Source organism: Haematobia irritans, chromosome 1 (assembly GCF_050003625.1).
Source record: "Haematobia irritans isolate KBUSLIRL chromosome 1, ASM5000362v1, whole genome shotgun sequence".
In the NCBI taxonomy this organism is placed as follows: domain Eukaryota; kingdom Metazoa; phylum Arthropoda; class Insecta; order Diptera; family Muscidae; genus Haematobia; species Haematobia irritans.
Genome location: NC_134397.1, coordinates 254,329,896 through 254,444,260, shown reverse-complemented (window position 1 = coordinate 254,444,260; position 114,365 = coordinate 254,329,896). Strand labels below are relative to the sequence as shown.

The 114,365-nt window shown below is 30.7% G+C and overlaps 3 protein-coding genes, 1 long non-coding RNA gene and 1 pseudogene across 5 annotated transcripts; 3 read left to right on the top strand and 2 right to left on the bottom strand.

Annotated features, from left to right (window-relative positions):
- Positions 1-40,320: 40,320 nt before the first annotated feature.
- Positions 40,321-101,681, bottom strand: p53. 2 transcript variants are annotated; one of them, XM_075290018.1, is made up of 12 exons: positions 101,423-101,681; positions 101,015-101,356; positions 100,563-100,931; positions 83,516-83,653; positions 83,420-83,456; positions 83,327-83,353; positions 49,431-49,478; positions 49,086-49,356; positions 47,824-48,067; positions 41,413-41,522; positions 40,976-41,299; positions 40,321-40,912 (listed from the first exon to the last, which is right to left on the bottom strand). In XM_075290018.1, exons 2-12 carry the CDS (start codon positions 101,137-101,139, stop codon positions 40,890-40,892), a joined length of 1,716 nt encoding a protein of 571 aa, XP_075146133.1. In that variant the 5' UTR covers positions 101,140-101,356; positions 101,423-101,681; the 3' UTR covers positions 40,321-40,889. The 2 variants fall into 2 exon arrangements, with proteins under 2 accessions (XP_075146133.1, XP_075146143.1); XM_075290028.1 differs by lacking the exons at positions 100,563-100,931; positions 101,015-101,356; positions 101,423-101,681 and adding an exon at positions 93,908-94,053.
- LOC142219889 (putative gustatory receptor 94a) lies at positions 62,910-67,611 on the top strand. Its single transcript, XM_075288654.1, has 2 exons — positions 62,910-63,737; positions 67,597-67,611. The coding sequence occupies exons 1-2, from the start codon at positions 62,910-62,912 to the stop codon at positions 67,609-67,611; spliced, it is 843 nt and encodes a 280-aa protein (XP_075144769.1).
- Positions 67,654-80,311, top strand: LOC142220728 (putative gustatory receptor 94a; annotated as a pseudogene).
- Positions 96,595-99,081, bottom strand: LOC142220717 (uncharacterized). Its single transcript, XM_075289996.1, has 4 exons — positions 98,853-99,081; positions 98,375-98,792; positions 98,186-98,307; positions 96,595-97,746 (listed from the first exon to the last, which is right to left on the bottom strand). The coding sequence occupies exons 1-4, from the start codon at positions 98,938-98,940 to the stop codon at positions 97,526-97,528; spliced, it is 849 nt and encodes a 282-aa protein (XP_075146111.1). The 5' UTR covers positions 98,941-99,081; the 3' UTR covers positions 96,595-97,525.
- Positions 101,682-103,445: 1,764 nt separating the features above from the next.
- Positions 103,446-104,645, top strand: LOC142219651 (uncharacterized). The gene is made up of 3 exons (XR_012717692.1): positions 103,446-103,777; positions 103,843-104,206; positions 104,271-104,645. It is a non-coding gene; the product is annotated as an uncharacterized LOC142219651 (long non-coding RNA).
- The last annotated feature ends 9,720 nt before the right edge of the window (positions 104,646-114,365 follow it).

The following is a 114,365-nucleotide window of genomic DNA, read 5'->3' as shown; positions in this document are numbered from 1 at the left end:
CTTCTATAGGAAAACTTTAATAAGGTTTTCTATAGAAAATCTTTAATTCAGCCTGGCTGAATAAGGTTTCCTATAGGAAACTTTAATTCAGCCTTGCTGAATAAGGTTTTCTATAGGAAACTTTAATTCAGCCTTGCTGAATAAGGTTTTCTATAGAAAATCTTTAATTCAGCCTGGCTGAATATGGTTTCCTATAGGAAAACTTTAATTCATCCTAGCTGAATAAGGTTTTCTATAAGAAAACTTTAATTCATCATGGCTGTATAAGGTTTTCTATGAGAAAACATTAATACAGCTTGGCTGAATGAGGATTTCTATAAGAAAACTTTAGTTCAATCTAGATGAATGATTCTATAGAAAAGCTTAATTCTGAAAAAAAGATTTCTTTAGAAAACTTTAATTCCGCCTGGCTGCATAAGGTTTTATATTGGCTGAATAATGGTTTCTTTGGGTAAACTTTGGCTGAATAAGGTTTTCCATAGGAAAACTTTGATTTAGCCTAGCTGAATATGGTTGTCTATAAGAAAATTTTGCTGAATATGATTTTCGGTAGAAAAATGTTTAATCAACCTGGCTGAATAAGGTTTTCCGAGAGGAAACTTTAATCCAACCCGCCTGAATAAGGTTTCTATAGGAAAACTTAAATTCAGCCTGGCAGTATAAGGGTTTCCATAGGGAAACTTTAATACAGCCTTGCTTAATAAGGTTTTCCATAGGAAAACTTTCATTCAGCCTAGCTGAATAAGGTTTTCTATAGGAAAACTTTAGTTCAGTCTGGCTGAATAAGGGTTTCTATAAGAAAACTTTAATTAAGCCTTGCTGAATAATCTTTTCTATAGGTGATCTTTATTTTAGCCAGGCTGAATAATGTTTTCTATAGCAAAACTTTAAGTAATCATGGCTAGATAAGGTTTTCTATAAGAAAACACTAATACAGCTTGGCTGAATGAGGGTTTCTATAAGAAAACTTTAATTCAACCTTGCTGAGTGATTCTATAGGAAAACCTAATTCTGAAAAAGAGATTTCTTTGGAAAACTTTAATTCAGCCTGGCTGAATAAGGTTTTCCATAGGAAAACTTTGGCTGAATAAGGGTTTCTATAGGAAAACTTTATTACAGCCTTTCTTAATAAGGGTTTCCATAGGAAAACTTTAATTCAGCCTAGCTGAATAAGGGTTTCTATAGGAAACCTTTAGTTCAGTCTGGCTGAATAGGGTTTTCTATAAGAAAACTTTAATTCAACCTTGCTGAATAATCTTTTCTGTAGGTGATCTTTAATTTAGCCAGGCTGAATAAGGGTTTCTATAGGCTGAATACGATTCTCGGTAGAAAAACTTTAAATCATGCTGGCTGAATAAGGGTTTCTATAGGAAAACTTTAATTCAGCCCGGCTGAATAAGGTTTTCTGTAGAAAATCTTTAATTCAGCCTGGCTGAATAAGTTTTTCTATAGGACAACTTTAATTCAGCCTGGCTGAATAAGGTTTCCTACAGGAAACAGGTTTTCTATAGAAAATCTTATTCAGCCTTGCTGAATAAGGTTTTCTATAGAAAATCTTTAATTCAGCCTGGCTGAATAAGATTTTCTATAGGTAAACATTAAACAGCTTGGCTGAATGAGGGTTTCTAGAAAAAACCTTTAATTCATTTCTTTGGAAAACTTTAATTCAGCCTGGCTGAATAAGGTTTTCTGTAGGAAAGCCTTAATTCACCGTGGCTGAAAAAGATTTTCTTTGGAAAACTTTAATTAAGCGTGGCTGAATAAGATTTTCTATTGGAAAAGTTAAATTCAGCGTGGCTGAATAATGGTTTCTTTAGGAAAACTTTGGCTGAATAAGGTTTTCCGTAGGAAAACTTTGATTCACCCTAGCTGAATAGGGTTTTCTATAAGAAAATTTTAATTCAGCCAAGATGAATAAGGTTTTCTAAAGGAAAACTTTAATTCAGCCTTGCTGAATATGATCTTCGGTAGAAAAACTTTAAATCATCCTGGTTGAATAAGGTTTTCCGAGGGGAAACTTTAATCCAACCCGCCTGAATAAGGTTTTATAGGAAAACTTAAATTCAGCCTGGCTGTATAAGATTTTTCATAGGGAAACTTTAAAACAGCCTTGCTTAATAAGGCTTTCCATTGGAAAACTTTAATTCACCCTAGCTGAATATGGTTTTCTCTAAGTAAATTTTAATTCAGCCAAGATGAATAGGGTTTTCTAAAGGAAAACTTTAATTCAGCCTTGCTGAATATGACCTTCGGTAGAAAAACTTTAAATCATCCTGGTTGAATAAGGTTTTCCGAGGGGAAACTTTAATCCAACCCGCCTGAATAAGGTTTCGATAGGAAAACTTAAATTCAGCCTGGCTGTATAAGGTTTTCCATAGGAAAACTTTAATACAGTCTTGCTTATGTTAATAAGGGTTTCCATAGGAAAACTTTAGCTGAATACGGTTTTCTATAGGAAAACTTTAGTTCAGCCTGGCTGAATAGGATTTTCTATAAGAAAACTTTAATTCAACCTTGCTGAATAATCTTTTCTATAGGTGATCATTAATTTAGCCAGGCTCAATAAGGATTTCTATAGGAAAACTTTAATTCAACCTGGCTGAATAAGGTTTTCTATATGTAATCTTTAATTGTGTTAGGCTGAATAAGGTTTTCTATAAGAAAACTTTAATTCAGCCTGGCTGAATATGATTTTCGGTAGAAAAACTTTAAATCATCCTGGCTGAATAAGGGTTTCCGAGGGGAAACTTTAATTCAACCCGCCTGAATAAGGTTTCTATAAGAAAACTTAAATTCAGCCTGGCTGTATAAGGTTTTCCATAGGAAAACTTTAGTTCAGTCTGACTGAATAGGGTTTTCTATAAGAAAACTTTAATTCAACCTTGCTTAATAATCTTTTCTATAGGTGATCTTTAATCCTTTAATCCTTTAATCCAACCCGCTTGAATAAGGTTTCTAAAACTTTAATTCAGCTTGGCCGATTAAGGTTTTCTATAGGAAAACTTTAATTCATCATGGCAGGATATGGTTTACAATAAGAAAACATTAATACGGCTTGGCTGAATGAGGGTTTTCTATAAGAAAACTTTCATTCAGCCTGGCTGAATAAGGGTTTCTATAGGAAAACTTTAATTCAGCCCGGCTGAATAAGGTTTTCTACAAGAAAACTTTTTGGCTGAATAAGGTTTTCTATAAGAAAAATTTAATTCAGCCTAGTTGAATAGGGTTTTCTATAGTTGAATCGGGTTTTCAATTCAGCCTGGCTGAATAACGTTTTTTCCAAGATTAAAAAAAAATCATTTTCCTTTTCTACCACAGTCGCTACCTTTTTTTTCCTGTATACTCATCTCTTAATTAAGGTTACTATTATGAAAGCACTTATCCTGTTACCAGTGTATTGTGTCGCTAACGCATTTTCTTGTTTTCACAATGCTACCGGTAACTTCAACTATATCCGCATATCGAGTAATGCTTATGTACGTTCCTGTTTTAAATGTGGGCCGATAGCTACAGCTCTGTTCAAATTAAGGCATTCGCAAAAATATCGCATTTCCATGGTGGTATATCTCGGACATCGTCAACTTCATTATCACGTTGCTGATCACAACAATGTCAAGCAACATGAGTTATTTCATAGCAAAACAAAAACTCCATTCGATATAACCTTAATGGAGCGAATCTCAAAATGACTCAATTGAAACATTGAGTCATTTTGAGAATGCTCACCTAAACTCACTCAGACATTGCTTGAACGATAAAGAGCTTCAATTGCTGAAGGGGTTATGTTATGAAAGATGGAAAGATACTTCGGTGAATACCAAACACCTGCATTTCAATTTTCTTACTTCATATTCTATGTAGAAATTCCATTGAGATAAGCTAGAAGTAGGTAAGGTAAAGTCTTCTATGAAATGATTTCTGTGTTCATTGAGAGTATAACCAATCTGAAATAGATGCTTTGGAATTTCTTTGTCTGTACAGATGCTTTATGGAAAAAAGGGAGCAATCCATTAAAATGGAATATCTTAATTTCAAGTACCCGATATTATTGATGGCCACCAAGCACTCGAATGTACCTGCTATTAAATTGATAATTAATACTTTAGATAGCCATTCATTATGCTTTTCATAAATATAGAGATGTACCATATTTATTGAACGACAATTTTTGTGTACACAATTTATTCATAACATTGATCACTCCACAATATCCATTCAATACAACGTCAGTGTTCATAGGAACTAAACTTTGAATCTACACACAAACATTTTTTTTCTGATGCAATCACCAAATTAATTGATCCAATTAATTTTTTAATTGAAATGTCTTCAATCACGAAAATGATAGTATCAATCACAGTTTTAATTAGACATAGAAAAAAAATTCTTGATTAAAAAATTAATTTCAAATTTCAATTAAGTTTTTAATTGATTCAATTAAAAATTTAATTAATGTTGATTGCAAAACTCAATTAATTTATTAATTAAAAAAGGTAACTATTTTTAATTACTTTCTGAATTGGCTTAGAGTTTTTATTTGGATTAACAAATGATTGTTTGAAATACATTTTTAATTAAAAATTAAAAGAAATCGGCACTTTTATACCCTCCACCATAGGATGGGGGTATATTAACTTTGTCATTCCGTTTGTAACACATCGAAATATTGCTCTAAGACCCCATAAAGTATATATATTCTGGGTCGTGGTGAAATTCTGAGTCGATCTAAGCATGTCCGTCCGTCCGTCCGTCTGTCCGTCTGTCCGTCCGTCCGTCTGTCCGTCTGTCCGGCTGTCCGTCCGTCTGTGGAAATCACGCTAACTTCCGAACGAAACAAGCTATCGACTTGAAACTTGGCACAAGTAGTTGTTATCGATGTAGGTCGGATGGTATTGAAAATGGGCCATATCGGACCACGTTTACGTATAGCCCCCATATAAACCGATCCCCAAATTTGGCTTGGGGAGCCTCCCGGAGCAGCAAAATTCATCCGATCCTGTTGAAATTTGGTACGTGGTCTTAGTATACGGTCTCTAACAACCATGCAAAAATTGGTCCATATCGGTCCATAATTATATATAGCCCCCATATAAACCGATCCCCAGATTTGACCTCCGGAGCCTCTTGGAGGGGCAAAATTCATCCGATCCGATTGAAATTTGGTACCTGATGTTAGTATATGGTCTCTAACAACCATGCAAAAATTGGTCCATATCGGTCCATAATTATATATAGCCCCCATATAAACCGATCCCCAGATTTGACCTCCGGAGACTTTTGGAGGGGCAAAATTCATCCGATCCGGTTGAAATTTGGTACCTGATGTTAGTATACGGCCTCTAACAACCATGCAAAAATTGGTCCATATCGGTCCATAATTATATATAGCTCCCATATAAACCGATCCCCAGATTTGACCACCGGAGCCTCTTGGAGGAGCAAAATTCATCCGATCCGGTTGAAATTTAGTACGTGGTCTTAGTATACGGTTTTTAACAACCATGCAGAAATTGGTCCATATCGGTCCATAATTATATATAGCCCCCATATAAACCGATCCCCAGATTTGACCTCCGGAGCCTCTTGGAGGGGCAAAATTCATCCGATCCGGTTGAAATTTGGTACCTGATGTTAGTTTACGGCCTCTAATAACCATGCAAAAATTGGTCCATATCGGTCCATAATTATATATAGCCCCCATATAAACCGATCCCCAGATTTGACCTCCGGAGCCTCTTGGAAGAGCAAAGTTCATCCGATACGGCTGAAATTTGGTACATTTTGTCAATATATGGCCTCTAACAGCCATGTAAAAATTGGTCCAAATCGGTCTTTAGTTATATATAGCCGATGACTTATTACACAAAAATTGGTCCATATCGCCAAAAATAATCTACCAAAACTTTATTTCCATAGAAAATGTTGTCAAATTTTATTACTATAGAAAGTTTTGTCAAAATTTCATTTCTATAGAAAGTTTTGTCAAAAGTTTATTTCTATACAAATGTTTGTCAAAATTTTATTTCTATAGAAAATTTTTGTAATCTACCAAAACTTTATTTCCATAGAAAATTTTGTCAAATTTTATTACTATAGAAAGTTTTGTTAAAATTTCATTTCTATAGAAAGTTTTGTCAAAAGTTTATTTCTATAGAAATGTTTGTCAAAAGTTTATTTCTATAGAAAATTTTGTAAAAAATTTATTTCTGTAGAAAATTTTGTCAACATTTTATTTTCAATCATTGACTTAATTAACTTAATGTTTCTATCATGATTAAAAAGTTAATTGTATCAATTAATTTATTAATTGAAAACATTTTCAACTTCAATTAACTTTTTAATTGGAAATATTTTGGTGATATTTTTTTCTGTGTAATGAATGATATCAAATATTACGTCTAAATATTAGAAAATTTCTTACAAATTTCAACTAAATTTCGAGTTTAAAACACACAGAGAAAACATATTGCCAAAGATCCTTAAAATACGAATGCGAAGTTTGCTTAGCTTAGAAATTTGTCGTTTGAAAGTAAGAGTGATTTCAACAGACGGACGGACAACCAGACATAGGTAGATCGACTCAGAATTTCACCACAAATCATGGGGTCTGAGCTCGATTGCCACAGTTGGTAGAATTCTACCAAACATGGTAGATTTTTTACTATTTGGTAGATTGGTAGAATTCCTGATGATTTGGCAAATTTTTGCAAAATCTTTTCTCTCCAACTAGGACGTACTTCACAAGTTTTTTATAATTTTTTTTTCTATACACTCATAGAAAAAAGTCTGTTGTTAATAGCAAATGCTGTCTGCTGTTTTTCAGCAATCAAAATGCAGCTGTTTCAGCATTTTTTTTTTTGTAAAACAGCAAACAATCTGTTATTTTGGAACAGCAAACATATTGCAGGAAAGTCAGTTGTTTGCTGAAATTTTCTGCTGATCCGAATAAAATTATAAATTCACTCCGGTCAAATGGACAATAGTAAAATGGTATATAACATCAAAAATTAAAAACAATTCGTATTTGTTGATTATGCAATAACATTTGTGAACAAACTATCCTTTTTAGTAATTTACATTTTCTTGTGGATTTGTATACGCTTAACTTCTATGAATATGTGGCTAACATAAATATTTGTCCCGAACGACAAATCTAACATATCAATGTCTTCGAAAGTCGATATATGGCTGTTCTACAATTTTAACAAAACAACCGCAGAAAACTCAACTTGATGAAGATCTTCTAAAAGGACTTTTTTTTTTTGTAAAGTATTTTCCAATAAGAGTTGGTATTTTCGTATTCGAAGAAAAATTTAATGTTTTGAGATAAATGTTCGGATGTTTATTTCATAATAAAGCGAAAAGTATGCAGTTGATAATGAAAAACAATTTCAACCAAATATATTCATGTGAACTCTATCGTTGAGGCTGTGATTCGACGCTGGGTTGATAGCATTCTTTCACCCGACATGAAGGTTTTAAAGTCGCAATATCTTGGTGGCTTATTATGATTGCCCAGCTTGGAAACGTTTCCTGCAAAAGAGTTGCTTGTGTGACACGTAACTGTTAAAAGTTAGTGTTGTCCAGTTCAACACCAACCAGCTCCAAAGGAAAACATTACAACTTTGATATTTTGGCTAAATAATGCCACGGCCTTAAGAGAATAATGTATGATTTTAATATGAATCAATTTGATTTTTTGCTAAAAGCACCTATTCTATTGTCAACTTTGATGACATCGTTCAATATAATTCCTATAAATAAAAATAGTTTACAAAATAAAATTTTTGTTATGTCACGTTTCTGAGATATCCTTATAAAAATATGAGGATATCTCAGAAACTGTTTTATTAAAAAATTGTTAACCTCTATTTTCGAATTCAGAAGATGAAAATACATAAAAAGGAAACTCTCATCAAATGTAAATTTTAGTGTAAACTAGTGTAATTACTAATTGTTTTTTTTTTTACTTTTCATTACAGATTGATTTAACATTGTTATGTTTTATCTGCGTGTATAAGGCCAGAGAAGAAAAACAAAGTAAATAAATCCTGGACAACAATCCAACTCAGCTTCCAATACTTTGATGGAATTCAATTTATTTCAAACATTTAATAAATGTAGAAGTTATAGTATTAAATGAATTACGGGTTTCATTTCAACATATCGTTAAAAAACGACAAATTTTGTTGCTGGGGCAACAGTTGTTATAACAGTAAAAATGTTGTAGTTGTAGTTGTTATGACAGTAAAAATGTTAGCTATTTCAACTAACGCTACTTTAGAGCTGAGATGTTTGTCAAAAACTTTTAGCAAACACGTTTGCTAATTCAGCAGCATTTGTTTGCTATTGTAGCTGTAAAAAATGTTTGCTGTTTCAACTAACGAATGTTTGCTGAAACAACTACATGCTACTGCTGTCCCTTTTTCAGCAAACAAAAACTGCTGCTTTAGCAAACATTTTTGCTATTATGAATAACAAAATTTTAGAAATAAAATTTTGACAAAATTTTTTATAGAAATAAAATTTTGACAAAATTTTCTATAGAAATGAAATTTTGACAAAATTTTCTACAGGCAAAGATTTTCTATAGAAATAAAACTTTGACAAAATTTTCTATAAAAATAAAATTTTGACAAAATTTCCTATGGAAATAAAACTTTGACAAAATTTTCTATAGAAATAAAATTTTGACAACATTTTCCACAGAAATAAAATTTTGACAAAATTTTCTATAGAAATAAAATTTTGACAACATTTTCCACAGAAATAAAATTTTGACAAAATTTTCTATAGAACTAAAATTTTGACGAAATTTTCTATAGAACTAAAATTTTGACGAAATTTTCTATAGAAATAAAATTTTGACCAGATTTTCTATAAAAATAAAACTTTGACAAAATTTTCTATAGAAATAAAATTTTCACAAAATTTCCTATAGAAATAAAATTTTCACAAAATTTTTTTATAGAAATATCATTTTGACTAACTGTTCCATAGAAATAAAATTTGAACAAAATTTTCTATAGAAATAAAATTTTGACATTTTCCACAGAAATAAAATTTTGACAAAATTTTCTATAGAACCAAAATTTTGACAAAATTTTCTATAGAACTAAAATTTTGACAAAATTTTCCACAGAAGTAAAATTTTGACAAAATTTTCTACAGAACTAAAATTTTGACCAAATTTTCCACAGAAGTAAAATTTTGACAAAATTGTCTACAAAAATAGAACTTTTGACAAAATTTGATACAGAAATAAAATTTTGACAAAGTTCGATCTTTTTCTTTTTAATAAGTCTCATAAAAAATGTCACATAAAACTATTGTTAATAAACCTATTGACATTTATTTTGACAAAGTTTTCTAGAGAAATAAATTTTTTTTCCTGTTAGCCTGATACCGAAACAGGCAATTGACGTCCAAATCAATTATATCTAATTATACAATTATTTTTCGAGCTTTATGGACAGATATAGATTAAGGAACATGGTTAATAGAGCCATTGAAAAGAAAACGCCAGATAGAAATCTATACACGCCTGGACTGTACATGTTTCGGTTCGGGCGAATGAACCTTTCCACAGCCTTTAGTATAGATCTGGCTGGGAGAGATAACTCAATTTTGGGTCCTTTATGCTAAAAATAAGATTAAGGGACTTGTAAGTTATATGGAAAGATGATGTACAGTGGGAGAAAAGATGATTCAATTTGTAAGAGGAAATTTCCCAAATGTGTTCTCCATAAGGAGTTAGCATAAAGGGCCCAAAATTGAGTTATCTCTCCCAGCCAGATCTATACTCAAGGCTGTGGAAAAGTTCATTCGCCCGACACGAAACTTGTACAGTCCAGGCGTGTATAGATTTGTCTCTGGCGTTTTCTTTTCAATGGTTCTATTAACCATGTTCCTTAATCTATATCTGTCCATAAAGCTCGAAAAATAATTGTATAGTTAGATGAAATAAAATTTTGTAAAAACTTTCTATGAAAAAAAAATTTTACAAAATTGTCTATAGAAATAAAATTTTGACAAAATTTTCTATAGAAATAACATTTTTATAAAATTTTCTAAGGAAATATAATTTTGAAAAATTTTTCTATAAAAATTAAATTTTGACAAATTTTTCTATAGAAATAAAATTTTGAGAAATTTTTCCATAGAAATAAAATGTTGACAAAATTTTCTATGGAAATAAAATATTAACAAAATTTTCTATAGAAATAAAATTTTGACGAAATTTTCTATTCAAATTCTTTGACGAGATTTTCTATAGAAATAAAACTTTGACAAAATTTTTTATAAAAATAAAATTTTGACAAAATTTTCTATGGTAATAAAATTTGAACAAAATTTTCTATAGAAATAAAATTTTGACGAAATTTTCAATAGAAAAAAAATCTTGACAAAATTTTCTATAGAAATTAAATGTTAACAAAATTATCTATAAAAATAAAATTTTGACAAAAATTTTTTATAGCAATATAATTTTGACAAAAAATTTTTATTGACGAAATATTCTATAGAAATAAAATTTTGACCAGATTTTCTATAGAAATAAAACTGTTACAAAATTTTCTATAAAAATAAAATTTTGACAAAATGTTCTATAGAAATAAAATTTTGACAAATTTTTTTTTAGATATAGAACTTTCACAAAATTTTTTAAGAAATAAAATTGTTTTTGACAAAATTTTCTATACAAAAAAAAAAACTTTGACCAAATTTTCTATAGAAATAAAATTTTGACAAAATTTCTTTTAGAAATAAAACTTTGACAAAATTTTGTATAGAAATAAATTTTTGACAAAATTTTCTATAGAAATAGAATTTTGACAAAATTTTCTATAGAAATAAAATTTTGACAAAATTTCTTATAGAAATAAAATGTTGACAAAATTTTCTATAGAAATAAAATTTTGACAAAATTTTCTATAGAAATAAAATTTTCTATAGAAATATAATTTTGACAAAATTTTCTATAAAAATAAAATTTTCACAAAATTTCCTATAGAAATAAAATGTTGACAAAATTTTCTATAGAAATAAAATTTTGACAAAATTTTCTATAGAAATAAAATGTTGACAAAATTTTCTATGGAAATAAAAAACAAAATTTTCTATAGAAATAAAATTTTGACGAAATTTTCTAAAGAAATAAAATTTGGACAAAACTTCTTTTAGAAATAAAATTTGGACAAAATTTCTTTTAGAAATAAAATTTTGACAAAATTTTCTATAGAAATAAAATGTTGACAAAATTTTCTATAGAAATAGAATTTTGACAAAATTTTCTATAGAAATAAAAATTTGACAGAATTTTCTATAGAAATAAAATTTTGACAAAATGTTCTATAGAAATAAATTTTTGACAAAATATTCTATAGAACTAAAATTTTGACAAAATTTTCTATTTTTTTTTTGACAACATTTTCTATAGAAATAAAATTTTGACAAAATTTGCTATAGAAATACAATTTGTACAAAATTTTCTATAGAAATAACATTTTGACAAATTTTTTTATAGAAATAAAATTTTAACAAAATTTTTTATAGAAATTAAATGTTGACAAAATTTTCTATGGAAATAAAATATTAACGAAATTTACTATAAAAATAAAATTTTTACGAAATTTTCTATTCAAATTTTTTGACGAGATTTTCTATTGAAATAAAACTTTGACAAAACTTTCTATAAAAATAAAATTTTGACAAAATTTTCTATAAAAAAAATTTGACAAAATTTTCTATAGAAATAAACTGTTGACAAAATTTTCTATAGAAATGAAATTTTGACAAAGTTTTGTATAGAAATAAAATTTTGTAAAAACTTTCCAGGGAAAAAATTTGACAAAATTTTCTATAGAAACAAATGTTGACAACATTTTCTATAAAAAAAATGTCGACAACATTTTCTATAGAAATAAAATTTTGACAAAAATTTTTATAGAAAAAAATTTGACAAAAGTTTTTATAGAAATCAAATTTTAACAAAAATTTTCTATAGAAATAAAATGTTGACAAAATTTTCTATGGAAATAAAATATTAACGAAATTTTCTATAGAAATAAAATTTTTACGAAATTTTCTATTCAAATTTTTTGACGAGATTTTCTATAGAAATAAAACTTTGACAAAATTTTCTATAAAAATAAAATGTTGACAAAATTTTCTATAAAATTTTGACAAAATTTTCTATAGAAATACAATTTTGACAAAATATTCCATGGAAATAAAATTTTGACAACATTTTCTATAGAAATAAAATTTTGACAAAATTTTCTATAGAAATAAAATATTAACAATATTTTCTATAGAAATAAAATGTTGACAAAATCTTCAAAAAAATAAAATTTTGACAAAATTTTCTATAGAAATAAAATTTTGACAAAATTTTCTATGGAAATAAAATTTTGACAAAATTTTTTATAGAAATAAAATTTTTAAAAAATTTTCTATACAAATAAAATTTTGCAAAACAAGATTGTTTTGTTTGGTAGCTCTTCAGGTTAAATTTGGTCTGAGACCAACATTTCGTTTATTGCAAGCGGAATGAAAAGCCATAGTACTTTGTTTTGTTACATTACATATCAGCCAACGAGTCCAACGACATCTATTAACAAAATACAAAAAAAAAATTTTTCGATTACTCATATAATAAATTATTATAAATTTGTATATTCTTACAAATATATATCAGCTAGATAAGACATGCCATTACATACAAAAAAAGTCTTAAGCAAATGTTGAGGATGTTTTAGTAACAAAATGACTTCATTTACTTAAGAAGCGATATTGTTTGCTATTTCAATTCGATTTACAGTTTATTTTTGTAATATAACAAAGTGTATTTCGCTATAAATTATAAATGGAATTCCCTATGCCAGTTTTGTTGTATATCCAGAACAGTGTATTGTACTTATTTGTCTTCTTTTTGTGGATTAATATCATTGCATGATATTGTTGCTGTATAATTTTACTATTAACAGTCATTAAAGATGAAACCACAAGATATCTGACATATCAAAGTATTTTGGTTGTACTTACGACTCACAGTAATTTCAACAAAAAAAAAATGACAGTAATCTAAACATTATTTTTTTTTTTTGTTCTTCTGTCATTCTCAAATGTATGAATTTCTCATAGTTATTGAATTATCCCACAAACTTTTGCAAATGTGGCGCATCAACTGAGACATTATAAACAAGGCAAATCAGATTACCGATTGTTGCTAATAAAAATAAACCAATTTGCAGTAAACAAATAAAATTATGGAAAGCAATTTATGCTTTGCATTCTGCTCTGAATGACTGTTGCAAGAAACACTGAAAAAAATCTTCATGTGAAAACTATTGACATTCTTTAAATGGCTTAACTCAATAAATTTTCGTAATATTAGAATTTCAATAGAATGGAAAAGAATACCAAAACATACACGCAAAAAAATAATTCTTTCCTCCCAGACGAAATTTTAGACAAACAAAGTTTGTTTCTCATTTGCTTTTCGTTGAAAGGAAGTGTATTTGGAAGAAAAGTATATACTTTTTGTGATAAACGTTTATTCTTTTCCAGGATGTAAAAACAATTTCATAAAGACTACCTCAAAAAAATTGTTTTCTAGCTAATTGCATTTTCCCTCACATCTTTCTCACTTCCACGAAGTTTTTTAGTTATTAGCACCTTTTTCTGTAATACAAACAATGTAAAAGAAATAAATACGATTTTATAAATTTTAATTTTTTTTTTACCTTTCGCCGGGACGGAGAATCGAACCGCGGACCATGCAATTTGTAAGCCAACACACTATCCACTGGGCTATGTAGCCGTTATTGTCATCAATAGACAATTACCCATATAAGTTTTATTTATATAGCATAGCTTGCGGTGCCCACGAACCGATTAAACAAAGTTTATTTAACAGAAAAATACATTTAGTTGGGCACCGTGGAGCAGTGGTTGCTACGTCTGACTTGCATGCCAAGGGTCGTAGGTTCGATCCCTGCTTCGACCAAAGTTTTTGTTTTTGACATATATTCCAGATATGGTCGGAAGATTCCGAAAAAAATGTTCAACATTACATTCTACTATATTAAATTTTTACTATGAACTGTAAAATGTGTGTTATTAAAGACATGAAGTCGGAAAAGAAATGGACTGTGTTGTTCAAGGCCGTATTCAGGGGGGGGATGAGGGGGATCAAACCCAACACCCCACCCCCCCCCCCCCCCCTGAAATGAATGAATATTTTTATATAAATAAATACATATTTTTAGCTGTATAGAAAAATCTTGTCGAAGATGTTGAAGAAAAGCTGGAGGTTTTATTTTGAAAAACGCTTACCTATAAAACTTGCACAAATCATAGAATACTAGTTGAAAAGCCCGTCAAACGACAGTCGAAAAAAAAAACAAATTGTTTTTGTTCTTGTTTTTGAAAAATGTATTTCTGCTTTTTATGTGTGTTTGTTGTTCTTTTTGTGAACATGACTCGCTTTGTTTGGCCATAGCAACAACAACGAAACAGCCAAACACACATGTGCAAATGAAATGGCGCAAAACCTGCGAAAAGAACCTGTCTAATTCAGCGATGGAAGCCATAAAGAGATATTTCCAATCGTCCATATTCTTTTAAAAATTTTGGTCACTTTGCCCATTACTCAGGGATGGAAAATACAATTTTTAAGAAAGTACAAAAAAGGTATTTTTTGAGCGGAAAGGTACTTTTTACTAAATTTCAACAAAAATTTCACTGGAAGATTATTGTCAAGAGACTGAATTTTAAAGAAAATAAAATTTTGACAAAATTTTCTATAGAAATAAAATTTTGCAAAAATTTCCTATAGAAATAAAATTTTTACAAAATTTTCAATTGAAATAAAATTTTGACAAAATTTTCTATAAAAATTAAATTTTGCAAAAATTCTATATAGAAATAAAATTTTGACAACATTTTCTACCGAAATAAAAAATCGATAATATAGAATCGCATTCTTTTTTCGACTAAAACTTTCTTGAAGTTCAATAAAATCCTGTTTTTGACTATGTCTTTTACAAAATCGAGATTTTCTTCCCACATGAACATGTCTGTTTTGCCATATTTGTAAAAGACTATTAGCAAATAAGGTTGATAAAGACTTTCTCAAAATATTAAAATATTTTGTACCATATATCTGATATCGACTCAAAAATGTCTACACAAAAGGTATTAAATCATTCGCGGGGGTACTGACCGGGGTGAAAAAGGTTTGAAAAAAGTACTATAGTACTGCATTTTCCATCCCTGCAGTTACTACGTGCTCATCCGAACGTTCATTTTCAACAATGAAGAGATTAAAGACGTATCTTAGAAATTCGACTAGCGAGAGTAGACTCAAAGGATTGGCATTAATGTCGGTTCATCGCCGAATAAATGTGCCGACTGAAGAAGTCATTGATTTATTTGCTGCCCAAAAAGCCCGTCGGCTCAATTTAATATTATAAAACAAGTAAGGAAAGTCTAAAGTCGGGCGGGGCCGACTATATTATACCCTGCACCACTTTGTAGATCTAAATTTTCAATACCATATCACATCCGTCAAATGTGTTGGGGGCTATATAAAGGTGTGTCCCAAATACATACATTTAAATATCACTCGATCTGGACAGAATTTGATAGACTTCTACAAAATCCATAGACTCAAAATTTAAGTCGGCTAATGTACTAGGGTGGAACACAATGTTAGTAAAAAAATATGGGAAACGTTTAAATCTGAAGCTATTTTAAGAAAACTTCGAAAAAGTTTGTTTATGATTTATCGCTCGATATATATGTATTAGAAGTTTAGGAAAATTAGAGTCATTTTTACAACTTTTCGACTAAGCAGTGGCGATTTTACAAGGAAAATGTTGGTATTTTGACCATTTTTGTCGAAATCAAAAAAACATATATATGGGAGCTATATCTAAATCTGAACCGATTTCAACCAAATTTGGCAAAGCAACAATGCTAATTCTACTCCCTGTGCAAAATTTCAACTAAATCGGAGTTAAAAATTGGCCTCTGTGGTCGTATGAGTGTAAATCGGGCGAAAGCTATATATGGGAGCTATATCTAAATCTGAACCGATGCCAAATTTGGCACGAATAGCTACAATGCTAATTATACTCCCTGTGCAAAATTTCAACCAAATTGGGGTAAAACTCTGGCTTCTGGGACCGTATTAGTCCATATCGGGCGAAAGATATATATGGGAGCTATATCTAAATCTGAACCGATTTCAATAAAATTTGGCACACTTGACTGTAGTACTAATTGTTCTTCTTGTGCAAAATTTTAAGCAAATTAGGATAAAACTCTGGCTTCTGGGGCCATATAAGTCCATATCGGGCGAAATATATATATGGGAGCTATATCTAAATCTGGGAGACGGACAGACGGACATCGCTATATCGACTCAAGAGCCCACCCTGAGCATTTTTGCCAAAGACACCATGTGTCTATCTCGTCTCCTTCTGGGTGTTGCAAACATATGCACTAACTTATAATACCCTGTTCCACAGTGTGGAGCAGGGTATAAATATTGTATACATACCTATGCATAAATAAAATTTTCTACACATGAGATTATATGAATACTTTTTTTAAAAGTTTTTTTAAAGTTTTTTGGTGATAAGAGTGTATACTTTTCGAAGCAATTCAAAAAACTCTAACAAAAGAAAAAAGTTTTCAGGTACAAACGTCTTTTCCAAACGTTTTTTTTCTTTTCTTTGCGTGTATAAAAAGTGAGTCTTTTGTAGCCAATTTTTGAACATTTTTTATCGATGAGATGTGTTTCTAAAATTGATTTATTACACTGAAAAATCCCCAAACGTCGGGAAATTCCCCAACTCAAAAATTCCTTCCCCATCCACGAAATATATCCCCAATTTGGGGAAAAATACCCAATACTGGCAACACTCCATCGAGGATTATTTTCCAGGGGGGTTACTATGTAATTCGTTTCGATAACAACATCAATCGAAAACGAATTCGAGATGAAAATTTTCTAAAAATTATCATTCGATTCCATTTGAGTTAGCGAAAAGGCGAAAAATTTAATTTTTATATTTTTATAAAGTTATTTTTGTTATTTTACTCCCATTTTCATAAAGCTCCGTTAGTGTTCCGTTAACTAACCAACTTTTAAACCGTATTATAGACGAAGCTGTCATCTTGCCTTTATATTCCATAAGTCAGTTAGGAACTTAACTGACGAAAATTTTTCAGTTAAAGTTAATCGGAGAGAAAATATTTGCAATTTACTTTCTGTTAACTGGCAGTTAAAGCCTAACGGAGCTACATGAAAATGGCCCTTAGTTGTTTTCGATACGAACATATATTAATTAATTTATTAATCAATTTTTATTTTGTTTGTAGTAAAATTTTTTTGCCACATAGGATGATGCGCAAATTCATGGCGAAAGATATACGAGCTGATTTACAACCAACTTAATCGCTAAAAATTATAAATTGTAATTTTCATAATTTGATATGAAATACAATGAATTAAGATTTATTTTCATTTCATATTTTTAAATAAAATAAAATGTAATATTTAATTGGGAAGGAATTGGTTTTTAATTTGGCCATGAGTATTATTAAGGTTGGGCAACACAACCGAATGATGAAAGCAGCTACAACCAATGTCGTCGGCAGACCCAACCAATAAAACATTAGGCATTGGTTGTGTTGACCGAATCAGTCGGGTGACACAACTGCCAACTGATAGTTGCTACAACTGCCAAAAGGAGGTTGGCAATAAATTCGGTTGTCACAACCAATCTGTATTGTCTGCACACAGAGAACATGTTGGTTGAAAATCGATTGTTGTAATGAAAATTCTGCATTTACAATGAAATTACAGTGGTGTCAATCTATTTACTTTATTTACAACCATTATTTTGTTCCTTCTACCATTTGGCGCTTATTATTAAGAATTTTTGTTTGTAATACAAGTGAAATAGTTGTCTGAACTAAATGTCTCTCTTTTGAAAAATTTTGATCAAATTCGATACGCACAACCAATCTTATAAACCCGTCATAACTGTCGTTTAGTATTCAGCACTTTCAATTGATATTCTCAGCCGAATTCCTTTGGAAATATTGCGATAAATGTCAATAATGTTATTAACAATTATTCAATGTTGAAGGAAAACGTTTTTTTAATTTAAAATAAAAACCACGGAAAATGGAAATACTTTTCTAAGTTTATTTGACTCCTCGGTGGACTGGCTCTCAAATGTTTTTACGAACAACAAGGCACGAGTCAAATGCAAATCGAGTTACACTTATTAAGTTTTAGATGTGGAACAATTTTATTGTCTTAAAGGGCAGAAGTTTAAACCATGTAACGACTTTAATGCAGCTCTGATGGAAAAATCCACCCCACGTCTGCCTTTTATCTACACGCAAAGAAGAAACATGATTGCCACAATCATATTCGAAGAGCAAAATAATATGATAGCAGCTATTTTTGCGGCGACCATGTAACATTTTAACCTGCAACCATGTTGGCTCAGTGAACATGGTTCTAATGTTTTTCTTCTAGTTAAAAGAACATGGTCACAACCTAAAATGTTTTGATTTTTATGAAAAAACTTTTTTCGTCGTCGAAAAAAGGACGCCACTTGAGAAAAGAAAACACAAAATCAACTTTATTTATTTGTTTTTATTTATTTATAAACTAATTCATTGTTTATTTGTATTTATAATGTTGTGCAAGCAAACTTCACATATTTTTACACACTCTAGTTCGGTTCAATTTCAACAATAAGTAATCATTCCATATTTACTTCGTGCCCATCAAATGTACAAACGCAGACATCATGTAACTGCAAAAAAAAATAAATTATACCATATATCAAAATGCAGAACAAAAACCAGGTATATTTTTTTCAATTACACTTTCCTTTTTTGTATTCACATAAAACCACGTGCCATTTCTGAATAAATAAATTAACACAAAACACAATAATTCCGTATTCTCCGTCCATTCCAAGAAACAATCAACACACGACTGACGCGCAAAATGAAAATCGTGTGTACCTGCTCAATGTTTTTATAAAATTCTTATCGCTGCAAAAAAATTAAAAAATTAAATGGTCACGAAAACAATGTACATGGTCTTTATGGCCATGTAATGGTTGTAGACATGTCTATACGTAAACTATAAAAATACTTTTTTCTTTGCAAAAAATAAAAAAAATTTAATGGTCAGGTACATGATTTTCCTGACCATATAATGGTCTCAAATTCTATCATTTAAATAATAGAACATGTTTGCGGCATTTGAGAACCATTTAAATGCTTATTGCCAACATATATTTTTCTCCGCTCGAAAATTATTTTTACAAAGACAAAATACATGGTTTTCGCGACAATTAAATACTCTAAATAAGCATTAAATGGATGCGGCAACCATGTCCAAACATGTTTTTTCTGTGCGTGTATGAAACCTCAAAGGAAGTGACCATGGCGAGTAGATTCGTATTTATTTTTTAACCCTTCAAACTAATTTTCTAACTTAATTTGTAGTGCTTTTAGACTGGCTATGTTGGCCTATTTTTGTGGTATTCCACTACGTGGTCAGGTCGGACTCCATTTCCTAATGTACTAAGAATGTAACTCCCATTGCCTGTCAATTCTGCAATCCATGTTAGCGGCTATATTTTTAAAGGTAAGTTTTATTTAAAATTGTTATCAATGTATTGTATTTAGGTATAATGTGATTTTATGTACGTTTCTATCCTTTAATAATAAAAATATAAATAAAATACAATATTTTGAGGGAAAAATTAATTTTCAATTCGGTTAAGGTTCTAGTAAAGTTGGATGATACAACCAAATGTAGAAGGGAGCAACGACCAATTTCATTGTCTAATACAACAAACTCCATATATAGTATTAGTTGGATTTCTCATAATTCGATTGAGACGACCGAATTTGTCGGGTATCACAACTGCCACCAGATAGTTGTTGTAACTGCCAAAAGGAGGTTGGCAATAAATTCGATTGTCACAACCAATCTGTATTCTCTGTGTGTGTAATGGTGGATTTTATATCGAAGCATCCTGATTTGGCAAAAAGTTTTTTGAAGTCACCCGATGAAAAGACCAAATCCCATAATCTGTTGAAAGGATTGGAAGGCGATCTTAACATGATGGGTCCACCTGTACGTAATGTATCAGGTTGGTAAAAAGTATGTTGGTTACAAAAGTTATATTTTATCAATAAAGATAAAAAGGATATTTTTTAGGTTTGATCAGACCACAAAACATACCTCAAAGGTAAGTTAAGAAAATATAAACAGAACTTTACTGGCAAAGGAGGTGTAATCCACCAAAGCGTTGCTCCATAACTGAACTGGAGGAGAGAGCAATCGCCGTTCTCAGTATGAGAGGTAATACACCAACCAGCTTGTCTACCAAAATTTATTGGAGAACGAGCAACCTGTATGTACGGTTGATGATGAACAATGAGCTCAATCAACGCAGAACTCCACAACTTCTCGGCCGTTTACACCTTGTCCTCCAACACCCACTCGTCGTGTGCGCCAATCAAGCAAAATGATCTTGGCCAATTTGGTAATGATATCCACCTTAAATTCATCTGATTCAGTTGAAATTTGGTACGTGGTATTAATATATGGCCTCAAACACCCATGCAAAACTTGGTCGAAAGCGGTCCATAATTATATATAGCCCCCATATAAACCGATCCCCCGATTTGGTTTGCGGAGCCTCTAAGAGAAGCAAATTTCATCCGATCCTGCTGAAATTTGATACATGGTGTAAGTAACGCGTGCTACTGTCAACATTTGGTCAAGGGAAAACGCGTGTAAATCGGTGAAATCGTTTATATAAAAAATCAAATTAAATTTATTTTTCAAGTTCAATTAGTATAAAATTCAGGAAAAATATTCAGTTAGGCTTTCGCTTTTCCAAATCCGAATTGCCGGGCCTCACGCTTGACACCTGCCATCAGATTTTGTACAGCCACCTTGTCCACCTTCTTCGCCGCAGAAAGCCAGTTTGCCTAGAACTGCTGCTCGTCCTTAGTAGTTTTTTTGGTCTTCTTTAGGTTCCGCTTGACAATAGCCCAGTATTTCTCAATTGGGCGGAGCTCTGGCGTGTTGGGAGGGTTCTTGTCATTGGGAACCAACCACCTGCACGTTGTTGGCGACGTACCACTCCTTGGTCTTTTTACCGTAATGACAAGATGCCAAATCCGGCCAAAACAGTACGGAACAACCGTGTTTCTTCAGGAAAGGCAGCAGACGTTTATTCAAACACTCTTTCACGTAAATTTCATGCTTGACTGTCCCGGAAGCTATGAAAATACTGCTTTTCAAGCCACAGGTCCAGATGGCTTGCCAAACCAGATATTTCTTTGCGAACTTTGACAGTTTTATGTACTTGCAAATATCTGCTACCTTTCCCCTTCCTTTTGCCGTATAAAACTCCTGTCCCGGAAGCTGCTTGTAGTCGGCTTTGACGTAGGTTTCGTCGTCCATTACCACGCAGTCAAACTTCGACAGCATCGTCGTGTACAGCCTCCGGGATCGCGCTTTGGCTGTCGTATTTTGTTTATCATCGCGATTTGGAGTCACTACCTTCTTGTAAGTCGATAGTCCGGCTCGTTTTTTGGCTCGATTCACGGTTGTAGACGATACACCCAGCTTATTTGCGGCATCTCGGAGAGAGAGGTTAGGGTTTCGCTTGAAACTACCGGCAACTCTCTTTGTCGTCTCAGCGGCTTCCGGTTTTCGATTTCCCCCGATCCAGACTTCCTGGCTGTCGGCAAACGTTCCCCAAACACTTTAATTACATTTGTAACGGTTGATTTGGCAACTTTTAGCGATTTTGCCAGTTTTGCGTGCGAGTAGCTCGGATTTTCGCGATGCGCGAGCAAAATTTTGTTAAGCTGCTCTTCTTGCTTAGACGGCATTTTGACAACTGAAGAGTGAATTCCAAAATCAAAATAGGAGCAACATTCTACACACACGCATCTTCAAAATGAGGGGTGTTCAGGTTTTTTAAATGCAAAATTGAAAGAAATACGTCAAGTTTATATAGACCAAATTTTGACCGTATCACCCTTTATGTAAAATATTAACCATAACATTTGATAGATGTGTCCAATGAATTCTAACTTTTGACAGGATGCCATTCACATCAATCCGAATAAAAAACACCGAACTCCATCAAAAAATGCTAAGTCGACTTAACGTACTCTGGAATGAGGACATCGATATGTTTATGTCATCTCTCCCTTCGGCTCGTTCATTATTTCTTTCAAACCACAAAGCAACGCTATTCATTTTATAGTATTTACTATTTTTTTTTTATTTTTTCTTTATCAATTTTTGATATTCACTGACAATGCTGCCAAATTACACATGTTTTATTATTCGTAAGTAGTGCCATTTTACGTTATAACCTAGCTACACTTCTTGGTGAATTCACTAGTATTGCATAGAACGAAAGAAAATTCGAATCGAAAACAATTCTCGAATAAAATTAATTATCGAAACGAATTACAAAATAGACTTGTTCTTATGCCATCAATTGATACCCTGTTTAGTAAATGCTTTATTAGTAACCGGAAGTAAAGAGGCATACAAGTAAATACATTGCACTTCAATGTTTAAAGCGCATTGAAATTTCTCATCACTCACTTTCTCTCTCTCCCATTCTCTCTCTCTAGCTGTAACTCAAGTAACAACTATTAACTCAAGTACCAGCCCGGTTTGTATTGTGTAGAAAATGTAGAAAAAATGCAATAAAAGTTAAAATCGAATTCAAATCACGTCCAAGAAGTTAAAAACTTTGTGGAAAACAGCAAAATTAATAATACAAAAAAAAATATTTTGAAAAAATCACATACTCACACACGCATACGTCAATTTGTTCACATATCCAAATACAATAGCAGTACGCATTCTTTTTATATCCCAATAAGGCAACAAGTGTCCGCGAGGCTAAATGTTGTAAATTTCCGGTGTGTTGTTGGTCGTCTGCCAGACAATCATTGCAATGAAATTTTCTTAACTTTTGCTAAACGAAAATGCCGTAGCAGGTGTTGTTACACATGCCATCGTTATATTACAAATTGACGATTAACTTTAGCTGTGTGGATAACAAAGTAGAGTGTGTTGCAAAATAAATTGCCACTTCTTCAAAACCGTTTGTGCTTTCTTTGTAGGCTAAGTACTTTTGGGTTATAGAAATATTTTCAAAATCTTATGAAAAACAAGTAATGAAAGACTAAAGGTCAAAATTTTATTTCTTTAGAAAATTTTGTCAAAATTTTTTATCAATTTTTTCAAATTTGTCCTAGAGAAAATTTTGTCAAAAATATATTCGTAGATAAATTTTGATCGACATTTTATTTCCAAATTTTATTCCTAGAGAAATTTTTTCGAAATTTTATTTCTATAGACAATTTTGTCAAAATTTTATTTCTATAGAAAGTGTCGTCAAAATTTTATTTCTATAAAAAAATTTGTCACAATTGTATTGTGTCAAAATTTTATTTCTATAATAAATTTTCTCAAAATTTTATTTCTATTGAAAATGTTGTTAAAATTTTATTTCTATAGAAAATCTTGTCAAAATTTTACTTCAATGGAAAGTTTGGTTATAAATTTTATTTCTATTGAAAATTTTGTCAAAATTTTACTTCAATGGAAATTTTACTTCAATGTTGTCAAAATTTTATTTCTATAGAAAATTATGTAAAATCTTCTTTCTATAGAAAGTTTTCTCAAAATTTTATTTCTATAGAAATTTTTTTCAAAATTTTATTTCAATAGAATTTTTTTTTCAAAATTGTATTTCAATAGAAAATTTTGTCAAAATTTTATTTCTATAGAAAGAAAATTTTTTCAAAATGTTATTTCAACAGAAAATTTTCTCAAAATTTGTTTTCTATAGAAAATTTTGTCAAAATTGTATTTCTATAGAAAATTTTCTCAAAATTTTATTTCTATAGAAAGTTTTGTCAAAAAATTATTTCTATGGAAAATTTTTTCAAAATTTTATTTCAATAGAAAATTTTGTCAAAATTTGTTTTCTATAGAAAATTTTGTCAAAATTTTATGTTTATAGGATATTTTGTCAAAGTATTATTTCTATATAAAATGTAGTCAAAATTTTATTTCTATAGAAAATTTGTCAAAATTGTATTTCTTTGTTCAAATTTTATTTCTACATACAATTTAGTGAAAATTTTATTTCTATGAAAAATTTTGTCAAAATTTTATTTCTATAGAAAATCTCGTCAAAATTTTATTTCTATAAAAAAAATTTGTCAAAATTGTATTTTCAAAGAAAATTTTGTCAAAATTTTATTTCTATAAGAAATTTTCTCAAAATTTTATTTCTATTGAAAATGTTGTTAAAATTTTATTTCTATAGAAAATCTTGTCAAATTTTACTTCAATGGAAAGTTTTGTCAAAATTTTACTTCAATGGAAATTTTACTTCAATGTTGTCAAAATTTTATTTCTATAGAAAATTTTTTCAAAATGTTATTTCAACAGAAAATTTTCTCAAAATTTGTTTTCTATAGAAAATTTTGTCAAAATTTTATGTTTATAGGATATTTTGTCAAAGTATTATTTCTATATAAAATTTAGTCAACATTTTATTTCTATAGAAAATTTGTCAAAATTTTATTTCTTTAGAAAATTTTGTCAAAATTTTATATCTGTAGAAAATTTTGTCAATTTTTTTTTTGTTTATTGGATAGACGCACGTTTCGGAATAACCACATTCCTCATCAGCATCCTCTACTTGCAGCAAAACTATCAACCAATTATCAGAACAAATTCTGGTAGTTCACCAAACCCAACCATTTTGCAGTCTATAGGGCTTTGCCCAAATAAGTTTGACAAACATTCTTTTCCTCTGTTGGTTAAGCTACTCTTGTAGTTTAGTCAACGCAATGGTTTTTAAGCTGAGATAAAAACAAAAAAACAATATTTTATTTCTATAGAAAATTTTGTCCAAATTTTATGTCTATAGAAAATTGTGTCAAAATTTTATTTTTATAGAATATTTTCTCAAAATGTTATTTCTATAGTAAATTTTGTCAAAATTTTATTTCTAAAGAAATTTTTGTCACAATTTTATTTCTATTAAATGTTTTTAAAATTTTATGTCTATAGAAAATTGTGTCAAAATTTTATTTTTATAGAATATTTTCTCAAAATTTTATTTCTATAGAAAGTAGTGTGTTTATTTCTATAGAAAATTTTGTCAAAATTTTATTTCTAAAGAAAATTATGCAAAATTCTATTTTTATAGAATATTTTGTCAAAATTTTAATTCTATAGAAAATTTTGTCAAAATTTTATTTCTAAAGAAATTTTTGTCACAATTTTATTTCTTTTACATGTTGTTAAAATTTAATAGAAATAAAGTTTTCAAAGTTTTATTTCTATAGAACATTTTGTCAAAATTTTAATTCTTTCTATAGAATTAAAATTTGACAAAATATTCTATAAAAATAGAATTTTGCATAATTTTGTCAACATTTTATTTCTAAATAAATTTTTGTCACAATTTTATTTCTATTAAATGTTGTTAAAATTTTATGTCTATAGAAAATTGTGTCAAAAATTTATTTTTATAGAATATTTTCTCAAAATTTAATTTCTATAGAAAATTGTGTGTTTATTTCTATAGAAAATTTTGTCAAAATTTTAGTTCTATAGAAAATTTTGTCAAAGTTTTATTTCTATAGAACATTTTGTCAAAATTTTAATTCTATAGAAAATTTTGTCAAAATTTTATTTCTAAACAAATTGTTATCACAATTTTATTTCTATTAAATGTTGTTAAAATTTTATGTCTATAGAAAAATGTTTCAAAATTTTATTTTTATAGAATAATTTCTCAAAACTTTAGTTCTATAGAACATTTATTTCTATAGAACATTTTGTCAACATTTTAATTCTTTAAAAAAATTTTTCAAAATTTTATTTCTAAAGAAAGTTTTGTCAAATTTTATTTCTATTAAATGTTGTTAAAATTTTATGTCTATAAAAAATTGTGTCAAAATTTTATTTTTATCGAATATTTTCTCAAAATGTTATTTCTATAGAAAATTGTGTGTTATTTCTATAGAAAATTTTGTCAAAATTTTATTTCTAAAGAAAATTGTGCAAAATTTTATTTTTATAAAATATTTTTTCAAAATTTTAATTCTATAGAAAATTTTGTCAAAATTTTATTTCTAAAGATATATTTGTCATAATTTTATTTCTATTAAATGTGGTTAAAATTTTATGTCTAAAGAAAATTACGTCAAAATTTTATTTTTATAGAATATTTTCTCAAAATTTCTATAGAAAATTTTGTCAAAATTTTATTTCTAAAGAAAATTGTGCAAAATTTTATTTTTATAGAATATTTTCTCAAAATTTTAATTTCAAATTTCATTTCAAAATTTTATTTCTATAGAAAATTTTCTATAGAAATAAAATTTTATTTCTATAAGAAATTTTCTCAAAATTTTATTTCTATTGAAAATGTTGTTAAAATTTTATGTCAAAATTTTAATTCTTTCTATAGAATTAAAATTTGACAAAATATTCTATAAAAATAGAATTTTGCATAATTTTGTCAAAATTTTATTTCTAAATAAATTTTTGTCACAATTTTATTTCTATTAAATGTTGTTAAAATTTTATGTCTATAGAAAATTGTGTCAAAAATTTATTTTTATAGAATATTTTCTCAAAATTTAATTTCTATAGAAAATTGTGTGTTTATTTCTATAGAAAATTTTGTCAAAATTTTAGTTCTATAGAAAATTTTGTCAAAGTTTTATTTCTATAGAACATTTTGTCAAAATTTTAATTCTATAGAAAATGTTGTCAAAATTTTATTTCTAAACAAATTGTTGTCACAATTTTATTTCTATTAAATGTTGTTAAAATTTTATGTCTATAGAAAATTGTGTCAAAATTTTATTTTTATAGAATATTTTCTCAAAATTTTAGTTCTATAGAACATTTATTTCTATAGAACATTTTGTCAACATTTTAATTCTTTAAAAAAAATTTTCAAAATTTTATTTCTAAAGAAAGTTTTGTCAAATTTTATTTCTATTAAATGTTGTTAAAATTTTATGTCTATAAAAAATTGTGTCAAAATTTTATTTTTATCGAATATTTTCTCAAAATGTTATTTCTATAGAAAATTGTGTGTTATTTCTATAGAAAATTTTGTCAAATTTTATTTCTAAAGAAAATTGTGCAAAATTTTATTTTTATAAAATATTTTTTCAAAATTTTAATTCTATAGAAAATTTTGTCAAAATTTTATTTCTAAAGATATATTTGTCATAATTTTATTTCTATTAAATGTGGTTAAAATTTTATGTCTATAGAAAATTACGTCAAAATTTTATTTTTATAGAATATTTTCTCAAAATTTCTATAGAAAATTTTGTCAAAATTTTATTTCTAAAGAAAATTGTGCAAAATTTTATTTTTATAGAATATTTTCTCAAAATTTTAATTTCAAATTTCATTTCAAAATTTTATTTCTATAGAAAATTTTCTATAGAAATAAAATTTTATTTCTATAAGAAATTTTCTCAAAATTTTATTTCTATTGAAAATGTTGTTAAAATTTTATGTCAAAATTTTAATTCTTTCTATAGAATTAAAATTTGACAAAATATTCTATAAAAATAGAATTTTGCATAATTTTGTCAAAATTTTATTTCTAAATAAATTTTTGTCACAATTTTATTTCTATTAAATGTTGTTAAAATTTTATGTCTATAGAAAATTGTGTCAAAAATTTATTTTTATAGAATATTTTCTCAAAATTTAATTTCTATAGAAAATTGTGTGTTTATTTCTATAGAAAATTTTGTCAAAATTTTAGTTCTATAGAAAATTTTGTCAAAGTTTTATTTCTATAGAACATTTTGTCAAAATTTTAATTCTATAGAAAATTTTGTCAAAATTTTATTTCTAAACAAATTGTTGTCACAATTTTATTTCTATTAAATGTTGTTAAAATTTTATGTCTATAGAAAATTGTGTCAAAATTTTATTTTTATAGAATATTTTCTCAAAATTTTAGTTCTATAGAACATTTATTTCTATAGAACATTTTGTCAACATTTTAATTCTTTAAAAAAAATTTTCAAAATTTTATTTCTAAAGAAAGTTTTGTCAAATTTTATTTCTATTAAATGTTGTTAAAATTTTATGTCTATAAAAAATTGTGTCAAAATTTTATTTTTATCGAATATTTTCTCAAAATGTTATTTCTATAGAAAATTGTGTGTTATTTCTATAGAAAATTTTGTCAAAATTTTATTTCTAAAGAAAATTGTGCAAAATTTTATTTTTATAAAATATTTTTTCAAAATTTTAATTCTATAGAAAATTTTGTCAAAATTTTATTTCTAAAGATATATTTGTCATAATTTTATTTCTATTAAATGTGGTTAAAATTTTATGTCTATAGAAAATTACGTCAAAATTTTATTTTTATAGAATATTTTCTCAAAATTTCTATAGAAAATTTTGTCAAAATTTTATTTCTAAAGAAAATTGTGCAAAATTTTATTTTTATAGAATATTTTCTCAAAATTTTAATTTCAAATTTCATTTCAAAATTTTATTTCTATAGAAAATTTTCTATAGAAATAAAATTTTATTTCTATAAGAAATTTTCTCAAAATTTTATTTCTATAGAAAATTTTGTCAAGATTTTATTTCTATAGAAAATTTTGTCAAAATTTTATTTTCATTGAAAATTTTGTCAAAATTTTATTTCTATAAGAAATTTTATCAAGATTTTATTTCTACAGAAAATTTTGTCAACATTTTTTTCTATAGAAAATTTAGTCAACATTTTATTTCTATAAAAAATTTTGTCAACATTTTTTTCTATAGAAAATTTTGTCAAAATTTTATTTCTATAGACAATGTTGTCAAAACTTTATTTCTGTAGAAAATGTTGTCAAAATTTTATTTTTATAGCAAATTTTGTCAACATTTTATTTATATAGAAAATTTTGTCAAGATTTTATTTCTATAGAAAATTTTGTCAAAATGTTATGTTTATAGGATATTTTGTCAAAGTTTCATTTCTATAGAAAATTTAGTCAAAATTTTATTTCTATAGAAATTTTAGTCAAAACTTAATTTCTATAGAAAATTTAGTCAAAATTTAATTTCTAAGAAAATTTTGTCAACATTTTATTTCTATAGAAAATTTTGTAAACATTTTATTTTTATAGAAAATTTTGTCAAAATTTTATGTGTATGGGATATTTTATCAAAATTTTATTTCTATAGATTTTTTTTTTCAAAATTTTATCTCTATAGAATTTTTTTTTTTTTTCAAAATTTTATTTCTACAAAAAATTCTGTCAAAATTTTATTTCTATAGAAAATTTTGTCAAAACTTTATTTCTATAGAAAATTTTGTCAACATTTTTTTCTATAGAAAATTTTGTTATGTTTGTAGGATATTTTGTCAAAGTTAAATTTCTATAGAAAATTTTGTCAACATTTTATTTCTACAGAAAATTTAGTCAAAATTTTATTTCTATAGAAAATTTAGTCAAAACTTAATTTCTATAGAAAATTTAGTCAAAATTTAATTTCTAAGAAAATTTTGTCAACATTTTATTTCTATAGAAAATTTTGTAAACATTTTATTTTTATAGAAAAATTTGTCAAAATTTTATGTGTATGGGATATTTTATCAAAATTTTATTTCTATAGATTTTTTTTTTTCAAAATTTTATTTCTATAGATTTTTTTTTTTTTCAAAATTTTATTTCTACAAAAAAATCTGTCAAAATTTTATTTCTATAGAAAATTTTGTCAAAACTTTATTTCTATAGAAAATTTTGTCAACATTTTTTTCTATAGAAAATTTTGTCAAAATGTTATGTTTGTAGGATATTTTGTCAAAATTTTATTTCTAAAGAAAATTTTGTCAAAATGTACGGGTTATTTTTTTTTTTTAAATTAACCTGTATTCCAAATCTTTTAGTGAGAAAGATTTCATACATACCAAATACTTGGTTAACAAAAACCTATTTCTTCTCTGCGTGAATATTGGGATGCAATCATATTTCCAATTGGATCATAGGAGTTTGTCCACCACATGTGGTAATAGCGCGAGACAGACCTGATGCCTCAACATAAGTTTATGTTAAACATATTCGTTTGCCCATTGCCTTGAGGAGGAGGACATCAACACGCAAAAATGGTCTACAATAGTGAATATGTTTGGATAGGTCATTGGCATTTATTTTCTACAAATGTTCACCAGATGATGCAAAAAATTCATATAATTTGTTTTTGGTTTTCACAAAAACATAATATTGCGACATTTTTTTTTTGTACTATAAATTAACATCTGCATTATTTGATCTAGGTTTTCTTGTTTTTTTTTATTTTTTTTATTATTGATGTCACATCCAAACGCCAAATGCGCTGATGCGCTGATGCAACGCGTGCAACACATGCCAACCATTTTGTGATCGTTATGATCAACATGAGCTAATGATCGCAGATTGTCTGGCAATATTAGCACTGGTACGCATGCGCAATGAGATGAAAATATTGAAATAGTCCATAACATAGGTTTTGTTTATGTGCTTATGGTGGCTTGAGACATTGTCTACTAGTAAATGTGGTTTTTCAAATATCATAAAAAAAACATATGGTCGTCTTTGGATTGGTGGCTGAATATTGGCCCCATACTCAGGACATTTGTTCTATGGGTCATTGCCCGATGGATGCGTTAGCAGAAATGCAAAACAAAGCTGTTCCTATTAAAAGTTGTATATTTACAAAAAAAAAAAAAAACTCTATTCCAAAGGCACATATGCCTCGATGCGAAAATATGCTATTCATGGGAGTACAGTTAAATTTTGATGTCCATAATGTGGAACTAGAACCAAAATAATTCCTAAATTTATTCAGCGGAAGAAGAAAATTACACCCAGAAAATAAGTAAACCCACCATGAAAGAAAATGTAGGTTTATATTAGAACATTTTAAACTAAACTATTTTAGTAATTGCAGCATGATACAAATAAGTCAATAATTTTTGTCAAATAGAAGAAAATTTATTAAAAATAATAATTGTTTTTCTTTTGTTTAATAACATTTCATATTTTGGAAGAAAAAACTTGGTATTAAAATTTTTTAAAATGTCTTTAGCGCTACATTTAGCAGACACAATTTAGGAAAAATTAAGCTGTTCGAGAAACTTATGAACTCAATTTAAGCAAACTTCGCCAATTTTAGGAAAATATATATTCATATTGTGTACTTCATTTGTACAAAACTTTTTCCTCACTTTTAGTTCACGTCATTAAAACAAGCAAAAAATGGTTAAAATAAGAAACATTTTGTCAAAATTTTATTACTGTAGAAAATTTTGTCAAAAATTTTATTACTGTAGAAAATTTTGTCAAAATTTTATTTCTATATAAATTTTTGTCAAAATTTTATTTCTATAGAAAATTTTGTCAACATTTTATTTCTGTAGAAAATGTTGTCAAAATTTTAGTTCTATAGAAAATTTTGTCAATATTTTATTTCTATAGTAAATTTTGTCAATATTTTATTTCTGTTGAAAATTTTGTCAAAATTTTATTTATATAGAAAAATTTGTCAAAATTTTATTTCTATAGAAAATATTGTCAGAATTTTATTTCTGTAAAAAAATTTATTTCTATAGAAAATTTTGTCAAAATTTTATTTCTGTAAAAAATTTTATTTATATAGAAAATTTTGTCAAAATTTCGTTTCTATAGATAATTTTGTCAACATTTTATTTCTATAGATAATTTTGTCAAAATTTTATTTCTATAGAAAATTTTGTCAGAATTTTATTTCTATAGAAATTTTGTAAAAATTTTATTTCTGAAGAAAGTTTTGTCAAAATTTTATTTGTATAGAAAATTTTGTGAAAATTTTACTTCTATAGAAAATTTTGTGAAAATTTTATTTCTATAGAAAATTTTGTCAAAATTTTATTTCTATAGAAAATATTGTCAAAATTTTATTTCTATAGAAAATTTTTGTTGGGAAAATATGAACTTTTTTCATATTTAGTAAAATTGTCTGCTTCATTTGTATAAAACTTTTTTTCTCATTTTTAGTTCACGTCAATAAAACAAGCAAAAAATGGTTAAAATAAGAAAAATTTTGTCAAACTTTTATTTCTATCGAAAATTTTGGTAAATTTTTTCAAACTTTTATTTCTTAGAAAATTTTGTCAAAATACTATTTCTATAGAAAATTTTGTCAAAGTTTTATTTCTATAGAAAATTTTCTCGAAATTTTATTTCTATAGAAAATTTTGTCAAAATTTTATTTTATTTCTAATTTTGTCAAAATTTTATTTCTATGAAAGTTTTGACAAAATTTTATTTTATTTGTAATTTTGTCAAAAATTTTGTGAAAATTTTATTTATATAGAAAATTTTGTGAAAATTTTATTTCTATAGAAAATTTTGTGAAAATTTTATTTCTATAGAAAATTTTGTGAAAATTTTATTACTATAGAAAATTTTGTCAAAATTTTACTTCTGTAGAAAATTTTGTCAAAATTTTATTTCTATAGAAAATTTTGTGAAAATTTTATTTCTGTAGAAAATTTTATCAAAATTTTATTTCTATAGAAAATTTTGTCGAAATTTTATTTCTATAGAAAATTTTGACAAAATTTTATTTTATTTCTACTTTTGTCAAAATTTTATTTCTATAGAAAATGTTGTCAAAATGTTATTTCTATAGAAAATTTTGTCAAAATTTTATTTCTATAGAACATTTTGTCAAAATTTTATTTCTATAGAAAATTTTGTGAAAATTTTATTTCTATAAAAAATTTTATCAAAATTTTATTTCTTTAGAAAATGTTGTCAATATTTTATTTCTATAAAAAATTTTGTCAAAATTTTATTTCTATAGAGAATTATGTCAAAAATTTTATTTCTATAAAAAATGTTGTCAAAATTTTATTTCTATAGAAAATTTTGTCAACATTTTATTTCTATAGAGATTTTTGTCAAAATTTTATTTCTATAGAAAATTTTGTCCAAATTTTATTTCTGTAGAGAATTTTGCCAAATCTTTTTTCTATAGAAAATTATGTCAAAAATTTTATTTCTATAAACAATTTTGTCAAAATTTTATTTCTATAGAGAATTATGTCAAAAATTTTATTTCTATAACAAATTTTGTCACAATTTTATTTCTATAGAGAATTTTGTCAAAATTTTATTTCTATCGAAAATTTTGTCAAAATTTTACTTCTATCGAAAATTTTGTCAAAATCTTATTTCTATAGAAAATTCTGTGTAAATTTATTTTTATAGAAAATTTTGTCAAACTTTTATTTCTATAGAAAATTTTGCCTACATTTTATTTCTATAGAAAATTATGTCAAAATTTTATTTCTATAGAAAATTATGTCAAAATTTTATTTCTATAGAAAATTTTGTCAACATTTTATTTCTATAGAGAATTTTATCAAAATTTTATTTCTATAGAAAATTTTGTCCAAATTTTATTTCTGTAGAGAATTTTGCCAAAATCTTTTTTCTATAGAAAATTATGTCAAAAATTTTATTTCTATAAACAATTTTGTCAAAATTTTATTTCTATAGAGAATTATGTCAAAAATTTTATTTCTATAAAAGATTTTGTCAAAATTTTATTTCTATAGAGAATTTTGTCAAAATTTTATTTCTATCGAAAATTTTGTCAAAATTTTACTTCTATCGAAAATTTTGTCACAATTTTATTTCTGTAGAAAATTTTGTCAAAATTTTTTTTCTTAGAGAATTTTGTCAAAATCTTATTTCTATAGAAAATTCTGTGTAAATTTATTTCTATAGAAAATTTTGTCAAAGTTCTATAGAACATTTTGTCAAACTTTTATTTCTACAGAAAATTTTGTGTAAATTTATTTCTATAGAAAATTTTGTCTAAATTTTATTTCTATAGAAAATTTTGTCTAAATTTTATTTCTATAGAAAATTATGTCAAAATTTTATTTCTATAGAAAATTTGTCAAAATTTTATTTCTATAGAAAATTTTGTCAAAATTTTATTTCTATAAAAAATTTTGTCAAAATTTTATTTCTATAGAAAAATTTTAATAAAATTCTATCTCTATAAAAAATCTTCTCAAAATGTTATTTTTTAGAACATTTTGTCAAAACTTTATTTCTGTGGAAATTTTTGTCAAAATTTTGTTAAAATTTTATTACTGTAGAAAATTGTATGAAAATTTTATTTCTATAGAAAGTTTTGTCAAAATAATATTTTAAAAATATAAAATAAGAAAAAAAACTCACATTTGGCAAAATTTAACTAAAATTAACTAATTTTCTTGAACTAAAATGAAGTTAAATCGGCTACAAAAAATTTCGTTGTCTTTTTGCTGGGATTATAATGAGAACCAAAAAGTCAAAAAGTCGACTTTTAAAAAGTTTTTCAAATTTTGTCGCGTTTCCAATTATTTTATTTTTTAATTTTTTATTTTTTAAAGTACGATTTATTGATTTTGATTCAATCTAAATGTAAACCTATATGTTGTTCGACTGGTCAGGAATTAGGCCGTTGATGTTGTTGTTGTTGTAACAGTTTTTAATGTAGTTTCATCCATTTTGTTTTATGCTTAGGTAGTTCAATTAGTAGCCAGATCAAGGAACTCTGCGACAAGGATGAGGTGTGTCGAGAGTGATCTGGTGGTGAGACGGGTAGGCTAAGATATGACGATGTCATGTGGCCCTTGATTACAGATGGGACACACGTCAGCTACGCTGCTATCAATTACTGATAAGTAGGAATTGAGGCGGCTGCACTTGCCTGATCTTAGATGGGCCAAAACTACCCTGCCTTGGGAGGAGGTCAAAACTGGTCTGCCTTGGGAGGTCTCTCTCCTCCGAGAATAGGATTAACCTTGTAGCTTCTCACCGTTTCAGCTACAGTATCCTCATGAATCCTGTTCAGACCTGTCTGGTATGCAGCCTGATCTAGAGGCTCTCTTTTATAACGCTGGATCTCGCGCTCGAGAAGGTGAAGATCAACTCTTACATTCCTGGGTGGAGGTGGTCTATCCACAAGATGGCAATTTTGATGACGTGTTGTTAGGCCGTAGATAATTTTGGGGGGTGTTGAAATTGGTATTGTTGATGAACTGAAGGTCCTTGATTGTTGTTTTGACTTCGGTGCTCACATTAACTGCATTAGATTCAGGATTATTTTTACGCTATCTAGACTGTATTCCTTAAATACTTGTTTGGCGCGCCATATACGGAAGGATGTTGCATCAGCCTTTTTGATGTTTGTGTTTTATTCAAAATCAACATCGGCCCTTGAAATTTTAACCAACAATTTTTCAACAATTTTTTAAAAGATTCAATTACTGGGAGTTGAGTACTTGACCAGACTCCTCAATTTGTCCTTAGAATCGTTCATTATACCCGATGTCTGGAAAATGGTGATTCCACTACTGAAACCAGGCAAAGACTCGAGCAAGGGTGAATCGTACAGACCGATTTCCCTTCTCTCGTCAGTAGCCAAGACAATTGAGGCACTATTTCTCGCCAGCCTTGTGGATAATTTTCCAGCTGATAATCATCAACATGGATTCCGCAAAGTACTTAGTACGACAACGGCTTTGCATGCCATTTCAGCTTTTATAGATAGGGGACTCAATCAGCCCAAGCCGTGTCACAGGACGGTCCTCGAGGCGCTTGACCTATCGAAGCCATTCGATACGGCTCAACCGAGGACATCGAGAACACGTCCCTACCGGCAGGAACCAAGCGTTGGGTTACTAATTATCTGTGCGGACGCCAGTCGTATGTGGAATTTAGGGATAGGAAATCAAGACCCCGTAGAGTGAAACAGGGAGTTCACCAGGGTGGGGTGATATCTCCGGCACTGTTTAACCTCTACCTATCCTCTAATACACATCTTCCAGACGGCGTCGAGATTGTATCATACGCAGACGATTGTACAATCTTGGCATCTGGGCCCAATGTTGATGACATCTGCGATCGATTAAATGTCTACCTCGTTCATCTTACCAGTTATTTCACTGCGAGCGACTTGAGGATATCCCCCACCAAATCCTCAGCCACACTATTCACTACATGGACGGCAGAAGTACGCAGGAAGTTGAATATTAGTGAAATAATTCCGACCATAAATTACCCCATGATTCTTGGGGTCACATTCGACAGCCTTTTCAGATCGTCAGCCCATGCCACTGCAATTTGTAATAAGCTCCGTGGTAAAAACAAGGTTCTCAAGTCACTTGCCGGCAATACTTGGGGTGCCGACAAAGAAACCTTGTTAACTGCCTATAAGGCAATTGGCCGGTCAGTGCTAAATTATGCAGCTCCAGTGTGGACACCGCAGACTAGTGATACGCAGTGGAATAATAAATACAGAACTGCCAGAACGCTGATCTTATAACTGCGACTGGGTGTTTCCGCAGCACACGCCTGGATCACCTTTATGTGGAGACAAAGATCATCCCTGTGTGAAGGCACAACTACATGTTGTCAAAGTAGTATCTCCTGGGTTGTTATCGCAGTAAGCATCCAAACCACCATCTCATGGATACACAACCACCACCCAGGTGGTAGCGTAAGGGTTAACATACATCATCTAGAGCACGAGATCCAGCGCTACAAAAGAGAGCGTCTAGATCAAGCAGCGTATCAGGCAGGTTTGAACAGGATTTATGAGGATACTGTAACTGCAGCGGTGAGAAGCTACAAGTTTAATCCTGTTCTCGGAGTCCGACCAGCGCCCTTAGCACCGGAGGAAAGAGACCTCCACGGGTAGTTTTAGCCCAAATTAAGATCAGGCCTATGCAGCCGCCTCAATTCCTACTTATCTGTGATTGATAGCAGCGTAGCTGACGTATGTCCAATTTGTAACCAAGGGCCACACGGCACGCTTCATCTTTTCTCTTGCCAAGCTGAACCAACCCGACTTACCACCAGATCACTCTGGACACACCCCACCTTAGTAGCAGAGTTCCTTGATCTGGTCACAAGTTGAAGAACCAAGAGTATAACATAATAAGTATATACAGCACTAAGTTCGGCCGGGCCGAATCTTAAATACCCACCGCCATGAACCAAATATTAGGGTTTCCTTTGAAATTTCAGGAGGGCTTGAGGACTTGAGGACACTTCCCGAAGATAAATTTAAAGTTTTCACCTATGAGGACTATATCAGATTCTGGATTTATAAGAACCATTTTTGTTTGAGTTTTATAGGAATCATTAACATCTCTTGTAAGTGTGCAAGAAAATTATAAAATAACGTCTTGATTTAAAATCTTAAATCTGTAGAAAATCTGGAAATTTTACATTGAGTTTCAAGCAATTTTCATGATCAGTGCGCCCTCTACACCCTCAAAAAGTGAAGTCGGTCTATATAGAGGCATTACCAAATGGACCGATAAAAACTTAATCCGATACACGTTTTTGTGAGCCTAAAATACCAGAATATTTACAATTTCAGGCAAATCAGATAAAAACTACGGTTTCTAGAAACCCAAGGAGTTAAATCGGGAGATCCTTCTTATGGGGGCTATACTAAAATATGGACCGATACTCACCGTTTTCGGCACACCTCTTTATGACCCGAAAATACCTCTAGATTTCCAATTTCAGGCAAATAGGATAAAAACTTCGGATTCTAGAAGCCCAAGAAGTAAAATCGGGAAATCGGTCTATATGGAGGCCATACCAAAATATGGACCGATACTCACCATTTTCGGCACACCTCTTTATGGTCCTAAAATACCTCTAGATTTCCAATTTCAGACAAATTGGATAAAAACTACGGTTTCTATAAGCCCAAGACCCCAAATCGGGAGGTCGTTTTATATGGGGACCATACCAAAACATGGAGCGATACTCACAATTTTTGGCACACGTATTTGTGCTCCTACAATAGCTCTAGATTTCCAATTTCAGGTAAATTGAATAAAAACTGCGGTTTCTATAAGCCCTAGAAGTAAAATCAGGAGATCGGTCTATATGGGGGCTATGCCAAAACATGGACCGATACTCACCATTTTTGACACACCTTTTTATGGTCATAAAATACCTCTAGATTTCGAATTTTCAGGCAAATTGGATAAAAACTACGATTTCTATAAGCCCAAGACCCCAAATCGGCAGGTCGGTTTATATGGGGACTATATCAAAACCTGGGCCGATATAGCCCATCTTCGAACTTGACCTGCCTGCAGACAAGACGAGTTTGTGCAAAATTTCAGCACGATTGCTTCATTATTGAAGACTGTAGCGTAATTACAACAGACAGACAGACAGACGGACATCGTTATATCGTCTTAGAATTTCTCCCTGATCAAGAATATATATACTTTATATAGTCGGAAATAGATATTTCGATGTGTTACAAACGGAATGACAAACTTATTATACCCCCGTCACCATTTTATGGTGGTGGGTATAAAAATGGATGAAATCACAATGAACTGCTACAAGGCCGTAGCCAGGATTTTAATTCGGGGGGGGTTCAACTTAAAAAAAATATTCATATAATCTCATGTGTAGAAAATTTTATTTATGCATATGTATACAATATTTTTATAATATTAAATTGAGCCGACGGGCTTTTTGGGCAGCAAACAAATCAATTACTTCTTCAGTCGGCACATTTATTCGGCGATGAACGGACATTAATGCCAATCCATTGAGTGTACTCTCGCTAGTCGAATTTCTAAGATACGTCTTTAATCTCTTCATTGTTGAAAATGAAAGTTCGGATGAGTACGTAGTAACTGCAGGGATGGAAAATGCAGTACTATAGTACTTTTTTCAATACTTTTTCACCCCGGTCAGTTCCGTAGTACCCCCGCGAATGATTTAGTACCTTTTGTGTAGACATTTTTGAGTCGATATCAGATTTATGATACAATAGCTTTGACAAAATATTTTAATATTTTGAGAAAGTCTATATCAACCTTATTTGCTAATAGTCTTTTACCAATATGGCAAAACAGACATGTTCATGTGGGAAGAAAATCTCGATTTTGTAAAAGACATAGTCAAAAACAGGATTTTATTGAACTTCAAGAATGTTTTAGTCGAAAAAAGAATGCGATTCTATATTATCGATTTTTTATTTCGGTAGAAAATGTTGTCAAAATTTTATTTCTATATAGAATTTTTGCAAAATTTTATTTTTATAGAAAATTTTGTCAAAATTTTATTTCAATTGAAAATTTTGTACTAATTTTATTTCTATAGGAAATTTTTGCAAAATTTTATTTCTATAGAAAAAATTTTGCAACATTTTTTTTCACAGATTTTTTTTGCAAAATTTTATTTCTATAGAAAATTTTTGCAAAATTTTATTTATATAGAAAATTCTGTAAAAATTTTATTTTCTTTAAAATTTAGTCTCTTGACAATAATTTTCCAGTGAAATTTTTGTTGAAATTTAGTAAAAAGTACCTTTCCGCTCAAAAAATACCTTTTTGGTACTTTCTTAAAAATTGTATTTTCCACCCCTGAGTAACTGGCAAAGTGACCAAAATTTTTAAAAGAATATGCACGTTTGGAAATATCTCTTTATTGCACTCTCCAAGTGCTTCCATCGCTGAATTAGGCAGGTTCTTTTCGCAGGTTTTGCGCCATTTCATTTACACATGTGTGTTTGGCTGCTTCGTTGTTGTTGCTATAGCCAAACAAATCGAGTCATGTTCACAAAAAGAACAACAAACACAAATAAAAAGCAGAAAGACATTTTCCAAAAATGAAATTTGTGGTGCGAGAACAAAAACAATTTGTTTTTTTCGACCGTCGTTTGACGGGCTTTTCAACTAGTATTCTATGATTTGTGCAAGTTTTATAGGTAAGCGTTTTTCAAAATAAAACCTCCAGCTTTTCTTCAACATCTTCGATAAGATTTTTCTATGCAGCTAAAAATATATATTTATATAAAAATATTCATTCATTTCGGGGGGGGGGGGTTTGATCCCCCTCATCCCCCCCCCTCCCTGAATACGGCCTTGAACTGCTACAACAACATTCAATTAATTTTTTAATTGAAAAATCTTCAATCACGAAATTGATAGTATCAATCACTGTTTTAATTGGTCATAAAAAGAATACTTGATTAAACAAATTGCAAATTTCAATTTTTTTTTTGATTCAATTAAAATTAAAAATTTAATTGACGATAAGTTGACTTAAATCCCATATAAATGATAAAAATTAAGTTCAACGACTTGGTTTAATATCAAATATGTCCTTTTTGCTACAAAAAGGTATTTTATTTAATACACATATAAAGTGAACAATTCATAAACTTAAAAATTACAAACTAATGTATGACCATACAACTCATGAAAGTTGATGTATATTTTTGGAATATCAATAGCAGTTCTATGAGATTATATTTTCATTTATTTGAAACAAAAGTGATATACGAAAAAAAACAAAACATTTCATGAAACTAAAATTTAAAAAAAGGCAACTCATAAACTGCACCAACATAGATGTATATAAAAAGTTTAAATTTTACAAATTAATGCTTAGAAATACCAAATGAAGTTTAGACTTAAACAGTAATATAGACATATTGCTGTAAAGTTTGTTTGTTTTGGCACAAAAAAAACGAAACAAAAGGATACCAATTGTTAGGCTTATCTTAATTATTTGCAATTACAATTCAAAGTGCAATTGTCAACATTATGACATAGTGGTAGTATTATTATGATAAATTAGACAATAGACATTAAAGCTCTTGGGCATTTAAAACATAAAAAAATACAATACAAAAAAGGGGGGAGATACCATCATCAATCCAAACGTGAAGATTTTTCTGTGGAAATAAAAGAAAAATTAATAAATCAAAATCAAGATATCTAAGCGTTTCCTCCCTTACCATATAATTTTTTAAACATTACACTGTCGCGCGTTCTTCTACCATGTACTGTTGTCTTGAAGAATACCTCATTACTCACAGCATTACTATACAATGTTCTTATAACATCCAATAATTGTCGACGTGTCCTGTATCGCAGTGTTAATACATATTCGTTACTCTCTGGATCTATACAAACATCCGCTGAATCGTCATATTCTCCATTGGCTACGCCACTTGCTTCATCGTCACTTTGCTCTCCATAGCTGCTGCGACTGCACTCCTCTTTTATAGAGGCATCATCGTATCTAGGTACTTTGGATTCATGTTTGTTAAAATCAGGATCTGAAAATACAAAATTATTAAGTTTTAGTCAAACCTCTTTTACAAACTATTTTGATTATTTGTTTATTTATCTCTCAGACACACACACACATCTAAGGGACTTGTATACTTACCAGTTATATTGCGACGTTTATAGCATACAGATTTTTCGTACAACCTATGGTCACGTTTGGGGCAAGTTGAGATTTTAACGCAAAGTTGACGTTGTGCCAAAATATCGCCACTATAGAAATGAAAAGAAAAAAAATAATTTTTAATTACTACAATATAAGAAGACAAACGAAACAAATTCAAATAAATTTCTGGTCGGAGAGAGGAGCTATATATAAATACAAATCGCGCTTGTAAACAAAAAAACAGAAAACTTTGTCAAAATTGTATTTCTATAGAAAATGTTCCTCAAAATTTTATTCCTATAGAAAATTTTTCCAAAATTTTATTTCTATAGAATTTTTTTTAAAATTTTATTTCTATAGAAAATTTTCGTCAAAATTTTATTTCTATATACAATTTTCGTCAACATTTTATTTTTATAGAAAATTTTGTCAAAAATTTATTTCTATACAAAATTTTCTTAAAATGTTATGTCTATAGAATTATATTTTCATAAAACGTTTTATGACAATTTGATTTCCGTAGAAAATTTTGTCAAAATTTTATATAGAAAATTTTGAAAATTTTGTCACAATTTTAATTATAACAGGTTGGCTGATAAGTCCCCGGTCTGACACATAGATGGCGTCGCTAGTATTAAATGCATATTATTTTTATATAGTACCAACCTTCAAATGATTCGTGTCAAAATTTGACGTCTGTAAGTCAATTAGTTTGTGAGATAGGGAGCCACCGTGGTGCAATGGTTAGCATGCCCGCCTTGCATACACAAGGTCGTGGGTTCGATTCCTGCTACGACCGAACACCAAAAAGTTTTTCAGCGGTGGATTATCCCACCTCAGTAATGCAGGTGACATTTCTGAGGGTTTCAAAGCTTCTCTAAGTGGTTTCACTGGAATGTGGAACGCCGTTCGGACTCGGCTATAAAAAGGAGGTCCCTTGTCATTGAGCTTAACATGGAATCGGGCAGCACTCAGTGATAAGAGAGAAGTTCACCACTGTGGTATCACAATGGACTGAATAGTCTAAGTGAGCCTGATACATCGGGCTGCCACATAACCTAACCTAACCTAGAGCGTCTTTTGTGAAGCAAATTTTGTTATTGTGAAAAAACTGGAAATAAAGGAATTTCGTGTTTTGCTAAAATACTGTTTTCTGAAGGGAAAAAATACGGTGGAAGCAAAAACTTGGCTTGATAATGAGTTTCCGGACTCCGCCCCAGGGAAATCAACAATAATTGATTGATATGCAAAATTCAAGCGTGGTGAAATAAGCACGGAGGACGGTGAACGGAGTGGACGCCCGAAAGAGGTGGTTACCGACGAAAACATCAACAAAATCCACAAAATGATTTTGAATGACCATAAAATGAAGTTAATCGAGATAGCAGATGCCTTAAAGGTATCAAAGGAACGTGTAGGTCATATCATTCATCAATATTTGGATATGCGGAAGCTCTGTGCAAAATGGGTGCCGCGCGAGCTCACATTTGACCAAAAACAACAACCTGTTGATGATTCTGAGCGGTGTTTGCAGCTGTTAACTCGTAATACCCCCCTAGTTTTTCCGTCGATATGTGACAATGGATGAAACATGGCTCCATCACTACACTCCTGAGTCCAATCGACAGTCGGCTGAGTGGACAGCGACCGGTGAACCGTCTCCGAAGCGTGGAAAGACTAAAAAGTCCGCTGGCAAAGTAATGGCCTCTGTTTTTTTTTTTGGGATGCGCATGGAATAATTCTTATCGATTATCTTGAGAAGAGAAAAACCATCAACAGTGACTATTATATGGCGTTATTGGAGCGTTTGAAGGTCGAAATCGCGGCAAAGCGGCCCCATATGAAGAAGAAAAAAGTGTTGTTCCACCAAGACAACGCACCGTGCCACAAGTCATTGAGAACGATGGCAAAAATTCATAAATTGGGCTTCGAATTGCTTCCCCACCCACCGTATTCTCCAAATCTGGCCCCCAGCGACTTTTTCTTGTTCTCAGACCTCAAAAGGATGCTCGCAGGAAAAAAAATTTCACTGCAATGAAGAAGTGATCGCCGAAACTGAGGCCTATTTTGAGGCAAAACCGAAGGAGTACTACCAAAATGGTATCAACAAATTGGAAGGTCGTTATAATCGTTGTATCGCTCTTGAAGGGAACTATGTTGAATAATAAAACCGAATTTTGACAAAAAATGTGTTTTTCTTTGTTAGACCGGGGACTTATCAGCCAACCTGTTATAGAAAATTTTCGTCAAAAAGCTATTTCTATAGAAAATTTTCAACACTTTATTTCTATAGAAAATGTTCGTCAAAATTTTATTTCTATAGAAAATTTTGTCAAAATTTTATTTCTATACAAAATTTTCATAAAATTTTATTTCTATAGAAAATTTTATAAAAATTTTATTTCCATAGAAAATTTTATACAAATTTTATTTCCATAGAAAATTTTATAAAAATTTGATTTCTATAGAAAATTTTATGAAAATTTGATTTTCATAAAGCATTTTATGAAAATTTGATTTCCATATAAAATTTTATGAAAATTTGATTTCTATAGAAAATTTTGTCAAAATTTTATTTCTATAGAAAGCTTTATTTTGTCAAAATTTTATTTACACAAAACATTTTTTGAAAATTTGATTTCCATGGAAAATTTTGACAAAATTCTATTTCGTCAAATTTATTTGGGCAAAGCCCTATAGACTGCAAGATGGTTGGATGGACGCACGTTTCGGAATTACCACATTCCTCATCAGCATCCTCTACTTGCTGCAAAACTATCAACCAATTATCAGAATAAATTCAGGCAGTTCACTAAACCCAAAAGTAAACCACACTTGAACACAATGTTAGTAAAAAATATGGGAAACATTTAAATCTGAAGCAATTTTAAGGAAACTTCGCAAAAGTTTATTTATGATTTATCGCTCAATATATATGTATTAGAAGTTTAGGAAAATTAGACTCATTTTTACATCTTTTCGACTAAGCAGTGGCGATTTTACAAAGAAAATGTTGGTATTTTGACCATTTTTGTCAAAATCAGAAAAACATATATATGGGAGCTATATCTAAATCTGGGAGCCACCGTGGTGCAATGGTTAGCATGCCCGCCTTGCATACACAAGGTCGTGGGTTCGATTCCTGCTTCGACCAAACACCAAAAAGTTTTTCAGCGATGGATTATCCCACCTCAGTAATGCTGGTGACATTTCTGAGGGTTTCAAAGCTTCTCTAAGTGGTTTCACTGCAAAGTGGAACGCCGTTCGGACTCGGCTATAAAAAGGAGGTCCATTGTCATTGAGCTTAACATGTAATCGGGCAGCACTCAGTGATAAGAGAGAAGTTCACCAATGTGGTATCACAATGGACTGAATAGTCTAAGTGAGCCTGATACATCGGGCTGCCACCTAACCTAACCTAAACCTAACCATATCTAAATCTGAACCGATTTCAACCAAATTTGGCACGCATAACTACAATGCTAATTCTACTCCCCGTGCAAAATTTCAATTAAATCGAAAGATTGGCCACTGTGGTCATATGAGTGTAAATCGGGCGAACGATATATATGGGAGCTATCTCTAAATCTGAACCGATTTCAATAAAATTTGGCACACTTGACTACACTACTAATTGTACTTCTTGTGCAAAATTTTAAGCAAATTAGGGTAAAACTCTGGCTTCTGGGACCGTATTATCCATATCCGTATTAGTCCATATCCATATCGGGCGAAAGATATATATGGGAGGTATATCTAAATCTGAACTGATTTCAATAAAATTTGGCACACTGGACTACACTACTAATTGTACTCCTAGTGCAAAATTTCACCCAAATTGGGGTAAAACTCTGGCTTCTGGGACCGTATTAGTCCATATCGGGCGAAAGATATATATGGGAGCTATATCTAAATCTGAACCGATTTCAATAAAATTTGGCACACTTGACTATAGTACTAATTGTTCTTCTTGTGTGAAATTTCAAGCAAATTAGGGTAAAACTCTGGCTTCTGGGGCCATATAAGACCATATCGGGCGAAAGATATATGTGAGAGCTATATCTAAATCTGAACCGATTTCTTCCAAAATCAATAGGGTTCTATTCTGAGCCAAAACACATACTTGTGCCAAATTTGAAGTCGATTGGACTAAAACTGCGACCTAGACTTTGATTACAAAAATGTGTTAACAGACAGACGGACATGGCTATATCGACTCAGGAGCCCACCCTGAGCATTTTTGCCAAAGACACCATGTGCCTATCTCGTCTCCTTCTGGGTGTTGCAAACATATGTACTAACATATAATACCCTGTTCCACAGTGTGGCGCAGGGTATAAAGAGGAAGCACGCTCAAAATAAACCCAGCCAACTGCACTCAAATCGATGATTTGACGGTGGCAAAGGCAAAGAGATATGTTTGTACGAATTTATTTCGGCATAAGCCGGCTATCGTGGAAACTTTTTTTCGGAAGGTTCAAGTGTGGTTTACTTTTGGGTTTAGTGAACTGCCTGAATTTATTCTGATAATTGGTTGATAGTTTTGCTGCAAGTAGAGGATGCTGATGAGGAATGTGGTAATTCCGAAACATGCGTGCATCCAACCATATTGCAGTCTATAGGGCTTTGCCCAAATAAATTTGACAAACATTCTTTTCCTCTGTTGGTTAAGCTACACTTGTAGTTTAGTCAATGCATGGTTTTAAGCTGAATTTAAAAACAGCAATAATATTTTTATTTCTATAGAGAATTTTGTGAAAATTTTGTTTCTATGACTATTTTCTCAAACTTTTATTTCAATAGAAAATTTTTATTTCTATAGAAAATTTTGTCAAAATTGTATTTCTATGGAAAATTTTGCCCAATTTTTTTTTCTATAGAAAATTATGTCAGAATTGTATTTCTATAGAAAATTTTGTCAAAATGTTATTTTTATAGAAAATTTTGTCAAAATTTAATTTTTATAGAAAATTTTGTCAAATTTTTATTGTTATAGAAAATCTTATCAAATATAAGATTTTGTCAAAATTTTATTTCCATAGAAAATTGTATGAAAATTTGATTTCTATAGAAAATTTTATGAAATTTTGATTTTCATAAAACATATTATGAAAATTTTAATTCCATAAAACATTTTATGAAAATTTGATTTCCATAGAAAATTTTATGAAAATTTTATTTCTATAGAAATTTTTATCAAAATTTTATTTCTACAGAAAAATTTTATCAAAATTTTATTTACATAGGTTTTTTTTTAATTTAATTTCTATAGAAAATTTTATCAAAATTGTAGTTCTATAGAAAATTTTGTCAAAATTTTATTTCTATAGAAAACTTTATCAAAATTTTATTTCTATAGAAGATTTTGTCAAAATTTTATGAAAATTTGATTTCCATAGAACATTTTATGAAAATTTTGTCAAAATTTTATTTCTATAGAAAATTTTGTCAAAATTTTATTTCTATAGAAAATTTTATGAAAATTTTATTTCTATACAAAATTTTGTCAAAATTGTACTTCTATAGAAAATTTTATTTCTATAGAAAATTTTGTCAAAATCTTATTTCTATAGAAAATTTTATTTCTATAGAACATTTTGTCAAAAATTTATTTCTATAGAAAATTTTGTCAACATTTTAGTTCTATAGAAAGTTTGTGAAGTCCCTCTTTCTTGGAGAGAAATATTTTGCAAAATATACCAAAGCTTCAGGAATTCTAACAATCAACCAAACAGTAAAAAATCGACCACTTTTTGTAGAATTATACCAACTGTGGCAACCCTGGCACATACTTGTAAATCCACGATTCATCACCGGTCAAGATGTCATATACTTGTTTCGAAGCACTGCGATCTTAGTTTTGGAGCATGTCTTTCGACCAATCGACACGAGCCTTTTGTCGAGTGAATGACAAATTGTGTGGGACTCAACTCGAGTACATTTTTGACGTTTAAATGGTCATGCAATATTGAATGTATACTGGTCCCACTAATGCCTACGATTCTCCCAATCACACACGATCATATGACGATTCACCATACCATCAATAAACACTGGTCCTTGACTTGGAGTTTTATCGTCGAAATTTTAATTAAGTTCATCCATGCATGTAAAAAGTTGTAGAATATAATCGCACGAAATGAATATTTTATGTTGCTAAGTAAACAACACAAATAGCGCTTGTATGTCAAAACGTTCTGAGAAGGTTTAACCTAAAATCTGTCATGTTTTACGATAGATCAGTTACCAGATTGCAACACCTTCGTAAAATATTTCCCAAAGCAAATCTGTGTATTTCTGAATTCTTAAAGGCATTGTGTTCCCAAGTTGTTTTTTCTGTGTTGACGGAATTGTTTTTTTTCGAATTTGTAACAACGATTTAGTTAAAGTTTCATTTCTTATACTTACTTTAAATTCTCCAATAGAAATAAAACTGAAGTCTGTTTACGAGCATTGCAGGAATTATTACAAGTAAAGCTAATTATCAGTGGTTGTTTCAAATGACTGTTGCTTTCTTGAGATTTAACAGCAGCATTTAGTGGTACCAAAATTGAATAACGATCTCTGATACTCTTGCCTGTATCGCTGCCATTATAGACTGCTCCTAAATTTTCACAACGAATGATGGAGTTACGGATTATAACATTAGGTTCTGAAAGAAGATATAAATTATTAATGCATAAAGGACAAAAAAAAAATCATAAAATTATGGACAATGTGTCCTTTGGGATACGTCCAAGTCATGTACTAAATTGTAAATTTACCCCGTCAATGACAAACCCATGATAAAGTGGCCGATCCCTTCCATTTGTTTTGACCAAAATTGAGACTTGTCATCGTCGCCACAGATACATTTTTCGGGCGTCAAGAAATTGTTTATTTCCTAGGAGTTTGAAAAGGTTGGAGCATCGCTGGCCAAAGCTATGAACTCTATTTTATTTGTGGAATGTGGAAATTTTTTATCGTCGCCACAGATACCTTTTTCGGGCGTCAAGAAATTGTTTATTTCCCAGGAGTTTGAAAAGGTTGGAGCATCGCTGGCCAAAGGTATGAACTTTATTTTATTTGTGGAATGTGGAAATTTTTTATAGTCGATTATTTTCTAAGGAATACGTTCGTGATGTTGAAAATTAATATCGATGTACGACTTTTGGATGTCTAATGTATCATGATTCGTGAAAGTCCCTCATTAATTCTATGCCGTAATATTTTTTACCATATACAGAAAAAATAATTTTTAAATTAATTGATTCAATTAGCAATTATTGAAATGCCTTCAATCACAGAAATGATAGTATCAATCAGCAATGTCAATTAAAAAATTAATTGCTACAATTAATTGTTGTGATTGATTTTTGTTTCAATTAAAAAAAAAAATGTTGAAATAATTACATTTTTAATTTTTTTTTAGTTCCATTAAAATTTTAATTGGAAAATTTTTTTCTGTGTAGTAACTGGTCGGCACTACCCATAAAACTGCAATAGTCTATTTCAGTAGATTGTGAAAATCATGAAAAGCTGATTAGTCGATATTTTTATTGTAAATTTCCAGATCGCATCGTTACACCATATTGACACAACACCCCTCCTTCTCACTTCTATATCACTACCCATAACTTTCAATTTATTTAATCAATTAATCCCTCTTGGACCATACACCAAATCCTTACCTGTATCCTTACTAACATGATTGGCACATCGTAATACAGGTTCACTTGTATCCTTTGTGTAAATGGGCAAAACTCGAACATTCAATGGTTGTATAGGCATTTTCACTTTAAACGAACAATCGATAGTTACATTTTCATGTGATTTTATATAAAGCCGTTTAGATTCCTTAGAAAAGAAAGCAGCACGCGAAGATTCACCACAGATAACTTGAATGCCAAAATCATAACCACCGCGATCATGTTCTTCGGCTACTGGAATACAATCTACATTCTGAAATAAACAAAAAAAACGAAAAACAGTTCAAAATCCACAAAAAACTTTTGAACTTTAATCCTATGACTTACCATTTTTGGTTCAACCATTTGGTCCATGAGATGCATTATGTCGGATTGCTGAAAGTATAAGAAAAGAATATAAAATTAGTAAAAAGATATTCCAAACTAGTTGATGTAAAGAACACACACTTTCCATTTTTGAAAAGTTAACAACTTCATGGTTGCAAGGTTGAAAACAATCTGTGCTCTGTTGTCGTTGCATTCCTTGTACGTTAGAGTTTATTATTGTTCGGCTATTAGCCGAATGTTTTCTTTGCAGTAAATGACAGGGATGCCAGTATAGATGGGGATTATATAAATGAAATAAAAAATTAAAATGCCTATTTCCCAACTATTGGCATTCAATTAGAAGCAATTGCAGCGAAAAAGATATCAAACTTAGCGAGGACACACCAGCAAATCTTTAATTTTAAAGAATTTTATTGAACCAAATATGTACCCTTAGTCAACGAAATTTTCTTGCCAAAATTTTATTTCTATAGAAAATTTTGCCAAAATTTTATTAATTTTTTCAAATTTTTTTTTCTACAGCAAATTACGTCGAAATTTTATTTCTGTAGAAAATTTTGTCAAAATTATATTTCTATAAAATATTTTCTCAATATTTTAATTCTATAAAAATTTTGTCAAAATTTTATTTCTATAGGAAATTTTGTCAAAATTATATTTGAATAGAAAATTTTGTCAAAATTTTATTTCTATGGGAAATTTTGTCAAAATTGTATTTCTATATAAAAATTTTGTCACAATTTTATTTCTATAGAAAGTTTTGTGAAAATTTTATTTCTATAGAAAATTTTGTGAAAATTTTATTTCTAATAGGAAATTTTGTTAAAATTTTATTTCTATCGACAATTTTGTGAAAATTTTATTTCTATAGAAAATTTTGTCAAAATTTTATTTCTATAGAAAATTTTGTCAAAATTTTATTTCTATAGAAAAATTTGACAAATACTTTTTCTATAGAAAATTTTGTCAAAATTTTTTTCTATAGAAAATGTTGTCAAAATTTTATTTCTATAGAAAATTTTGTCAAAATTATATTTCTATATAAAAATGTTATCAAAATTTTATTTGTATAGATTTTTTTTTCAAAATTTTATTTCTATAGAAAATTCTGTGAAAATTTTATTTCTATAGAAAATTGTGTCAAAATTTTATTTCTATAAAAAATGTTGTCAATTTTTTTTCTATAGAAAATTTTGTCAAAATTTTTTATCTATAGAAAATTTTGCCACAATTTATAGGAAATATTGTCAAAAAATGTTGGTTAAGCTACTCATGTAGTTTAGTCAATGTATGGTTTTAAGCTGAAATAAAAAACAACAACAATGCTTAAAGAACAAAACCAACAATAACAAAACGAAACAAATGGAAAAAGAAGAGGAGGCACGCTCAAAATAAACCCAGCCATGTGAATTCAAATCGATGATTTGACAGTGGCATAGGAAAAGAGATATGTTTGTTTCGAATTTATTTCGGCATAAGCCGGTTATCAATGTAAAACCTTTTTTCGGAGGGTTCAAGTGTGGTTTTTTTTGGGTTTAATAAACTGCCTGAATTTATTCTGATAATTGGTTGATAGTTTTGCTGCAAGTAGAGGATGCTGATGAGGAATGTGGTAATTCCGAAACGTGCGTCCATCCAACCATCTTGCAGTCTATAGGGCTTTGCCCAAATAAATTTGACAAACATTCTTTTCCTCTGTTGGTTAAGCTACTCATGTAGTTTAGTCAATGTATGGTTTTAAGCTGAAATAAAAAACAACAAAAAATGATTTCAATAGAAAATTTTGTCAAAATTTTATTTCTATAGAAAATTTTGTCAAAATTTTATTTCTATAGAAAATTTTGTCAAAATTTTATACCAATAGAAAATTTAATCAAAATTTTAATTCTATAAATTTTTTTTCAAAATTTTATTCTTTGAGAAAATTTTGTCAAAATTTTAATTCTATAAAAATTTTTTCAAAATTTTATTCTTTGAGAAAATTTTGTCAAAATTGTATTTCTATAGAAAATTTTGTCAAAATTTTATTTCAATAGAAAATTTTGTCAAAATTTTATTTCTATAGAAAGTTTTGTCAAATTTTTTTTTCTATAGAAAATTTTGTCAAAATTTTATTTCTATAGAAAATTTTATTCCAACAGCAAATTACGTCGAAATTTTATTTCTGTAGAAAATTTTGTCAAAACTATATTTCTATAACAAATTTTCTCAATATTTTAATTCTATAAAAATTTTGTGAAAGTTTTATTTCTATAGAAAATTGTGTCAAAATGTTATTTCTATAGAAAATTTTGTCAAAATTTTATTTCTATAGAAATTTTTGTCAAAATTTTATTTCTATAGAAAATTTTGTCAAAATTGTATTTCTATAAGAAATTTTGTCAAAATTGTATTTCTATATAAAATTTTTGTCAAATTTTTATTTCTATAGAACATTTTTTAAAATTTTATTTCTATAGAAAATTTTATTTCTATAGAAAATTATGTGAAAATTTTATTTCTATAGAAAATTTTGTGAAAATTTTATTTCTATAGAAAATTTTGTGAAAATTTTATTTCTATAGAAAATTTTGTGAAAATTTTATTTCTATAGAAAATTTTGTGAAAATTTTATTTATATAGAAAAATTTGACAAATTTTTTTTCTATAGAAAATGTTGTCAACATTTTATTTCTATAGAAAATTTTCTCAAAATTTTATTTCAATAGAAAATTTAGTCAAAATTTTATTTCTATAGAAAATTTTGGGAAAATTTTATTTATATAGAAAATTTTGTCAAAATTTTATTTCTATAGAAAATTTTGTGAAAATTTTAGTTATATAGAAAATTTTGTCAATTTTTTTCTATAGAGAATTTTGTCAAAATTTTATTTCAATAGAACATTTTGTCAAAATTTTATTTCAATAGAAAATTTTTTCAAAATTGTATTTATTGTTGTTGTTTTTGATTTCGGCTTAAAACCATGCATTGACTAAACTACAAGTGTAGCTTAACCAACAGAGGAAAAGAATGTTCAAGTATGGTTCACCTTGGGTTTAGTGAACTGCCCGAATTTATTCTGATAATTGGTTGATAGTTTTGCTGCAAGTAGAGGATGATTATGAGGAATGTGGTAATTCCGAAACGTGCGTCCATCAAACCATCTTGCAGTCTAGAGGGCTTTGCCCAAATAAATTTGACAAACATTATTTTCCTTTCCATTATTTTTTTGGTTAAGCTACACTTGTAGTTTAGTCAACAACAATGATTAAAGAAAGAAACCAACAATAATAAAACAAAAAAAAAATTTCTACAAAAAATTTTGTCAAAATTTTATTTCTATAGAAAATTTTGTCAATTTTTTTTTTCTATAGAAAATTTTGTCAAAATTTTATTTTCTATAGAAAATTGTTGTTTTCTATAGAAAATGTTGTCAAAACTTGATTTCAATAGAAAATTTAGTCAAAATTTTATTTCTATAGGAAATTTTGTCAAAATTGTATTTCTATATAAAAATTTTGTCAAAATTTTCTATAGAACATTTTGCCACAATTTTATTTTTATATAAAATTTTGTTAAAATTTCCAAATTTAAATATTTTCGAATACCAAATTTTTCGAAAATTTCTAAGATGGCATCCCTTAATTTTAATTTCACCATACAAACGAAAGACCGAACAAAAACATTAAACAATAATAATAATAACAAAGACTAGTCATCATCATCATCATGACAACAATGGGGTTTATGACGTCACAATTATTCGTTCTTTCATTCATTCATGAAAGAACCACAACAGACATGATTATTCATGTTCATGAAATACTCAAAACAAAAAAAACCAAAGAGAATTTAAAATTTCTTCGTATCCAATATCTTTCGTCTGCACCTTTAAGATACAACTAAAGAGAATTTAGTATTTAATGCTTCAAAGAGTATATTGGGGGTTGCCAAATAAATTGAATAAAAATGCAATATTTTAGTATAAAGGTGAGTACTAAGTTCGAGTTTAGCCGCTAAAGAGAAAACTAAATCAGTAAAAAAAGGCATAAAATTATAAATATTTGTTGCAAATTTTAATATAACTTAATGGGGAATAGCCCAAAGCAAATTTTCACAAAGTTTGTATTCCTTAAAATGGATTATTAAAGAAAAGTAATCGTGAAAAAATGTCGACTTTAGCGGCTAAACTCGAACTTAATAGCCACCTTAAGGGAAAACTCTTTTGAAATTCGAAAAATCGAACAAGATTTAAATATGGTTCCCATACACTGCAATGTGAAGAATTATGCAACCTAAATTTTGGGACAAATCACGCAATAATAAGGACAAGTTGCTTTAAATTTAAGCTAAAAGAAAGTTCATAATCTTTGGTTTGGAAACCAAACCTGAAGTATTAAATTTTTGGATTAAAGTTAAAAAACTTCAAATATGGGCTATGAATTATCTTAAGCATTTTGGTTATGAATTATCTTAAGCATTTCGTTGGTTTACCATTAGCTGTGTTAACCCTTTCACTACCGATGTCCACTACTGAGGACATTCGAAAACGACACCAAGCGCTAACTTCCCACTTAGTTTCGATTTTATTTTAAACAAGAGGCTTTAATCTAAATAACCCATAAATATTTTCTATATTGGTGAGTACTAAAATGCATTTTTATGAACTTCTTTAGCAATAAACGAAAAATACGAAATTTCGAGACCATTTTTCTACTGTATGTCTCTAGTAAATCGACATTCATACAAAAACTATAGCTGATATTTTTCCAGTTTTTTTTTGTATTTTTTCTCACACTTCGAAATATGTATATTTGTGGCCAAATAGTGTTTATGGTCGTATAGCCATTTGGTCACAATTGAAGGATCATGTTTTCAGAACAAACTCATCAAATCTCACAATCACATTTCTTTGGCGTTAGTAAAAACTGATTTTCAATCGCTAAAAGAAAAAAACAATTCACAAATGAATGCAAAAACATCAAAAACCACTCAAATCAAAATACCACACTCAAAAAAAAGTTTACTTGGATCCAAAGATTTTGACCTTCCTTTAAGGATTTTGGTATTGATTCCGAGCCAAAGATGCGGCTTCTTTACAATAAAGACATTTTTTAGCGACTTATCTGGCTTTAAATCTAGGACCAATAAAATTAAAATTAGGAATCAGATCTTTTTTATTAAATTTTCATTCTATTTTCGCGGTTTATTAATAAAGGTACTCACGTACAAACAAATTCCAGTTTAAAAATCCAAATTATAACAGATACTTCAAAGTAAACAAGTATATACGGCCGTAAGTTCGGCCAGGCCGAAGCTTATGTACCCTCCATCATGGATTGCGTAGAAACTTCTTCTAAACACTGCCACCCACAATCGAATTACCTAAGTTGCGGTAACGCTTGCCGATGGCAAGGTTAAAACCTCCTAACACCGTCTTCTAAATTGTATGTAAGTCCATACGTGGTATATTAAATCAAAAAAGATCGATCCAATACGTATATAATTCAGTTTGACAAATTAGACATAAAATTTTGACAAGATTTTCTACAGAAATAAAATTTTAACAAAATTTTCTATAGAAATAAAATTTTCACAAAATTTTCTATAGAAATAAAAATTTTCACAAAATTTTCTATAGAAAGAAAATTTTGACAAAAATATCTACAGAAATAAAATTTTAACAAAATTTTCTATAGAAATAAGAATACAAGACAAAATTTTCTATAGAAATAAAATCTTGGTAGATTATTTTTGGCTAGAGTGGCAACCATGATTATGAACCGAATAAAATTTGAACAAAATTTTCTATAGAAATAAAATTTTGACAATGATGAAAATTTTATGATGAACCGAATAAAATTTTAACAAAATGTTCTCTAGAAATAAAATTTTGACAAAATTTTCTATAGAAATAAAATTTTGGTAGATTATTTTTGGCTCTAGTGGCAACCATGATTATGAACCGATATGGACCGATTTTTGTGTGATTGGACCAATTTTGGTATGGTTGTTAGCGACCATATACTAACACCACGTTCCTAATTTGAACCGGATCGGATGAATTTTGCTCCTCCAAGAGGCTCCGGAGGTCAAATCTGGAGAACGTTTTATATGGGGGCTATATATAATTATGGACCGATATGGACCAATTTTTGCACGGTTGCTAGAGACCATATACCAATACCATGTACCAAATTTCAGCCGGATCGGATGCAATTTGCTTCTCTTTGAGGCTTCGGAAGCCAAATCTGGAGATCGGTTTATATGGGGGCTATATATAATTATGGACCGATGTGGACCAATTTTTGCATGATTGTTAGAGACCATATACCAACACCATGTACCAAATTTCAGCCGGATCGGATGAAATATGCTTCCCTTAGAGGCTCCACAAGCCAAATCTGGGGATCGGTTTATATGGGGGCTATATATAATTATGGACGGATATGGACCAATTTTTGCATGGTTGTTAAATACCATATACCAACATCATGTACCAAATTTCAGCCGGATCGGATGAAATTTGCTCCTCTTTGAGGCTCCGCAAACCAAATCTGGGGATCGGTTTATATGGGGGCTATATATAATTATGGACCGATGTCGACCAATTTTTGCATGATTGTTAGAGACCATATACTAACACCATGTACCAAATTTCAGTCGGATCGGATTAAATATGCTTCTCTTAGAGGCTCCGCAAGCCAAATCTGGGGATCGGTTTATATGGGGGCTATATATAATTATGGACCGATATGGACCAATTTTTGCATGGTTGTTAGAGACCATATACCAACATCATGTACCAAATTTCAGCCGGATCGGATGAAATATGCTTCTGTTAGAGGCTCCACAAGCCAAATCTGAGGGTCCCTTTATATGGGGGCTATACGTAAAAGTGGACCGATATGGTCCATTTTCAATACCATCCGACCTACATCGATAACAACTACTTGTGCCAAGTTTCAAGTCGATAGCGTGTTTCGTTCGGAAGTTATCGTGATTTCAACAGACGGACGGACGGACATGCTTAGATCGACTCAGAATTTCACCACGACCCAGAATATATATACTTTATGGGGTCTTAGAGCAATATTTCGATGTGTTACAAACGGAATGACAAAGTTAATATACCCCCATCCTATGATGGAGGGTATAAAAATGTTTTCTGAATTCCCAAGGAAACTTTTAAACCAAAGACGCTACATCCTCAAAATAAGTCTTAGCCTATATTTGAAGCGTTTTTATCTTAAATCTAAAGTTTCAATATTTCAGTTAATTTAAGGACAATTTCTTTAAATAAAAAATGTGTTTCTTTACTTTAAGAAAAATTAGCCTTAGTTCAAGGACATGCGACTTTAACGAAGGGACGCAAATTTACAAAATTTGTGTCCTAAATTTAATGAAAAAAATTTTGAAGCAAATATGATAAACTTTATATTCATTAAAATTTCATTATTTTAAAGGAATTTATCCGCTTCCTAAAACTTAGGTTGCGTAATCTTTAATATCACGTAAATATTTTTTTCAGTGCACTCACGAATATAGGTTTTTGGCTATAGCTTTACACTAAAAAAAAATATTTACGTAATTTTAATTTTATTGATCCTGGAGTTAAAGCTCGAAAAGTCGCTAGAAAGGTTTTTTATTTTAAAGAAGCCGCATCTTATGCTCGGAATCGATAACCAAAATTCTTAAGAGATTGACCTCCTCTTAAGGAGTTTAATCTTAGTCGTTGGATCCAAGTAAACTTTTTTTGGAGTGTATCGAGTACGTGAATTAAAACTACTACAAACATTTGCTTTAATGCAATTCAATTTTATGTCACCATTGTTTAAAAAAAATACTCTACATTTTATATTCTAATATTTTTATAGAAATCCAATCTTAAATCCAAAAAAATGTAATTTCACAATTTAATGCAATTTGGCAACTCTAGAACATCTGCAATGATTCAACAAAGCCAGACTGATAGAATGTGGATATGTTTGTTCTTAACATAAAGACAGCGATTTCAACCTGTTGCTACCCAGGAATTTCCGAATCTTAAATGAATGTGTGTTTGTATAACACACATATCCAAACATACAATTAAGATGTATTGCCTTGAAGACTTTAGGAAGAACGAAGGAATTTCTGTAGGAAGTTGGCTATGAATCATAGCATTGGCATTGGAGTTTTTAGGATATGGGAAAATATTTCAAGGCGCTGCAAGTCTGTAAAATGTGCACAGTCCAAAAATAACATTTTGCTCTGGAAACATATTTGGGGTGATTATTTTCCTTCTAATGTGGTATCACAATGGACTGAATAGTCTAAGTGAGCCTGATACATCGGGCTGCCACCTAACCTAACCTAACCTTCCTTCTCTCGGTGTAGATTATTTTCTGCGTGCAGGTTCTAAGATCCAGCCAATTGGTTCATAATTAAATTTGACTTCTTGTGATTCGAGATAAAATCATTTAATGGGTCTGAAATCAATTCAGAATTAAATTAGGAAGGTCGGATTTAATATACCAATTAATCAGATCTGGCTTAACTTAATTTCATTAAACGATTTATTTCTTGCAGATAACACTGCAAACAAAAAACTTATCCGGTTCAAAAGATTTTGTCTTCACTCTAATGATTTTGGTATTGATGCCGAACCAAAGAAGAGAAAAGTTTAAATAAGGATACTTCACCCAGAAAAAAGGGGCTCTAATGCCAACTGAACTTTATTTTAGTTCATGAAGATTAGTTGATTTTAGTTAAATTTTGCACAATATGAGTAAATGTTTCTTATTTAAATAATTTTTTGCTAACTTTAATGACGTGAACTAAAAATAAGAAAAAAAGTTGTATACAAATATAGTGCACAATTTTACTACAAAATAAAATGGTTCATATTTTCCTAAAATTGCAGAAGGTTGTTTAAATTGAGTTCCTGAGTCTCTCAAATGAGTAAATTTTACTAAAATTGTACACACAAAAAAATTTTTTTCTGATTCAATCACGAAATTAATTGATCCAATTAATTTTTTAATTGAAATGTCTTCAATCACAGAAATGATAGTATCAATTAAAAAATTAATTGACAGTCAATTAAAAAATTAATTGATCCAATTAAATATTTAATTGATACTATTAATTTGTGTGATTGATTTTTATTTCAATTAAAAAATTTGTTGAATCAATTAAATTTTTAATTGAATATTTTCTAAAACTCAATTAAGATTTTAATTGGAAAAATTTTCGTGAAATTTTTTTCTGTGTACCTGTCTTGAACTTCGTACAGCGCTAAAGACATTTTAACAATTTTTAAATCCAATTTTTTTTTGTTCAACATATGAAATTTTCTTAAACAACAGAAAAAATTAATTATTTAAAAAAAATGTCTTCAGTTTGACAAAAAGTATAAACTTATTTATAACATGTTGCAATTAGAAAACTATTTTAGTAAAAATTTTCTAAACTAAACCCATATTTTCTTCCAAGGTGGGTTCACTTTTTTTTGGGTGTTTAAAGACACAATTCTCTTTTTAAATACTTGAAAAGTTAAAACTTGCCATTAAAAATATGAAAACAGCGAGTTAGGAAAAAAATATAATTTCAAGAACTTCCTGTTTAGTTACAAAAAAAAACAAGTATATACGGCCGTAAGTTCGGCCAGGCCGAATCTTATGTACCCTCCACCATGGATTGCGTAGGAACTTCTACTAAAGGCTGTCATCCACAATCGAATTACTTGGGTTGCGATAACACTTGCCGATGACAAGGTATCGTAAAACTTTTTAACACTGTCTTCTAAATTGTAAGTTAGTCCATAAGGGGTATATATTAGGCCGATTAAATACGTATATAATTCAGTTTGACAAAATTTTCTATAGAAATAAAATTTTGACAAAATTTTCTATAGAAATAAAAACTTGACAAAATTTTCTATAGAAATAAAATGTTGACAAAATTTTCTATGGAAGTAAAATGTTGACAAAATTTTCTATAGCAATAAAATTTTGACAAAATTTTCTATAAAAATAAAATGTTGACAAAATTTTCTACAGAAATAAATTTTTTACAAAATTTTCTATAGAAATAAAATTTTGACAAAATTTTCTATGGAAATAAAATGTTGACAAACATTGCTATAGAAATAAACTTTTTACAAAACTTTCTATAGAAATGAAATTTTGACAAAACTTTCTATAGTAATAAAATTTGACAGTTTTTACATGGCTGTTAGAGGCCATATACTAACGAAATGTACAAAATTTCAACCGCATCGGACGACTTTTGCTCCTCCAAGAGGCTCCGGAGGTCAAATCTGGGGATCGGTTTATATGGGAGCTATATATAATTATGGACCGATATGGACCAGTTTTTGCATGGTTGTTAGAGAACAATGACAAAGTTAATATACCCCCATCCTATGGTGGAGGGTACAAAAACATCTTTTTGGAAGAGCTTTAAAGTTGTGCCTTTGGAACTTCCAATTTTGTTTTGCTGGGATATTACCCGATTTTCAAAAATTTGGCTATAGTAGTTGTTATCGATGTAGGTCGAATGGTATTGCAAAAGGGCCATATCGGCCCCATATAAACGGACCCCCAGATTTGGTTTGCGGATCCTCTAAGAGAAGGAAATTTGATCCGATCCGACTGAAATTTGGTACATTGGTCCACATCGGTGCATAATTATATAAAGCCTTCATATAAACCGATCCCCAGATTTGGCTTGCGGAGTCTCTAAGAGAAGCAAATTTCATCCGATCCGGCTGAAATTTGGTACATGGTGTAAGTATATGGTCTCTAACAACTATGCAAAAGTTGGTCCACATCGGTCCATAATTATATGTAGCCCCCATATAAACCGACCCCCCGATTTGGCTTGCGGAGCCTCTAAGAGAAGCAAATTTCATCCGATCCGGCTGAAATTTGGTACATGGTGTTAGTATACGGTCTCTAATAACCATGCAAAAATTGGTCCACATCGGTTAATAATTATATATAGCCCCCATATAAACCGATCCCCATATTTGGCTTGCGGAGCCTCTAAGAGAAGCAAATTTCATCCGATCTGGCTGAAATTTGGTACATGGTCTCTAACAACTATGCAAAAATTGGTCCACAATGGTCCATAATTATATATAGCCCCCATATAAACCGAGCCCCAAATTTGACCTCCGGAGCCTCTTCGAAGAAAAAAATTTATCTGATTGAGTTGGAATTTTGTACATGGTGTTAATATATGGCCTCAAACACCCATTCAAAAATTGGTCGAATTGGTCGAAATCGGTCCATAATTATATATAGCCCCCATATAAACCGGAGCCCAGATTTGACCTCCGGTCCGGTCCCCAGATTTGACTTCCCATATATATATCTTTCGCCCGATATGAACTAATATGGTCCTAAAAGCCAGAGTTTTGGCCCAATTTGGTTGAAATTTTGCACAGGGTATAGATTTAGCATTGTAGCTATGCGTGCCAAATTTGGTTGAAATCGATTCAGATTTAAATATAGCTCCCATATATATCTTTCGCCCGATAGGCACTTATATGGCCCCGGAAGCCAGAGTTTTATCCCGATTAGCTTGTAATTTTGCACAAGGGGTACAATTGGTAGTATTGTCATGTGTGCCAAATTTGATTGAAATCGGTTCAGATTTAGATATAGCTTCCATATATATTTTTCGCCCGATATGGACTTATATGGCCCCAGAAGCCAGAGTTTTGGCCCAATTTGGTTGAAATTTTGCACTAGGAGTACAATTAGTAATATAGTCATGTGTGCCAAATTTGATTGAAATCGGTTCAGATTTAGATATCGCTCCCATGTATATGTTTTTCTGATTTCGACAAAAATGGTCAAAATACCAACATTTTACCTGTTAAATCGCCCCCATATAAACCGATCCCCAGATTTGGCTTGCGGAGCCTCTAAGAGAAGCAAATTTCATCCGATCTGGCTGAAATTTGGTACATGGTCTCTAACAACTATGCAAAAATTGGTCCACATCGGTCCATAATTATATATAGCCCCCATATAAACCGATCCCTAAATTTGACCTCCGGAGCCTCTTGGAAGACCAAAATTTATCTGATTGAGTTGAAATTTTGTACATGGTGTTAATATATGGCCTCAAACACCCATGCAAAAATTGGTCGAAATCGGTCCATAATTATATATAGCCCCATATAAACCGATCCCCAGATTTGACCTCCGGAGCGCCTTGGAAGAGCAAAATTCATCCGATTTGGTACGTGATGTTAGTATATGGTATCCAACAACCATGCAGGAATTGGTTCATATCACTCCATAATTATATATAGCCCCCATATAAACCGATCCCCAGATTTGACCTCCCATATAAACCGATCCCGAGATTTGGTTTTAGAGCCTTTTGGAGGAGAAAATTCCATCCGAGTCAGTTGAAATTTGGTACATTGTGCTAGTATATGGCCGTTAACAACCATGCCTAACTAGGTCCATATCGGTCTTTAGTTAAATATAACCCTCAGATAAATCGATCCCCAATCACACAGAAATTGGTCCATATCAAGTTCATATTTGTATATAGCCCCCATATAAGCGACCCCATATTTCAATTCTGGCTCTCTACGTACCGTGCAAAAGTCCATATCGATTCGTAATTATTTGTCGACTTACCTATACATACCGTTTTTGTCTAATATATACCACGTATGGACTAACTCATAATTTAGAAAACGATGTTAAGAAGTTTTAAGATACCTTGCCATGGGTAAGTATTACCACAACCCAAGTAATGCGATTGTGGATGAAAGTCTTTCGTAGAAGTTTCTACCCAATCTATGGTGGAGGGTACATATGATTCGGCCTGGCAGAACTTACGGCCGTATATACTGTTCTTTTTTTTTACTTCTATTAAAAATTGTATTGCAATTCGAATTGGACATATCATATTTTGTTTTGTAGCGCGCTTGGAAACGAAAGGGTCTTTTTTGCGGGATGTATTAATATGGACTAAAAATAAACTCATTTATATTTTGAAAATACAAATATTTGCTTCCCTTCACAATAAACTCTCAACACACACTTAAAGCACTGGCAAGGAATTTGAACTAAATAAATAGGGACTGTGACAATTTTGTATTTATTTAGACCATCTCTAGATTACAATCTACAGATATTTGTCGACAATTAAACTGCAATTAACAAACCCCAAAAAAGATACGAGTTAACCTACAATAATTGTTGCTATAAAAATCATGCGTATTAGCAAGCAAAACAAACCAGAGAAGATTGTTAGCAAGGCACCTTAATGACATTGGAATAAAATGAAGTCTGTCATTACAACTTTTCGTGTAATCGAAGATATTTTCATCAAAGAATTCCCCTCGAAATATGGATAAATTTTTTATTGCGAAAGTTTTTATTGGTACGTGTATTGCCATTGTCAGTTTCGCAGGCTTGCTCGGTACCACGTATTCATTTCGTCGGAGACGTTTTTACATCAGCCTTGGCCAAATCCTATGGAGTATGTTGGTGGTTATTGCATTTGTCCTATTGTATGTCAAAAATATCTACGATGATTTTATTTCGGATCAAATAGATCTTACAAATGCCAGTAGTTTGTATTTCTATATGAACATTGTGGCATCGCTGGTGAACTACACGTCACAATTGCTGCAAACCAAATCCATCATGCATTTCTATAATACAGTGCCACTATTTCCAATTATCCGATATTTGGATATTAAAACGAAATCTGTTAAAAATTCTGTGCTATTGATATTCATTAAAATTGTCTTATTTCCGATTATCATTGAAATCAATTTGGTGGTGAGAGAATTACGCTCTGGCCGCCCAGATGCGAATATTTGGAAAACATTGTATTCCCTGTACCCCACGCTCTTGGCTAATTTTGTGCCAAATTGTATATTTGCTGGATTTGTGGTATGTCGTGAGTGTATGATAGCCTTGGGTCATCAGCTGAATGCCGTCGAAAAGGAAGCCAATTTCTATCAAAATGCCAAACAGATGATCCTGCATAAACCATTCTATCGTATGCAAATATTTTGTAATTTATCCGATAAGGTAGATGAATTGTCCACGAAATATACATCGATTTGTTACTACACCATGGAATTCATCGAATTGGGTGCCATGCCCATATTGTGTTCATTGTTGAGTAATCTTTTGGGTATAACAGCAGGATTTTTTCAACAGTACTATGCCATAGCTGACACTATGATCAATGAGGAAACCTATAATTTTTTTGATGCCCTCACAAATGGTGTTTTTCTGGTTTTATCATTTTCGGAAATCGGCTTACTTAGTATTATGGCAAATGAATGTATTATGCAGGTAAGTGCTGAGAACGTTCCTTGTTTTGATGAATTATTTTATTTTCTATTTTACTTATACTAACATCATATAGAAAACAATATAATTTTGGAGGACCTACCACGGTTGCCAATCGAAATTTTATTTCTATAGAAAATTTTGCCTAAATTTTATTTCTATAGAAAAATTTTATCAAAATTTTATTTCTATAGAAAATTTTGTTAAAATTTTATTTCTATAGAAAATTTTGTTAAAATTTTATTTCTATAGAAAATTTTATCAAAATTTTATTTCTATAGAAAATTTCATCAAAATTCTAGTTTCTTTAGAAAATGTAACAAAATATTAATTTCTATAGAAAATTGTTTCAAATTTCTTTGGTTAAAATTTTATTTCTATAGAAAATTTTGTCAAATTTTTTTTTGTCAAAATTTTATTTCTATAGAAAACTTTCTCAAAATTTTATTTCTATAGAAAATGTTCACAAAATTTTATTTCTATATAAAATTTTGTCAAATTTTATTTCTATACAAAATTTTGTCAAATTTTATTTCTATAGAAAATGTTGTCAAAATTTTACTTCTATAGAAAATTTTGTCACAATTTTATCAAAATTTTATTTTTAAAGAAAATTTTGTCAAAATTTTATTTCTATATAATTTTATTTTATTTCTATAGAAAAACGAAAATTGTGTCAACATTTTATTTCTATAAAAATTTTGTCAAAATTTTATTTCTATAGAAAATTTTCTCAAAATTTTATTTTTATAGAAAATTTTCTCCAAATTGTATTTCTATAGAAAATTCTCTCAAAATTTTATTTCTATAGAAAATTTTATCAAAATTTTATTTCTATAGAAAATTTTGTCAAAATTTTATTTCTATAGAAAATTTTTTTCGAAATTTTACTTCTATAGAAAATTTTGTCAAAATTTTATTTCTATATAAAATTTTGTCAAAATTTTAATTTCGTTAGAAAATGTATTCTATAGAGAAATTTTGTCAAAATTTTATTTCTATAGAAAATTTTGTCAAAATTTTATTTCTATAGAAAATTTTGTCAAAACTTTATTTCTATAGGAAATTTTGTCAAAATTTTATTTCTATAGAAAATTTTGTCAAAATTTTATTTCTATAGAAAATGTTGTCAAAATTTTATTTCTATAGAAAATTTTGTCAAAATTTTATTTCTATAGAATTTTTTTTTTCGAAATTTTACTTCTATAGAAAATTTTGTGAAAATTTTATTTCTATAGAAAATTTTGTCAAAATTTTAATTTCGTTAGAAAATGTAACAAAATTTTAATTTCTATAGACAATTTTCTCAAAAAATATTTTTTTTGTCAAAATTTTATTTCTACAGAAAATTTTCTCAAAATTTTACTTATATGAAAAATTTTGTCAAAATTTGTATTTCTATAGAAAATGTTGTCAAAATTTTAATTTCTACAGAAAATTTTGTCCAAATTCTAATTTCTTTAGAAAATTTAACAAATTTTTAATTTCTATAGAAAATTTTCTCAAAATTTTTTTCCATAAAAAATTTTCTCAAAATTTTTTTCTATAGAAAATTTTGTCACATTTTATTTTTATAGAAAATTTTGTCAAAATTTTATTTCTATTGGAATTTTTTTCACAATTTTATTTTATATAATTTGATCAAAATTTTATTTCTATAGAAAATTTTGTCAAAATTTTATTGCAATAGAAAATTTTTTCAAAATTTTATTTCAATAGAGAAATTTTGTCAAAATTTTCTTTCTATAAAAAATTTTATCAAAATTTCATTTCTTTAGAAAATTTTGTCAAGATTATTTCTATAGAAAATTTTGTCAAAATTTTATTTCTAATAGGAAATTTTGTCAAAATTTTATTTGATACAGAAAATTTTGTCAAAATTTTAATTCTAAGGAAAATTTTGTCAAAATTCTACTCCTGTAGAGAAATTTTGTCAAAATTTTATTTCAATAGAAAATTTTGTCAACATTTTATTTCTATAGAGAAATTTTGTCAAAATTTTCTTTCTATAGAAAATTTTATCAAAATTTCATTTCTTTAGAAAATTTTGTCAAGATTATTTATTTCTATAGAAAATTTTGTCAAAATTTTACTTCTATAGAAAATTTTGTCAAAATTTTACTTCTATAAAAAATTTTGTCAAAATTTTACTTCTATAGAAAATTTTGTCAAAATTTTATTTCTATAAAAAAAATCGTCAAAATTTTATTTCTATCGAAAATTTTGTAAAAATGTTATTTCTAATAGGAAATTTTGTTAAAATTTTACTTCTATTGGATTTCTTAAATTTTATTTTATATAGAAAATTTTGTCAAAATTTTATTTCTATAGAAAATGTTGTCAAAAATTTTTCTCTATAGAATATTTTGTCAACATTTTATTTCTAATAGGAAATTTTGTCAAAATTTTATTTCTATTGGAAATTTTTTCAAAATTTTATTTTATACAGAAAATTTTGCCAAAATTTTATTTCTATAGAAAATTTTGTCAAAATTTTATTTATATAGAAAATGTTGTACACATTTTATTTCTATAGAAAATTTTGTCAACATTTTATTTCTATAGAAAATGTTGTCAACATTTTATTTCTATTAGGAAATTTTGTTAAAATTTTGTTTCTATTGGAATTTTTTTCATTAAATTTTTATAGAAAATTTTGTCAAAATTATATTTCTATAGAAAATTTTGCCAAAATTTTATTTCTAATAGGAAATTTTGTCAAAATTTTATTTCTAATAGGATTTTTTTTTAAATTTTATTTTATATAATTTTATCAAAATTTTATTTCTAAAGATTATTTATTTCTATAGAATATTTTGTCAAAATTTTATTTCTATCGAAAATTTTTTCAACATTTTATTTCTAATAGGAAATTTTGTTAAAATTTTATTTCTATTGGATTTTTTTTTTAAATTTTATTTTATATAGAAAATTTTGTCAAAGTTTTATTTCTATAGAAAATTTTGTCAAAATTTTATTTCTGTATAAAATTTTGTCAAAAATTTTTCTCTATAGAAAATTTTGTTAAAATTTTATTTCTATTGGAATTTTTTTCAAAATTTTACTTTATACAGAAAATTTTGCCAAATTTTATTTCTAAAGAAAATTTTGTCAACATTTTATAGAAAATTTTGTCAAAATTTTGTTTCTATAGAAAATTTTGTCAAAATTTTGCCAAAATAAAATTTTAGCAAAATTTTCTATATTTTTATATATAGAAAATTTTGTCAAAATTTTATTTCTAATAGGAAATTTTGTCAAAATTTTATTTTTATTGGAAATTTTTTTCTTCAAAATTTTATTTATATAGAAAATTTTGTCAAAATTTTATTTCTATAGAAAATTTTGTCAAAATTTTATTTTTATAGAAAATTTTCTCAAAAATTTTATTTCTTTAGAAAATTTTCTCAAACATTTTATTTCTTTAGAAAATTTTCTTAAAAATTTTATTTCTATAGAAAATTTTCTCAATAATTTTATTTCTATAGAAAATTTTGTCAAAATTTTATATATTGAAAATTTTGTCTAAATTTTATTTCTATTAGAATTTTTTTTCAAAATTTTATTTCTTTAGAAAATTTTGTCAACATTTTATAACTATAGAAAATCTTGTCAACATTTTATAACTATAGAAAATCTTGTCAAAATTTTATTTGTATAGAAAATTTTGTCAAAATTTTATTTCTTGAGAAAATTGTACCACAATGTTACTTTTTGATCAGACCTCGTATATCACAATTGAAATTCCATTATTCGGTCATATATGGATAAAAACCATTTACCCATTTGCTGCAATCTCCCACTAACGAGACAATTAAATTTCAATTAGGTCTAATATTTATCCTAAAAAACACACTTTAAGAATATTAAACGGTAGTATTTAGTAAATACCTGACTTTTGTATTAAGAACAACCGACAAAAACGGTCAAATATATGGATAAAGATAAAATAAAATACGTATTAGGTTTAATATTCGCAATAGCATATATCCTAGGATTATTGGGATGCATGTACTCAAGGAGACAAAAGCGGTTCTACATAAGTCCTTTGCTTATGCTATGGAGCACTATGCTATCAATTGCAATGACTACATATTGTCTAAATCAAATCTACATAGCCTGGCATGAGAAAAAAATTGATTTAACAAATGCATCCAGTATATATTACTACATAAACTTTGTGGGTGTTATTGTGAATTACAATAATCAATTGTTTCATACCACAAAAACTCTTGATTTACTGAATACGGTACCATTTTTCTCGGTAATCGAATATTTGGATATAAAAACCAAAACCATTAGATCATCGGTAGCATTGATTCTCCTCAAAATTCTCATATTTCCTACAATAATCGAAATAAATTTAATAATGCGACATTATCGTCGCCCACAAGAAGACGAAGATGATAGTGTTTTCACCACATTGTATACGTTATATACTTGGATTCTATCGAATTTTTATCCAAATTGTGTATTTGGAGTTTTTGTCATATGTAGCCAATTAATCAAGGCCTTAAACGTGCACCTAATGTCCCTGGCGAAAAAGGCCAACTACTGTCAAGATATCAAAGAGATGGTATTGTATAAACCCTATCATCGCATGCAGATATTTTGTAATCTATCGGATACATTGGATGAGTTGGCGGAAAAGTATTCTGTGATATGTTTGAAGAGTTTGCAATATGTGCAAATACATGCCGTACCCATATTAACGGCCCTCTTGTGCAATCTATTTGCTGTAACAGCTGGATTATTTCAACAATATACAGCAATAGCAAATACGCTTATTAATCATGAGAATTATGATATTTTTGATGCTTTGACAAATGGTGTTTTTCTAATCATATCATTTTCGGAGATTGGCTTATATGGGACATTAGCTAATGAATGTATAGAGAAGGTAAGAAATCATTGTTATTGTACAGTGCACAATGGAATGAAAAACGAAGTTTTTAAAAAATATAATCTGCTCTCGCTGGAATTTTACTTTAATTCTTTGCACAATCTTATATATGGGCATAACTTTTCGCTATATCAACGAAAGATCAAAATTGCTTGACCAGAGAATGAAGCCGACCCATTTTGGAGGCAGCGGGTGACACCAAGTGTTTACCTCCAGCGACTCAATGACCAAGCCAATATTCGGTAGCATACAATTATCCATTATAAAATTTATTTATTTATATAAGTCTATGGACATAAAAAAATGCTTACACACTAGTTCATAAACTAAAAGTAGTAAGATTCTAGTACTTCATTAATTTTTTTTCAAAGACATCGATAAGGGTAATTTAAGTTTAGCATTCACACGGATTAAATTCAATAAGTGAACTTATTGAATTCATTTCTAGAATAGTTTGTAGTATGAGTAGAGGTATAAAAACTTTCCTCATATATAAAAATTATATGTGTGGAACATTTTTTTATATCTCTACCCATACCAGGGATGATAAATTATATTGTCGAAAAAGTACTAAAAATGTATTAAAAATGTACTATTCGAAGACAAAAGATGCTAAAATTACATAATATCAAATTTAAAGACTACTAAAATCTAGGCCGATTTGGACATTTGTTAGATTTTCTAAAAAAAACTTATTTAGCAAAATTTTATTTCTATAAAAAAATTTGTCAAAATTTTATTTCTTAAAAAAACTTATTTAGCAAAATTTTATTTCTATAGAAAATTTTGTAAAAATTTTATTTTCATAAAAAATGTTGTCCAATTTTTATTCGAAAGGAAATTTTGTCAAAATTTGATTTCTATATGAAAAATTTTATTCTTAAAATTTTATTTTAAAGAAAATTTTCGTTCTATAGAAAATTTTGTCAATTTTTCTATAGAAAATTTTGTCAATTTTTCTTATAGAAAATTTTGTCAGCAATTTGTTTCTATCGAAAATTTTGTTAAAATTTTATTTCTATAGAAAATTTTGTCAATTTTTTTCATAGAGATTTTTGTCAAAATTTTATTTTTATAGAAAATTTTGACAAAATTTTATTTCTATAGAAAATTTTGACAAAATTTTATTTCTATAGAAAATTTTGACATTATTTCTATAAAAAATTTTATTAAAATTTTATTTGTAAAGAAAATTGTATTTCTATAGAAAATTTTGTAAATTTTTTGTCATAGAAATTTTTGTCAAAATTTTATTTTTAACATATAGAAAATTTTATTTCTATAGAAAATTTTGTTAAAATTTTATTTCAAAAAAAATTGTTAAAATTTTATTTCAAAAAAATTTTGTTAAAATTTTATTTGTAAAGAAAATTTTATTTCTATAGAAATTTTTTCAAATTTTTTTTTCTAGAGATTTTTGTCAAAATTTTATTTTTATAGAAAATTTTGACAAAATTGTATTTCTATAGCAAATCTTGACAAAATTTTATTTCTATAGAACATTTTGACAAAATTTTATTTCTATAGAAAATTTTGACAAAATTTTATTTCTATAGAAAATTTGTCATTTTTTTTCATAGAGATTTTTGTCAAAATTTTTTTTTTGTAGAAAATTTTGACAAAATTTTATTTCTAAAGAAAATTTTATCAAAATTTTATTTTTATAGAAATTTTTGTCAATTTTTTTTTTATACCCACCACCATAGAATGGTGACGGGGTTATAGTATAATAAGTTTTCGAACACATCGAAATATCGATTTCCGACTATATAAAGTATATATATTCTTGATCAGGGAGAAATTCTAATACGATATAACGATGTCCGTCTGTCTGTCTGTTGTAATCACGCTACAGTCTTCAATAATGAAGCAATCGTGCTGAAATTTTGCACAAACTCGTCTTTTGTCTGCAGGCAGGTCATATATCGGGCTATATCGGTCCAGTTTTTGATATAGTCCCCATATAAACCGACCTCCCGATTTGGGGTCTTGGCTTTAAGAAATCATAGTTTTTATCCAATTTGCCTGAAATTTGAAATCTAGAGGTATTTTATGACCATAAAGAGGTGTGCCAAAAATGGTGAGTATCGGTCCATGTTTTGGTATAGCCCCCATATAGACCGATCTCCCGATTTTACTTCTTGGGCTTATAGAAACCTCAGTTTTTATTCAATTTACCTGAAATTGGAAATCTAGAGGTATTGTAGGACCACAAATACGTGTGCCAAAAATTGTGAGTGTTAGTCCATATTTTGGTATAGCCCCCATATAGACCGATCTCCCGATTTTACTTCTTGGCTTATAGAAACCGCAGTTTTTATCCAATTTACCTGAAATTGGAAATCGAGAGGTACTTTAGAACCGTAAAGAGGTGTGCCAAAAATGGTGTGCATCGGTCCATGTTTTGATATGGTCCCCATATAAACCGACCTCCCGATTTTGGGTCTTGGGCTTATAGAAACCGTAGTTTTTATCCAATTTGCCTGAAATTGGAAATCTAGAGGTATTTTAGGACCATAAAGAGGTGTGCCGAAAATGGTGAGTATCGGTCCATATTTTGGTATAGCCCCAATATAGACCGATTTCCCGATTTTACTTCTTGGGCTTCTAGAATCCGAAGTTTTTATCCAATTTGCCTGAAATTAGAAATCTAGAGGTATTTTCGGTCCATAAAGAGGTGTGTCGAAAACGGTAAGTATCGGTCCATATTTTAGTATAGGCCCCATAAGAACGATCTCCCGATTTAACTCCTTGGGTTTCTAGAAACCGTAGTTTTTATCTGATTTGCCTGAAATTGTAAATATTCTGGTATTTTAGGCTCACAAAAACGTGTATCGGTCCATTTGGTAATGCCTCCATATAGACCGATTTCACTTCTTGAGAGTATAGAAGGCGCACTGGTCATGAAAATTGCTTGAAACTCAATGTAAAATTTCCAGATTTTATTTCTCGGGTAAAAATCTACAGATTTAAGATTTCAAATTAAGGCATTATTTTATAATTTTCGTGCACACTTACAAGAGATGTTAATGATTCCTCTAAAACTCAAACAAAAATGGTTCTTATAAATCCAGAATCTGATATAGTCTTCATAGGTAAAATCTTTAAATTTATCTTCGTGAAGTGTACTGGTTGAACTGCTCTGCTTGATCTGTCCTCAAACCCTCTGAAATTTCAAAGGAAACCCTAATATTTGATTCATGGTGGTGGGTGTTTAAGATTCGGCCCGGCCGAACTTACTGCTGTATATACTTGCTTTATTTTATTCTTATAGAAAATTTTGTCAACAATTTGTTTCTATAGAAAATTTTGTTAAAATTTTATTTTTACAAAAAATTTTATTTGTAAAGAAAATTTTATTTCTATAGAAAATTTTGTCAATTTTTTTTCATAGAGATTTTTGTCAAAATTTTATTTTTATAGAAAAATTTGACAAAATTTTATTTCTGTAGAAAATTTTGACATTATTTCTATAGAAAATTTTATTTTTAATTTTTATTTGTAAAGAAAATTTTATTTCTATAGAAAATTTTGTACATTTTTTTTCATAGAAATTTTTGTCAAAATTTTATTTTTAACATATAGATAATTGTATTTCTATAGAAAATTTTGACAAAATTTTATTTCTATAGAAAATTTTGTCAAAATTTTATTTGTAAAGAAAATTTTATTTCTATAGAAAATTTTGACAAAATTTTATTTCTGTAGAACATTTTGACAAAATTTTATTTCTATAGAAAATTTTGTCAAAATTTTATTTCTATAGAAAATTTTGTCAAAATTTTATTTCTATAGAAAATGTTTTTTTTTCATAGAGATTTTTGTCAAAATTTTATTTTTATAGAAAATTTTGACAAAATGTTATTTCTATAGAAAATTTTGTAAATTTTTGTTTTTTCATAGAGACTTTTGCCAAAATTTTATTTTTATAGAAAATTTTGACAAAATTGTATTTCTATAGAAAATTTTGACAAAATTTTATTTCTATAGAAAATTTTGAAATTCTATCCGTCTGTCTGTTGTAATCACTCTACAGCCTTCAATGATGAAATTTAGCACAGATTAGTTTTTCGTCTACCGGCAGGTCAAGTTCGAAGATGTCTACATCGGTCTTTATATAGCTCCCATGTAAACCGGCCACCCAATTTGGGCCGTGGGTTCTAGAAACCGTGGTCTCTATGCGATTTGCCTGAATTTGAAAATCTAGAGGTATTTTAAGACCACATATAACCCTGCCGAATATGGTGTGTATCGGTCTATGTTTTGGTATAGCCCCCATATAGACCGAACTCCCGAAGTAACTTTTCGGCCTTCTACACATCGCTATTTTTACCCTATTTGCATGAAATTGGAAATGTGTAGGTATTTTAGGTCCACAAGTAGATGTTCCGAATATCGTGTGTATCGGACCATGGTTAGGTTAGGTTAGGTTATGTGGCAGCCCGATATATCAGGCTCACTTAGACAATTCAGTCCATTGTAATACCACAGCGGTGAACTTCTCTCTTATCACTGAGTGCTGCCCGATTCGGTCCATGGTTTGGCATAGCCTCCATATGCACCGATCTCCCGATTTGCTTGAAATTTAAAATCTAGAGGTATTTTAGGACCACACATAGCCCTACTGTATATGGTGTGTATCGGTCCATGTTTTGGTATATAGACTGATATATGGCATCGCCTCCATATACACCGATTTGCCCGAAATTTAAAATCTAGAGGTAGTTTAAAACCACACATAGCCCTGCCGTATATGGTGTGTATGGGTCCATGTTTTGGTATATAGACTGATATTCCAATTTGACTTCTTGGGCTTTTAGATACTGTAATTTTCATCAGACGTATTTTAGATCCACAATTAAATGTTCCGAATATCGTGTGTATGGGTCCATGATGTGGTGTAGCCCCCACATATAGAGCGATCTCCCAATTTGACTTCTTCCGCTTGTAGAAACCGCAATTTTTATCCGATATGCCTTAAATTAGAAATCTAGAATTGCACAAAAACCTGTGTCGAGTTCAGTTTTAACGGTCCATGTTTGGCTAAAACCTCAATATCGACCGAACTCCTGATTTCACTTCTTGAGGGAATGTAATTCCCAAATTCACCCCAATTATTTGCCTCATTCAAATAATTGGGGTGAAACTATGCAGAATTTAGATTTCAAGTAAGTAAGTAAGTAAGTAAGTAAATTTATTTGAGACTTTTTTCTTTTCGATTACAATGTTGATTTGTGTTTATCGATAATTTTATGGAAAACTTAGAACTATATCTGTCTTGTTCTAATACACAATATATGGGGTAAAATAGCAACATGCTTTTATGAATGTATCGATTGTGCGTAAATTGCACATAACATGAATGGAAATAAGGCTTGCTCCTTGCCTTTACTGTTGCTTACAGAGCGTGAGTGTCTGTGAAAATAAATAAATAATTTAATAATATCTACAACTACATAACGCTTAGGAACGATATAACAAAAATTGTATGTTAGCAACGAAAGCTAGCATAATCGCTAATTATAGTATAGTGGTAAGTATGTTTACATTAATATCACAGTTTGATCGAATATGCTGTTTGCATTTTATAGGTACATTGGTAGTAAAAAATAAGTGTATAGATCAATTGCTTTTCAATACGATTATGTTTATACAAAATTATTTGTAAATATTAGATAATTGTGTAAGTGTAGTAATTATTTATAATTATACTGTTTTATCCTCTATGAGTTCCAGGATAAGATTTCTGGTAGAATTGTGGTAAGATGTCGTTGGCTGATTCATTGTCAAGTGTTTCGTTAATGATGGCAACAGGTGAAAGGTAAGTTGAATCAAACCAATGTAAATTTTGTTCTATATTAAAAATTGTTGTCAGCAGATCGTTTTCGTGTGTGGCTAACCTCTCGATGAATGATAGCTGGAGTTTGAAGGCGTATCTGCAGAGTGGTTCAATCCCTGATAATTCGTAGATGTGGGAATTGGAGAATTTCTTTTCGCGGTTTTGATAGTGTTTGTTCACGCATTTTCTCAGGACTTTGCGTTCGAGGATTTCCAATTCATTGGCCACTGTTGGTGATATAGTGAACCAGATTGGAAATCCGTATAATAACATCGGTCTTATAGCCACCTTATAGAGCAACAGTTTTGTTTTTTGAGGTAAGTGTTTGTTACTCAATATAAAAGAAAAGGACCCAAGTAAACGTTTTGTCTTTTGCAGTGTCGATCTAGCGTGATCGTTAAATTTGAGCAGCATGTTGAAAGTGACGCCTAGGTATTTTATGCTCGTCTTAAAGGGTATTTCAACATCATTTAGAGCGAGTTTAAGAATTTTACTCTCAGGGACTACAAACCTGGGGCATTTTCCAGAAGCATTTCTTATGCATATTGCTTCGGATTTTGAAGCATTTATTGTTATACCCCATCTTTGGTAGTAGTCGTTGATGAGGTTAAGGTGTCTGGCTGCTTTTTTAAGTGCATCTGCTGGAGAAATACTATGGGCATAAATTAGGCAATCATCTGCATATAAAATTGCTTGAGAACCATTATGGACATGTGGAAAGTCATTTAGGAAGATATTGAACAGGTATGGTGCCAGGACGCTACCTTGTGGTACCCCACTATTTACTTCGCCGTAGTTAGAGGAAGCTCCTTGGATGTCAACAGTGAATTTTCGGTTTGTGAAATAACTGGTGAGTATTTTCACAATGTACGGGTCAGTTTCCAGTTCAGCAAGTTTGTATAGAATACCCATGTGACATACTGAATCGAATGCTTTTTGAATGTCCAATGCAATGGCAACAGTGCAGTTCTGCATCCTCAGGTTTGATGTTATGTCATTGTGGAATTTCAACAGCGTGTGTTGAGTGGAATGACTTTTTTTGAATCCAAATTGGAAGCATGGTATGGGGTCAATGATGAAATCATTTACGATTTTTTCCTTTAGAATATGTTCAAAAAGTTTCCCTATGTTGGATAGAAGTGATATTGGACGGAAATCAGCCGGATCAACGCTAGTAGGTTTTTTTTTTAAGGGCAATACTTTTGCCACTTTCCAGGCCGAAGGAAAGTATCCATTATTTATACAGTGGTTAAATATACAGGTTAATAATTTTATCGTAGTACTTGGAAATTTTTTAATGATAAAATTGGAAATTCCATCTATGCCACTTGATTTTTTATTATTTATACGCTGGATAATACTTGCGATAAGTATTGTATTTGTAAAATGAAGATTATCAGCGTTTTGAAATGCGTTGAAGTCTTCGTTAAATGAGTATATGTGAGAAGCTGAAGCTCCGATGTAAGCGGGTACTTTTGTGTTGAAATCCGGTACAGGATGAAGGGGAATTGTACGTTGGAAGACTGTGGAATAATATTGTTGGAAATGATTGGCAATTTCACTACAATTTGTGGAAATGTCATTATTAATAACAATTTGGTTACAAAATGGGGATTTTGTTTTCCCCGTTATCTTATAAATTTCCTTGAAGGCGGACGGACCAGGATTTATATTTTGTAATTTTTGTTTGAATTTTTTAGCCTGTTCAATATTAACTGATTCTTTAATTATTGTTTTCAGGAGTTGAATTTGCTTAGAGAGGATAACATACTCACTACTTCGTCTATTCCCAGTGCGATGGAAAATATTCTTCAATTGCTTTTGCCAGTTGTGTTTTATTTTGTACAGCTTTTTCGTCCTTTCTGACAATGGGAATTTGTTGTTGTCTATTTGGATTTGTTGAGAGTGTGAGTTATGTATCATTTTGAAATTTTCATTAAATTCGTCAATTAAATAATCGATTTCATCATTTCCTATGTTGTCGTTAAGCTGAGGTAGTAGGCGATTTGAAGCTGAATCCATGTCACGGCGAAAATTTTCCCAATTGGTGGATTTGTAAGAAGTAATAGTTGTTGGGGTTCTCAAAATAAGACCAGTATGGTCCAATTTTAAGGTGAGTTTAATTGGAAAGTGATCCGAAAAAGATGGTAATGTTGATATTTGGTAGTTTGTCGCGTTACTATTTATCAGGTTTGAGCTGATTAAAAAATGGTCCAGGAAGGAGGGACCATTGGGGTAAGAAGGCGAAGAATCACAAAGACGGACGATATCCAATGGATGATTTTCTAGCCAGTTAAGAAGAATTTTCCCGTTTGAGTTCTCGAGGGTGTCACCCCATGATGGATTTCTTGAATTGAGGTCTCCTCCAAGTATAAAGCCGTCAAAACTCATAGAGAGTTGAAGTAATTTCTCCAAGTCGGATTCTAAAGTCTGCGATGGGTGATTGCATGGTATATAAACCGATCCAACCAAATATCTTTTCCTGATGTTGTTAGAAAAGAATTCAATTTTGACAAGTGATGTTTTGATTCCAACATCATTTAGGAAAACTCTATCATAATGAGTTGTGTTTTTTAAAACAACAGCGACTCCCACAGGTGAGTTGTCATATATAAAATTATATCCTTCTATTTTTAATCGTCTTTTACGTTTCAGATGGCATTCCTGAATAAGGCCAAAATCTATTCTATTATGGAATAATGTATTTTTAAGATCAATTTGACGACTGGAATCAACTAGTGACCGTACATTAAATGTTAGAAAATTCATAGATCTATGGTCCATATTTAGTTTTTATTTTATTTAGGATGCGAAGGAATTCAGTCTTCGCTTCAGACTTTGGCATTTTGGAATATTCAGAGAGGAATATATTTACCTCTTGTTCGATTGTCAACTCTTCTGGTTCAAGAAAAAAGGCACTCAATTTCATAAATTGTTCGATGACAGACGGTTTTGGTATTGTAACGCTTTGATGTACAGTGTGTGCCTGGAAGAGGTCAGCAAAACTTTGATTTGGAATTATGTTGGAAGTACGTATAGCTTTTTGAACGTTATTTTTGGCAATGGTGCGCTCTTCTGCCGCTTTGGCAATTCTTTGCTTTCTGGCTGCAGCATATTTTTTGTAAGTTGGACAGCCTCGCCAATTAGCGGGATGCCCTTTTTCATTACAGTTATTGCAATACGGTTCCACGTTGTCTTCTCGTTTTCGCTGACATTCGCCAGGATTATGATTTTGGTCGCATTTAACGCACCTATATCCAGAATTACAATTACGTGAGATGTGACCCCATCGTTGACATCTACGACATTGAATTTCTGATCCTTTTTTCTTAGGTTTTTCCCACTCAACAATTTGGTTTTGTAGACCAGTGACTTTAGAAACATCGCTTATGTTCTTTCCTGGGAGAAGTGAGACAAGAAAGAGACCAGTGTCAATATTGTTCTTTAAAGAATTTGCTGTAGTAAATTTTACTACATTTGCTACAGTATCTGGGACGACTGTATCTAATTCAATTTTTATTTGCTCAATTTCAGTGTTTGATGTGAGGCCTCTCAACACCAGTGCGGTTTGTTTCATCTCCTTCGGAGTAAAAGAATAGGAGTGGATGTTTTTTTCTCTTAAAATTGCCATCATTGAAGAGTGGACAGTAGTATCTGCAAAATAAAGTTTGCTTTTATTTTTGTTAATGTTTTTAACTTTAAATGAAAAGGTTGGTATAGTGTTTCGAAGAGTATCGACTAAAGTTTTTATATCAACGTTGTAAATAAAGATGGGTGGACACCATTTTGGTTTTCCCGTGTTGGTACTATTGTCGTTGTTACTTTTTCTTTTTGGTGGGGCTTTTGAACTAGTGCTGGCGCTTTCAATATTAACATCGGCTAATACTTCTAAGATGCCAAACCTGTTTTGATCGATTGGTTTGTAATTCATTAATTTCTCTGATAAATCAGGAATTACAATGTCTGAAGGGCCTACTGCATTTTCCAGCCGTTGCCTCTTGCGTTCATTTACTTGGGTAATTGGTTGTTCGTTTTTGTTGTTGCCGGCAGCGGCTATTTGTTTATGTTGTTTTGATGTGGGTATTTCTACCTCTATCACGTCACACTCCATGTCGTGAGGAATACGGCCAGGCATATTCTTTGCAGCTTCTGCAGCAGAAATGCCTGGAGCAATTGGTAATAATAAAATTTGCAAATAAAATTAAAAATTTTTTCCGCGAAAAAAATAATACGTCTGTTTGTGTTTAATGTTGCCACCTTTTTTCGAATTTAGATTTCAAATCAAGGCTTTATTTTATTGTTTTTTTTTTTTTTTTTTTGTTTTAGGCCTACTAGAAATGTTTAAGACTCCTCTAAAACTCAAGCAAACATTTTTCTCTTATAAATCCAGAATCTGATGTAATCTCTATATATAGATACTTTAAATTTAACTTCAAGAAGCCTATCAGAATCAATTTTGAGTTAGTGTATTTCTTAAAATCCACCTACTCCTACCTACATTTTCTAGTAACCCACTATGATGTGGGGTTTTCAGAGGAAACTACTATATTTTATTCATTGTGGTAGATATTTAAAATTCGGCCTGGCCGAACATACTACTTGTTTAAAAAAAATCTTAAATAAGCGATACGCTAAATATAATTATTAAAATACTTCGGCTTCGGTTAATCGGCCTCTTGATTTCAATGAAATTGTACCACTGGAGACAAAAAAATTTGGAGGTTTTGCCATGGACTTCGTAAACATGGACGAGTCCGTGTTTTAAGACAGCTAAGTTGGAACGTACTTGACTACTGAAAGATGGGACATTTGATATTTTGACGGTCATCGGCATTATCGAAGAACGTTTAGTTGTAGAGAAATTTGCGATAACCGTTTGTTTCTTGAGTAAAACAAAATCAAAACATTTACTTGCAACCAAATTTTGCTACAATCTACACTAGGGGAAAATTATTTTCCCGGTTTTATCCTAAGTAACAGTAAACACATCATATACGATTATAAATGACTATAACTACACATTTCCAATATAATTGGTTACTTAAAAAATGTCCTCTAGAAAAAAAACTATGCCATATATTTTACCTTATAAAACATAGTTTCTTTAATACATAAATTTTATTTCTATTTTTTCAGATACGTGAAACCTCTTTAATATTAAAACGAATTCAATTAAATAATTGTGATATTCGATTTCGTCAATCTGTGGAAAGATTTTCATTGCAAATTTTTGTAGAGCAATTTAAAATTCAACCAATGGGTTTATTGGAAATCAACATTAGTTTAATGCATGATGTAAGTATAAATACCTTTCTTAAATACTTTTTTTAACTAACTACCTTCATTTCATTGTTTCCATAGGTTTTATCGGCTGTCACAAGTTTTCTTTTGATTCTCATACAAAGTGATTTGACATTAAGATTTTCATTAAAATAAATTGAAAACGTCGAAATAAAAAAAAATCTTTGGCTTTTTTTCATTTCTTACAATATGTGGAATTTGGATTTGGAGTCTCAAGAATACTCTGCAAAACCATGGAACAAACGATCGGCACGTAATAAATGCTTGGTTGCTACAATTGGCCTGATGATATTTGTTGGCATATTAAATTTAATCTCCTTGTTAATATATTTCTGTGTTTTTCGCCGACATGAAGTAAATTTGTAAAAGCTATTGGAGATATATGTATATTTATCTTAAAAACAAAAAAAGTTGGTCCGTTGTCAAACTCTACTTAAAATTGGCTTTATTGTTCACTACAACCAGTATATTTTAATCTGAGAACCTGAAAAGTTGTCTAGGATTATAAAAATAAAAATTGCATATATATGAAAATTTTGTCAAAATTTTATTTCTATCGAAAATTTTGTCAAAATTTTATTTCTATAGAAAATTTTGTCAAAATTTTATTTCTATAGAAAATTTTGTCAAAATTTTATTTCTATAGAAAATTTTGTCAAAATTTTATTTCTATCGAACATTTTGTCAATATTTTATTTCTATCGAAAATGTTGTCAAAATTTTATTTCTATAGCAAATTTTGTTAAAATTTTATTTCTATAGAAAACTTTGTTAAAATTTTATTTCTATCGAAAATGTTGTAAAAATTTTATTTCTATAGCAAATTTTGTTAAAATTTTATTTCATAGATTTTTTTTTAAATTTTATTTCTATGGAAATTTTTTTAAAATTTTATTTCTATCGAAAATTTTGTCAAAATGTTATTTCTATCGAAAATTGTGTCAAAATTTTATTTCTATCGAAAATTTTGTCAAAATTTTATTTCTATCGAAAATTTTGTCAAAATTGTATTTCTATAGAAAATTTTCTCAAAATTATATTTCTATAGCAAATATTGTCAAAATGTTTTTTCTATAGCTACTCCTAAATATAGAAATATTTAGGAGTAGTCCTTGACAGAAAGTTGAATTGGAAGCGCCACATCAAGGAGAGGGCAGAGAAAGCACACAGATGTTGTGCACTATGTCGAAGAGCCGTTGGCTCAAAATGGGGACTAAATCCCAAAATGTCGCTCTGGATATACACCAGCGTAATAAGACCTATGGTGACGTACGCATCGGTAGTATGGTGGACATCAATCGAGAAGAAATGTAACGTAGAAACCCTGCAACGGGTCCAACGGACATGTTGTCTTGGTGTAAGCGGGGCTGTGAGTACAACTTCAACTAGAGCGCTAGAAATGATTCTAAACGTCCTACCTATAGAGATAAAGATAAAAAGTGAAGCAGCCATGACAGCAATGAGACTCAAGATGATGGGAGAATGGCACCAAATGGGGAACAGATCAAACCATCAAAGGATAATTGAGGTGACGATAGGAGAGACGGCTGATTTAGGAGTGCTCCATGATCGCATACCTGAAGAAACGCTAACGACCGAGTGTGAAATTCTCAGACCGGAGAGACAATCATGGTCTAACGGAACCCTTATGGAAGCCCCTTATGGTAACAAAAGTTACACAGACGGAGCGATAGAACGGGATTGGGGGTATACTTAGAAGACTCTGGCACCGAAATCTCCTTTCGCTTGCCAGACCATAAAACTATTCTGCAAGCAGCACAAACACAAGGCTATAAATGTAAATGTTCTCACCGATAGCCAGATGGCTATACGAGCTATAGCATCCAATACGGTTAAATCACGAACCGTTTTAGAATGCAAAAATATAATATATTCCCACTCCGTGTATGGCTCTATTAGAATCATCTTGGTACCTGCTCACTGTGGGGTGGATGGAAACGAGCATGTGAATGACCTAGCGATAAAAGCCAAGGAAGCTGAGGAAGTAAACTTGGATAACCCCAAGCCCTTTGGGGCTACCCGGTCCGAGTTAAAAGTGTGGGCGAAGCGAGCACATGTAGAGCTATGGAACAGTGAAATAGTCGGAAGGAACACGAAGATCATATGGGGAGATACCGATGAAGATAAAACAAAATAACTACTGAAGGAGAGTAGGAGTAGATCAGAAGGGCTATTGGAATCATCACGGGACACTTGGACCTCAGGGCTCACTTGCACCGTATAGGTGTAATAAATGATAGTTTATGCAGGGCATGTGAAGAGGACGAAGAGACACTTGAACATTATCTGTGTCACTGCCCGGCATTTCAAGATACAGGTCCCAACATTTGGGAGTCGAAAACATTCCAAATTTAAACCGATTGAAGGGAGTAAAATGGAAACAAGGAATTCGTCGAAAGCACAGAATTCTTAAAATAGACATGGGGTTATAATTATAAACTAGAGCGCACAACAAGCCGATTTCTGGCCTAGGTGTATGTCATATGACATGAGATGGAGAAATCCGACTCCTCTCTTCAACCTAACCTATTTCTATAGAAAATTTTGTTAAAATTTTATTTCTATATAAAATTTTGTTAAAATTTTATTTCTATAAAATTTTCTAAAGTACTTCATAGTGGGGGAAGAATAACAATTTTACCAATCTACCAAACAATAAAACATCTACCATTTTTAATAGAATTCAACCAATTGTAGCAATCGTAATTGGATGGGAGCCACCAATTGTTAGCATGCCCGCTTTGCATACACAGGGTCGTGGGTTCGAACCCAGTTTCGACCAAACACCAACAGCGTTAGATTATCCCACCTCTGTAATACTGGTGACATTTCTGAGTGTTTCAAAGCTTCTCTAAGTGGTTTCACTGCAATGTGGAACGCCGTTCGGACTCGGCTATAAAAAGTAGGTCCTTTTCATTTAGCTGAACATAGAATCGGGCAGCACTTAGTGATAAAAGAGAAGTTCACCACTGTAGTATCACAATGGACTGAATAGTCTAAGTGACCCTGAAATATCGGGCTGTCACTATACCTAACCTAACCAAATCGTAATTGGATTGCTCAAAAAATGGCTCGTGTCCAATGGTCAAGAAATGCTCCAAAAATACGATCGTGATGCTTCGAAACACGTCTATGACATTGTGGCAGGAGATGAATCGTGGATTTGCAACCATTTGTCTGTCAGTTGTCTTCCAAGAAATCAGGAAAACCAACCGCCGAATACGGATCACTCTTCATCTCGACAATGCGAGCTCTCAAACATTTTTGATCATTCAAAACATCGATTTCGTATCCTTCTCTGGTTTGGCACTGAATATTTTCTTTTTATTCTCGTACGTAAAAGAAAGGGACAAAAGTGCTTCGACAATTGGTTCCGTTCCGAAATATAAAAGGCAACCCTCATAATGCAGAGAAGTATCACATAGGACATGCCTTGCAATAGTAAGATTTCCATTTAACAGTAATTGCTTACCAATTGTGGCCTAAGATGCCACCGTTGCTGTTGAAGTATTACGAATTTAGACTTACCTGACTAAATTTCATCAAATTATCTGACTGTAAATAAACGAAAAGCTCCATATTAATCACTGATGTTAAAGCATAAAATCGACTATTACTTACATTCAAGTTTTGCAAATATGTAAATGGTTCGTCAGTTCTGAAAAATATCGACATAAATAAATATTTCTATATCTGTTTCTATTCTTTCATACTTACAAGTTTTCATTTTCCGATGCATCCACAGTATCTGAGGTATCGGAAACGTAGGCTGTAGAATCATCATTCGAAGCTTGAGTAATATTATTTAGTGCATCCAAGGAACTTGAATCGTAATTATTGCCTATATATTTTGATCTAGAAATAGAAGGTAAAAGAATTTTTAAATACTTTTGAATATTTATTTTGATTATAAATCATTTGGTGTATCAAAAATGTTCAAATTGTGGATAAAATCATAGATAACTATCGTATACCATAGATGACCCATCAGTCGTCTGATTGCAAATCAACGGGTTTACCAAAAATTTTCAAATTGTGGATAAAAATAGGATAATTGTGAAAACGATTTTCAGAGAGAATTTTTAATTTCCCCTATTTTCTTGGTTTATTCATTTTGGGAACTGTCAAACAGCGTTTAACACCGATGGGTCATCAATATTTTTGTTATCTATTCCTCTCTATGGCTAGAAACACGGTTGCAGATCGTAAAGTTGCAGCTTCAATGCCCTCAAAATTCAAAATTGGTGTCTTCATTACAAATACAATTAAAATCTCAAGAATATGGTGCGACTCTCTTATTCTTAAAAAGAAAAATCCGGGTATAGGTTTATATGGAGGCTATATAAAAAACAAGTAAGGAAAGTCTAAAGTCGGGCGGGGCCGACTATATTATACCCTGCACCACTTTGTAGATCTAAATTTTCGATACCATATCACATCCGTCAAATGTGTTGGGGGCTATATATAAAGGTTTGTCCCAAATACATACATTTAAATATCACTCGATCTGGACAGAATTTGATAGACTTCTACAAAATCTATAGACTTTAAATTTAAGTCGGCTAATGCACTAGGGTGGAACACAATGTTAGTAAAAAACCAGTAAGGAAAGTCTAAAGTCGGGCGGGGCCGACTATATTATACCCTGCACCACTTTGTAGATCTAAATTTTCGATACCATATCCCATCCGTCAAATGTGTTGGGGGCCATATATAAAGGTTTGTCCCAAATACATAAATTTAAATATCACTCGATCTGGAAGAATTTGATAGAATTCTACAAAACCTATAGACTCAAAATTTAAGTCAGCTAATGCACTAGGGTGGAACACAATGTTAGTAAAAAAATATGGGAAACGTTTAAATCTGAAGCAATTTTAAGGAAACTTCAAAAAAGTTTATTTATGATTTATCGCTCGATATATATGTATTAGAAGTTTAGGAAAATTAGAGTCATTTTTACAACCTTTCGACTAAGCAGTGGCGATTTTACAAGGAAAATGTTGGTATTTTGACCATTTTTGTCGTAATCAGAAAAACATATATATGGGAGCTATATCTAAATCTGAACCGATTTCAACCAAATTTGACACGCATAGCAACAATGCTTATTCTCCTCCCTGTGCAAAATTTCAACTAAATCGGAGTTAAAAATTAGCCTCTGTGGGCATATGAGTGTAAATCGGGCGAAAGCTATATATGGGAGATATATCTATATCTGAACCGATTTCAACCAAATTTGGCACGCATAGCAACAATGCTAATTCTACTCCCTGTACAAAATTTCAACTAAACCCGAGTTAAAAATTGGCCTCTGTGGACATATGAGTGTAAATCGGGCGAAAGCTATATATGGGAGATATATATAAATCTGAACCGATTTCAACCAAATTTGGCACGCATAGCTACAATGCTAATTCTACTCCCTGTGCAAAATTTCAACTAAATCGGAGTTAAAAATTGGCCTCTGTGGTCATATGAGTGTAAATCGGCGAAAGCCGAGCTGTACTTTGCACACAAAAATACTGTACTTTGCACACAAAAATACATCAACAGACAGACAGACAGACAGACAGACAGACGGACAGACGGACAGACAGACAGACGGACATCGCTAAATCAACTCAGAATTTAATTCTAAGCCGATCCGTATACTAAAAGGTTGGTCTATGATTACTCCTTCTTGGCGTTACATACAAATGCACAAACTTATTATACCCTGTACCACAGTAGTGGTGAAGGGTATAAATATGGGAAACGTTTAAATCTGAAGCAATTTTAAGGAAACTTCAAAAAAGTTTATTTATGATTTATCGCTCGATATATATGTATTAGAAGTTTAGGAAAATTAGAGTCATTTTTACAACCTTTCGACTAAGCAGTGGCGATTTTACAAGGAAAATGTTGGTATTTTGACCATTTTTGTCGTAATCAGAAAAACATATATATGGGAGCTATATCTAAATCTGAACCGATTTCAACCAAATTTGACACGCATAGCAACAATGCTTATTCTCCTCCCTGTGCAAAATTTCAACTAAATCGGAGTTAAAAATTAGCCTCTGTGGGCATATGAGTGTAAATCGGGCGAAAGCTATATATGGGAGATATATCTATATCTGAACCGATTTCAACCAAATTTGGCACGCATAGCAACAATGCTAATTCTACTCCCTGTACAAAATTTCAACTAAACCCGAGTTAAAAATTGGCCTCTGTGGACATATGAGTGTAAATCGGGCGAAAGCTATATATGGGAGATATATATAAATCTGAACCGATTTCAACCAAATTTGGCACGCATAGCTACAATGCTAATTCTACTCCCTGTGCAAAATTTCAACTAAATCGGAGTTAAAAATTGGCCTCTGTGGTCATATGAGTGTAAATCGGCGAAAGCTATATATGGGAGATATATCCAAATCTGAACCGATTTCAACCAAATTTGGCACGCATAGTAACAATGCTAATTCTACTCCCTGTGCAAAATTTCAACTAAATCGGAGTTAAAAATTGGCCTCTGTGGTCATATGAGTGTAAATCGGGCGAAAGGTATATATGGGAGATATATCTAAATCTGAACCGATTTCAACCAAATTTGGCACGCATGGCTACAATGCTAATTCTACTCCCTGTGCAAAATTTCAACTAAATCGGAGTTAAAAATTGGCCTCTGTGGTCATATGAGTGTAAATCGGGCGAAAGCTATATATGGGAGCTATATCTAAATCTGAACCGATTTTGCTGATATTTTGCAAGTTTTTCGAGACTTATAAAATATTCGGATGTACGGAATTTGAGGAAGATCGGTTGATATACACGCCAATTATGGCCAGATCGGTGAAAAATATATATGGCAGCTATATCTAAATCTGAACCGATTTTTTCCAAAATCAATAGGGATCGTCTTTGAGCCGAAACAGGACCCTGTACCAAATTTTAGGACAATCGGACTAAAACTGCGAGCTGTACTTTGCACACAAAAATACATCAACAGACAGACAGACAGACAGACGGACAGACAGACGGACAGACAGACAGACGGACATCGCTAAATCAACTCAGAATTTAATTCTAAGCCGATCCGTATACTAAAAGGTTGGTCTATGATTACTCCTTCTTGGCGTTACATACAAATGCACAAACTTATTATACCCTGTACCACAGTAGTGGTGAAGGGTATAAATATGGGAAACATATAAATCTGAAGCAATTTTAAGGAAATTTCGCAAAAGTTTATTTATGATTTATCGCTCGATATATATGTATTAGAATTTTAGGAAAATTAGATTCATTTGTACAACTTTTCGACTAAGCAGTAGCGATTTTACAAGGAAAATGTTGGTATTTTGACCATTTTTGTCGAAATCAGAAAAACATATATATGGGAGCTATATCTAAATCTGAACCGATTTCAACCGAATTTGGCACGCATAGCAACAATGCTAATTCTACTCCCTGTGCAAAATTTCAACTAAATCGGAGCAAAAAATTAGCCTCTGTGGTCATATGAGTGTAAATCGGGCGAAAGCTATATATGGGAGCTATATCTAAATCTGAACCGATTTCAACCAAATTTGGCACGCATAGCTACAATGCTCATTCTACTCCCTGTGCAAAATTTCAATTAAATCGGAGTAAAAGATTGGCCTCTGTGGTCATATGAGTGTATATCGGGCTAAGGCTATATATGGGAGATATATCTAAATCTGAACCGATTTCCACCAAATTTGACACGCATAGCTATAATGCTAATTCTACTCCCTGTGCAAAATTTCAACTAAATCGGAGCAAAAAATTGGCCTCTGTGGACAAAGGAGTGTAAATCGGGCGAAAGCTATATATGGGAGCTACATCTAAATCTGAACCGATTTGGATGATATTTTGCAAGTTTTTTTTTTTTTTTATTTCAATTTCAATTTATTTCAAACATCAATACATAGGAAGCCTAATAAGGCCTATAATACATGTATTGTAAGATTAACTACTACGACTAAGTTGTAGTATAACTAATTTAATGGTAAATTTCTTATCAATGATAAATACATTACAATTAAAACTTGGTCCCCCAACCACAAAGTATTGCAAAATTAAATAATATAAAAACCCAATAACCAGCACATTTATTAAGAAAATTGTAACTCATTAAGAATGTGTGTCATTTACATGATCCAAAATATTACTCTTGTATGATTGGTAAGAAAAGGAAAAATTTCTTAGTGAATTAGGCAAATGATTCCAAAAGCGAAGAACTCGAATCAAAAAAGACTTTTCATATATCGAGGAATGTATCATAGGGACATCAATTTGAACATTACGCGTTGAATTTATAAATGAGAATTTATTTACAAGAACTTCTGGTTTTCTAGATTGCATAATCTTAAAAAAATGCAGAACAGTACGCAAATTCAAGTAATTTCGAAAAGTGCAACCAAGAAAATCAGAAGTACATGCATGAATACGATCATGATCATACCATTTAACATCATATATATAGCGGACAATTCTGTGGACAATTCTCTCTAGCCTATCTAAATTGTAAGACCACGTTCCAGAAAATATTTCAATGCCATAGTTTACAAGAGACATAAGTAAAGCATGGGCCAATTTTTTACGAATATATCTCGGAGTATAAGCCCTCAATTGGTATAACTTTCTTAAAGTGAGGCAAATACGATTTGATAAATAATTTAAATGAACATCAAAATTTAGATTCGGGTCAAGCATAACCCCAAGACATTTAAGAGAATCCACGTAATCAACTATCTGATTATTTATAACAATTTGAGGGCATAAAGCATTGCGAGTTCTTGTGTGGAAATGCATAGCTTTAGATTTAGCTGGGTTGATCATTAATCCATCATCATTCATTATTCCTATAAAGTTATTAATATGATCATTGATTAAAGTTTCAGAAGCATTTGGTCCTAACAAAATAAAGATATCGTCAGCGAATACATAAGGCTGACAAAATGTATTCTCTATCTGAGATATGATATCATTAATATAGGACAGAAACAATATTGGTCCCATAACGGACCCCTGAGGCACGCCTGATGTAACAACGCCGATACTAGAATTAACCCCGTTAAATGACACATACTGCCTTCTATCAGAAAGATAAGAATAAATTAATTTGCAGGCCGTTCTAGAATAGTTAAATTTGTGGTACAATTTCTTCGTCAGGGTAATATGATCAATACGGTCGAAAGCCTTAGTAAGGTCCAAAGAGACTAGTGTACAAAAATGATTCCTATCCAAATTTTCCCTAATTGCTTCAGTTAAAGAAAGTAGTGCAGAAGTCGTATTAAAATTCTTCCTAAAAGCAAATTGGAAAGGATGGAAAAGAGAATAACGATCATAATACTCCAGGATCTGACATTTCATTATATTCTCAAGTATTTTCGACATAGAGGGCAGAATAGTGATCGGTCTTAAATCGTTGCTCATCCGATTTCCATTTTTAGAAATAGGCACTACTCTACCTATTTTCCATTTCGAAGGAAATTCAGAAACCGTAAATATGGTGTTGATAATATGAAGAAGCATGGGAGAAATTAGTGGAAAAATCTTTTTTATGAAACTAATAGGAATGGCGTCATGGCCTAATGCATTTGACTTTATAGCATCAACAGCAGAAACTAGTTCATCAATTGAGACAGATCGAAAGGAGAATGATTCAATATTTTCAACAAATTCGTCAAAATCAATATTAGAACTATCATTGCTAGGAACAAGATTGTCCAAAAAAGTTGTAGCAATAGACTCAATTTCATCAGCATTCATATCGGGAATATCCCTACCAACAAATCCAAGCTCACGGGCTCTCTTCCAAATAAGGGAATTATCAGTCCCACCAAAAATAGCACGTCCATGTCTCGATCTAGCTTTTCGGATGGTAGCCTTAGCCCTATTCCTCAGCCTGCAGTATATCTTCCAATTTCCTTCCGAACGATCTCGAAGGTATTCACCATAGGCGACATCTCTCTCACGCCTAGCAATTTTAATTGACCGGTCGTTAATCCAACCACAGTCATCAGTATTAGCCTTTTTCCTAGATAACGGAATAAGACTATGCAAGTCATCAATAACACAATTCAAACCCGATAGCTGCAAATCCACATCGTTCGTATTAAAAATGGAAGAAATCTGAAGCTGGTTGAAATAATTTAATAAGACATCGAAATGAATCCTATTATAGTCCTTGTACTCAATGTAAGTTTCATGAGAAGTGGGTGAAAATTTAAACGAACAATAAATGAAACTATGATAAGAACAGAAAAACGGAAACTGCAATTGAGCTTTATGTGCTATAAGAGATGGTTGACTAACAAGAAAAAGGTCAAGTAAAGATGTACTATTGTTGTGTATATGGAGATGTGTCGGTAAACAGTTATGCACACATTCAAGGCCATATCTGGATGTCATAGCTTGAAAGTTCGATGATTTTGTAGGATCAAATAAATTAACATTAAAATCTCCCATGACAATTGTATTCGTAAACCGGTCAAATAGGCAATTATGCATATCCTCAAAAATATCAATCCTACCCGTGGGCAAATAAACTATTCCGACAATAACAGAAGCATTGTTCCCAAAAACCTCAATAAATAAGGATTCACAAGAGCCAAATTGTTTACCCCGATACACTATCCTGTAGCGAAGCTTTTTTGAAACATAGAGACATACGCCTCCTCCTCTTCTGGGATGCAAATTTCCACTAATATTGTCAGGCCGATCATTTCTTACCAAATTATAGTTTTGCATGTTCAAAGAACTCGAAAAGATATCAGGTTTGAACCACGTTTCAGAAATGCCAATAATATCTAACCCTGAATCAAAAAATGTGTTCTTAAATTCTTCAATTTTAGCATTAGAATTAGAAGGACTCAAACTTTGAGCATTTACATGACCAATATTAAGGTTCCCTGAAAAGGAGGAGGAGAAGTTCTTCAGTACGGAGTTATCGCTGGCTATGGGTCCGAGATTGTAATTATGGGTCATCTATTATCAAACAATACTCAAGCAGAAGGGGGATCCAATTTTTAAACCTAATGACACTTTGAATTATAAGATTCATTATAATAATAGTTTCAATGAAATTCATATGTATATTCGCCTTAAATGAAATTAATGCTAAAAAAAAAATTAAATGGCATATGATTTGTGCGTACTAAAAAAATATATAGATTAATTATTATGTACATAAAATTCATTATATAGGTACTAGATGTATGAATAAACGAAAAACATTTATATCTAGATTAATTGATACTATATACATAGTTAGTTAATTAGAAAAAAAGGGAAAAATAAATTTAATTTTTACTGATTAAATTTTTACCAGATTCTCTATGTGTGATACATATCTATACATTGTTGGTAACTAAAGTACTTGGTTTCATTATCTTTCGTAACTATTTTGGCTTTAAGTTTCTCACGGTTTATTATGGTGTAGCCGGTTATTTTTTTAGAATTTTTTAACCTTTTACACGTTTGTTGTAATTTAATAGCCAGAGTGGAAAGATTATCGTTCAAATATATACGGGTTTCATCGGTCCCACCAACTACATCACACACCCTGAGAGATTTTGATTTGAAATATGCAGCCATTAATTGGTCACGTTTGCCAATATCAGCAAATTTCACGAGAATCGCATGCCTTTGCCTGATGTACATAACATTTACGATATCCGCTGGAGTAACATCAACTTCGAAGTGTGCACACAAAAACACAATTATGTCCTTAAGGCCATCTAATTTATCAGAGAGGCCTGTGATGACCACATCAAGTCTGTTCAATCGGTGTTGGAGAACGTGATTTTGAAGCTCCATATCAAAAAATTTTTGTTTGTTGGCGATATCATGAGAAGCAACCAAGTTGTTACAATTTGTGACATCAACCTTTATTTCTTGAAGACCTTTTGCCAGCTCTCCTCTAACTTCTGCTATTGTAGCCTCAAATGTAGCTTTTAATGCCATATTTTCTTTCTTCATCTCTTCAGCATGAACCCGTAGGGAATCTTTAAAACTTGTAAACTCTCTCCTCATTTCAAGTTTAAAAGCTGCATCCGAATTATCAGGAGGATTTACCATGCATTTCGTGCAAGTGTAAGCAAGGTTTTTCGAGACTCATAAAATATTCGGATGTACGGAATTTGAGGAAGATCGGTTAATATACACGCCAATTATGACCAGATCGGCGAAAAATATATATGGCAGCTATATCCAAATCTGAACCGATTTTTTCAAAATCAATAGGGATCGTCTTTGAGCCGAAACAGGACTACCTACCAAATTTTAGGACAATCGGACTAAAACTGCGAGCTGTACTTTGCACACAAAAATACATCAACAGACGGACGGATAGACAGACAGACAGACGGACATCGCTAAATCGACTCAGAATTTAATTCTAAGACGATCGGTATACTAAACGATGGGTCTCAGACTTTTCCTTCTTGGCGTTACATACAAATGCACAAACTTATTATACCCTGTACCACAGTAGTGGTGAAGGGTATAAAAATGAACAAATGCATCTACTGTACATTTTTGAAGACTGTGTGGTTCCTATGTTACTGATCGGTCGCCTGAAAACTGGCGTGTGTATTGCAGATACCGCAATAGGGCGAAGTCAGTTATTCGTAAGGCGAAGCGTAGACATTTTTCTGCATTGTTTCGTAATTTGGATAGCTCTGGATTATTGAGTGTTCTTCGTGGTTCAGGATGTGTTGGTGGTGACACCGTATCGACTGATTTGGATGTTGACATTCTTAATAACTATTTTTCAAGTGGATCACCATCTATGGACAGTGATATTGATTTTACGCTTTTGGAAGATGTTGACTCATCTTTTTCGTTCCGCTGTGTCGGTATAGATGGGATTCCCATTAAATTTATTAAGGCACGTGTGGTTCCAATTCCCAAGACTAGAGTGGTATCTGCACCTGAAGATCTCCGCCCGATTTCTATTTACTGTGAGAATTGCTAGAATGTGGAATGTGCTGCCTCATGAACTGAGGATTTTCTCACATTGTAGCAATGTTTTTCAAGTCTTTTTTTTTTAGTATGCCTACCTTTGCATTCTCTTAATTGAACTGGTTACTATATTGGGCTACCTAATTATGGGACTTCACCCCTTTTTATCTTAATATCATAAACTTTTGTTGTTATGACTGAGGAGCCGCGTTAGTTTTAGTTTTAGTGTTAGACTAAAAATAGTCATTAAATCTAGAATTATTTAATGCTCAGGTACTTGCTAAGAATAATATATTTATTGACATTGTATTACTTTATGATTCAATAAATAAATAAATAAATAAATATACAGACAAATCGACATAACTGGGTCATTTTATAACAGCAAAATGATCACAAATATATATTCCCGAAAATTAATTCTTCGGTGGGTTACAAACGGTAATTTTGAATGAGATAAAACAAATTGACTAGACAAATGAGATATTATATCGGACAAGCATTGGAAGACATAACCCCTCTGATTTAAATAAAGATTAGCCTGGGTCACTGATTCGACTCCCAAAAAGATTGCTGGGCTTGCTCATCTAAGCGCAATTTCCCCCGTAAAGGTTGAAGGTTAATGACAGCCATTGTAATAAACTTTCCTCCCTAAATTGCTTGCACAATATGTCTAAATATTATGTACATATAATTTTTCAAAATTCTCAGCCGAAAATCTCAATGATGTGCAGGATGGCTCAACCCAGCCTCCCAAAGAAAAATTGTTAGCTATGCCAATGGTAGCTCACATTGTCTTACTCTAAGATACGGAATAAAGTCACTTTAGTGTAATCCTCTTCTTTCCTTATGCTTATATGCATAGGTTTGATAGGATTCCTGGACTTTCAATACACTTAGCATAATATCCACATCTTATCTTAAATGATGCTGGCACTCATCTTTCTTTTTTACAAAGGATGTCTTTCAGACTCCATCTGTCAAAATTCTGAAACATATTGGAACGATATAATAAGTGATTTATAAACAACAACGCTATAGATATTAACTGGTGAATTTGATTAAGAATGTTCTCCATTTGACAATTGTTCGACGAATATTTGCAAAAATTAAATGTCTACAACTTACTCCAATTCGCTTTTGGCGGCCTTTTTCCGATTACTCTTTTTACCCATTTTATAATAATTATCAAAATAAATTATTGAATAAATTAAAAACTTTTGTACAATTATCCGATTTTGATAGCAGCGTCAAGTCAAAAAGAAAAGTAAACAACTTTGATCAGGGTTGCCAGTGTATTTTTAAACTTCTTATCCCGTACCCTGCTTTAGTGTTACCACATTAATTAACAGAGCAACGAAAACGAGGGAATTAAAGATATTTGAATATTGTTCCAATATCAAACTTGCATACATATATCTTTCGGTTTTTTCACCAAAACACTAAACTAAAAGTACAATTAAACTTATGAAGACGATTATATTTGGTAGAGTAATGGATGGAAAAGATCCAAGGAATTGTTTGCAAATAATTTTATATTTCTAAATTAATTAATCAAAAAAAAGTAACCGTGAAAACAAGGTGGTTTTCAGCTTGAAAAGCCAACATAGTACTCAGCTTAAAATCGTAACTTTTGCACGATTACTTTTCTTTAATAATTCATTTTAAGGAATACAAACTTTGTGAAAATTTGCTTTGGGCTATTCCCCATCAAGTTATAATAAAATCTGCAAAAAATATCTATAATTGTATGCCTTTTTACTTATTTAGTTTTCACCAATAGTTACCTATGTAACCAATAGTAACCATACATGTTTTTGATAATAGTAACCTGTTGAATGTAAAATGTAACCAATAGTAACAAAAAATGTTTTTGACAGTTGGATGTATTCAGCTGTGAACAGCTGACTGTAGTAGTAGTTTTATCATGCGTATATGGGAACATAAACCTTTATAAATAGCACCCAACAAATTTTAAAGAAATTTAGATTCGAAAATTTACTTTTTCACGTTTTGCAAGGTCGATCTTTTCAATGGTTAATTTCTTTCTGTCAATGAGTACTTCCCGAGTATGCACTAAATTCAATGGGGGACCTCTTATAGCCGAGGACACCAAGAGAAGGTCAAGAATTGATATTACATTAGCTCCGTTCGAGAACCCCATAATTTTTGATAATTATCACAAATTTTTACTGGAAGTCGTTCGTTTACATCAAAAAGCCAGCAAAAGAGAGTCAGAGAGAGAGAAAAAATGACAGTTCTAGCTTAAATATTTTGCAAGTTTTTGCTAGAGATTTTTTCTCCAGTAAAATCTTGCAAAACCTACCATTTGTAAGAATCAGCTGTTCATTTTGTAAACAAGTTATTTAAAGATACACTCTTTTTGCTGTGGTCAATGTAAGTTTTAACAAAACTTGTAAGTACCAGTTATAAAACCCCGGACAAATGGAAATTACTACAGAACATTCGATTGGGGATGGTACCCACTCCATAGAAATGCAAGGTAAATACATTAGCTTTTTGAGTTATTACAAAGATAATTATACAAAATAATTAAAGGACCTGCAACTGCTGTGTTAGCCACCGTAATGCTTTTAATGGAATCATCATCATCGGAGAGTGAGGATGAGGAGAATGAAATTATTATACACATGTTAAGAAGGGAAAGCAACATCTTCCATAAAGGCATGGCTATATTCCAAGAAAAAAATAGGAGAAATTCGATCAAATCATATATAGAAGAAACAGTTCCAAAATATAATAACGTCGAATTTCGTTCCCACTTTCGAGTTTCACGAGAAATTTATGAATCGCTGACAAATCTCTTTTCCAAATGGCCCCACTATGAAATGCTTCGTTCCGATAAACGAATTCCAGCAAATGTTCAAGTTTTATGTTTTTTATGGTTTGCTGGTCATGAATCTTGCAGTTTTCGAGATCTGTCTGATCGATTCAATATGTCCCTTTCAACAATAAGCGCTATAATAAATAGGGTGTCTTTGTTTTTTAGCAGTTTGAGTCCAGAAATTATACGATGGCCGTCAGATGAAAAGAAGGAGGAATCATCTAAATACTTTGCAGAGAAATGTATGATACCAAAAGCTATAGGTAGAACTTTGTACAGTTTTGTTTTTAAATTATTAATCCAATGTTTCCAATTACAGGTTGTATTGATGGTACCCATGTAGTCATTGACCCACCAAAATCTGGAAAAGATGAATATATTGATAGAAAAGGGAACGTAACAGTTTGCTTACAGGGAATATGTGATGAACGCAATAATTTCATAAATGTATTTGTCGGATATCCTGGATCATGCCACGATAGTTGGGTTCTGAAGAATTCACCAATATATAACAAGTTACCGTCATATTGTGGAGGTTGGACATGTCTACAAGTTTAGACTTTCCTTAATTCTTTATTTTCAGATTATTATTTACTAGGTGATTCAGCATATCCTTGCAATAAATACATCATTACACCTTACAAGGACAACGGGCATCTTAGAAAGGCTCAAAAAGAGTTCAATATGAAACTGAGTACTGGTAGAATTAAAATTGAACACTCATTTGGAATACTAAAGCAACGATTCCGGCAGTTATACTACTGCAAATTGCGAGGAATGAGAAAACTTTGCCATTTTATAAGAGCCTGCTGTGTTCTTCATAACATTGCTAACGAAGATGGTATGCATTTTGAGCCAACTGCATTCCAGGAAGAGGAAGAAGATTTTATGGATGATTATCCAGATAACGACAACATTTCGCGTGGAGATGACGTGCGAAACGCAATATCAAAATCAATACAAGATGTACTTACTACAAAGAATTAATTTTAATTTATTTAACTTTTAATTATAGTTCTACATTTAAAAATATAGTAGGTAATCATATCGACTAGAGAATACAGCAATCCCTCGATTTACGTTGTTTCGATTTACGTCGTTAAATTTTTTGTTTTATCTACCTTATATGAATATTGTTTTTAAGAACTCTGAATCCAAATCTGCATTTGTTTTTTTTTTCTATCAGCTCGATTTTTCGAGATATACCGTTATGTTCAAAATTAAGACACTTCCGCTATATAAATTGGAATAACTTGAAAACAGTTCAACATATTAAATTAAAAAAATCAGAAAATCCCTAGCAATATTCTCTTTTAGCCGTCTTTACATTGTTTTTCAATTTTTCAAGTAGTTTTGGAGATATCGTTCAAGGAAAGACGGCTAAAAGAGAACATTGTTAGCGATTTTCTGATTTTTTAATTTAATATGTTGAACTGTTTTCAAGTTATTCCAATTTATGTAGCGAAAGTGCCTTAATTTTGGCCATAACGGTATATCTCGAAAAATCGAGCTGATAGAAAAAAATAAATGCAGATTTGGATTCAGGGACCTCAAATTACTAAAAATTCACTATAAATTTCAATAAAACGAGGGATTACTGTATTTATTTCACATAGAGTAATACTATTTATTTTTATAGAAAGAAACATTGTTTGCACTGTTAATTATTTTTTGTGAATATTTCTATTACAAAGACGAAATAGAAAAAAATAAAAAAATTCATTTACACTGAAAATTATTTTAAAACTATTTCATTTCACTAAATAAAACATATTTTGTAATTTTCATGTTGTATTTTAAATTTTAGAAATATGGTGAAAATACCAAATGTTCATTTTGGTTAACTAAACTGTAAGTTAGAAATTGATAAATTAAATATCTTGGAAGTATTGATAAACAAATTATTTTTTCAATATGTTCACTAGGGTTTCAAGCAAATCCACTTTCTTCTTCTCCAGAGCTTCTTTTCGTTCGGCACGTTCTTCTCTTTGTTTCATACTTTGTTCTAATGTTTGTTGTAGAATTGCATCACTCTCTTCTCTTTTTTTTGCATGTTCTTCAGACATGTCTATGAATTGTTGAAGGGCTGTTTTCCGTTTTCTTGATGATGAACTACATGGATCTTCGAAAAATATAAAAAATATTATAACATGAAAAACCTGGTTAAGTGGACCCAAGACTCAAGTCCGTATTGCTACGGGCTTGCTGGCATTGTGATCTATAAATCTACATCTAAATTGAGAAACAAATTAGTCCTGGACGGTATCGTTTTACTACCAATAAATATTACAATAGAATGATGACGCATTCAAAGAATATGTATCGACATTGAAATTTGTTATAGGATCACATTACACTCAAAATCTACATTTCAGATTTGAAATCTACTTTTTATAAGGCAAATGACAGTTGAATCTAGTAAAAGTGGATTTTGAAATTGTAATGTGAATGAGGTATTAGAATAAATAATAACAAAACGTCATTAACCGAATTATTTTCGAAATAGGACGATTTTTTCCGTGTAAGGCGTACCCTTAAAATTCCAAACGAAATTTTTGTACCTGTTTCAGTTATATTTGGGCCTTCTATGAGTTTTAAATCCGCCGAAGACACTTCCGCTTCACTGTCGAGTACAAAATCTGGATTTATAGACTTTTTTTCCTGCAAAAGATCGTCCAATTCGCTGCAAAACGAAAGGACATAATGGTATTAGATTCTTAACAAACATGTGCATGCATTTTTTAATTTACCTTTGATAAGGGCACGTCTGCCTATTCCGACCAGTCTTAGAGTTGTAAAGTTGTGTGCGTTTGTATTTCCGTTCCAAACTGAAATACTTGGTTTCCACTTGTTGAGAATTGAAATTGTATCCAAGTGAACACAATTCTTCTGAAATCTTTATCCACATTTGTTTTTTATTTTTTAGGCTGGCCGATTTTCCCACTTTTGGCCGTAATTCTTTCACTTTGGATATCAAAAATTTTACTGCTGGCTCAATCCACACGGACTTCCCGGTTCCTTCATCGTCGTTGGTGCAAGTGATGACTTCATTTTCAACGTGGAACTCTTGGTGGGGGTAAAGAAAGTCATCTTCACTCTGGGTGAAAACTACTTCCTCAAAACTATCACCAGCAATTTCGTCCACCACATTTTGCTGGTATTCCTCATCTGTAAAATGTCCGAAAGTTACATTTTCTTGAATTTATTTATTTCTTGTATCATACTTACCGAAAGAAATTCTTTTGTATGTTCCCGGTGAGCAAATTACGTCCAATTTTCTTTTATTCATTTTTCTTGGTTTACGTATTTGAAACATATAATACAATCACCTGATCTGTTTTATTTGCAAGTTTTTACTGGATGGCATTCGCGTACTTTTTGTGGCAAGAGAGCAAAAACAAAGCAAAGAGAGTAAAAACGGTTTTTACTCTCTTGCTGGTTTTTACTGGATATTTTTTACTGGAAAAGTACGCGAACAAACCTATTGTCTCATAAAGGATTTATTTACTGTAGTTTAAAAAACTCGTTGGACACATGTCAAAAGTTGACTTAGTATCTGTCCAACGGATATAAGCAGTAGATAACGGATACAAGAAAATCAGAAAAATCAAAAAAAAAAAACGTGTTTTTATTTAAAACATACATAATGAATATAAGAAAATTCCTTGTTATATGAATATATTTTATAAAAATTCAGTTATGAAAATTATTGTTAATAAGAAAAAGTTTGTTTTAAGCATACATATGGATATAAGAAAATTCTTGAATATAATTTATAAAACTTCGTTTATAAAAATTTCATTTTACAGTTTTCAAATATTTTTATTAAAAAAACAAAGAGAATGTAATAACTTCATTTTGCCATAGAATAAAATAAAATAAATTAAAAAAAAAAACTTATGGTGTTTTCTTTTCTGAAAAAAGTGCTTTGCCTTCATTTTGTCTGTACAGAATGCGCATTTTTAAAATGTTACCAGCAACCTAAAAAAATGCTATCATTTCAGCGGGCAGAAAAGAATTCAAAGAAGGAAACAGGGCAATCGCAGCACTCTCGTTTGTTGGCAGTGCCGAAAATGCCCGTAATTTGCCTCTATGCGTGGCGCTATTTTCACAACAGAATTCGAAGGCTTTTCGCACTTTTGCCTGTTTTTTAGAAAAGAACCCAAAGAGTACATTTTCCGGGCAAAATGCAAAAAAAGTGTGCATTTTTTACAAGAAAAGAAAACGCCATTAGTTTTGGGTGTTTTACTGTTGTTCATGCATTTAATTCATTAGCAAGATTTTAAAAACACAGAAAAATTGTTTTTCTGATTCAATCATAAAATTAATTGATTCAATTAATTTTTTAATTGCAATGTCTTCAATCACAGAAAGGATAGTATCAATTAGAACGTAGTTGAAAGTCAATTAAAATATGAATTGATCCAATTAAAAAATTATTTCCAAACGAAAATTTTACAATTTTCGATTCCGAATATCGGAACACGAGGGATGGCATTTCGATAACATTTTCTTAAATGTTTTTTTGTTCGTAAATGAGATGTGCTTATATCCGTTACCTACTGTAATAATTTGGATTTTCATAATTTAAAATGCGGCTTTAAAAAGGCAGATTTTTTCCAAATTTTGAAAGTACATTTTTTGAGTAACGATTATTAAAAATTTATATTCTTTAAAATGGATTATTAAAGAAAAGTAATCGTGAAAAAATTGAGATTTTAGCGGCTAACCTAGAACTTAAATGAACTTTTTATCGATTTTCAATTCTTATTGAATTATAATATTTATTTATGCAAAAGAAAACTGTGAATGATACCTAATACCAATGGATAAAAAATACAATACTGTAAATCACAATAAATTCAAAATAGAAAAAGTGCCTACCAAAACAAAACGAAATAAATACGATGATCAAAACAAAATCAGAATTATACTTACGAATTACGATCCACAATATTCATCAGCTGTGTATTTGTGGACAGTATGTTGTTAGTGTATGCTAACATATGATTTGAAATGGGCAGTTGGAGCTGTATGTTGGCATTGGCCCCCATGTTGGGGTTCATTTGATTCATGTTCAAGTTCGCAGTGTATGTTTTAGTAAGATTATGTTGCGTTTGATGTTCTGTTGTGTTTGTGACAATTGCCGTGTTTGGAGCAAATATGGAAGGAGAAGGAGGTATTGAAGGTGGTGGAGTCATCGAGGTGGTGGTTATAGTATTATTATATTCATAATGAGGTAGAACCGTTTCTATAGGAGGTAGCGTGCTTTCACCTTGACACTGATGGGAGAGTAAATCTTCAAAGCTGGAATTGGCAACACACAACGATGTACAGCATCACATTTTAAATAACTGGATTTTAGGTATACATAAAAGGGATCACCTTACCTCATATTACAAATCTCCGCCAAATTCAAATCTCCATTTTCCATAGCATTTGTATGACATGGGAAATTTATTTGGTCACAAACACCATTTATGATGCTGCCCTCAGCTTCACCTGTTTGAATCATCTTGCTATCCTACGTCGTCCACGACTAAAGACTTCCTGCTCCAGTAAACCAACTTCTTCACCGCTCTCTCCGTCCTCCAACGAGCTGGCTGAGCTGTGAATGTTACCTATGGCACTTGGATTTTTATGTTGGGGTTGGAGTTGGTGGTTTTGGTTTGGTCCTTCCGTTGTGAATGTGGATTGTGATGAAATTCGCAAATCTATAGTTGGATCTTTGGCTAATTTTGAAATGAGGATGGTATTGAAATACTACGTTTCCTAAGTAAATTAATTAAATATATTACCATTCACTTTATTTATCATTGATTCTTTAATCTGTCTTCTTGAAACAAATACAACAAACAACTTTGAAGCAAAAATGATCTTGCACAAAAATGTATTACGAATTATGACAACTTTTTCAATTAACAAACTACACTTAAAACTTTAAAATTCGATATAGTATTCGCCAATTGCCGTTAATAGTTACACTTTTTATTGAAGAAAACATGAATTAAATTTGAATTTTATAGTACGAAATATCTGCTCGCAACATCCGACCGGCAGAAATGCAAGAATGAAATAAAGGTATTATTGCAAAAACTAACTTGTTGCTTTTTGCCGGAGTGTGTGTGTATGGGGTATGTGGGGCAGTGGTGGGTGTGCAAGCAGCTGGTGTTGAAGCAGTGTTGTATTTTGTTGTTAACGGTTTCATTAGCGAGGGGTTTCACACCTAATGATTAAAATTTGAATTCCAAATACAACACTAGTAAAAGATTTATCGATAGAGTTGCATACTAGCTTGCAATCGAAAATTTCATTAGCTTAAATACCTATAGATTTCTTATGGGATGGAAAAAAAGTGCATCTAGGCTTTAAAGGCCGGTACTCTGTTCGGTTTTCGCGTTGAAACTCCATACAAAATCAAAAAATGCGAAAAATTTGCGAAATTTTTTCCATTTGTGATACTTTGTTTTTTCGTGTTGAAAAACTGACGTTTATAGCACGGCGCCATTTGCAATGTGAATTAAGAAATAATTTATTTATTAAAAACTATTTGTGCGGGTTTATAAATCAAACACGGACACCGGCCTTTAAGGCCGTTACTATGTTCATTCTTGCGAAAAATTTTTATGGAAACCATTATTTCGCACATAGAAAGCGGCGTTTTTTTAGGTAGCTTGGAGCGCTATTTTACAGGGAGCGATATTGGATTAAGTTGGTGGTGTTGCTTGTTTTTACAAAATAACATTTTATTTTTCCTTGGGCAATTGATCTGATATTCCTTTGTATAGTTTCGGAACAAAAATATGGTCCGTGTTTGATTTATAAACCCGCACAAATAGTTTTTAATAAATAAATTATTTCTTAATTCACATTGCAAATGGCGCCGTGCTATAAACGTCAGTTTTTCAACACGAAAAAACAAAGTATCACAAATGGAAAAAATTTCGCAAATTTGTCGCATTTTTTGGTTTTGTATGGAGTTTCAACGCGAAAACCGAACAGAGTACCGGCCTTAAGGTGGGTGAATCGAGAAATATATCTTTATCAAAATTCAAATTTGCACTGAGGTGTTCTGGATTCAATATCAGTACACACAAATTTACCTATGTTTCGAGTATACGATTTTAAATTTTGCTTTGTTGTAAAGCAATATAGACCCTGCCAACATTTTTTGAATTTACGGAACCCCACCATGTCGAAAACAGGTAAATACAGGGTGGGTGCTAAGTTCGGGTTTAGCCGCTAAAATCGAAACTAAATCAGCTAAAACAGAATAAAATTAAATATAATTTTCTTTCTCTTTGCAAATTTTATTGTAACTTGATGGGGAATGATCCAATGCAAAAATTGAAAATGTTTATTTTCGGTGAAATGAATTATTAAAGAACCGTAAAAAAATAGCCATGTCAGTTTCCCAATATCTTATTATTTATCGTGTCGATAAAATAGCTGATTCACTAATCGGTGGTCGATCCTCCGAAAATTTATTTAAGGCTACAACAAAAAACGGTTTGTGTATAGAGTGTAAAAAGGAGGTCCCTTGTCATTGAGCTTAATGCTATGTTCCCACCGACCCGTTTTCCTCATTCGTTTTTTCCAAAACATTTGACCGTTCACACCGAGTTGAGATGTTTTAGCTTGACAGCTACTATGGAAACACATTTACTCGAAATTCACATATATGCAACCTATGTCCAAATAATTACCGCGACCGCAAAGGGAAAACATTTTTTATGTTATTTTCACATATCCATGTTCTTAAAAGCCTTTGTTTATTCTTTTTTTATGAAACTTATTTCAATATTTTGACATATATATTCCCAATAAACACAGGATGAGCGTTTTTCAAATGCAACACCTCTTCAGTTTGAGGGTAAATATAATTTTCAACATAAATTCAACTTGACTTGAAAAAGCTCATCTTCAATACATCTTCAAGTTGTTTGCGAATTACAACCAATTTGGCAAAATGTTGACGAAAACTTTGAAAATGTGTTGAAGATAATTGGAGAAAACTTTGACAAAACACTACCCTGAAATGCAACGAAAAAACCACATGGTTTTCAATACTACTTTGGACAACAAAGTTCGTAGAAGAAATACAAAAATGTGGAAATTTTTTAATAATCAATTGAAATTGCTTATAATAATTGGTAAGTAAAACTAAAACACGAAATGAAAACTTTAAGGAAGTCACTAAACTCAAATCTCTTTGCAGAAGACTAAAATATTTGGATGCTGGTTCTTGGACACATTAAGAGGCTGGCCGATGAACAATGGTAGTGGCTTATCGAGAAGAGAAAGTTTCCATAAATCAAAGTGCAACCAAACAAACTTGGTATTTATGCTTTTCCATATCAACAACTACTGGATGATAATTCGCATCACATCGATAGTTTAATTTACATCGCATCATCGGTTTAATTTGTTATTTTGTGAATTGAAATTGCTGGAAATTTATTCCAATTATCTGATCATCAAGTTCCTGAAAATTGCCAGTATTTTAATAACAACAATTTTGTAACTCCAACGTTCTTGAGGAAATCACGAAGTACGTGGTCAGTTGGAAGAAATACAAATTGGTAAGTCAAAATAAAAAGTGAAATGAAAACATAATGGAAATCACAAAACTCGATTGTTTTGCAGAAAACTAAAATCATTGGATGGTATATTCTTGGAAGATGTTGGCCGATGAAAAACCAATGAAGGAAACAACAAAGAAAAGTTTTCAGAAAACTTACAAAGTTCAACCAACTAAAACAAAGTGCAACAATTCCTATATCAAGAACTTCTGGATGAAAATGTGCATTACATCAATTTACATCCCGTCATCAGGTTGATATTTAGTGATTTCCTCTTGCTGGAATCTATTCTAACACACAAGCCAGCAAGTTCCTCGATAGTAATTATTTCAAATTGCCAGCATATTAATTAATAGTTATTTGACACCAACATTATGGAGGAAATGGAATTATACATGTAAAAATGTTTAAGATATTTAAAGTTGTATTCATATTTTTATTTATTAATACGTTTAATAAGATAATTACATTTTGATCGGTATTATATTATTATTTTTATATATTATTAATGTTATTTTTAAGATTATTATATTTGTTAACGAAAAAAATAATAAAATTTACAAAATCCCTAGAAATTTAGTATTGACTTTCAGTTAGAACTAGGATTGAATTTCATACAAATTGTGGTTTGAAAGTATTCGCAACAATGCTAATTTTTTATTTTTCTCACTGTTGAAAACTGTTTGAGAAATTATTGAGTAGCGATGTATTTCAATTTGAGGAGAACACTTGAGATATTATTGCTAATGTGTTGAATTTCACTGTTGAGGGTAATGTCTGTTTTTTGTTGAGAACGCGATTTTCTCAACAATTTCTCAACTTGAATATTACCCTAATCCTTTGAAAAAATGTTTGAAAAATTGTTGAAATTTAGCATTTTTCAAACGTTTGTTTATTGGGTTGATTGTTATTCGGGGTATATTCCAAATTAGGTGGGTTCACATTCTAAAATTGACGTGTTTTGGAGGAAAACTTGTGTTTTGAACTTGTTTTTTAGTATGGCGAAAACGACTCGTTTTGAAGTGCTTATAAAGAGAAAACATTTCAAACCCCAAAACATGCTTGGTGAGAACACCGTATAAGTGTGTAAATATAACCATAGCGATAGGCGGTAGGCGAAACATTTTTGCCGCAACGGCAAATACAATAAGCTTGACGGCGAATAATTCCCTTTTTCACGTTTCCTAGCGTTTTTTGTTGTCAATATAGCATGCTTTGACAATATTAAACAATGAAGTTGAATAAAAACATACAATTGCTTGTTATTTGTTGAGTTATTTCAAGAAAAAATAATCTACACGTGTCCAGGCAACAGCAATTCCTAGTGGTGAGTTAAAAAAATTGATAAGCGATGGCAACACTATACCAGTTTTCGCCAAGGAGTTAGAATAAGTTTTAATTTAGCGACACGCCGCTAGCCGTCACGGTATTCCGTCGCGGATTTTGGGCTTCCCATAAGAAATACAAGTAAATAAGTGTTCGCCTACCGCCTATCGCTATGGTTATATTTACACACTAACATGGAATCGGGCAGCAGTGCTGCCGCTAGTGAAAAATTGAGTGAAGTAAATTTTGGAAAAAAGTGGAGTAGATTGAATAAAATTGAAGTAGCATACATTTTTGAGAACAAAACAATGGAATTCATTTTATTATACCCTCCACCATAGGATGGGGTTATATTAACTTTGTCATTCCGTTTGTAACACATCGAAATATTGCTCTAAGACTACATAAAGTATATATATTCTGGGTCGTGGTGAAATTCTGAGTCGATCTGAGCATGTCCGTCCGTCTGTTGAAATCGGAAGTTAGCGTCCGAACGAAAGAAGCTATCGACTTGAAACTTGGCACAAGTAGTTGTTATTGATGTAGGTCAGAAGGTATTGCAAATGGGCCCTATCGGTCCACTTTTACGTATAGCCCCCATATAAACGAGAAGCAAATTTCATCCGATCCAGCTGAATGTGCCAAATCATGGTGTAAGTATATGGTCTCTAACTATGCAAAAATTGGTCCACATCGGTTAATAATTCAATGATTAAAACCGCATCGTAATTAAAGGAATAGGAAAAACAATTATCTAATATGGGAAAAATTTAAAAATTTGAAGCAGAAAAAAAAGTGAAGTAGATTTTTGGAAGGAGTGACGTAGTAAATTTTGTGAAAGTGAAGCAAAATACTTCGATTGAAGTAGTAGCGGCAGCACTGGGCAGCACTCAGTGATAAGAGAGAAGTTCACCAATGTGGTATCACAATGGACTGAATAGTCTAAGTGAACCTGATACATCGGGCTGCCACCTAACCTAACCTAACCTAGAGTGTAGAGAAACATAATGCATACTAATTTTTTATATTCCAAATATTCCTCAAATAAATTGATTATAAACTCTTAAAACTTTTACACACACAATGAATGTAATAAATTAAATGTTTGCTTCCAACCCTGTTACGAACAAAACTTTTCATTAAAAGTGCGTACCAAAAATTTCATTAGCATAATGGCAATGCATTTATTATCGGAAGGAAAGTTTTGGCACGAGGCACATTATAGCAAATGGAATATAGCAAAGAGAAACATACATTTTTTAGCTATTTAATATTTTTATTCTAATTTTTTTTAAATTAGAATAAAATACAATTTAGGTAAATTGTACGATTTTCAGTATATGTTTTGACTATTTTTCTTTGTTAATTGGCTTTATGGTGCTAAAATATCCATTTGTTACGGTTACTTTTCTTCAATATTTCACTTTAGAGAAAATAAACATTTTTAATTGTTGCATTGCATTCCAAGATTTATTTTTGATTTTAAGGTGAGCATTAAGTTCGAAATTTGCCGCTAATTTTCACTAAAGTGAAAACTAAATCAGTAAAAAAAGTTTTATAACTTTTTATACATATTTGTTGCAGATTTCATTATAACTTGATGGGGAATATCACAAAGCAAATTTTCACAAAGTTTGTATTCCTTAAAATGGATTATTAAAAAAAAAGTAATCGTGAAAAAATGACGATTTTAGCGGCTAAACTCGAACTTAATACCCATCTTTAGCAGCTAAACTTACCTTATTTGACAAATGAATTACAATAAATCGAGGAAACGCCACCTTATCAAAATACAATCTTGCAACTCCGATGAGATTTGCAGTGATGAGAAGTTTTGCACTAATGAGATGTTCTAGTAGCACGAGACATTAAAAAAAAAAAGTGAAAGAATGTTGTAAAAAAGTCTTTTAAGATTGATTCCCAATCTAACTCCGCCCGTCTAGCACCAAAATTGACTCATGCACATATTTATCCTAACACATTCCTGAAGATGAGTGTTAGAATGTGCGCTCAAGTAATGAGCAGAACCACTGCCGCGGGAATTTTGTTTCTTTATGAAACACAACACTTTAGAAATATCCTGGCAGTTGAGAAAAACGCAGTGGCGACTGCCAATTTCTTTAAAGACGTTAACGACGGCTTCGTTTTGAGCAATGGATGATCATATTCTAATAAAAATCCAAACAAACGTTCGATATTCGTACTAACGACATATGAAATGTCTGTATTTACAGCATTTGAAACAACAGCATGGAAAACCTTGCTGGTGGTAAATAACTGAAATAAAATTAATAGGGTACTTTGACGCAACCGCGAACATGTCAAACCATATATTCGAGATACATAGGCGAGCTTATGTATCTCGGGCGCATTTAGTAAGACAGGAACAGACTCCCTTAATGTCATGCTACATCTATTGCCTTTAGACATTTTGGCCAAACAGTCAGCTGCAACAACGGCTGTGCGGTTGCGCGAGCTATCGCTGTGGTCGGAAAAAATGTACGGTCATAGTTCGGTCCTCAAAGTAATGCCAGATGTGCCTAACGTAGTGGATTACACCCTGGCAAAACCACTTTTCGACAAAAAGTTTGAAACTCTAATTCCCAACAGTGAGGCATGGTGTACACAGACCCCGGGGAATAAAAGATATATAGATTTCTATACTGATGGCTCCAAATTGAATGGACAAGTGGGGTTCGGAGTATATTCTAAAGATCTGGAAATTCGAATAGCGAAAAGATTACCTAATCACTGTAGTGTTTTTCTGGCTGAAATATTGGCAATAAGAGAGGTGGTGAATTGGCTGAGAAGTAATGTTCCAACAAATATTGGCATTAATATATACTCAGACAGTCAACCTGCAATAAAATCCTTGGACTCTGTGTTCCTTAACTCGAAAACGACCATAGACTGCCGCAAATCTTGAGCAGTTTGTTAATGTTTTTGGAGCAATCTGGTTGGTTCCACAAAAGTAAATAATAGAGAAGGTTCAGTGGTTAAGACTAGAAGTGTCCATATGTAATAGGTACTTTTAGTTAAACGTGGTATCACAATGGACTGAATAGTCTAAGTGAGCCTGAAATTTAATCGGGCTGCCACTTTAACCTAACCTAACCTATATATTCGAGATAATGCCTGACGTCAGATTTATTACCCAAGGCCCCTTCAATTGGGATGCTTTGGAAAATTTCTTCGCCAGAGTTAGATCTCGAGGTGGTAAAAAAATCACCCGCCCGCTCGGGAGTTTACTATTACACTGTCCCAATTGTGTTCAATGACATATGTGAAAACCCCGAACCAAGTATCCCATTGTGACCACGATGGTGACATTGATTTGACTTCCACTTCCGTATGTCACCCGATGACAAGGGAATTGAAGGACAAGTAGCGCAAGTAACAATGGAAGTTGAAAATTGGTATAAAAAATAGTGGAGTTGAAATCGGAGGACATCAGCTTGAAAGGGGGCGAATCCGAAATATCATCGGATGATGATGAAGAGGCCTCAACAGACGAAGATAACATGAGTGTGGTTACCCTCACAGCGGAGGAAGGCAGCATTCGAACACCTATAACCCAATCAGCGACTGAGAAGTATGGATTGGAAAACTCCCGGGGAAGATTTCGACAAATGAAAAAGCCGCATTGAGATATTTTGCTATATGTATTGTACAGTGGAGCTTGAAGAAAGCGTCCAGCAATTGCCAATGCGTGAATCATAGGCGAAATAAATGCAGTTTCGTGGTTACCCTCACAGCGGAGGAAGGCAGCATTCGAACACCTATAACCCAATCAGCGACTGAGAAGTATGGATTGGAAAACTCCCGGGGAGATTTCGACAAATGAAAAAGCCGCATTGAGATATTTTGCTATATGCATTGTACAGTGGAGCTTGAAGAAAGCGACCAGCAATCGCCAATGCGTGAAGCATAGGCGAAATAAATGCAGTTTCGGAAAAATTCATTGCAATAAAGAGTTATACGAAAGAACTCAAACTATCAAATCTATCCGAGGAGTTCTACAAAATAGTGCTCGTCCATATAAGAATCCTCAATGACAATATTTACATAGTTAGACGATGTGTGCTACGAACATCGCTTGATGATACTGGACCACTTAAGTACGGTATTGTTGTTTAAAAAAGAAAGTGGTTGACAGAAGACAAAGCAATAGCCCTGAAAAAATTTTGGCAGAGAGAAATATTCGAGAAAAGAAGAAAGTGACGGAACGTGATTGCTAGAAGAAGAAGCCATAAATTAAGACCTCGAAATATACCCTCATTCAACACTTCACAAATCAAAAGCAATACATGTATATATATATATACCCTACACAATAATTTCAATAAAATTCAACCATAAAAATCAAAATCTACAAAAACAAATCGAAAGAATCGTAAATTATTTTATTTATTTTTTATGAATTTATTAAATGAAATATAAATTTTTTTAAAATTAATTTATTTTTGTAAATAAGATTTCCTTTATGAAGTGGCTCATTTATTCCTTCTTGGAAATTAAAAAAATAATATGTATTAAATTTTTATTTAGTTTTGTAAATAAAAATGATAACTCAGAACCCTTACAAAACAAACCGTGCCCACAAACTAAGGCCACGAATAATGTCCTCATAGTACGATCACAAGATCCAAAGCAACATACACTCTCTCTCTACATAAAAACAAAACTTAAAATTTTCTGCAACGCATCAAATTCAGATTTAAGACAATGATCGAGGGACAAATCAAGAAAATATTGGGAGAGGAGAAAAACCTTGGCTCATAATTCGTGATCAATGTCCCATTAAGTAACTTCAATATACACTTGTTAACTGCGAAGTTGGCAGGTCAGTCGATGATATCAAATTTCTGGCCGGCTGTATCACCTCACTCAGAATTCGTAATAGGTACCAATTACGGCCACACTCAAACTAAAAATTATCACATTAATAAAAGCAAGTATTTTCGTTCCGTGAATGTTTCGAGTTGTATCTTCCCTTTCATCTAAGGTTGCCAGATGGGCTGGAATTTCCAGATTTTCTATGTCATGTCCAGTTACAAGCTATTCAATAATATTTCCATCTAAATATACTTTTTAAATAATATTTCAATAGAAAAGACTATACGTTTAGTTATTCATTCTCAATAAGTTGATTTTTGAGTGTTAATTACTTTTAATCAGCGCTCAATAACACCCAAAGAAAGAAAGAGAAAATATGTTCTAATTTTTTTAAATTTAATTAAATTCACTTTATTTATGAAAAGACTGAATTATAAATGTTCTAATGTGTTTTAAATAATTATTTAAATATTTTAGTAAGTAGTTTTATTCCTCATATTTGGGGATTTACGAAATCCTGATTTTTTTTAATGCAGCCAACTTTTTCCTAATTTCAAGACAATAGGCCTTTTGAATCTGACAACCCTACTTCCATCAGTTATCAATGCGTCGGCTTCGTAAAAGAGGCGCTACAACAAATTATGTATTTATGACTAAATATAGATAAGGAAGTTGTGATGAAAATGAAAATTGGAATGTAGTTCTTACATCCACCCAAATACTTTCTACTCCATCCATCTTTATGTTAAAATGAACTAGTTTTGAAGAAAGTTGAACTTCGTATATCGCCAGATATTTTTATTGGTATGAACGATGATGTTGATCCATGTAGGAATTAGCAAGAATGTAAATTATAGTTTATTGAACATTTTTCTAGATATACTTTACTACAGAATACCAAAATTTAACTGAATTCCATCTGGAAAGTAACTTCAATATAAATCAGTGAACCGCGAAGTTGGCATGCCAGCCGATGATACCGAATTTCTGGCCTGTTGTATCGCCACACTCAGAATTTGTAATAGGCGCTAATTACGGCTCAAAGTAAAAATCATAATAATAATAAATAAATTATGATATAAAATGTTAAAAGTTGCTAAATTATTTCAGCAAAATATTCTCAAATGGCATACAAAAACGTAGCAGCCGGCACTCTCGTGCAGGATTTAGGGGAAAGATCTTTGCTTGCCACCTAATATAAAAATAAAAACATATATAGTTCAAAACATCATTTGTATCGTAAATGAAAATTATACGAAGTAATATTACAATAAATTAATGAATAAAAAATACAAACAAAATTATCTTATATTTGAATAATAAAAAACCTTTACATTTAAAGAAAACAAAAACTTACTAATACGTATTACTTATGTATATTGAAAACTTAACAAACAATATAAATAATAATTTACGTTAAACGTAAAATGAACATTTCAGAATTATAAAACTTGATAGAAATATTAATACATATTGGTTTTTATTTTCGAAAAGGCAAAAATAAGGTACTTCATAAAAAAATGTTATTTACAAAAATAAATTAACTTACAAACAATTTATACTTCATTTAATACATTCATAATAAATAAACAAAATGATAATTTTATTCTTGATTTGGATTGATGGCGTTGCAGAAATTTTTATGTAGGAATTATATATGCATGTGTTGCTTTGGATTTTTGAAGTGTTGGATGAGGTCCTAATTTGTGGCTTCTTCTTCGAGCAATCACGTTTCGTCACTTTGTTCTTTAGGGGGAGTCGAACTTTTTTCGGAAGATTCAGACAATATTCTTGCCCGTGCTACAGCTTTTTCTTCTGTCAACCACTTTCCTTTTTTAAACAACAATACAGTTGTAAATTGGTTCATTATCATCAAGCGATGTTCGTAGCAATCATCGTTCACACTTGTATTCTTCAAACCAACTATATTAATATTGTCTTTCAAGGTGTCATTGAGGATTCTTATATGGACGAGCACTATTTAGTAGAACTCCTCAGCTGGATTCTATAATTTTAGTTCTGTCGTGTAGCTCTTTAGTACAATGAAGTTTTCCGAAACTGTATTTATTTCGCTTACCTTCAACATATGCGTCTCGCATTGGCAATTGCTTGTCGCTTTCCTCGAGCGCCAATGTGTATTTTATCAAGCAAAGTATATCAATGGGGCTTCTTCATTCGTCGAAATCTCATCCAGGATCATCCGATGATGTTTCGGATTCGCCCTCGCTCAGGCTGATTCTAACTTCCGTTGTTATTTGCGCTATTTATCCTTCAACTCACTTGTCATCGGGCGACAAACCAATAACAGACGCGAGTGGGCTGTTCAAATCGATGTCACCATCGTCTTCACAATTGGACACTTCGTTCGGGGTTTTCCATTGCTCAAGTCGAAGCCATTGTTTACTTCTTTAAGAAAATTAGCAGTTGCCACCGCGTCTTTCTCAACTGCCGGGATATGTCTAAAGTGTTGTGTTTGATAAAGAAACAAAATTCCCGCGGCAATGGATCTGCTCATTACTTGAGCGCACATTCATCTTCTGGAATGTGTTAGGATAAATATGTGCACGAGTCAATTTTGGTACTAGACGGGCAGAGTTAGATTGGGAATCAATTTTTACAACTAGTGTGCCCTTTCTTTCTTTTAATGTGACGTGTTATTAAGGCATTTCTCATTCTTTTAAAAATGTGAGGAGAACCGTGGAATGGGATTATTCTCAAAAAGCACTCCTTTTCTAAGACATTAATATTATGTTTAATAATTTTTACAAAATGTTCGCGCGTGTACCCGTTTTTAGTAAAGTAATATGCATACTTCCATGCCTTAAATGCACCTTTCACCATTACAACCAGGACTTTGGAGACAGCTTTCGTCCTGTTGCTTTCGCCATCATCTTCAAGACCCTCTTCTCTTTGCCATTCCGTCAAAGAGGAGAATCGCATGCCTATCACTTTCTTCGATATGATAACAAGTTCTTTCAAACCCGTCACAACGCGGGGATCGATACCGGTTTGGACTCGATACAACGTTTGTGGATATGTATCTGGCTCTACTTTAACTTTTACGCCCCTATATTCTTTGGATGTACGAGGGCGTGTGTCCAACTCCTCGTCAAAATTTAATTTTCGTTTTATCCTTTCTTCTACATTATTTCCGCTGTCATTAAGTTGCCCCTCATCGATTGCGAAGGAAGGGATACGATGGATTTGCGGTATAATCAAAATTCTTAAAATCTTTTGCTGGGTAAGATGGCGATATGAAATTTCTTTTTAATTAGTTTTATGGTAATTTTTCGTTTTTCTTTATATTTTGGCGTTGGCATGCCAGCCGATGATATCGAATTTATGGCCTGTTGTATCACCATAGTCAGAAGTCGTAATAGGTGCCAATTACGGCCACACTCAAATAAATAAATTCATAAACATAAAAAATATTCTCGCATGGTATACAAAAACGTAGCATTCTGCACCCTTGTGAAGGAGTTTTGCCAGCCACCTAAAACTGAAAATATAAATCACTATAAATAGAAAAACATATATGGTTCAAAATTTCGTTTGTTTCTGCAAATTTTCATTAATTTCGTAATATAGTAGATTAAATTTCTACAAAATAACATTACAATAAATTCATAAATAAAAAATATAAACAAAATTAAATTACATTTGAGGAATCAAAAAAACTTTACATTTAAAAAAGAAAACAAACACATAATACATATGTATAACTTAATACTAATAGGTAATACTTACATTGAGAACTTAAAAAAATATATAAATAATTAAACACAAAAGAAAAACGTAAAAGGTATAATTCAGGTATATTTCAGAATTACAAAAGTAAATAGAAATATATTACATATTGGTTTTTTATTTTGAAAAGCGGGAAAGGGCACACTTCGTAAGGAAAATGTTATTTACAAAAATAAATTAATTTACAAACAATTTAATTAATTTATTAATAATAAATCAGCCAATATGTTTGCCCGTGCTACATCGATGT

What these genes read in the sequence shown, in the direction of transcription:
- LOC142219889 (XM_075288654.1), top strand. Translation starts at nt 62,910, where the DNA reads ATGTTGGTGGTTATTGCATTTGTCCTATTGTATGTCAAAAATATCTAC.
- LOC142220717 (XM_075289996.1), bottom strand. Translation starts at nt 98,940, where the DNA reads ATGTTTCAAATACGTAAACCAAGAAAAATGAATAAAAGAAAATTGGAC. An exon ending in ATACAAAAGAATTTCTTTCG is followed by an intron (nt 98,793 to 98,852) that starts GTAAGTATGATA and finishes GACATTTTACAG; the next exon opens with ATGAGGAATACCAGCAAAAT. An exon ending in CAGACGTGCCCTTATCAAAG is followed by an intron (nt 98,308 to 98,374) that starts GTAAATTAAAAA and finishes TTCGTTTTGCAG; the next exon opens with CGAATTGGACGATCTTTTGC.
- p53 (XM_075290018.1), bottom strand. Translation starts at nt 101,139, where the DNA reads ATGATTCAAACAGGTGAAGCTGAGGGCAGCATCATAAATGGTGTTTGT. An exon ending in CATATTTGCAAAACTTGAAT is followed by an intron (nt 83,354 to 83,419) that starts GTAAGTAATAGT and finishes GTTTATTTACAG; the next exon opens with TCAGATAATTTGATGAAATT. An exon ending in TCATGTTAGTAAGGATACAG is followed by an intron (nt 48,068 to 49,085) that starts GTAAGGATTTGG and finishes ATCTTCTTTCAG; the next exon opens with AACCTAATGTTATAATCCGT.